The sequence below is a fragment of the Mus musculus genome, chromosome 6 (assembly GCF_000001635.26).
Source record: "Mus musculus strain C57BL/6J chromosome 6, GRCm38.p6 C57BL/6J".
NCBI lineage: Eukaryota > Metazoa > Chordata > Mammalia > Rodentia > Muridae > Mus > Mus musculus.
Window position 1 is genome coordinate 4,356,638 of NC_000072.6, and position 138,298 is coordinate 4,494,935.

Below are 138,298 nucleotides of genomic sequence, written 5' to 3' on the forward strand. Positions count from 1 at the left end.
ATTAATCTTTCTCTTTGTCTAATTCTGATATTGTCTTGTGGAAATTGAGTTTGTTTCTTTTTTCCAAAATGGTGTCTTTGGATCAAGACTCTTACCTGATTTCAAGCAGAAACTAAATAATAAGTAGTCTCTGCAGAGCTTTCTGATGTCAAAAGTCCTCACTCCCTAAACACATAGGGGAATTATTTATGCAAGGTTCATGTACAGAGCTACGTGCCCAGTGCTAACAATAGTCCTGTCATGTCCCAGAGGATAGAACCCTTCATTTGGGTAGGACATTTCATTTGCTTTTCTAATGCAATAGGAGACAGAGAGAGAGAGAGAGAGAGAGAGAGAGAGAGAGAGAGAGAGAGAGAGAGAGAGAGAAGTTTTAACTTGTATTTTCTTTTTCTATTGAAAGTAAAACGTAAAAGAAATAAAAATACAGAAAGAAAACAAAGAAGATAGAAGTCATGGAATGACAGAAAGTTCCAGTCAGACAATCTAACTCTAGCAAGGAGCATGATCTAGCAAGGACCATGAGGAAAAGAGAGAGAAGGGTGTTAGTACAAACATAGAAGGAACATATTATGAGCCTTCAGCATATGTCATAAGGATTTACCAATTCTGCCCAGTTAGAAGTAAGGCTCCCTGCCTCTCTATTTCAAGCCTTGATAACAGCTAGCTCAGAAAACAAGTTTGTAGATCTATTAAAATGTGAAAATACTGTGTAATGTTGTTTAGATAAATAAAAGTTACAGTATGTGGATATCTAAGTTAGGACCTAAGTTGTATATTTTAAAACATACTTATCTTTGGGATCTGTTTCTTTACAAATATAAACCTTGGTCATCTCCAAATTATGTTCTTGTTGCAATGGCATGTACTTTCCCTCACAGTCAGTTACCATATTGCCTACAACTCATTATTGTCCTTTTTTACACAGCAGAAGTACACTTAGATCTGCGCCATTACAGTCTTCTGTTGCTACCAATTTCCAATGTGTTTTTAGTTGGTCTAAAACTTACATATTTGAATAATCAGTCATTGCTATATCCCATCCTTTACTCTTTGTTGACTTCTCTAGTACTAGCTCTTATATGAAAAAGAGATTCCAAAAGAAAAACACACCATGTACAGAGAACTCTAGGCCATTTTAGAATACTAAAAATTCTGAATAATTTATATTGGTGGTGGTGATGGTTGGTTGGGTGGTTCAGTGGTTGGTTGGTTGGTCAGTTGGGTGGTTGTTTGGCTGGTTAGTTGTTTGGGTGGCTGGTTGAGTAATTAGTTGGTGAGTTAGGTGTTTGCTTGGCTGTTTGGTTGGTTGCGTGGGTGGGTAGGTGGCAGGCTGGCTGGGTGGGTGGCTGGCTAGTTGGTTGGTTGGGTGGGTAGTGGGATGGGGATGGTTGGCTGCTTGGTTGGGTAGTTGGCTGGTTGGTTTTTAGGACAAGGTCTCACTCCAATGCCGAAGCTGGTCTCATCACCACTAGGTTAAATATAGTATATTCATTCAAAACAAATATGAGGAGAAAATTGAGCTATGGTTATTTAAGTCAAAAGTGCTGATTTTTTCAATAATTAATTTTATACATTTTAAAAGAACAGTATTTCATACTTACAGTTAATTGTAATATATCATTTGTTTTTAATTCTAAGAAGCCCACCTTGTGGCAGCACTAATTCTGGAGTGTGGCTCCCAGTTTCATCCTGATTCAGGTTTTGCTCTCCAGGTAATCTTGAGTGAGTGACTTGTCATCTTGTCAGTTCCTTTATCTTTAAACTGAAATCAACACTCATACTGCACTATGAAGGAGCTCCTTATAATTATTTTGTTCTAAAGAAATATACCCCAGAGTTTACTGAAGACTACAAATCTTTTTTTTTGTTTTTGTTTTTGATACCATTTATTTGTGAAGTTAAAAATGAGCGATAAAAAGTAAAAACTGCCATACAATTTTTTTGTTTTGTTCTCATTTTTTTCTCAATTTATCTCATCTTCAACAGATGACAACGTACCAGACCAGTCCTGGGGTTGGGGTGAGTATAAGGAGGAGCCAGGGAAGAGCGGGGGCAGGGAGAAAGAGAGAGACAGAGAGAGATGGGCAGGGCAGGAGGAACCTATGACACCCACACCTGGTCCAAGGAATGTTCCAACTCTAACTAAAAAAAAAAAAAAAAAAAAGAAAAGAAAGAAAAAGAAAAAAGAAAAAAAGAGATAGCAATAGTGACTGTTTCTTTCCTTTTAAAAAGTTTATTTAAAAACAAGAATAGGGCCCCATACAGTAGGTAGATAGTGAACCGCTTCCCTCAGAGGGTGGGCTCGGGGTTTGGGGGAATAGAGATTTATATATTTCTATACATATATCATTTTATAGGTTTTGTTCTGCTCTTTGTGATTTAATTTGACCAGGCCCTGCTGGACCCATGGGGCCTTTCAACCCTGGACCCTTCAACCAGGGGCCTCCAGGGGCGCCCCCACATGCTGGTGGTCCTCCTCCTCACCAGTACCCGCCTCAGGGCTGGGGCAATACCTACCCCCAGTGGCAACCACCTGCCCCTCACAACCCAAAGAAAGCTGCTGCAGTGGCTACAAATCCTAACGCTGCCTGGGCTGCCTACTACTCTCACTACTACTAGCAACCCCCAGGCCCTGTGCCAGGCCCTGCCCCAGCCCCTGCAGCCCCACCTGCACAGGGGGAGCTCCCCCAGCCTCTACCCACTGGCCAATCAGACTACACCAAGGCTTGGGAAGAGCATTACAAAAAAATTGGCCAGCAGCTCCAGCAGCCTGTGGCACCCCCACACCAGGACTACACCAAGGCCTGGGAGGAGTACTACAAGAAGCAAGCACAAGTGGCCACTGGTGGGGGTCCTGGAGCACCCCCCTGGCTCCCAGCCTGATTACAGTGCTGCCTGGGCTGAGTATTGCAGACAGCAGGCTGCTACTATGGACAGACCCCAGGCCCTGGTGGTCCACAGCCACCTCCCACCCAGCAGGGACAGCAGCAGGCAAATGAAGCAAATGGATATGAACTTCATGTGAAAATATTTTTTCCTCCATTTTTGTTCCATTTGGGGGCTTCTTTTATTGGTTTCTATATTTGATTGGTTTGGCGAGAGAGCAGCGGCTGCCTAGGGGCCTGGGGATCCCCTTCATGCCAAGGCGCTCCCTCTCTCATTCTGTGTGTCTCATCTTTTTCCTTTCCAAAATCGGGATCCTTCATGTTGAGCCAGCCTTAGAAAATAGCAAGAATTTAACCTCTGCCCCCCCCCAAAAGACTATAACATTTTAAACACAGAATTAGTTTTGAAAACAGAAGTCCTAGAGGTTTAAAGAGCACCATGAGACTCTTGCTGTCTATTACTGTCACTCACTGGCTTGGATCTGAAACTAATTCTCTTACATTTTTATTAATTGTACTTTACAGAATGTTTTATAAGGTATACAGCTATTACCCATCTTGCAGTCATGAAAACTAGGTGAGGACAAAAGCAAAGCTTTAACTATATACCCTGAGTTCACAGAAAGAACAGATGTCAGCCAGCCTCTAGCCTCATTTCTTCCTCCAGACCCCACAATTAGCCCTTGGTCATTATAGAAAGCTATTTTTTCTGCTAAGTTTACTAAATTAGACTATAAAAAAAGTTTGTGCTATTCTTTAAATGTCCATCTGAATATTTTTAATAAGATGTTAATTTATATTAATATAATGTTTTATTTCAGTAGACTGGTCATTTACTGTAAACTTTTAATGTGAGTGAGACCAAAGGGAAAAAAAAAACTAATGACTTGAGCAATGTGGTATGAGTCTATTGTTCTCATGATGACATTAAAAAAAAAAAAAAAAACATTTTGAGAAAACCACCATGATGGTTCAGGAGGTAAAGATGTTTGCTGTCAAATCTGTTGACTTGACTTTGTTTCTCAGAACCCACATAAGTGAAAACTGATTCTAGCAAGTTGTCCTCTGACTTCAATATCCATGCCTTGGCTTGTGGACACCCAACACACACACACACACACACACACACACACACTAATGTTTTTAAAGAAGAAAAACATTTCCTACACTTATTTATTCATTGGAGGGAGAGAACATGCATGCAGTGGTATACAGGCAGAGGTCAGAAGACAACTTTCATGAGGGGTTCTTTTCTTCCTCCATATGGATTTGAGGGCATCAGGCTTGGAGACAAGTCTCTTTGCTCACTGAGCCATCTTACATGCTTTTTCTGTGATGACTTTTATCAAAAGCAGTCATGGGGGAGAATAAACAGTTCTTTGTGGCCTAATGCAATATGATAAAAATCTTTTTAAAAATGAGAAAACGTGAAAATCCTAAGGACTTACTTATAAGTGTGACTTTGCTTCTTTTATTCCTTGTATACTAATGTATCACTTGAAAAATAATACTAACAAGAAATGTGGCCCTATACCTGTATAATCGTGTATTCTGGTCCTGGTAAACTGGGTGTCTATTTGGTGAATTCACTTAGAAGCTCACAATGCAAGAAATTGAAGCAGTGGTTCCCATTCTAAGGGCTGAAGATAGAGAGCGCCCATCAGTTTCCAAATAGGTGTGGGTGGACAGGGCTTCACAACGCAGACATGGAGAAGAAAAGGGAGTACTCTGATGATGGCTAAGCATCATCTCACTCGCCTAAGGCACAGCACTGCTCCAGGATGTGACACGGGTCCTAAAGAAGACAGTCTCAGAGAACTCCTCATTACTGATAAAGGAATAGTGAACAGTTGACAGAGCCTTGAAATTATCTTGTCCCTAATACAAGCCTCAAGCTCTTCATTACATGCATCAGAATATGTCCTGAGGACGGGTTCACAGTGTAGAGTGGCTGTGCTGCCACTCTCCTTGTTGAGGCCATTAGGGCAGGTCGATTCTATGATTAAGGTGATTAAGGGAATCATCCAGGCTGATTCTGACTATCTATTCGGTCAGTGTCCCTGGACCTGCCAGTAATCAGCAGAGTGCACTTTGCAGGAGAATGTCTCTTTATAAGTACTCTTGTGTTTGTTAAAGATGAAAGCTGGAGAAAGGAACCAGCTCTGAAATTTTTCAAGATCTATAAAGTGTTACCTCTATAAATTGTACCCTGGAAGAGCAACCCTGGCCACCTAGGAAAGAACACAATTCTGGGGTCAGTGACCCACTCTAATCTGTGCAATGTACCCTCCCCAAATACTGTGATATGTTGGTCAAGAGCATGATGAAATCCAGCTTAAAGAGTCAAGATTATTGAAGTATTCTGATTCTACATAACCAAGGCCACCTTTGAGAAAATAAAATTGAGTAAAGGTTGGTCCTCAGCACCCATGTAACACACTAGGTAGGGTGAAGGCTACCTCTGTACCTGTGAAGGTGTCCCTGTGGGTCTGGGGTGTATCAGGCTCTACTGGGGCAAGCATAGCAAGAAAGAAAAGGTACTGCTTTCTAGTTTAGGCAAAGTTCTCAGCCTTGAGTTTGTTTATAGATCCTGGATATTCATGAATGAAGTAAACTTCTGATGCTCAAACCTTTCGAAAACTCTCAAAAGTATAATCTTCCTCTTGACTTTCACTAGCTGCAGCAGAAATTCTATTAGAGGAGATTTGGGCAGGGAGGTAAGAGCAGTCACAATAAAAGATTATTTAATCTTCTAAGTAAATTTTCAAACTTACTGATCCTTGAGCTAATCCGATAAAATGTTATAATCTTGCCAAGTCACATTTTGGGCAGAGACAGGTGCTGATGGAACTGATCCACTGATCTTTCAAACAACCACAAGTATTCATTACATGGTCAGCTTGGCATTGGGAGAAGCTATGACTCACTCTTCCTAGTTCGCTTTCTGAATCTGATATCCTGTGTAGAGTATGCCATACTTGTAGCTCAGAGGACTTTAGAGGCACACTGACAGTGCAAATAGAGAGGCAAGACTCTGGATCCTCAATACAGGTGAGGTTCAAGGTGGCAGTGACAGATGTCCTTGCTAGGAAGAAGATACATCAGATGCCATAATCTGTGAAAAGAAGGGCATGACTATTTCACACATGTAAGACTGTACCCTAGTGATGCTAGGAGTACTTGGGTTGACATTTGGATGGATAGAAAGGATGGTGTGAGGTATAATTTTTCTGAAGATGGAACACAACTAACCAATGAAATATGACTGTAAATACTAGCATAATTCTACTTGTTGTCACAGACCTATTTGTGCTTTGCAATTCTGACAGCAAAGGTTTACAACTCCACCTTCTCAGAGGCTGAGACAGGAGAATTGCAAATTCAAGCTTTGCTTGGGAATTCAGGGCCAGTCTGGGAGTCTTTATGAGATCCTATCTCAATAACAAAATAAGAGATGGGGGAGAGAGAAAATAGGATATAGCATGTGCAAGACCTTGGGTGTTGGGAGCCGCCCCCACATTCGCCGTTACAAGATGGCGCTGACATCCTGTGTTCTAAGTGGTAAACAAATAATCTGCGCATGTGCCAAGGGTATCTTATGACTACTTGTGCTCTGCCTTCCCCGTGACGTCAACTCGGCCGATGGGCTGCAGCCAATCAGGGAGTGACACGTCCGAGGCGAAGGAGAATGCTCCTTAAGAGGGACGGGGTTTCGTTCTCTCTCTCTCTTGCTTTTCTCTCTCTCTTGCTTTTTCGCTCTCTTGCTTCTCTCTCTTGCTTCTTGCTCTCTTTTCCTGAAGATGTAAGAATAAAGCTTTGCCGCAGAAGATTCTGGTCTGTGGTGTTCTTCCTGGCCGGTCGTGAGAACGCGTCGAATAACAATTGGTGCCGAAATCCGGGACGAGAAAAAACTCCGGACTGGCGCAGGAGGGATACTTCATTTCAGAACCAGAACTGCGGATCACGTTTATAAAGGTTCCCGTAACACAGACTGTTGAGAAGGATTCAACTGCCGAATTCAGAACTCATCAGCTGGGGAACGACGGTGATAAAGGTTCCCGTAAAGCAGACTGTTAAGAAGGATTCAACTGTATGAATTCAGAACTTTTCAGCTGGGGAACGAGGTAAGTCTGATCTTGAACTTTCTAAGGAAATTCAAGACAGTCTATCAGAAGTAAAGTGGAAAATGGCTTTACAAGTTATGTTTGGCCTTAAATTTTTTCTAGTGTTAGAAGCCCTTCTGTTCCTTTTCACATGTTATATAGTGCTTAAGATAGGGCTGAAAATTCTAGAGGAAATTCAGGACAGTCTATCAGAAGTAAAGCGGGGAGAGAGAGTAGGAGCAAGGAGAAACGGTAAGTATACAGGCCTTTCCAAGGGTCTTGAACCCGAGGAAAAGTTAAGGTCAGGTAGGAATACCTGGAGAGAGATTAGAAGAAAAAGAGGAAAAAGGGAGAAGAAAAAAGATCGATTAGCGGAGGTCTCTAGGAGATACTCGTCACTAGATGAGCTCAGGAAGCCAGCTCTTAGTAGCTCTGAAGCAAGTGAAGAATCCTCCTCTGAGGAAACAGACTGGGAGGAAGAAGCAGCCCATTACCAGCCAGCTAATCGGTCAAGAAAAAAGCCAAAAGCGGCTGGCGAAGGCCAGTTTGCTAATTGGCCTCAGGGCAATCGGCTACCAGGTGCACTCCCGCCCTATGCGGAGTCCCCGCCCTGCGTAGTGCGTCAGCCCGTAGTGCGTCAGCAATGCGCAGAGAGGCAGTGCGCAGAAAGGCAGTGCGCAGACTCATTCATTCCCCGAGAGGAACAAAGGAAAATACAACAGGCATTTCCAGTCTTTGAAGGAGCCGAGGGTGGGCGTGTCCACGCTCCGGTAGAATATGTGCAGATTAAATATGGAATCAATGCTAATTTTACCTTGGTGCAGTTAGACAGGCTTGCCAGCATGGCACTAACTCCTGCCGACTGGCAAATGATTGCAAAAGCCGCTCTCCCTAGTATGGCCAAATATGTGGAATGGCGAGCTCTGTGGCAGGAGGCGGCACAGGCGCAGGCCCGAGCAAACGCTGCTGCTTTAACTCCAGAGCAGAGAGATTGGACTTTTGACTTGCTAACGGGTCAGGGAGCTTATTCTGCTGAACCTGATAAGAGGTATCAATGGAAGGTCTTACCACAGGGAATGTCCAATAGTCCTACAATGTGCCAACTTTATGTACAAGAAGCTCTTTTGCCAGTGAGGAAACAATTCCCCTCTTTAATTTTGCTCCTTTACATGGATGACATCCTCCTGTGCCATAAAGACCTTACCATGCTACAAAAGGCATATCCTTTTCTACTTAAAACTTTAAGTCAGTGGGGTCTACAGATAGCCACAGAAAAGGTCCAAATTTCTGATACAGGACAATTCTTGGGCTCTGTGGTGTCCCCAGATAAGATTGTGCCCCAAAAGGTAGAGATAAGAAGAGATCACCTCCATACCTTAAATGATTTTCAAAAGCTGTTGGGAGATATTAATTGGCTCAGACCTTTTTTAAAGATTCCTTCCGCTGAGTTAAGGCCTTTGTTTAGTATTTTAGAAGGAGATCCTCATATCTCCTCCCCTAGGACTCTTACTCTAGCTGCTAACCAGGCCTTACAAAAGGTAGAAAAGGCCTTACAGAATGCACAATTACAACGTATTGAGGATTCGCAGCCTTTCAGTTTGTGTGTCTTTAAGACAGCACAATTGCCAACTGCAGTTTTGTGGCAAAATGGGCCATTGTTGTGGATCCATCCAAACGTATCCCCAGCTAAAATAATAGATTGGTATCCTGATGCAATTGCACAGCTTGCCCTTAAAGGCCTAAAAGCAGCAATCACCCACTTTGGGCAAAGTCCATATCTTTTAATTGTACCTTATACCGCTGCACAGGTTCAAACCTTGGCAGCCGCATCTAATGATTGGGCAGTTTTAGTTACCTCCTTTTCAGGAAAAATAGATAACCATTATCCAAAACATCCAATCTTACAGTTTGCCCAAAATCAATCTGTTGTGTTTCCACAAATAACAGTAAGAAACCCACTTAAAAATGGGATTGTGGTATATACTGATGGATCAAAAACTGGCATAGGTGCCTATGTGGCTAATGGTAAAGTGGTATCCAAACAATATAATGAAAATTCACCTCAAGTGGTAGAATGTTTAGTGGTCTTAGAAGTTTTAAAAACCTTTTTAAAACCCCTTAATATTGTGTCAGATTCCTATTATGTGGTTAATGCAGTAAATCTTTTAGAAGTGGCTGGAGTGATTAAGCCTTCCAGTAGAGTTGCCAATATTTTTCAGCAGATACAATTAGTTTTGTTATCTAGAAGATCTCCTGTTTATATTACTCATGTTAGAGCCCATTCAGGCCTACCTGGCCCCATGGCTCTGGGAAATGATTTGGCAGATAAGGCCACTAAAGTGGTGGCTGTTGCCCTATCATCCCCGGTAGAGGCTGCAAGAAATTTTCATAACAATTTTCATGTGACGGCTGAAACATTACGCAGTCGTTTCTCCTTGACAAGAAAAGAAGCCCGTGACATTGTTACTCAATGTCAAAGCTGCTGTGAGTTCTTGCCAGTTCCTCATGTGGGAATTAACCCACGCGGTATTCGACCTCTACAGGTCTGGCAAATGGATGTTACACATGTTTCTTCCTTTGGAAAACTTCAATATCTCCATGTGTCTATTGACACATGTTCTGGCATCATGTTTGCTTCTCCGTTAACCGGAGAAAAAGCCTCACATGTGATTCAACATTGTCTTGAGGCATGGAGTGCTTGGGGGAAACCCAGACTCCTTAAGACTGATAATGGACCAGCTTATACGTCTCAAAAATTCCAACAGTTCTGCCGTCAGATGGACGTAACCCACCTGACTGGACTTCCATACAACCCTCAAGGACAGGGTATTGTTGAGCGTGCGCATCGCACCCTCAAAGCCTGTCTTATAAAACAGAAGAGGGGAACTTTTGAGGAGACTGTACCCCGAGCACCAAGAGTGTCGGTGTCTTTGGCACTCTTTACACTCAATTTTTTAAATATTGATGCTCATGGCCATACTGCGGCTGAACGTCATTGTTCAGAGCCAGATAGGCCCAATGAGATGGTTAAATGGAAAAATGTCCTTGATAATAAATGGTATGGCCCGGATCCTATCTTGATAAGATCCAGGGGAGCTGTCTGTGTTTTCCCACAGAATGAAGACAACCCATTTTGGTTACCAGAAAGACTCACCCGAAAAATCCAGACTGACCAAGGGAATACTAATGTCCCTCGTCTTGGTGATGTCCAGGGCGTCAATAATAAAGAGAGAGCAGCGTTGGGGGATAATGTCGACATTTCCACTCCCAATGACGGTGATGTATAATGCTCAAGTATTCTCCTGCTTTTTTTTTTACCACTAACTAGGAACTGGGTTTAGCCTTGATTCAGACAGCCTTGGCTCTGTCTGGACAGGTCCAGATGATTGACACCATTAACACTTTGTCAGCCTCAGTGACTACAGTCATAGATGAACAGGCCTCAGCTAATGTCAAGATACAGAGAGGTCTCATGCTGGTTAATCAACTCATAGATCTTGTCCAGAAACAACTAGATGTATTATGACAAATAACTCAGCAGGGATGTGAACAATAGTTTCCGGGATTGTGTGTTATTTCCATTCAGTATGTTAAATTTACTAGGGCAGCTAATTTGTCAAAAAGTCTTTTTCAGTATATGTTACAGAATTGGATGGCTGAATTTGAACAGACCCTTCGAGGCTTGCCATCATTCAGGTCAACTCCACGCGCTTGGACCTGTCCCTGACCAAAGGATTACCCAATTGGATCTCCTCAGCATTTTCTTTCTTTAAAAAATGGGTGGGATTAATATTATTTGGAGATACACTTTGCTGTGGATTAGTGTTGCTTCTTTGATTGGTCTGTAAGCTTAAGGCCTAAACTAGGAGAGACAAGGTGGTTATTGCCCAGGCGCTTGCAGGACTAGAACATGGAGCTTCCCCTGATATATCTATGCTTAGGCAATAGGTCGCTGGCCACTCAGCTCTTATATCTCACGAGGCTAGTCTCATTGCACGAGATAGAGTGAGTGTGCTTCAGCAGCCCGAGAGAGTTGCAAGGCTAAGCACTGCAATGGAAAGGCTCTGCGGCATATATGAGCCTATTCTAGGGAGACATGTCATCTTTCTTGAAGGTTCAGTGTCCTAGTTCCCTTCCCCCAGGCAAAACGACACGGGAGCAGGTCAGGGTTGCTCTGGGTAAAAGCCTGTAAGCCTAAGAGCTAATCCTGTACATGGCTCCTTTACCTACACACTGGGGATTTGACCTCTATCTCCACTCTCATTAATATGGGTGGCCTATTTGCTCTTATTAAAAGAAAAAGGGGGAGATGTTGGGAGCCGCCCCCACATTCGCCGTTACAAGATGGCGCTGACATCCTGTGTTCTAAGTGGTAAACAAATAATCTGCGCATGTGCCAAGGGTATCTTATGACTACTTGTGCTCTGCCTTCCCCGTGACGTCAACTCGGCCGATGGGCTGCAGCCAATCAGGGAGTGACACGTCCGAGGCGAAGGAGAATGCTCCTTAAGAGGGACGGGGTTTCGTTCTCTCTCTCTCTTGCTTTTCTCTCTCTCTTGCTTTTTCGCTCTCTTGCTTCTCTCTCTTGCTTCTTGCTCTCTTTTCCTGAAGATGTAAGAATAAAGCTTTGCCGCAGAAGATTCTGGTCTGTGGTGTTCTTCCTGGCCGGTCGTGAGAACGCGTCGAATAACACTTGGGGTGATCTATTGAGGGCTAGATATGTAGGTAGGTATATATGCAAATAGATGATAGCTGATAGGTAGATAGATGAGAGGAAGAGAGGGGGGTTGATTTACATCCAATTCCAAAAGTTCCTTGATCTACACTTGGTAAGCATATACTTCCTTAAATGTCGGGAGAGAAATAGCCATGAGCCCTACCTCTATAATAAAAGCAAATTAACAGAACAAATGAATACCATATGATCCTGGGGGAAAAGATCAATGCTAGACACTTGTCTTTCATAGTCAATGCCCTGGGGTTAGTCTGCAACACTGCAAGTAATTAATTAATTAATTAATTAATTAAACTTTATGACATGGGTATCTTTAAGTGATGAATTTAAGTTTGGATTCCCTGAATCGTGGATAGCCATGTAGATTATTTGGTAATAAGTGGAGAGATGTAGTGAGGTCTCTCGGTTCTATTCTCACTTGTTTAACACACAAGCACGAGTACTGCAGAAGAGAGAATGTGGGAGTCAGTTCTCTCCATCCACCACGTGGTTTCTGGAGACCATGTGTAGGTCTTCAGGTTTGCAGAAAGTACCTTTACCTGCTGAAACATCTCAGTGGCCCACAAAAATATCACAACCACGACAATAATAATAATAGTAATGATGATGATAATAATAATAACAATAACAACAACAACAACAACAACAACAACAACAACTAAAAAGCAAAGTCTTAATAAGGAAAGCCCCAAACACACAATCTAAGTAGTTTGAGAGAAAAAGTATTTGACACATGGCAAGCAAGGTAAATTCTGCTTTTGCTCTTCCTTGATGTCTAAAAACTTGATGGATTATATCCACTATCCTCTAGTTGATACCTTGTTATAATGTTAGCATCTGCTGTGAGTCAGATGTTAATATGGTGTGGGCAGGAGGCCCAGTTTTGATCTGATTAAGGAAACTAACTTTGTCTGTTTAGTGCCCAAGGATTAAATGGTTCCTAATTAACTCTTATTCTTTCAGCAAATGTCTATTAAGAATGTGCTCTGAGCTTGATGGCGAAGTTGAATAAAACAGGCAGGTTTTTCCTCCCACACTGTGGGCAGCACTAAATGCTACAGAAATTAATGGTCAGGTGTATTGTAGGAGAAGTAACATTTAATCTGCTAAGTGAGGGTCAAGGGAGAATCAGCAGGTCCAGAGTAGACAGGAAGTAGAGGGGGCAGCCACCAAGGGAGGATCGCAGCTGGCAGACTGAATGGTTCTGTTAGCGCTCCAAAGCGAAGAATACTTTGGCAAGGTAAAGCATCAAAAAGAAAAAATAAATAAATAAATCTCACTATGATCAAACCTAAAGCAACCAAGAAGATGGAATTAAGGAATTTGAATTATGAAGACCACAAGATCCATCAAAGATTTTAATCTGCAAAGTAATATAACCAGATGTGATGCTCTTTTGATATACCAACTGCTGTTAGAAGAAGATCAAGAACACTAGCTAGACACAGAAACCAGTTCAAACTTCTTCTCCCCAGTAAAAGAGGTAGAGATGATTGATAATTACAATAGTCCACATGGCAAGAGCACAGCATGGGAAAAGAGGGGCGATGCCATGCCCAGAAAACTAGGAGGGTGCGCCTGTCATTGTCTATGGATTGAATGGAGAGTGGGAATTCCAGTTTCCCCTTGCCAAATATCAGGAGGTCTCCTGACATATTTACTGAAGCAGTGGCCATTCATCACGAAATAAAGATGGACCCCAACGGCTTCAGGTAGATACCCACAGCTGGCCTTTGATCTGAAACTTGGTTTCGTGGGCTGCAGCAGACTTAGTGAGACCACAGGTCCTGCTCCTCTCATTTTGTTTTTTCCAGACAATTCTTGAAGCAATGAAATATTATATGTGGGAAAATCCTCTCTATAGCTTGTTAGAAGGAAAAAAAGAAAGAAAGAAAGAAAGGAAGAGAGGGGGATGAAGGGAGAGGGAAAAGAAGGGAGAGAGAGAGAGAGAATGTGAATTCTCTCTGTCAGAAAAGGCTTTTGGGTGGCTAGGCTTTGCAATATATCTTGGGGAGCTATTCCCACTAGCTGGAAATGCTTGCAATTGGTTCTGTTCTACCTTCATCAGTTTATCCTTGCTTTCTTCATTCTTATTTACAACCCATATACCCAAAACACACTGTGCACTCTGCATCCTTCTAACCAGCAAGGACTCCTTGTAAGGTGGTAATTTTTCCCTTCCAGGACCTTCTCATTTCACCTTCAGGTCAAAGCCACCTGTCCCCATTTCTAAGAATCTTTCATGGAACTTGATATCTAATCTTCGCATTAAGGTTTTTTTTTCTTTTTTAACTAAAGCATTAGAGGGAAAAAACTTTAAATATTAGTTTTCAAAATTTTTATTTCATCACCTTAATCCAAAACAGTGACTCTCTAGCTATGATGGAGGAGGAGATCCTGTGAGTTAGACTCACAGGTTTGGCTCCTCGGTTCGTGTCTTTCAGTTAATATTTCATTTTTGACTGATTTCACTCTCACACTTCATAAAATTACAAGGCTTTAGAGCTGGAAAGGGTTTAGAGATAAGTCGATGCTCTCATTTTAAAGATTAAGAACCAGGAGCACATAAGATGTCAGAGAAGAGGCACAGCAAAAGAGAAGCCAGAACTCCTGACTCCAAGTCAAGCACTTGTTCCGTATCTCACAGATACTCTGAAAATGAACTTTCCAGAAAAATATAGTTTCAAACTAATTCTCTTCTGTTGTTGTTGTCCTCCTCCTTCTCTTCCTTCTCTCTCCTCCTTCTCTTCCCCCTCCTTCCTCTTTCCCCTCTCCTCCTCCTCCTGCTCTTCCTTCTTCTCCTTCTTCTATCTGGTATTTCCAGTCAGATGGAGTAGATGAGATTGGAGAGAATATTTCTCAACGTCTATAAATAATATCTTTGGCTTGAAAGAAAAATAACAGTGCTAAACTATGTGCATCTCAAACTAGGGAAATTAAAAGTCTATTATTTGTATGACATAAACTACAAGTAATAATGTGAAATATAATTGCAGGTAACAATTTTATCCTTGGCTTTTCAGTAATTCTCAAAGTTGGAAAATGGTAGAGGAAGTAGGCAGCCAGGAAAACCTAGAAAAGCCATGCTCTAAGTTTACCTCAAATAGATGAGGATGTTTGGTTATTTGTTCTTTCAAATTTTTACTTCTATTATGACATGTTTCAAACAAATAGAAAAGCACAAAAATATAGCCATTACATAGCCACCGTATTCAAACATATTATTTCATCAAATCTGCTCAATATACAACTTGATTATTTAAAATTAGAAAGGAATGAAATACCCAGATCTGGGTAAGGTTCCATAGGCAGCATGCCTTCCCACCCCTCCCCTATCCTGACAAGTACCCTTGTCAAAATCAAGTATACCTTGCTTTAAACCTATGCCATTTTAGCATATATCAATGTGTCAATAAAATGGTATGCTATTATTTGGTGTGTTCTTTTTAATTCTATGTGAAATTTTGCCCTTCCACATTAGCATGTCTGTTGCTATTGCCATTATTCTGGCACTGGTTTTGCAGCCATTTCTAGGAGTCACTGTTTCACTGGAGACTTCTTGGTCCTTTAGTCTCACAATCTTTCTGCATCCTCTGCATAAATGTTCCCTGAGCCATATATGCAAGAGATGCTATAATGATTTATTCACTGGGGTCAGAGCCACCATAATCCACTGATCTCTGCATTGTGTCTAGTTGTGGTTTTCTGTAATGGTCTCTATTTGCTCTAAAGATAAGCTTTTTTGGTGAGGAGTGAGAAATATACTTGACTGTGGGTATAAGGATAAGTTTTAGAATATAGTTAGAAATTCTGTTGGTCTAGCAAAAGAACAGTAGTTGATTATTTTCTAAGGTCCATGACCTCACTAGCTCTGGGAAGTTAGATGGGTTTGCAGTACCAAGCAAGATTTTCCTCCTGTTGAGTAGACTTTACATCCAATTAAACAGATGGTGTTTTCCACCACTATGTGAGTGCTACTTATTGCTCTTTCACAGATGGATAGCTTGCCACACTGGCCATTATTGTGGTTCATAGGCATCACATCTGGATAGGATTACTAATTACTTCTCTCCCTTGGCAGTGTGCATGGTGTCTTATGGCAGTGTGGCAGCTAGATATTATGAAGCAAATGTCTGGGTTAGAGCTAGTTGGAATTATCTGAGTCCTGTGTCTAAAGTGTGCATTTTCTTGAGCAAATCTTGAACAATAGGGGCTGACCTTCCACCCTTATAGGAAACCAGGGCTATATCATGGTCTATATTATCTGAGAAGTCTCTTGGAAGACCATGACTAGCCTTTTGAACAAAGACTTCTCATGCCTAGCACTTGGGTTTTTGTACTTCTTATATTCAGCTTAAGGAATCTCTACATAAATATATATAATGCCATTGCACCTTCTTTACTGAAAACTATTTGATTAATTTGTTCACATTTGTCATTTAATCCATCTGCATGAGTTCTTATCTATAGTAGGAAGTGGGTATCTGATGCTCTTTTCTTTATGTATAGCCATGTCTTATAGCACTGTTTGCTCGCCACTCCAGTTTTCCTCATGGATTTATAAGATCACTATAAACTTCCCACATAGTGAACACTCTGTCTCCAGACCTGAATTCTTCCCCATTATCTCTTTCTCCCCCCATGGTAATAGTTCCGCTTAACTTTGTTAGTTTATCCTTCTTGGGGCAAGTAGCCTTCCTTCTTTTGGCTACTCTTTTTCTATACTCCATTGTCTATTTCTTTCCATAAAAACAATTTATAAAATTCTCAGCCTATTTTGATTTTGTGTGACACTTTGGGTTAACTTACAGGGTTCTGTAAACAGAATTTTCTTATGAACTAATGACAGAATTTTTGCTCTTTACAAACTAGGCCTTTGCTAGGCATGGCGATGCACTCCTTTAATCCCACCACTCAGGAGGAAGATGCGGACAGATCTTTGTAAGGTTGAGGCCAACATGGTCTGCATAGCAAGCTTCTGGATACCTAGGGCTACCTTGTAATACCCTGTAGCAAAAAGAAATATTCATAATTAAATTTTAAAGTTAAAATAAAATTAAATCTTGAAATTTCTGCATATCTTCTTTCTCTATTTAAAACCCTTTTTGGGTACTTTATTATAATTTCACAGTTGTCCTAATAAAGTCATTGAAATGTTTTCTTAAATTTATCTTAAGTTACATTTACTACATTTTATAGAAATACAAAAATACACTACTGATTTTGAATGTTGCTGTTGGATCTAAAAATGTTAGTCAACTATTAGCAGTAGCTATACTAGTAGCTGATGAATTTTCTAAATTTTCCATTTTGACAGTGATAATAATTGTTTTCTGTTTCTTTCTGATCTTTTTTCACTTATAATAATTTGTCTTGCTGCACTGATTAAACTCTTGGTATAGTAGTTTTAAAAAAGTAACAACTTCACATATCACTTATAAAGGACTTGAAAGGAGCATCTAAAATTTCCCCATTAGTTATGACATTTTCTCTAAGCCCTCAGTTAATAGTCTATATTAGATCAAAGAATTTTCCACTTCTTCAACTTGAATTTATGAGTTACTTTGTTTCTTGTCCTGAATGGGTACTGAATTTTATCAAGTAGGTTTTCTAAATCTGTTAAGATAATGATGTTTTTCATCTTCAATCTGTTCATATGGTGAATAAAATTAATAAATTTGTCTAATGTTTAATCATCTTAACATTTCCAAAATGAATTCCACTTGATCACACTATATATTTTAATACATTCTTAGATCTGCTTTGTTAATATTTTATCTATGATCTTGCATCATTTTGTGAATGAAATTAGCCAGCAGGATTTTCTCTGTGGTCTCACAGTTCTGAAAACTTTAGTTGTACATTCTTATTATCTGCAAGGAATCAGTTACAGAGACTTCCCTTCAATTGTCTTGACTATCTTATACCAAAAAGTAACTGTGGGATCATTACAGGACAGCACTCACCATTAGCTTCTGCTGCCTCACAAAAAAATTGTCAGACTTTAACTTTACCTACTGATTAAATTCCTTTCTATCTGTATTTTCATCAAACATTTTTAAAAATAAATTTAACATGTATTATGGCATAGTTTCTGAACACACAGGTGCTCACACATACACACAAAAGCAAACACACACCATTCTCAATTGTGACCTTTGATTCCTAATATAACTTACCTATGTCCTTTCTCTTTTTCCAAGGGAATCACTAAAAATCTTAAAGAGCCAGTGTTAGTGTCAGTGTTTACTGACATTTCTGCTTTCTTTTTTCTGACTCAATCAAACTTTACTAATTTCCTTCAAATTCTCTTCTTTCTACTTTATTTTGATTAATTGCCTATTAATATCTAGACTCAATATCTGAGGCTGTGGTCAGAGAGCAGTCTCAACAAACTCAATGCTTAGACCCAAAACACTTTTTTGACACTTCCACCCCCCAACACACACACACACACACACACACACACACACACACACACACACACAGAGAGAGAGAGAGAGAGAGAGAGAGAGAGAGAGAGAGAGAGAGAGAGAGAGAGTTCTTAAGTCCCAAGCATCCCTTGGCGGATCAATGTGATTTCTTCTGCATCATTCACTATTCCAAATCACTCTTTGGTTGAAGTGCAAGAAAATAATTTTATTTCTTCCTTTAGGTTCTAATATTCAATGACTTCATCATTGTTACTAATATATTTTTCCGCCAGCTTATCATTTTGGTGGAACAAGGAGTTTAGGGTTTTGGGGGTGGGGTTGTTGTTTTGTTTTTCTTTTTGTTTTCCTTAACTTAGATTTTTAGACCTGTAGTCTAAATATCCACCTTCTTGGGCAATTGTACTAATAATGATGCTATAGAGGGCACAGGTGCAAGGGGTTTTGCTTATCCTACAATGTAACTGGGTTACAGATGCAGAAGCGGAGGGTTGTAGAGGTACAAAATCCAAATCCCCACATCACACATTTCTTCAAGAGTATTGGTGGCTGTACTTCAGTTTAATCACACTCAGAAGAGAGAGAGATACGATTGTTTCCCAAAGCCTTCTGTTTGTCTGTCTGTCTATAAGCTTTTCTACTCTTTAGCAGCTTCTATTTCTAATAGGAGCCTGCTCATTCAAGGAGTGTAAGCAAATCCTTAAGGGCAAATATATATCTCTGCATTCAAGTTAGGGCAGAAGGACCGTGAACCACTTTGGAAGGCTGGTTCCAAGCATGAAGATGCGATTCAATGTAGCCTGAGGACAGAGAGGAAGAGAGGAGCTGCCTCTCACAGTTCTGCATAGTGCCTCTCCACACTGGCAGAGAGCCCGTGTGCCTGGGATCTGCAGAGCGTGGCCAGCCAAATGAAAGAGGAAGTTTGCAATTAATTAAAAATAAATGAAAACAAAATCTTCCCCCAGCGGCTTGCTTCTCATCTCGGTTGTAATCCACAGTCAACATGGGGCAGCCACGTGGGCATTTACCAAATGGAAAGGGTATGGGACTGTGTCGAAGAGCCCACAGACTGTCGCTCTGGACCACACAAATAATTCTTTTAAATCCTCTCATTCCACCTAGTCAGGAGACACGACAGCGTTTTAAATCTGAGTGACCCATACAAATTACCTTTCTACTCATCCGGCTGTGAAATTAACAGTCTAGGAAGACAGGTTTTGTCAAGCTTGCATTGCTGAGCTGGTGGGGGCTCCAGAATACTTGCAGGTAAAAAAAAAAAAAAAAAAAAAGGAAAGACACCCCCACTGGTGAGAAAACTGGAAAACTGAGCCTCTTCTATTCTGCGGACTTTGATTTAAGACCATGAGTCTGTCTCGACTGAGGTCCCCATGGGAAGGGTGTTCACTGAGAAGACATGAGCTGGATGACACAATCCGTTGAGTAGGACAAATGGCAATGGTTCCTTCTGTTTGTCTGTCTACAGGTTTGGGGGGGGGGGCAGACAAGTCCCTTCAATTGGCTAAATCACGAGATCTAATTCAAACTTTAAAACCACAGATTAACTCCCCATCCTTAGTGATACCTGAACTCATTAGCTTCTTTGAATAAAACTTGTAAACTATCTTGGTCAATGTTTTGTGCTCTGTGGAAATGTGGTTTGGAAACAGGAGAACCCACTCTGTGCTCCTCAATGCCTGTAAGTTATGTTGCAGCTTCAGTCATCCCTGCAACGACATCAATCATTTCGTTCCTGTCCCATTATATGTTAAGCTTGTATATGATAAGTATATGTTAAGCTTGATTTTGAGGGGAATTTGGAATTAAATTCATTTTACTAGGAAATAAATACTGGTTTCATCAATAAATCCCTACATACCATTTGATGAAAGACAGCAGAGGGAGAAAAACCACATGTTTTCTCCACTGCAAAAGCATATGCAAGCATACACACACATGCAAACAAAAATCTAGTCTTCTGTGGACTACTGTGTGTGAGTTGGTCAAATGCCAGTGTAAGATTGAGTAAACCGTCAGAATGTTGACTGTATTAAGTGTCAGTATACCAGAAAGGCACAGAGAAGGCTCTCAAGAGTTGCCACTACTTACCATTTTGTTAATATTGTTGGTATGAAGAATTACACCAGTGACCTCAGTTTTTTGTTCTACAATTTGTAGCTCAGAGAGGTCATTGAGACAACATTGCAATTTGAACCAGGGTCTGACTCACTATTGATCCAACATCTTTCTTGATTTGTTTTTTCGGTTAGTCTTTATTTTTTAACTATTTTTTTAATTTGATAAAGAAAATGGAGGTAGAATGTTTTTATGGGGTTTTATTGGATACAAAGACCTCAAAACTCAATTACATCTTACTCATTGTCCACAGAGAACAGATTCAAACAAACAATCAAAATCCACAGTAGCCTCTTTATATTCCAAACTCTCACTTCTACAGAGGAGACAAGAACATCCTATGATGATTTGTTCTGCAAACCTGGAGATCGTGGTCCCTGCCCTGGTGGCCAAAGCCTCAGGCTCAAGAGTTACTTGCAAATGGACTTCAATGGCAAAGTTGGAGCTATAAACAGGACACACAGACACCAGATCAATGTACTTTATTCTGTAGCCACACTTAGGAAATCATTTTCAAGATAAGGAAATTGTTTTCTTCATCTTTCATCTGGCCCAATGATCCTCAATTCAGAATACTCTAGAAAAAAATTGCAAGACTTGAAATGCTTTCTTGCCTCCCATTACAGCCAGTGTGTTTGTAGCAGAAGCTTTCTTCTACCGTGAAGGAGAAAGTTAATGCTATTAATGAAATTGCTTATAACTTTTCGTACAGGAAGAAAGCAACATATCAAACAACTATATTTTGTCATTTCTACTCCAACTATGAAAGTTTTAATGAGTCTCTGTTGATAATTTACTCAAGTTTTAACTTTGCTCGAGTTTGTTTTTTATATACGTAATATATTATATACATGAATATATATGTAATACATATATATATATATATACACACATACAGTGTACATAAAATAGGTGAGTTTTAGTAGATGAGTTGTGCTCTGATAATCTGTATTGTAGGAAATCAGGGACAATGAGTAACACATTTGAGACATAGAGAGGGCTTGAATGGATGCACATATTGCAAGTTAGAAAAAAATTGCTTTGTAGAAAGTGAAACTTTCAATAACATTTTTTTAAAATAAGGGGAGTGAGTAGTATCATCCTATAATCTCAGCTATTTGGAAATCTGAGGCAGGAGAATCATAACTTCAAAGCCTGTCTGGACACACACACAATTTATATATATATGTTTATATAAAGAGGGCTGCTGATATAATTCGCTAAATGGAGTACTTATTACATATAAGGTTCTGGATTTAATTCCCAATACCTCAAAGTATGGAGGGATATATAAAATAATTAAAAATTTCTGAAGTAATTTTCCTATCCAGCTACATATGAACCAATAAGTAAACATTGACATATGAAGAAAATGTAAGCCTTTGTTTAAAATATAACTAAAATTATCTATTTTTATTTAAGTTTCTTTTAAAAGGCTTAGAAACAAGCATTTGAACACCTGATGCTAATTTCTCTGTATCCCAAATCCATTCCTTTTTACTCAGTTTCTAGAAGCTGGGAGTCTGCAAATCGTATTGCCACTTTACCAGCTGAATTCTGTTTGGTTTTTCCAATAGGAAGCACTGGAGAATGGAGAGAAGAAAAGAGAAGTCACTGTCATTTCTGACTCATGTTGGGCATCCCCCTGACTTTGAGGGGTATTCTTAAAAGTACTTCGACCCTTCTTCCCTGGGGATCAGACCACCCATCAAGGAAGCCCCAGCTCAGTAGAAGCCTTCCTCCATGAGATCTCAGGAGGACAATCCCCTCCCAGTTATCTGAATCCCCGCCTCACAGAGCTATATTCTGAGGGACCAACATGAAACCGATTCAATACTTCTCAGCAATCTACAAAACTCCGCCCTCCAAGTCTTGTATCCCCAGTCCTGAAGTGGTGATGACATTCTGTGGTCATTTGCCATGTGTTGCTTCAATATTTTTTCTTCCTTCCTTCCTTCCTTCCTTCCTTCCTTCCTTCCTTCCTTCCTTCCTTCCTTCCTTCCTTTCTTCCTTCCTCCCTTCCTCCCTCCCTCCCTCCCTCCCTCCTACCCTTTCTTTCTTCCTTTCATCCTCCAGTTTCTGTATAACCGATTTCCTACATTCAATTATCCTTATGGGGTATCCGTGTTTTCTTATCATACCCTGATATAGAATTAATCATGAGAGCATGCAAGGAGAAATATGTGGAATTGCAAGCCCAGAAGAAAGATGTAGCAATGAAGACCATTAAAGCAGAGTACTCATTGTTATTATCTTGAGCCAAGTAACTAAATGAGAGAATTTGGAGGCAAAGACAGTTGCCTTCAGTACACACAACTAGAGTTACACAAAGTACCAAGGGTTTACAACCAAGCACATAATGAGACAACACAGCAGAGCAGAACTTCCTTTGCCAAAAGAAAGAAACTTCTAGCAGCCAAATGCTTGATGAGAGGTTGTAGAGAAAAAAAATCAATTGCATATTCTCGAAATGCTAATATGCGTTGCTTCTACCCACAGTTAGAAACAAATTGAAAGGTAAAGAAAGGATGTATCCCGGGGCATAGCAGATGACAAGGTTAGTCTGATAGGCCAAAAGCAACCAGAGACTAATTAGATTGCCTGCAGGATCAAATTGATTACCTAAATATTGATCTCTAAGATGTCTGGGAAAATGACGCAAGTGATCATTGATGAAGGAGCAGCTTCCCGTCAGATACACCAAAGGCACAGTGAAAGGCAAGGTGCTGTTTTTAAGAATCGAATAATGCAAAGTTGAAGCACCAATTGTTTTCTTCTCTGGCTGCAGTATAGTCGAGTGCTCTAAGGGAGGTGCACAGGCTTACGTGCAATACAAAAGACTGGAAAGGAAGCTAGACTCTTCAAAAAACAGTTCTTCCAATATTATAATCTCAAGCTTCACTGGGGTTTTCATGCTCAGTATTCCATTGTATGGACTTGAGAATATCTAAGGGTAATTCAGTCTCTTGCCAAGTTTATAAAACAACAACAAAGTCAGAATGGAATTCCAGGGTCTCCAAACTGGAACCTTTACAAGTTCTATGGCACAGCCCAGGTTGATCTTTTCTTCCAGAAGAGATTATAATTTTAAAATTCCCAAATGCAGTAAAGTCTTGCAGAAGAAATGTGTCAGCACAAGGAAAGGAATAAGATCTTCCTCTCCATTCTCCGGCCCCTTTCTCCCATGCCCTTAAGGTTCTCTAGTGTGACACTCCATGGAAATGGCTCTGGTACATCTGAGAGCATTTGCATTCAACTATAAGCAACATTGCTGCTCGCTCAAAGCCTCTTGGGATGTGTTCCTCTTCACATTCAGCCAGAAAGCACTAGAGAAGAGAAAGACAGCCAAACAGCACGGGGGCTCTAAAGTTTAGCTCAGAACCAGGACCCTACGGAAAGATTTCTGAAATATTTCATCCAGCTTTTCTGCCCAAACAACATTTACAAGTGCAAATAGAACAAGATCCGTCCCAAGAATTCGTATTAGAATCTGAAGCTGAACAGCTGTTTCCTAATGCACTGTGTGATGAAGAGGCCTCCTAGCTTGTTTGTGTTTTTCAGAGAGCAGATTCGGCTGTGTCTCTGTGATTGCCATGGCATATGAGGGCTCTTCACATTTAAAAAAGAAAGAAAGAAAAATTAGTGTGTATTTTGGAGAGGGGAGCATGCATGAGTTCCAAGTAAGCATGTGGAGGTCACAGGACAGCTCTCTGGAGCCGGTTTATCCTTCTACCACCAACCACCGAATTGAACTCAGGTTATCAGACTCACAATGCAAGTAGGAAAGCACTTTTGCCTACTGAGTCATCTCAGCAGCCCAGGTTGCTACCCCATCTGTGGCTTGCTCTTAAACAGCTACTATCAAATTTTGCTGTCCCTTAAGCTTGCTCAGATGACACTGAGTTTGCAGAGGCCTGTAGTTGAGTTGTCTGCTTAAATACGGGGAACCCCAAAGCAAAAGCACCGAATTCACCCTCCAAACATTTCTGAGAACATTGACGATGAGCTGCATTTCTTCATTTCAGCAAACCAGAATCTTGTGTTCATCCAGTGAATTCAAAGAAAATTGCTGTTTTCCCTAAAAGTTCTTAGCAAAATATTAAATGAGAAATCAAAAGGGTTCAGTGTTCTGTGAACAACCGCATGTCCATAAGCCCAAAGCTGAAGCCATACCAAGATAGCAGTTAAAATTGATTGTTAATTTAACAGAGATAAAGATAATTATGAATACAAACTTATTACTAGTATAGATCATAGTATTTTATTCCCATGGTAGTCTGAGCTGAGGGTCAGAATTAAGTGGCATTCCAAACTTTGCACATTGGATAAGTGACAGGTTGGTGGGTAGCCTGAAATATGGCAATGTTATGTTCCTTCTATGGTGCTATCATATACAAAGACTCCCCCAGGACACTGGCAACTCTGAGCCTGCAGGGTAGAATTGGACTCTTACTTTCCCTCTGTGAATCTTTCCCAGCCTTTATTCGTAGTCAGACTCCACTGCTGCAAATAATTCTTCTTAATTATACAGCAGCTGTGCTTTCTCTACCTCCTGAATCCTTCACATATATTTTTTTGTCTGTGTTGGCAATTTCCCTGTCACAGACAAATCCTCACTCTGCCGAGGAGGGATGGCATTTCTGTCATTGTTTCATGGCTGGGCTTATAGAGACAGAGTCAAACTCAACCTCCTTACTGCTTGGATGATTGGTTGAAGGCTTGATTCAAAGTCACTGAGTGCCCCCACGATCCTTCTCATAGTAGGAGGAACCTAGGGTTTTGTTTTGTCAATCATGCATTCCAATTTAGCAGTTAGTTTTGCACAACTATTTTCTTGAATTGCATGTGCAGGTCAACACAGGGATGGTGTCCAAATAGTTAAAATTATTTTGTGGGAGATCTCAACCAATGAGGATACCAGAGTCTATCTAAAGGTCAAGTATTAGTCTTCTAGTTGATGGACCAATGAAGGTGTTCAAAATCATAGGAGGCACTGTTTGGGTGAAATAAATGAGGGCAAGGTTTCTCTATCAACTGCTTCTCGTCAGTATTTACCAGCTTAATAACTACTGTGTCGGTGGACTGTGCAGAATGTTAGTCATTAGTACCAGGATGGGCCCCTAATCTTCATATCCAGTCATGGCCAACATGAAAAATTCATCAGTTCCTAGGCATGTTGTAAAGAGGATTGTGTCCCTACTCTCTTGTATAGAAGTTTTTAAATACATAGAGAATCTCTTTCTTTTCTCAGCCTTGGGTAATTAGCATTCATCTATATTTTAGAAACAACGGAACAAGAACTAACAGAACATTGTTTCTAAACTGAAGCTTAAAGTAACTTACATTATGATTACTTCACAGCCCCTGAGTTTTGAGAGAGGGATTTGTCATTGTTTAGGCTTTCTTTGACGATGCTAACATTATTATGAATGCTTCTTACTGATTTATATTCCACTTAGTCCCAAGAAAAATACTTAAGAAAACTGAGGAAAGATACAATCCAAAAATATAAAATACATTCCCTGTAAGTGATTTGAATTTGATGAAGTGAAAGAAATAAAGGTAGAGTCAGGAGTGATGTTAGTGTACATAAAATCCTTTCTGCTAAGCCTGATAAATTTGGAATAAGTGAACTATGGATTTAGGCTATCATCTTTCTAGCTGATAAAATGCTGAGGGAAACAAACATCCAGTATAAAATATTCAGAAACCAGAGATACAAGCAAGCCAACTGTTTACAGAAACCAACTGATTCATTCTCGTGAGACTATCAACAGCAAGAGAATCTGCTTAAAGCAAAATTCTTCTACATGCTGCATTTTTCAATCAGAAATTTGATGTAAAAAGGCAGGAAGGGGAAAACAAACTCTATCAGAGTTTCTGCTTGCACTAAGCTCCATTTATTCAAGCCTCTCTTCTTCCAGAAAGTTTCAGGAGATGTAAACTCATCTTGGGGTGTGAGGTTAGTCTTGCTGAGACATTCCGCCCCGTTGACCAGCTGGGTTGATTGGTCTCATCTAGCCAGCTGTGTAGGTGTCCTTGTCTCCCATCTCCACTCCATGGGCACCCATCTTGAAGCTGCATACTGGATCAAAGATGACTGCTCTCTGATCAGGGATACAGGAGTAACCTGTTCACCCCTACTAGAGCCTCAAAACAAGCTCTCAAACTCAGTAAACACTTAACCTTAAAGCTTAAAATACTAGGTATGGTTGTCAGATTATTATTGATGTAATGACATAACCAAAGAACCGACATAATGAAGGAAAGCTTGTGTTGGCTCACAGTGTCAGAGGTGTCAGCACAGTGCTGGCTGGCCTCTGGTTTGGGGTCTATAGCAAAGCCGGACATGATAGAAGAAATGCATGGTGCAGCAAAGCCACTCACCTCACTGTTACTGAGAAGCAAAGTCATGGAGCCCAGGAAGGGATGGACTGGGGTGCCAATATGTCCTTCAGTGAAATGCCGTCATGGACCTAGCTTTCACTGCCAAATGACTCTCTGGCAGGAGAAGCAAGGAGTGGTTTGTTCGCATCTCTGAAGGACAGACAGCAGAGAGCACTCAGCCAGATGCTGGGCTGAGCTATAGCAAATAAGGCAGATATCCCGCCTTCAGTAAAGCCTTGCTTCCTAAAGGTCCTCCGAGCTGCCACCAGCCATGAGCTCCTGGGTGACATTTCACATCTGTACCATACATGAAGACAATACAGACTGCAATCCTTTGGGTGGGGTGGAAACGACTTGAGCTTGCAGCATCACCATCATCACACCTCAAAGACCTCAGCATCCACAACCATTCAGAGACTGGCATAGCCACGAAAGAAGATACTCCACGTCTGTAAAGCAACCATAAGGAAGACAGTAAGCATATATCTACTTTGGTCATTTTGCTGTCAATCTGCCAGATAGTCATGTCTTCTCTAACTCCGTGGATTTTGCGCAGTAACTTTACTAGCACTTGATAAGCTTGACTTAGTTGGCTCTTTTCATCCTTTAATATTGAGATCATATAATTAATGTTTGTCTGAATCTCTTTGAAAATGCAGAAAAGTCTTGAGGAAGTATACAAAATAATTGAGCATAGGGAAGTCTGCTTCTAACTTATCTAAGTCACCCATCAGACTGCCTTTAATAAGCCCATGAGCCAAACTCCCCTGGCTCATTAATCCTGAAGCAGAAAGTCAACCCTAAAGGGAGAAACGTTTAATGTATTTAAAATGTTGAATGATCTTGCAGCTCTTTCTCATGCAAAATTATATATTTAAATTTACTGTAGGAGAACAATTTTTTTACTAGCTTTGAGTGTTTCCTCATCAGCACTAGTACCCTTTCTGAGTACATAGAAGCCCTTCCTAATCAATAATAAAGGAGAGAAATGGAAAGGAAGGGGGAGAGGGAAAGGAGGAGGGAGGGAGAGAGAAAAGTAGGGTAGGAGGGAAAGCTGATATGCATAAGATGGAAAGAAGTATAATTCAGTGATTTGTATTAGTGCAACTTGAAACTTCGTGTCTTTTAACTTATTACTTTTTCTTATTACTTAAGACTTCTTTTACTTTGCCTTGAACAAAAAGATAAGATATTGCATTTTCTAACAAATGTCGATGTCATTATTTATTATTTCCAGATAGCTGTTCACTAGTGACATTTGATTTCATTCTTTACTGGTCTCTTATTCTGATTATTATATTTTATTATTCTGTTCACTGTAATAAAATCTCAACTGTAGCTGCAAACACATTCCAAATGAAGCCAATGTTGTCAAATGTTAACAGCAGCTTTCTTGGTCTTCAGTATTTAACTTCTTATGCTAATTCTTAACTTTGTTCCAAGGCTTTGGAAAGACGTTATTAATTTGTAACTCATGCCTCAAAGGGGCAAATTTCCTTACATTTTTGTCAATTTCTCCATGCTGTTCTGAAAACAAAAACAAAAACAAAAAAAACCAAACAAACAGACAAACAAACAAATATCCTTAAAAATCTCTCAGAGATATCACAGGGCTACATATAAGTATAACATAATGAAATTTGCTCTGGCTTGAAACAGAATAATCAATATGTGATTATATGATTTGTCTTCCTATTGTTGGCAATACAATTGCATTGCTATTAATTGATTGTGTCCCCAAACTCTTATCTTGGAATTCTAAGCCCCAGTGTAGCAATGCTTGCAGAGGAGACCTGAGAAGTAACTACAGTGAGATGGGATCTTAGGTGTTTTAACCTCCAAAGTCATAAAATTGACGTCTCTATTTGAGCTCCCTGGTCCATGGCATTTTGTCCTATCAGGCCAGGTAGAATAATATACACTAAAAGCTTGACTTTGGTGTCTGAACTGTACTCAGCCTGTGATTAAGAAGATGATTATGGCTGCACATGGGAGCCTTTGAGATTGAGCAAGCACTTTCTAGTCGTTTTCATCCTAACCATTGCAACTGTCACATGCGACATGTTAGTATTCTCATCAGTTTCCTCTCATAAACTTGATCAGGCAGGAAGATTAAAATAATAGCATGATATGAGATGTGCCAAGTTAACCACTGAGTCAACTCAGGAGCTCAGCATCACCTCAGATTCACAGCTTGATTCTTTAGGCCCACCCAAACTCATCTTCTCTGAATCACGGATTTCTAGGCAAGATGTCAAATGCCAAGGACTCAGACCTATGAAGCTAACTTATCAACACTTGGCTTTTTCTATCAAAAGAACACAGTTCTTTTTCTATCAAAGTTCCTTTGATAGATAGCACTGTACTGTACTCTTTAGATGCCGGGATGATCCCTCTTTAACCAAAACCAATTTCTTTTCCTCTTTTCTTTTGTTTTGGTTTTATTTTTGTTTTGTTGACTGGTTGGTTTGCAGTATGGGAAACTGATCTCTAACCTCTTTCTTGTTAAGTAAGTCTCCCAGCCCCGATCATGTTGCTGAACTACCCTCATGGCCCTCTTGATTTTTTTCCTGGAACCTGGCATGGAGCCAGGCACAAATGGGACCACTACTGTTTGCTTAGTTATTGATGGAAGAAAATGGGCCATCATGAGGCTTACCATAGAAGGTTTTTAAACAGAATCCTATCAGAGAAGATAACAGGTTTAAAAATAGAACACTAATGGGTAGTCATGATTATTATTATTTCACTGTCCAGAGAAGTAATCTCTTTGGAAAGCAATTGTGATAATTTCTCAGACACATTCTACCTCTAAGTTTGTATAAGACAAAATCACTGTCATTTTGGTAGTCTACATTCTTATGGCTTATTTGACATAAAGCTACACACTATTAATGAATCTCTAAGAGGGAGGTAAGTAGTCTATTTTAGAGATGCTGTGTGATCAGGCCACAGGCAAACCAGGTTGAAAATGGAAAGCATGGACCCCTAAAAATCAATGTTTATAGATCTCTTATAAAAATAACTTTTCTAAAGCCAGGGATGGTGGTGCAGTCCTGTAATCTGAGGTATCTGGAAGCTGAGAAAGGAGAATTACCAGGACTAGTCCAGGAAAGCCAAGGCTACATAGCAGCACTTTGTCTAAAACCCACCACAACACTGCCTTCTCTATTAACTTTCAGTTATAAATTCTTCAGGTTAAACAAGTTATTGAATATGCTTAGGAATAAATAAATAAAGCAATGAGAAGGCATGTAGAAAGTATTTATTGATGTTGGTATCAGATTAGTTTCTGGAGCAACAAAAAGAGTCTGCACACACACACACACACACACACACACACACACCCTCCAGTCATTACCAATACCAGTGTATGAGGATGAAGATATGAAGTAGCTCATAAAGACAAGGGCTGATGGGAAATCTGAAGCACAATAACAGCTTTTCAAATCAGGCTATGAGACTGGGTTGCAGAACTCCTTGTATGGAACCTGTAAATACAGTTGCAGTTGTTGGCTCAGTGGCTTGTAAAGAAGATTAAAAGAGGAAGGGAAGTACCCAGCTCAATATCTCTGCATGCAGGTATTGAGGTGTTCCCTTGCATCTGCTCTCCCATGAGTCTTTGTTTACAAAGAGCAAGGCAATGTAATCTTATATTCTGTACTTGTAAGTGAATATCATGTTTCAAAATGACACTTCCTTAAGAGTCCTTGCTACATAAATCACCTTCCCTTTTCTTCTCCTTCTCCTTCTCCTTCTCCTTCCTCCTCTTTCTCCGTCCTCCTCCCCTTCTCCGTCCTCCTCCCCTTCTCCTTCCTCCTCCCTTTCCTCCTCCTCCCTCCTCCTCCTCCCTCCTCCTCCTCCTCCTCTTCCTCCTCCCTCTTCCTCCTCCTCCTCTTCCTCCTCCTCCTCTTCCTCCTCCTCCTCCTCTTCCTCCTCCTCCTCCTCCTCCTCCTCCTCCTCCTCCTCCTCCTCCTCCTCCTCCTCCTCCTCCTCCTCCTCTTCTTCTTCTTCTTCTTCTTCTTCTTCTTCTTCTTCTTCTTCTTCTTCTTCTTCTTCAATGGAGTATCGAGTATCTTAAGCTAGTCATCAACAGTCTAAGTAATTTGAACTTCTGATCTTCCTCTCTTTGTTTTCCAAGTGCTAGGATTGCAGGCATGTAGGTTTGCGTGTGTGGTGCTGGTAATTGAATATATTATCCATGCTAAACAAGAACGCCAACATCTGAGATGCATGCTGGTTGCCTGTTTCTTGTTGATTTCACACTGAATAGCCTCCTGCTTTCACAGGCTTGAAAAACATGCTTTACCCTTTCACCATCGTCAACATTTCAGTTTAGCTTTGTGTATTAATATGGGATTCCTAGGGGAGAATGCTCGAAAAAGAGAAGAGAGCATACACCTTTTCGAAGTACCTACAACTGTGTTCCATAACATATTGATTTTATTGCTATGTTCATCAAAATCTACTTATGCCATTAACTATTTTTCTGACTTCACTAGTAATCACTCTTTATTGTTGAGCCTTCATTTGTGGTAGGTCTTTGACTCCACCTTGCCCAAACATACTCTTGCTATTTCCTTTTTGATTTTTCAACTGATCTACCTATCCCTAACATGAAAATGTAACAGATGTTTCAGAGATAGAGTAAATTAAGACTAATATACTTTTTGAGCTAGAGTCCTTTTGAATTCTATCCTTTTATCCTTTTAAAACTATGTGCCTTCCGGTCGGCGTCAGCACCAATGCACCTTGGGCACAGAGTCTCCGGACACCCCCAAGGTCCCCAGAGGACTCTCCACAGGATCTTAGGACCTCTGGTGAGTGGAACAAAACTTCTGCCAGGAGGCAGGTTCGAACACCAGATATCTGGGCACCTTCCTGAAAGAGGAGAGCTTGCCTGCAGAGAGTACTCTGACTACTGAAACTCAGGAGAGAGCTAGTCTCCCAGGTCTGCTGATAGAGGCTAATATAATCACCTGAGGAACAAGCTTTAACCAGAGAAAACTATAACAACGAACTCCAGAGATTACCAGATGGCGAAAGGCAAATGTAAGAACCTTACTAACAGAAACCAGGACCACTCACCATCATCAGAACCCAGCACTCCCACCCCACCTAGTCCTGGGCACCCAAACACACCTGAAAAGATAGACCCAGATTTAAAAGCATATCTCATGATGATGGTAGAGGACATCAAGAAGGACTTTCATAACTCACTTAAAGAAATACAGGAGAACACTGCTAAACAGGTAGAAGACCTTAAAGAGGAAGCATAAAAATCCATTAAAGAATTGCAGGAAAACACGACCAAACAGGTGATGGAATTGAATAAAACCATCCAAGACCTAAAAAGAGAAGTAGACACAATAAAGAAAACCCAAAGTGAGGCAACACTGGATATAGAAACCCTAGGAAAGAAATCTGGAACCATAGATGCGAGCATCAGCAACAGAATACAAGAGATGGAAGAGAAAATCTCAGGTGCAGAAGATTCCATAGAGAACATCGGCACAACAATCAAAGAAAATACAAAATGCAAAAAGATCCTAACCCAAAACATCCAGGAAATCCAGGACACAATGAGAAGAACAAAACCTACATATAATAGGTGTAGATGAGGATGAAGATTTTCAACTTAAAGGGCCAGCAAATATCTTCAACAAAATTATAGAAGAAAACTTCCCAAACCTAAAGAAAGACATGTCTATGAACATACAAGAAGCCTACAGAACTCCAAATAGACTGGACCGGAAAAGAAATTCCTCCTGACACATAATAATCAGAACAACAAATGCACTAAATTAAGATAGAATATTAAAAGCAGAAAGGGAAAACGGTCAAGTAACATATAAAGGCAGGCCTATCAGAATTACACCAGACTTTTCACCAGAGACTATGAAAGCCAGAAGATCCTGGACAGATGTTATACAGACACTAAGAGAACACAAATGCCAGCCCAGGCTAAAATACTCAGCCAAACTCTCAATTACCATAGATGGAAAAACCAAAGTATTTCACTAGAAAACCAAATTCACACATTATCTTTCCACGAATCCAGCCCTGCAAAGGATAATAACAGGAAAAAAAAAAAAAAAAACAATAAGGATGGAAACCACGCCCTAGAAAAAGCAAGAAAGTAATCCTTCAACAAACCAAAAAGAAGACAACCACAAGAACAGAATGCCAACTCTAACAACAAAAATAATAGGAAACAACAATTACTTTTCCTTAATATCTCTTAATATCAATGGGCTTAATTCCCCAACAAAAAGACATAGACTAACAGACTGGCTATGGGTATGGGGGACTTTTGGGATAGCATTGGAAATGTAAATGAGGAAAACACCTAATAAAAAATATTTAAAAAGAAAAAAAAACTATGCTATTTTTGTTTAATTCCATTGTCTTAATTATTTTCTTTGCCTAGAATATCATCTCTGGTTATTTTTATTCCTTCATAATTGTACAGCCGATTATTACTGGTAAACTTATGAACATACCTCCCATTTGTTTTTCAAAATTTGTTTAGACAGTCATATAAAAAAAAATGTACATGAAACCTCATCATCTATAACAGTGCTTTGTAGATCCCTAAAATATAGAGATTTGGACTTTAATACCTCATCCTCTAAAGAACTGTGTGTCAAACCACAACCAAAAATTAGCTTGTTGGAGGTGATCACACATATTAGCTTGAGTGGCAGGTTGGAGATGAGAGAAAGGGGATTTAGAAGATTCATCCTCTGGTTCCCTATAGTACCTACAGGTCTAAGAAATTATGTTAATTCTTCTTCCCACTTAAAGAGAAACAGTTTAAGGTAACTATTAACAAGGTGTTCTGAAGCTGACTGTGCTTAGAAATTGCCCTGGAACCTTCCTAAACATGAGGATTTCCAAATCCTGCCTCAAGACACTCTTGGAAGGGATCTTCAAGAAATCAAGTTTTTGGAGAGTTTACCAAATACCCACAAGAGAGTCTAACGCAGGGGCTTCGTGTCCTTCACTTGACTCCAGAGCCCAGAAGTATGCCTAAGGAGTTAGAAATTTGGCTAAAAATTAGTTTAAAATTCCAATTAGGGAGCACTGTGAAGTAAGAAAGACATCAGTAGTGTCAACAGTGCATTTGCTACAGATTAGACAAAAATTCAGAGCAAAAATTTAATTATCAGTCATTTATTTATCAGATGTTTCTACTTAGTGGTTTATATCATTAGGAAATGGCTTAGACTATCTTAAAGGTGGTATCTAGAGATAGTGAAGTACTACTAGTGAAGGAAAAATATTGAACAACCAAACCTGTCATAAGATAGTTTGTTTAAGCCAGGTGGTGGTGGCGCACACCTTTAAATCCAGCACTTGGGAAGCAGAGGCAGGCAGATTTCTGAGTTTGAGGCCAGCCTGGTCTACAAAGTGAGTTTCAGGACATTCAGGGCTATACAAAAAAACCCTGTCTCGAAAAAAAAATAGTTTGTTTAATAAAATTTACGCAGCACTTATTAAGAAATCCATAACCTTACCTCAGTTGTCACCAAGATGCTAAGGCTGCCTTGGGGTGAGGCCTTCACTTCATCAGACCATTGGCACGTTGTGGGCAGTCCACAACACAGCCTCTGTCTCTGAACTCTCTAGCATCTACTCTGCCCTCATCTTGCAAGACAATGAAGAGGTGACAGTCACGGAGGATAAGATCAATGCCATCATTAAAGCTACTGGTGTCAGTGTTGAACCTTTCTGGCCAATGTCAACATTGGAAGCCTCATCTGCAATGTAAAGGCTGGTGATCTGGCTCCAGCAACTGGAGTTCCATATTCTGGGGGTCCAGCCCCATCTACTAGTTTTGCCTCTACCTGAGGAGAAGAAAGTGGGAGCAAAGAAGGAAGAATCTGAGGAGTCTGATGATGACATGGGCTTTGGTCTTTTTGACTAAAATGGTTTTGTTAACATGTCCAATAAAGAGCTAAACCTATGGAAAGAAAGAAAGAAAGAAAGAAAGAAAGAAAGAAAGAAAGAAAGAAAGAAAGAAAGAAAGAAAGAAAGAAAGAAAGGAAGGAAGGAAGGAAGGAAGGAAGGAAGGAAGGAAGGAAGGAAGGAAGGAAGGAAGGAAAGAAGGGGAAAGGAAAGGAAAGGAAAGGAAAGGAAAGGAAAGGAAAGGAAAGGAAAGGAAAGGAAAGGAAAGGAAAGGAAAGGAAAGGAAAGGAAAGGAAAGGAAAGGAAAGGAAAGGAAATACATAATGCTAAGTCTTTTGCAGGATTCATCATTTCATGATCATTTTAAGGAAATACTAGGGAGGCCAAGCAAATCAGATTTGTTCACAGAACATATGCCATAGAGCTTTAAGTCACACATGTGTAAGCTATAATGATTCATAGAGATACATGAAATTATGTAAGATAAAAATAGGAAAGTCACAACATAGTGATGAGCTAGCTTTGCCTTTTAAATAAAGTGATGGGATTCATCAAAGATTATCAGAGATAATCTTTGAAATACAAAACCCACATTGTATTTGATTGTTCCAATTAAATAATGCCGTGAACACATGAAACAGGTTATTCATAGGCTAAAGCACAGTGAAGCAAAGTTTGTATGCCATCATTCTCAAAGAATTTAAAGATAGCATTTTTTAAAGAGTTTGTTGTTGTTGTTGTTGTTGTTGTTGTTGTTGTTGTTCTGTATGTGTGTAAGAGAGAGGGGGAGAGAGGGGGAAAGAGAGGAAGGGAAAGAAAGAAAGAGTGAGAGTATATAAGTAGACATGTACACATGATTGCAGTTCTCATGGGATCAAAAAGAGAGAATCACATTCCCCTAGACCTGGTGTTACAGGTCATTGTGCATTGTGAGCCACTGGATGTGGGTGCTGATAACCAAACTGGGGTCCTCTGGAAGAGCAATAAGTGGCTTAAATTTTTGAGTCCAAAGAAGGAAACATATTCAAAACAAAACAAAACAGCACTCTATGTTTAAAAGAGAGAATGATATCTTTCATGTGAACTATATTATGACTTGAAATTCTGAGTAACTGTTAGCAGGTCTTATTTGAAACTTAGAAATGATTCTCAAACAATCTATCCTAAATTTCAGTGTTTTCCTCTAGGTTCTTGTGTCATGGGTAGTTAATAAGGGCTGGTCGAGTTTTCTTTGTCACCAGGAAGAATACCTGTGTCCCATCCCCTGCACCTCCTACACAGTCTGTAATAAATGATGATTTTAACTACTCCAGAACAGACCCTCAACAAAGATCTGTTAGAATCCCTGCAGAGATAACCTCTCTGATGAACCAAATTCAACATTAAATTTTGTATAATTCATCTACCAAGATTTGAAGATCCATCATCAGAGAAGGCGGATCTGTTTGGTAATTTGTTTTGGAAAACCCAAACTGTATCTGTATGAATCTGCACTGATACTGAGATTCCCTAGGAAGACAAGTTATTTTCAGCTTATTGACATTTAGCCACTTGGAGAGAAACTGACACATTCATTCCAAAATAATTAATTTTGCTTAAAACACTCAAAGGCCTGTTTTTCCCAAGGCAGCCCCATGGGCTGTGTGGAGCTCTGCTAAGTCATACTTGACTGGACACCATCATTTCGTTCCCATCTGGCAACAGGTGGTCATTAATATGTAATGTTAAACTAACGTAGAAATGAAATCCCTGAATAATCAACCAGTCTTGGGGAAAGTACAGAGGTGTGAAATGCTAGAAATTGATCATTTTTCTAAATAAACAAACCTTCTATCCCAACTTTGACAAAAGTAAGTTATTGACATCAGTCTAGAAGGAAAGCTCCAGAGCCTTCTGCTCTATAGAAATTGATTCACCTGGGAGAATGGTGGGTACAGTCGATACTCTTAGAGCTAGATGCAAGCTAAATGCTCTGATAGCCCACCCTAGGAACCCCAGCAGCAAGGCGACAGGAGCACACTTCAACCTGCCACTCTTCTGGGCATTTCCTCAGAAGGAACCTTACAGGGTAAAAGTCAAGCCTCTCTCAGCCTCCACCTTCAATGACTGCAGCAAGTTTTGGGGAGTTAGCTATCCAGCTCCCATGTGTACCAACCTAGTGGACCTTGACCCCTTAGTCAGAAGAAGTCTACACATTCACTATGGCTAAGGTGCAAATCAAAGCCAGGGCTTGTCCTAAAGAATGTTGAATTCTGCTCTAAAACATTGCACTTGCTTTGGTCAGTGGTTTATTTAAGGAAGAGCCTAGCAGTGGGGAGATGCTTCATTTGGTAAAGCAGTTGTCATGTGTGGTGGCATGGACAGGTGAGGCATATAAGAAAAGGGAAACCGAGTCAATGAAATCATTCCTAATGATATTCTGGATACTCATAGATCAGTGTATTATCATCAGAGAGCTTTCATTCAGCAACTGAAGGGAGCAGAGGCAGAGACCCACAGCCAAACATTAGGCTGAGCCAGGAGAACCCCAAAGAAGGAGAGCAAGGGTTGTAGGAGCCAGAGGGGTCAAACATGGACCAGATAATCAACTAAGCATGCCTCAAGGGTGATTACAGAGACTGAAGCTACAGACACTGACCCTGTATGGGTCTGAGCTATGTTCTCTGCATATACCTTATGGTTGTGTGGCTTGGTGTTCTTGTGGGATTCCCATCGATGGGAGTTGGTGCTGTCTCTGACTCTGTTGCCTGTGATTTGGACCCTTTTCCTTCTGCTATGTTGCCTAATGCAGCCTTCATTAGAGGGTTTGTGCCCAGTCTTATTGTAACTTTTTGGGCCATGCTTGGTATATATTGCTGAGAGAAATGGTTTTTTTGATGTTGTTGTTGTTGTTTGTTTGTTTGTTTTGTTTTGTTTTGTTTTTTAAGGAAAATGGAGGAGTTAATCTGAAGAAAAGGGGAGGTGGGGGAGAGACTTGAGGGAGTGAAGGGAGGGAAACTTCGGTCAGAGTACACTGTATGAGAATAAAAGTTAAAAAAATAAACAAAAGATAAAAGAAAAGCTACTTTAGCACAATGTCTAGGAAAGATTTTTCTATTAGATTAGATATGAGTCAACACAAAACTTATAGGGACTAGTCCTTGGCACTTTTGAAAAATTAAAATCTCTTTTCCCAGCTGATTATTTTAAGTAGTCTATAATCATTCCCTGGTACGGTATATTGCACGGCTTTTTCTGTTTTCTAGACTAACTCTACAAGTATTTTTTCCTCTTCTCTCTCTCTCTCTCTCTTTTTTTTCCTTTTCTTTTTCAGAACTATGAATGAACCCAAGGCCTTGCACATGAAAACTCTCCCCATGGGCTAACAACTCCAACTTTTTCTATTTGATTTTGAGGAATAGTGCTGCTGAATAGGCCTGGAGTTCTCAGCCGTCCTTTATTAGCATCTCAGGCATCTGGATTCTAAGTGAGCAACATCTCTGTTCCTGTCATTCTGTTACTTAAAGCTTTATTCTAAGCATCATCACAGCCTTTGGAAGATAATGAAGATGAGGATGGACTTTCATTGCCCAAACTTTGATATCCACTGTTGCATTCTGCTTCTATGAAAAATAAGGAGTTGTAACAGACAGTTTTAATGGTTTCTGTAGGACTTGATGATAGACCCTTCTTTTGTTGGTGTTGTTTGTTTTGGTTCTAAGTATTTAATGGCAGTGCAAAGGTGGTGAACACTCTGTTTATTTTTCATTCTCATTGTTCCCCATTCATTCTAGATTATAATACGAGCAAGTTCACACAAATAAGATTCACATTCTGATAGCTCTTGACTCCACACTCAGGTTCAGCTTCATGTTATCATCTCTCTGTGACACTCGAAGGCCTTTTTGAGATTCACACGTTGGTGCCTCAGGTTAAAGCCAGACTTTCTCATCTCTCAGGAACGCAAATAAAAATTATTTTCAAAGAGAAATGTGTCACTATGGATGAGCTTTTAACATAACACACCACTTAAAGCAATGTAAAGATATCAGTTGGCATGACAACTTGAATGATGGAAAATTTTCCCACACTTAGAGGAAGAGCTACAGGAAAACGATGGATACTGAAAGAAAAGTCAGATATCCAATGCCAAGTGGTCATTCCAAAACACATGTAGATATGAGCATACCACATGAACTCAATGCAGAGGGAGCATGTGGGCATGTATGTGTGTAACAATGACTAAAGAAAAAACGGAAAGAGGCAAAGGGACATAAGAGGAGTTAGAAGGAGAAACAGAGGGTCTTGTGAAAATCTCCAAAAAATAAACAAACAAACATATATTAAACTAAAAGAAGCAAAGAGGCATGAGTGTAGGAAAGGAATTTGCAGGCAGGGAGGATTGACAAGGGTGAGAGACAAGAAAGAGTATGTGTGAAAATAATTACAGTGCAATATCTACGAATGTGCATTTATCAAAGAAGAACTTTAATTAATGATAGAACACCCTGAGCAAAGTAAACAGTAGGCATGGCAACAAGGCGGAAGCAGAAATACCATGTCTTAGTTAGGGTTTTACTGCTGTGAACAGACACCAAACCACGGCTAGTCAACATTTAAAAAACAACATTTAATTGGGGCTGGCTTACAGGTTCAGAGGTTCAGTCCATTATCTTCAAGGTGGCAGAATGACAGTATCCAGGCAGGCATGGAGCAGGCAGAGCTGAGAGTTCTACGTTTTCATTCAAAGGCTGCTGGTGAAGACTGACTTCCAGGTAACTAGGGTGAGGATCTTATACCCACACCCATAGTGACACACCCATTCCAACCAGGTCACACCTATTCCAACAAGGCCACACCTTCAGATGGTGCCACTCCCTGGTCCAAAGATAAACAAACCATCACATACCATAAATTGGAAATCAGGTGCATTCCATAGGCCCTGTCTATAAAACTCTGATTAATTGATTGATTGATTGATTGATTGATTGATTGAATTGTTGTATTAGTTGTCCAACTGCTTAAACTAACTGCTTTAAAGATATTCTCATTTGAAATATTTTATTTAAGTGTATTTCTCTCCAAAGTGTCAAAGCCTTAAAAAAAATCACCCATATAAAACATATATTACAGAAACTAAATGACTCAGTTTTTGACAGATCCATTTGGTCAGCTATGTGTATAGATTTGCACATTTTTCCATCTCTTTCTATTATTTTTCATTTTTTAAAATTTGCTTATAAAGTCCATTTCCCTCCTGGTGTCTTGATACACAGTTTGGCTTGGCACCCTCCCTATTCCCCTCTCCCTCATATCCTGCTCTTCATGCCCACTTAAGCCTTTCTATCCCCAGTATTTTCATTTCCACTTCCACATCCCACGGATTCACTCACCCTCCATGCTCTTTCCCCATCTCACACCCCTATCTATCTTCTCAGCCCCTACACACATTCACTTTTACATGAATGCACACACATAAAAAGTAGATGCTAATAGCTCCATCAGAAACAAAAGTTCAGCGTTTGTCTTTGTGGACTTGAGTTTCCTTCTTTGTATGATATTTTTCAGCTCCATCCATTTTCCCACAGATCTTCTTTTCTTTTATCTTTGCCCCGAATAAGATGCTATTGTATGTTTGCCTCGCATTTTCATCCTTCATCTAGACTGACTCCATTGCCTTGATATTGTGAACAGCGCAAGCGACATGAATGAGGATGAATATGGGGTAGCAAATGTCTCCAACGCAGGATCTAGAGTGCCTTGGGTATACAGCAGTGGTACCACTGGATCCTTCAGCAGTTTTAATTTCAGCTTTTTGAGAAATCACCATGGTTACTGTCATAATGACTGCTTTGCATGGCACTCCCACAAGAAGGGCTCCTCTTGCAATATGTTTATAGGTTTCACCATAACTGCGAACATTGCACACACTGCTGCATGTATATTTATCATCTGTCCAATAAATCACAAATTAAAACTTGGAAAACGCTAACAGGTTGCCTCTACAGGTTAGGCTACTGAAACAATGAAGGACAAACACTGATGTCCTTTAAGCCCGTACAATGTTTGTATTCAGTGAATCTTAATATATAAAATATATCACCCTACTCTTATGCAATGTCTCATGAAGAGGGCACATTAAATTTATGTTCTTAGCTTTACCATGTCCCATAGTTGTAAGTGAGCATGAAGATCCAGCCTCTTGTCTTGCCTGAAGACTGGAGCTCATGTATATTCGGTTTCTCTCATGAGAGCACTTTGCCAAGATCACAAACTTCTAGAGTAAAGTTTCTCTCTTTAATTTCCTTCTTTCTTAAACAAATCTTTAACTGTCAGAGGTATTAAAATGGAAGTAATCTTTTACAAGAGCATTTTTTTTGAGCACCCGCAAGGCCTTGTGACTTCAGATGCCACCGGAGCTAGCTGCCGATAGTAACTCAGATAACAACACATTTCACACAGCTAATCTAGTGAGGCTTTCTAAAAATATTAATAATAAAATCCAAGTGATTGAATTCTTTACATGAGCACAGCACAAGCTCGCAGGCTGCGTGCGTCATTGGGCTCTGGTTGCTAGGAAATCCATGAATAGAACCTAATATGCATTCAGCAACAGGCTGCCGACGCCATCCATCTCCACGGACGCTTCCTCAATTGCCTTTGAAATGACATTAAGATAACTTTGAAGCATTCAAGACAAGCCAGAGTCAGTGTGCACAAAGGAAGCAGACCATTTTTGGACAACCAGCTGCACTTCCTGTACAGCCTTTTGAAGTGCACTTTGTCTGTGTACTTTGTTCAGGTAGCGAGGGACTGAGAGAGAAGGCTGTATTGTAAGGGCAGATGAGACACGAAGCAGGATACAGATGCGTGGGCTTTGGAGACAGATGCATACAAAGTCAGAAATGTACCAGTTTGCCTACACCAACTTTGTTTTCATGTTTTGTGTGGGGAAGTGGTTGGGCTGGTAATGATGATGACACGGCTATGGTGGCAGCAGTGGCGGCAGTGGTGTGTGTGTTTAACATGTGCAGGTGTATGTGTGCATGTATTTGCATATATGCAGAAGTCAGAAAGTCAATTGTAGTTCTTCTCCTCTGTCATGCTCTATGGTAATTTTTGAGTCCAGGTCTCCTAGGGAACCAGGATGTGACTAATTTAGCTAAGGTGGCTAGTCAGCTACCTCTGCTCGCCCAGCTCTGTGATTACAGATGTGTACTGCTGTGTTTAGCTCTGATGTTGGTGCTGAGGATCCAAAGTCCGCTCTTCGTACTTGCACAGTCAATCATGTCCACACTCCAGTCATCCTTAGCTTTTCTGAGGTTAACATTCCTCTCTCACGAGACTAATCACAGCCATGACACAAAATGACTTTAAGCATGAAGGATCTTGGATCCAGAGCTTCTACTACACAGTGATGTCACAGTCTTACCCTTACACAGTCAGACTTAGGTAGTAGGTGTGAAACCGTGGTACTGGGTGTAGTAAAGTGAAAAGTGCAGCTGCGGTCACGGCCATTACAGTTCCTGGAATTAGATAACTATCTAAGGAGAGGCTCATCTAGTTTAAAGCTTTGCATCGCCATTGCGGCCTAACAATGAAAGCAATTACAGTGTGCTTGTATGGGATCGTTCACAAACATCTCCAAATGCAGTCAGCTTCAGTCAACGCAGAAAAGTGGTAAATGCTGGTCCGGAGTCATAGGCTGGGAGGAGGGACGGAGTTCATAGGAAGAGTGAAAAGAGTGATGGCTCAGGCTCCTTACTTCCTCTCAGGGGTCACTTCCAGGCTCTTCCACCACTTCCTATCAGTACATTGTGTTCCTCATGTGACGAAGCTAATCACTGTGAGACAGAAATTCCCAAGTAAAAATAAAAGAAAGGAGAATCGGGAGTAGCAAAAGGAAGCTTCAAGGATTTTCTGATGAGTGTGAGAATACACTGAATGATGGATGCTTTAAATGTTGAAGCTGGCTCTGTTGAGTCCCTCCTCACATGGCTATAGACCGAGAGAAAAGGCAGAGCTCAGGCCGGAACACGTGTGCCTATCTCAGGACGCTCAGGTCGGTTTCCAATCCCACCACTGAAAATAAGAATTTTTGAAAAATATCCCTTTTAAAAAAATATGCACGATGAGTCAGGGAATTTTCTAAAAGCAGGAAGTATATCTAACAAGGGAGAAAGGTATCAAAGAAGAATTAATGTACTGGACACCATTTTCTGGTTCAAGGGTGGCAATTTCTTCAGTACATTTAAAAGCATTCACGTGTTATTGTTATATTTGCTCAGGAAATTAAAAAAAAAAAAATCACAAGTGACATCCAGATAGCTACTTTTATTTTTCTTCAGTGGTTCAGATGGAAAAATGTTCAATTTAAACAGAAAATTACAAAGCAAGAGAATGAAGTCACACTGAGAGAGGCCCCGGCTTGGTCCTGCTTCTGGCCTCTGCCTGCTGCGTGCCTGACTGGCAGGCATGCTGCTTTGCTAAGCTTTGGCTCCTCATCTGAGAAATGAGAAAAATCAAACCTGCCTTTGAAACCTTCTGAGACTGCTGATGAACACCGCGCTAAGAAAAACCGACTTTCAGGATGTTCTGGGGGCGCTGAGCTCACAGAACCAGGAAGGGGAAGAACAAGATTCAAGTCGTCCTCAGGTCAACACAAGGATGACCTACCCCACCCCCACGCCCTCCCAGCCACACCGGCGTTTTGGGTTTGGTTCTGGTTCTGGTTTGAACTAGGGTCGCCTGAAAGATTTCATCTAGAAGTGAAAATAAACAAGCGGAGTGACCCAAACTTTTCCATGTGCTCACTATCACTCGCATTTACCGAATTGCCATGTGCAGTTCCGTTCAATCGTTTGTCCCAACCTGGAAAGAGGGCTCAGTGGCTAAAGTGCCTGCAGCGCAGGTATGAGGGGCTGAATTTGAATCCTCAGAACTCATATCAAAGCCCTATGTGTCAACATGACTCGGTAACCTTACTAGAGGCAGGAGGCTGGGGAGCTCAATGAAGAGCCAAACTAGCTAAAACAGGAGCTTCAGGTTTAATGAGAGGCCCCACCTTAGACAGAGAGGGGGAGAAAGGGGGGGAGGGGGTGGGACTCCTTCAATACACCCCTTTACACAGCCCCTCCCCCATACCTGTCCCTCTTCTCCGCCTAGAAGAAGAAAGCCTCACCTGGGTGCCAACCTACCCTAAGTATATCCTTTCCCACTGTGTCCAGAGAAGAGGGATCCACAGGCAGGCCACAGAGTCAGGGACAGCCTTGCCCCCCACCCCCATGGCTCCAGTTGTTAGGGGACCTGAATGAAACCAAGAAACAGAGAAATGTTCAATGTCCTTACTCATTAGGGAAATGTAAACCAAAATCACTCTGAGATTCTACCTTCTTCCTCTCAGAATGGCTAAGATCAAAAGCTCAATCAACAGCCCATTCTGGCGAGGATGTGGAGCAAAGCAAACACTCTTCCATTGCTGGTGGAAGTTCAAGCTTGTACAGTCACATGGGAAATCAACTTGGCAGTTGCTCAGAGAACTGGATATAGGTCTACCTCAAGACTCAGCACACACACACAATTTCTAATTAAAATTTTCTTTTGAATGTTGGAATTTGAGATGTGTTTTTCTTTATTTGTGTGTGTGTGTCTCTGTTTGTCTCTCTGTCTGTGCCTGAGTGTCTATGCATATCCAGTTCTGGTTGCCCACAGAGGCCAGAGGATGGTGTTAGATTCCCCTGAAACTAGAATCATTGGTGTTAAAAGCTGCCCAGTGCAGGTTCTGGAAACTGTACTTGGGTCCTCTGAAAGATCAGCAAACAAATTCCATCGCTAGGCCTTAATTTTAAAAATCTCTACCCTTAATTTTTTATTTATTCCGTTTTTAAAGTTGTGAGCCAGAGAGTAGGCTCAAGCCTTGGATGAGGCTGCCTCGGCATGGGGGCGAAGTGAGAATACAAATTCTCCCTTCACATGCATCTTGACATGTAGCCTGTGGTGCCTGTGGTACCTACACACACAAACACACACACACACACACACACACACACAGAGAGAGAGAGACAGAGACAGACAGAGAGACACAGAGACAGAGACAGAGAACAGTAAATTAAAACTCAAGAAAATAAAAAAGAAATTAGTCCTAACAAGAAATTCTCCAGGATCCCAACATCAAGGCTAGCGAGGAACCATAGCAGTGATGCTCCAGGGGCAACCTCTATGACAGTGAGCAAGACTGATGCTCCAGGGGCAACCTCTATGACAGTGAGCAAGACTGATGCTCCAGGGGCAACCTCAATGGCGGGGGCAAGCCTCTTTCCACTGTTCAGTAGAGTGACCAGGAGCCACAGTAGCTATTGGGCACTTACAAACTGAGTGGGTTTTGAGCATGTGAATTACCCATTGCAATATATCTTAATTTTTGAAAGTCCATTGTATCTCATGATATAATTGTGGGGGACAGGTCTTGAGATTACCTACCAACAATTAAAATATGTTAAGGACAAAACTTTCAGTTTAAAGTATGAAACACTATTTATTAAGAAGAAGAGAAAGCCACAGTTGTTTCCCGTCAACCTAGGAAACAAGCAGATAATGTATCTTTCTTATGATTTGACTTTTGATTACGTTGTTTTTCCTGAACAGATGAGATATGTTTTTCTCTAGGCAGGTAAAGGCAGAGCGGAGGATGTCTGTGTTTTCGGCACAGCACTTTACCTCTGATGAAACTGGCATTATCCTTGTGTCCTTTTATATTCAACTTGTCTATAAACAAGTAGCAGTAGTCACCCTCCAAATGGGCTAAGTGACAGCTCGATGTCACGTGCTCCCTTTCGTCTGCCTGCCTTCTCAGCAACCCTTGTCTTCTCTAAGACTGTAGCTTTCTTCCACCTCCCTTGGAGAATGTTCCGTTGGAGAATGTTGCAGTATCTAAACACTTTCTCCCTGCTGTGGAGCTTTGCCCACTCCAGCAGAGGAAGGCACTGGGGTATGGACCAGCCTAGAGAGCATTCCTAAGGACAAAGTGTACAACTCAAACGTCTTCCTCTAATGAGTTATCTATCGTTACCACTATATTCTTCCCCAGTGGCAGAATAAACATGAAATCATGTTTTATTTTTATTTTTTGCTTGATTTTAGAGCCACCAGTGCATTTCCAGTTCAATTCCTTCCCCATAGGCGCCCTCCACCACAACCATGTGACACCCCAATGCAGCAGACCACCTGATGGCAAAAATCAAGAAAAGCATTTCTCATATTGTCAGTGAAATGAGTGCCTGAACAGTACATTGTTTAAACAGAGTCTGAGTCTCACGACTTCAAAACACCGACATCTTTTCTCCTAGCCATTCCACACTGAACCTATATTAATTCATGCAGTCCCACTACGAGTAGCCATTAAAATGAAAACAATCGTTCCCAGATTATTCTCCTCATTGGAATGAAAGGACGATCTGATGGATCAAGCCTGGATGGGATAATGGAACAGTCAGACAGGACACAGCCTTGCTGAGTGCACAATCTTGAAGGGTAATGCTGATTTAACTTCACCCATCAGATCTTCAACTTTGATGAACCAGATAGCAAACTCAGGTTATCTATACACTAATGCACTAATACCATACTGAATGTGTGGTGACTGTCCAACACATTCCAAAGGGTCAGAAGAACCTCACTGGACAAGATAAGTCTGCATACTCATGGACCTAAAATTTGTTTAGAAAACAAATAGTATAATTCAGGATTTAATCTACCTTAGGAGACAAGAAAAATGTGATGCTAGAAAGAGGGAAGTTTTATGTGCACAGTGTTCTGCCTACACATATGCCTGCTTGCCAGAAAAGGGTGGGGCATCATGTGGTTACTGGGAATTGAACTCAGGACCTCTTGGAAGAGCAGTCTGTGCTCTCAGCCTCTTGAGTCATCTCTACAGCCCCAGCTAATCCAGTTCTTTCTGAAGTAGCAGGGTTGACACTAGGATCAGGTATGAAGGAGAATAGTCCAAATGGGTCACATATTTAAATGTTTGGTCAGCAAGGAGTGCCACTATTTAAGAAGGATTAGGACTATGGTCTTGTTGTGAACCACAGGGAATGGGCTTTGAGGATTCAAAAGCATAAGCCAGGCCCAGTGTTGTACTGTTTCTGCTGCCTGCAGATCCAGATATAGAACTTTCAGTTAGTGTTCCAGTACCATGTCTTTCTGGAGGCCCCCATGCTTCCCACCATGATGATAATGGACTGAACCTCTGAAACTGTAAGCCAGCCCCAAGTAAATGCTTGACTTGACAGAGTTGTCATAATCATACAGTCTCTCCACAGCACTCAAACACTGACCAAGACAAGGTGCAAGTCATGTGGCTTCTTGAGGGACACAGGTCCAGTCAACCTCAAAAATACCAAAAGTCTGAGTCCAAAAGAAGAGACAGCCATGATGGAGGTAAGGAGACTGCTGTGGCATGCAAGAGAAAGGACAAACCACTAGTGATAGACAGACAGCAGGATCAAGACCATCCTGGGACCTGATGCCCATGTGAAAGAGTGAACAGACGCAACCCAGGTCTTCTAAAGGGCCTGCCTGTGACAAAGGTGATGTGTAGAAGTTGTGATTCCTTAACTCCGAGATCAGTCCACATGACTGGACAAAGTTTCAGGCCTGCTTGTGTGATATGTCTGTGAAACCATGTTTCAGGCCTCCCATAGCCTGGTCTCCCTTCTCTGCCTGCTAGGTGGCCAATCCCTGAATGCCCACTTTTCCTTTATTCGCTTGCTTTCTAGAATAAGGTCGTTTCTATACATCTCCACCTCCTCTGCATTTCCTTCTTCTATCAGGTCTCTCTGGCTCTTAGTCTCTCTGACTCCTCATGCATCCTTATGCTCTATACATCCTGTCATTGCTAGCAGTAATCACTCTATGGCAAACACAATATGCATTTTCCTGTTGACGTGTTTCTTGTGAGCCTCCCACAGTTGAACACTAGCTCCTGGAGGACAGGGCATTTGTTTGTGTCAATCAGTCTCCTTGAAGTGACAGCTAATGCAGCAGGACAGTCAACCTTTGTATTTTCCACCTGAAGACTGGGAGTGGCCTACACAGAAGGCTCTTGCTCATGAGCATCTTCTTTGGTGGAAATCCCATTGTCAAGAAAAGTAGTATTTTGCTTGGACTCTAAATTCATAATGGACTCACCCACGCAAACCCAACTGATACATAAATCAGCATTGAGAAGTGGAAATCTCTAGTGTAGCTAGCTGTATTAAAATCCCAAGAGGAAGCTTCTCCCATTCAATATACCATGGTTTTCTCAAAAGGAGGTATCTTAGCTAATTTTCTATTGCTGTGGTGAGAAATCATAACTAAAGCAAATTTCAGAAGAAAGAGTTTATTTGGACCGTACAATTTTTTTTAAAGTTTCAGAGGATTCAAACTCATGACCATTGTGGCTAGGGCCATGGCAGTAGTCAGGCAGGTATAGTGTTGGTGCAGTGGCTAAGTACTCACATTGTGAGACACAACAATGAGATAAAGAAAAAGAAACTTAGAGTGGCATGTGTTTTGAAATCCCAATGATACACCTCCTCCAGCGAGGGCAAACAGTTGGAACAACTGGAGGCCAAGTATTCAAATATGAGAGTATATAGTAACTGTTCTCATTCAAACCACACATTAGGCATAGTGCTGACCACCACATTCTCAGCATACAGTTCTAAAGGAGCCTAAATAAGATGTACACATGCGAAAAACAGTACAGACAGTGAGACCAGTACAATGAGAGTGGGAAGCCAGAGATCTTCACTTTGTCAAACCAAGTCTTAGCAAAGTTAACTCTCTTAAATGAGGTCCCCAGGGTACAAAGCTGCTACCTGAATATACCTTCCCTGGTGGCCCCAATCCAAGCAGGACTTCTGGGGCTTTCAGAATTGTAATTTTACAACAAAATTTTCGCTCCAAGATTGTAACATCTTGGGAAGTTGGAACTGTACCAAGCATTTCTCCTGAAGCCATGCTGGCAAAGTAAATGGTAGACACAGTGTTTTCTGGGCAGGCTCTGGTTCACAAACAAGTTATCTCCCGCCCTCCCCCTTTTTTCATTTCTGCTTCTCTAATCCACCAGCAACAAGTCTTTATCACTCCCATCTGCATATCTATTTACAATGATATCATGGTTTGCATATATATGTTATGTTCATTTTTCTTAAACAAAGTGCATTCATTTTGCTGCCGTTGTGAGGGGGAAAAATGTTAACATCAAGAGCATAGAATTTCCCATCTGGTGGTGAATCTCACAGCAAAGAGCCTTTTTGGAAACATAGCTAATCCTTTAAGGAGATGTATTTCACAACTCCGCTCTTAAATGATGGCAACAAGAAACATGTTTTTGCAAAATGTAGCTCAGATGCCCAAGTGCCAAATTCTTAGTTTAGAATAAAAAACATGGGAGAGGTTGTACATATATTCTTAAGAGAGAGTGAATAGCCTAATTATCGAACACTTCTTTATCAGCCTGTCTTCCCTGGAGATGAAGGTTGGCGGGCTGTGCTAGAAGGTTGAAGAAGGTGGGCTTGAACAGCAAATAGGAGAATCCAAGGAGGGTGAGCTCTTCCTTTCCTCTCACATGTAAATTTAACTCTTTGTGTTCCTTTCTCAAGTTTCTGTGCCCTTTCCATATTTCTCACTCTCAGATGAACCAACATCTTACATACACACACACACACACACACATGCACTACACACACATACACACACACACACACACACACACACACACACACACACATGCACACAGAGAAAAAGAAGAGAGGCTGGGAGGGAAGGTAAGAGAAGAGAAGAAAGGGGAGGGGAGGGGAGGGGAGGGGAGGGGAGGGGAGGGGAGGGGAGGGGAGGGGAGAGGAGAGGAGAGGAGTGGAGAGGAGAGGAGAGGAGAGGAGAGAAGAGAAGAGAAGAGAAGAGAAGAGAAGAGAAGAGAAGAGAAGAGAAGAGAAGAGAAGAGAAGAGAAGAGAAGAGAAGAGAAGAGAAGAGAAGAGAAAGATTAGGAATCTCTTCAGCCAGCATTATGACTAACTTTACCAGCATTTCCAGCATCAAGACCCATCTCTCCCCATCTAAGCCATGACTATGGAGAGGCAGATTAGGATAAACCTCACTATTGCTGATCCTTCTCTTACCTGTTAATGGATAGTGCTTATCGGAGAGTATAGTTCTTGTGTCACGAATCTCACTAAGTGTTGTGTCTCAACTAGATCACTCATCATCATCATCATCATGATACAAACAAATGCAAGACCGCACACTCATGTCCCCTCCTGCCTCTGGTTGAAGTTCCCGCCTCTTTTATACTACAGTGCTACTTAAGATTGCTTGAGTGTGCTGTCTTTACTTTCTCTCTTGAGCGTCCTTCGGTCAGGCATCTGATGAGATGAGTCAATCATTGATGATGGCTCTGGTGCCTGCCTTAGCACAGAGCCACAGGTGGCCTCTGAGACTTCATCTTCCTTGGCTTATCATCCCAATAGCAAGATTGGGTACAGCGTTCATTGATGAAAAGCCTTCTGTACTTGACACTGTCCCTTGGGGCTTCTATCTGGCTCACTTTAGTCTTGTTATTTGTTTCTTTCATTTTTTCCCTTCTCTTTGCAGCATTCAAGTGACCCCAGAGCTCAGTTCACAGATTTTTTTCACTTTCCATTCTGACTCAGAGTCAATGTAGTGAGTTTGAAATGACCCATAAATATCTATTTGAAGATTCTCAAGTATATGCATATTCTCGTCCATAACTCATGTGTCTGCCTGTAATATCGTGTTCTACAATGGCATTTCACAGTCAACAAGTCAATTTATTTCATTTAATACATTTATTAGTTGATGTTAACTGTGTAAATATTTACTGTGTGCAATATGATGTTCTCAAATTCCTATACATTGTAGGGTCACTCAAACAAGCTTAATAATATATACATTATCTCTATATTGATCACTTTTGTGGTGAGAACACCAGAGCCCTCAAGGTGATTTTCAAGTATACAGTGTGCTGTTATTAGTATAGTCACCATGCTGTACAATACAGACCAAATTCATTCCAAAATGCAGCTTCCCTCGAGGTTTTTCTCAAAAAGAAAAGAAAGATAGAAAAATCAATTGTTGTGATTGCTCAGCCCCAAATACAGGGTAAAGGCAGATTTTAATCAGAGTCGTTTCCTTAGATGTTCATCTGAATATCTGCAGTGAAGTCTGGCCCATTGTAAGTGATCCATAGATAATAAAGAAAAATTTAGTGCTATAGAGTTACAAATAAAGAACGTTTGAAATAACTGATACCTATCATTTTTAAAGTGAGGGAGAAGAGCAGTGTCGGAAAAAGATCTTGAAGGACTAGCAGTAATGCAATAAGATAAGAAAAATATGAGAAGATGGTCTCATGAGGGGAACAACAGAATTAACAACCATAATAAGCATTATGTGGGACAGTGTGGTACTTTCAGTCAAGTCATAGGTATACGGGAAACAGTTCTAAAGGAATCCTCAAAAACAAAGAAAGGTGTAAGAGTCTTAAGAAGGAGAATAGAATTCCATAGCACCTTAAGAGACTACGAATGTGCTTAAAGACACAAGTGGACGAATGATAGGAGATGAAGAGACAATATGGATATTTGACTCTCTGGCCATAGAACCCAACGCATACACCATACTACTGTACTAAGTTGTGATGCTGAAATTGGCCAGTAGAGGGCATAAAACACTTCCACCTCTACAATTCTCCCCCAGCATCCTTTACTACTACTGGATGGAGCCCTTTCAGATGCTGAGAACCAGTAAGCAAGAGAACTGCTTGAGACAAGAACACTCTGTAAACAGAGTTCATTTCCTTTGCCTTAGTGATCTTATGTGGAAACAAAATAGTCATTTGATTCACCATTGGCATCATCTTTCAGTGGAATTCCACCACAAAGGGCTTTGCTGACAGTGATAGAAGCTGGATGTAAAAGAACAGAGGCGGGATAAAATTTCACCAACACTAAATTCTTCCTGTAGTCAAACTCACTTCCAAGAAAGAGATGAAAATCCCTTTCTCTTCTCTGGCCTTCACCACGCAGTTTTGTGCAGTCCTAGGACCCTAATTCTTTCTTATCTTATTAGTTTTGCACAGACCTGTCTCTACTGTCATTTCAAATAAATTTTGAAGCAAGATATAACTTACGAAAGTCAATGTAGTTCATAAAACTACTAGAATTGAGAAGAATGCATTGTTACTAACTTACACGTAAACTTTTGGTACTGTTAGTACTGGGCTTCATGATTTACAGTTCCAACGCTCTCTCAATTATTCATTATTGCACAGTTTATAAGAGGGCACAAAGTTAGCAATAACAATTACATTAATGATAGAGTGAGTTATTTAAATTAATTTTAATAGTCATTATATTTGTGATGACAATTATGGTTATGACTAACTATGATTACAGCAGCCATTGTAATCATAATAAGCTCAAGGATGGTTTAATTCTAATGACTTCATCCTAAAGAAATTAGAATATAGAACTGTAAGTGAATGCAGCTATGCTTGTTAGATAGAGGAATGTTTTTGAATATTGGTTACTGGATATTAACCTTCTCCATGAAATCAATGACTTTTTTTTTAAATAAAACCAGAATTGTTGATTAGATGCTATAATCAAGGGAAGGGGGGAGGGGGGAATGTGTGTTATTCTTAATTTTATAAGTCTTAAATGGAAACTATTTGGATTATAGGTGATATGCTGAAATGACCTTGGTGTTTTTCTTAATTCCACTTATCAAAGTGATGAGAGCCTTTGAGGCACTAAGGAAGAGCATGTCCAGCTATCATGAAAATATGGAATTAGCATACATGGAACTTTCTGGGGATATTTCTATGGGAAGGTATTCTGGAGTATTGTCCTGTTTTCATATGCAGAAGTAAGAACTTCTTGTTAATCGTGACAACAACCCCATGTGTGTGCACAGTAACTCCAAAAATGAATGGGTGTGGTTTGACAATTGATAAGTCTTACAAAAGTCAGTACAATTTCCTGCTGGCCATCTTGTCTACCCTCGACTCTCTCCAAGGGTATTCTCTTCATGCCCCGAAGGCTTGTTGTTTTGCAGGATTCCTTGGATAGCATGGTAAAGCTGGCAATCTGGAGTGAGTTCACCTTCAGACAAGCTGAGCCAACATGGTCTTTGTGGGGGAGAAGAAAATGTCGAATACCAAATTTATAATAAACATGAGATACACTCATTTTCATGCAAATTTCTTGCAGATGGAAATTTCATTTAATGATGGCTGGCTGTGGAGTCCAGCCAAGGGTTTGTAAATACCAAGAGGATATCAGTATGTGAGATGTCCTCACTAATGAAGTAGTCATACACATCACCACCACCACCATCAAAGATGATAATTTCTAATAAAAATATCTGAAGATGACACGAAGTTACTCTCTTTGAGCCAACATTCGTTGGCATAGAATCATGATGAAAACTTGACTCTTCCAGAGGGGTCAGGACCAAGAGCAATTTCTAACAGAAAAGATCTGGGTAAAAATGTCAGCCAAGAATTTGTCAAAATTCTGTTGATTCTCTACTCTCAGGCTTCCTTGGAGGTGTTCTGAGCCACAGAGGATGCTGTTCTTTCATGCACAGTGTGGTGCCCCAGGCTAGCTTACTACTCCAACCCCAATCCTAACAGAAAACAGTCCACACAAGAAAAAGACTGCTTTCTGCCCAATTTGTAAGTGTGGTTTTACACAAAGAAAGGCACTACCGGGCTGCCTACAATTAATTTAAGTATTTCAGCGATGACTCCCAAGTTTATCTTTTTTTTTAAGGAATTCAGATTATTGGGGTGAAGTAGAAATGACAACTGCTGTTGTCTGAAACAGAAGCACGAGACACCAATATCTCCCCTGTGGTTCCAAAACTCCTGTTGACACATTGATAAAGGGAGGATGTTCCCGGACTGGACTGAAATTCTCCTCCTGAGAACAAGTGAAACCAACATAAGCCTTGAGCAGCCCAAGAACAAATGAAGAGGAAATGACAAGCAAGTCATTCATACAGCTAGAGAAGGAGGAATTAATTGATCAAGGGGAAATGTTTAATAGAAGACACAGTTGGCCAGGAAGACACACTGGGGAAAACTGGATACAACAAAAAGGGGGTAAGAACAGGACATGTTCCCTTGAAAGAAGAGCTATGAAATTGCAAGCAGAGTAACATTAGATGGGTGCCCCTTCTTTCCTGCCACAGAGCATAGCAAGCTGCTCCTGAGAATGCCATGTGTGCATAGCTAAACAAGACAAGAGATAAGCTGTATAAAAAAAAATAAATTTAAAGGGGAAAATGATAACTCTGGTGTGGTGGTGCATTCCTGAAATATCACTTCCAAAGAAAATGAGGAGGGAAAAGAACTGCGAGTTCCAAGCCGGCCTGAGTACGTAAGGAGAGGCTGTCTCAGAGAGGAAGAAAGGGGCTCTTTTTTCTTTTTTTTCAGAAGAAAGTAATAAGTGTCATGAGGAAATAGTTATAAGGTATATAAGTGACAAGAAGAGAGGGGCCATCACCCCTGTGTTGATGGATGAATCAAGGAAGACTTCATAAAAGGAACAGGCTTTCAGTTCAGCCACTGAAGGATGACTAGGTTGTCAATAAGAGGATTTCGACATTTCTTATAAAGAGGAGAATGACGTGAGGACAGGTTCAGAGTTGGGAATGTAATTTGTTTTTCAGCTGAGTGTCTGAGTCAAGAAGAGTGAGATAAAAGAGTGCAGAGAGACTCTGAGAATCCAAATCCTGAGCCTTCAGCAAAACAGACTAAGAAAGCGTGAACCCTATTCTTCAGGCAAGCATTCTTAATTTTGCTTTCCACGTAATTTTCAAAGGGCCAGTGAACCTGTTACACATTTCCGTGATTGCGTACTTTTCTCAAGAAGAGAGACATTTCATTTCATCAGCCTGCAGCCTGGAATTTTCCTAGCTCAGAAAATAGCTCTCTGATCTGCCCACTCAAGACTCCTCTTGCTTTAGACGCTGACCCTAACACGCAAACACAAGCTCCTATCCTCTAGAGGTGGTGGGGTCCTTCTTGGTCCCAGAGTGACAGTCCATGATGCCTGGTGTGTACAAATTACTTCTTTCCAAAGAATGTGGATTTGGGAATTCTATTTTCATGAGCACCATGCAGCCATGGGGGAGTATTGAAATGTCTGAACAAATGTAACACATTACATGAATTTAATATTCATCACATGCAGTGCATTTGTAAACAATTTCAGAGCCAAAGAGATGGCTCAGTGTCTAAACTGCTAGCTGCACAAAGCATGAGTTCAGATCCCAATCACATACGTCATCATTCAGGCTCATGCCTGTAATGTTAGTGTTGGGAGACAGAGACAGGAGGGTCCGGGGAGAATGCTGTCCAGCCATTCTAGTCTAGTCAGTGAGCTCCAGATTCAGTGTGAAACCCTGTCTGAAAGTTTAAGGTGAAGTGCTATGGAAGGTGACATCTGACACAGATCTCTGACCTTTGCCTTTGCACACAAATGCAACCACAACTTCACACACATACACACACACACACACACACACAGAGAGAGAGAGAGAGAGAGAGAGAGAGAGAGAGAGAGAGAGAGAGAGACCTTCAGAAGCACCAGAGTTGCCCATCAGTTCTTGTTTTTCTACTGTCAATTTTCAATATTGATTCAGAGCTACATGCAGCCATTTTACCTGGGCAAGGTAGGTGTCAGTCATTCCTACCATGAATAACCCAGCTGGGGTCCAAGACCATTACAATAAGCATCTACCTGGATCCTCCCTCCAAACCATTCTTCTCACTATTCACAAGCATACTTTCCAACTCATATGAGATTAGATTACGTGTGTTGGACCCTATATCTTAGCTGACACATTTTTGGGATATATATATATATATATGTTGGTGTGTGTGTGTGTGTGTGTGTGTGGTCTACACTTTCCAGTTCCACATTCCAGAGCTTTGGTGACTTTGTCTTCCATACACACTGAAAATCACAAGACTTGAAGGCACATTGGACTGTACTTTCATGACTTCGGAGATCTACACATACTCACACCTATAGTGGAACTGTTATTTGTTTTCTTCATCTAGTCATTCACTTCCCACGTCATCTCTCTTGCCCTTCTCTAGTCCATCCAGGCTAAATCATCATCCCCTTGTATATCCTTGTAGCAGGAGATTTTATTACTATTGGACTCCATTACAGTTACTACTTACTTGTGCCTTCCCTCAATTGCCTTTATTTTTATATTATAAACATAGATACTTGATGAATATGTGAAGGCTCTGTAGAATATATCAGTGACTATCTTCTGTAGAAGATATTATTGAAGATACTAGGCCAGGAAGCCAAGATAAGATCCCCTTTAGTTCAAAGCCAGCCTGTGCAGCATATCGTGAGTTTCAGGCCAGCCCGAGCTACAGAGTGCAAAACCCGTCTCCAACAAAAGAGGCATAGAGAAGATGTGATGAAATCGTGTGGTTCATCTGAAAGCCTGGTGAGATGAGTAGCTTTGTCACCAGGGTCTTGGTCTGATTAAGTCCAAGAAAGAATGGATTGTTCATTGAGCTCAGCAATGAGGGTAATTGCTATGATACATAGGTATTAATAATGTGTAAAAGCATGGCTATAGAAGTGAAGACATAGGTTGGGGGGGGGGTTAATGAAGTAGGAGAAATAGGGCCATTGCTTAGGCACCACGAGCACAGGATCTGCAATAGTAAGGAGAGGAATCATCTTAGACCTGGAGAATAAAGCAGAAGTGGAAAGAATCAGCATTGTCAAGAAAGAGAAGAGCTCCTACCCCACAACACAAAATGTGTATGGATTCGACCATTACTTTGTAAGAACAATGATGTCTGTTAAATCCAGGAAGGGATTAAATAGAAAGAACAGGTCCCGGGTGTAATTCATTATCACTCAGAGGTACAAAGAGTTATTTCCATTGCCCTTTATTAAGAACTCTCCCCCAAGCAAAGTTCACATATAATATAGAGTCAAGACAAAGGAAGAATAACTATAATTTCATAAAGTGGGAACAGGCATTAGTACAAAAGGGCAGTGAAGATCACTCGAACTGAATCTGCTTCCCATCCAGGGTGCCCATATAATTACATTTAGTTACACATGGGTAGGCTGTGGAAACAGCTGGATGGACCTTAATTTAATTTAACTAATTGATTTATTGGTTTCATTAATTGCTGTCAAAGGATACAAATACTGTCCCCAGGGGCCACAGTTTAGTTGGTCATCGCTACAGCTTCTAGAAAGTAATTGGATTTCTTAGTTTCGGCCTTAAGGTGAGCTATCAAAGAGGAAGAAAGATTTAACAATATACTGACAGTGCAAATAAAGACGGAGGGATGCCTACTGGTACTGACAGTGTCTTCTGGCTTCTCAGTTTCATCCATGACAGGGTCTCTTCCCGTCAGTCTTCCTTGATTCCCGTTCATCACAGAATATTACTTTCATTACAACCCCAAGTGTGTGGTCTCTCACATTCTCTGTTTTCTCTGTCTCTGTCTCTGTCTCTCTCTCTGTCTCTCTCTCTTTCTCTGTCTCTCTCTGTTGCTCTTTCTCATTCTTTTTTTTTTTTTGGATTTTTTACCTTTAAATAGGAATTTCCTGTATTAATTGATAAATAATTGACACTGAGTAATTAAAAAACACATCGACTTAGTTCTCTTGTTAAATTTCAGCCTTTGCTAATGCTAAGGCCAAGAGCTTTGGGTAGTTAATGACTATTGTCACTTTAAGGGAAATTAATAGATACACAATTTCACATATTGAAAAGGAAAAAAAGAACTCTGAATCCTATATTTATTATCCTTGATCTTTTGTCTCTGCATAAGAAATGGAATTACAGAGGGAAAGAAAAAACATTGTAAGTAAAACTTTTGAAAAGCTTTATTCAGTGGCACACGGAGGCACAAACAATATCAGAGAGAACAACGCTTACTTTTATTCCTTTCTCCCATCTCTCTCTGTGTCTCATTTTTTCCCCTAAGTTTGGCATCTTGAGGATTCTAAAGGACCTGTATCATTCAAAAGAACTTAGCTTGTGCCCAGCACAGCATGGCCACTAAATGAGAAGCTGTGATGTGAGCAGTGCAGGTAGGGGGCGCTGTAGAGTGCGCCTTAGAACCACAGATCAAAGGAAGTCGTTGCTTGTTACTCCACACAAGAGAAGCCTTGCTCAGAGATACTTCCAGAATAATTGGTAGGAAAGGCATCTTGAAGATGCTCAAGTCTTGCATCATTCAAATAAAAAGTAACCAATAAAAGTGGGTTGAAGGAAATTAACGGAGTCTCCTTTATATTCAAAGGCTTAACAGAACCCTGGGAAATTAAAAAATTAGGAAATATTTTTGTAAGCACACAAAACATTTTATTTTATAATCTTATTGCTGCGTAGGATTAAAGTGAGAGATTTTCATATTTACTCTTTTTCTCATAATTTATTCCTTTTATTGAGAATAGATTTTTTTTCTTGTATAACACATTCGGATTATGGTTTCTCCTCCCTCTGCCCCTCGCTGTTCCCGCCCATCTCCATCCCATCCGGATCCACCCCATTTCTGCCAATCATTAGGAAGAAAAATAAAAGGGATTATTATTGAAGGAATAATGATAAAATAAAATGCAATAAGTTAAAAACAAAACTAACGCATTGGACTTGAACAGAACAAACAGCAGAAGGAAAAGAGCCGAAGAGAAGACACAAGAAACAGAGACCCACTCATACTTACAGTCCCATAAAAAAACACTAAATTGGAAAGCACAATATGTACACAAAGAAACTGTAGTGTAAAAAGAAAGAAGACAAATATATGTAAGTGAAATTAAATTTTAGAAAGGAAAAGGGGCAAGACATAATGCAACATTGTGAGACAAGGAACCTCTAAAGATGCCACTGAGTCCGACTGAGTTTGTAGACATCACGTTCTCGAAAGCTCATCAGTAGAGAAACAGGGCTTCCTTGCCTACCATGTTCTCTAGTGTGTTACACCCCTCTAGGATGAATGGCTAGACCCCTACAAAAGGTACATTTCCTTTCAGTTTTTAAAACTGTTGCTTCAGAGTTAATTTTGGACCCATCTGTTCTGAGAGGAGAGACAAAGTTTCTAGGAGGGGAGGAGGAACACGATGTGCGCTGCGATTTCACCAAAGGTCAAAACCCTGAAGGTCCAGGGGTGGTGCCGGTGTTCAGTGTCAGCTCAGTACAGAAGAGAGATGAGAAGAGGCTCTGGTGTCCAAAGAATACAGAGAGAGAAGCAAGCAGGATCCACTTACATCGCGGCTTCCTGCCTCCAGTTGCATTTTCCACGTGTATAATTTCATTGTGTGTGGACTCTGGTACCTTGGCTACTAAACTGCATTGTCCTTATAATCACAGAGAGCTACTAAAATAATGGAGTTAAATCTTCATAAAATAATAACAGCATTACCTTAACTGCCTATAAAATATAGTTTGCACACTCTATTGACATTCATTCACATTGAGTCATGGCCTAATTTTGCATCCCACAATTTCTTATGAGCCTTAATATGCTTCTAGACTTTATGACTGTCATTTGGTTTTTGACTGTACATGTACAAATGTAAATATAGAGACTGTTGGTAATATGTCTTATTTAATATACCAAATGATCTCAATGTGTTTTGCTACAACCCCAAACAGCCTTTGAAAAGTGACTGTGTGGTTTCAAGTCAATGAATTTCAATGTCAACCTCACTGCCAACAACATGATGACCAGGGTGGGGTGCCTTTTTTCTAAAGGATTTGTAAGCCAGTGTCTAGTGAAATAACACTGTGCTGGGCTCTCGGGTGGGTTTGAGGCTATCGAGACTCTCTGTAGGTAATTAGTCCCCTTTAAATGTAAATATGAAATTTTGTTAATAGGCTTTCAGAACTGAAAGAGATTTTCTAATAAAATCATCACTAATAACCTGACTCCCTCTAACAAACCTTACTTCTACCCCCACAAAGGATCAGGGTTCCCCTTGTGACACCAACCCCTTTCTGCTGGAATCCAGAGCTACTGCAGTCTTGATTCAAACCACCCAGTTTTATTTCATGTTCCTTTAATGGAGAGCTGGCCTTTCTGCCGTGGGCCTCCTTTTACTGCACATGCAGAATAAGGGACACTGGAATAAGGCAGGAAATCTGAGCCTTGAAGCAGTAGCATAAACAAACAAACAAACAACAACAACAACACACACACATACATACATACATACACACACAGACTAGCTGCCCATTGCACATGCCATAATAGATCTCCTCAGAAACTGGACCAAACTGGTATTGACCAAGGATCAGTCAATGATGTCAAGCCATGAATTGCCTCTAATGAGGACTCTAACTCTAGCTTCAGACCACAGCTCAAATACCTCATCTTTCTTGATAACCAGCATTAATAATTAATACCATTTCCCCTGTGTCCCAGGCATTATATAAATCTATTTTGTCACTAAGAGTCTGTCTTCCCATGGGATGATGATGCATGTCCAGGGAAATGAATGTATCTTATCATTTTTCTATCTTTGGAACAGATTAGTAGTTTAACAAATGTCTGAGGGTAGAAAAAAAAAAGTCAAAGAAAAACAGGAAGAAGATAGCATACTCTTTTTATTGAACATCAGGGGGCATCAGAGAAAGAATGAAGAAGTATATGAAATCTTGCCTCCTCTTTTTATGACAGTGAAAGCCTATGAGCATAGCCAGACAGTCCTAACCAGTATTGTGAATTCGTTTCTAAAAGCAAGGCAAGCTTATATTGCTCTTGACCCTCTGGTAACTCTGGCCAATGTGATTTCAATCGTTTACTGTTTGTTCTGGGAAGTCTCAACAACGAACACCGTGTCCTTGCAAATGTAGCAAAGTGCCTGCATTTTCTTTGGTTAGGAGCCCTGTATAGTACCATGGCATTTTGTAGAAAATCATTTCAATAATGTGTTTTGAAGCAGATTGATTTTGCAGCCGCTCTCTGCACTCCTTTGCAGCTGTGTTCCTCCATCCAGTACTTTGTACTGTAGTCTTCACAAAGCAACACTAGAGGGACCAGCCTCATATTTTTCAGAGGCCTTTTGTGTCAACCAAGCCAAGTACAATTAAGGCTGTTCCCAGAAAGAGGAATGGATAACGTTGGCAACTGGGCTGTACCACCCAGAACCACAAAATGAAAAAGCTGCAAACGTAACCAACATGGTTTTCCTCGGCATTTATAACTCAGAAGACCTACGTGGCATTTTCTATGGCAAGGGGCAGTACTTTGGGAAATTATACTTAAAAAATTAGCCAGCAGTCTCTCGTGGACTCAAGAGAAAGTCTGCAACCTGGGTAGGGGGGTGGAGGGTGGGGGCGTGGATTGGAGCAGTAAATAAGCAGGCTTGTTGCTTAGTAATACTGTCAATTTTTCTCCCCCCTCCCCCCACCTCTCTCTCCTCTCTCTCCTCTCTCCTCTCTCTCTCTCTCTCTCTCCCTCCCTCCCTCCCTGTCTCCCTCCCCCCACTTCTCTCTCCTCTCTCTCTTCTCTCTCTCTCTCCCTCCCTCTCTCTCTCTCCCTCCCTCTCTCTCTTCTCTCTCTCTCACACACACTTCTAAGGGATAAAATCAATTAAATGTCAGATTTTTCCCAGCTGATAAGCACGTTCAGATTTCAGACTAACACCTCCCCCCCCCAAAAAAAAAATAAAAAAACAAACAAAAAAAAAAAACAAAAAAAAAACCAACCTATGTCTGTTGGTGAGAATAAGTGGGGAGACATACAAAGTCCTCCTTTTTAAGATAAGGTCATAAAGCAATCCCATAACCCTTCCTCTGGACATTTTGCTCTCCGTTTTTGCTTCACCTGTGGACCGGAGAACCCACATAGCTGGGCAAAACAGTGCTGTGCTGGTGCTTACAGACGGATGCAAGGGAAGTAGTCAGGCTAGTGACCCAAGTCTTTCAGAACTAATAAGGTGAGTGAATCAGATAAAATTAATGAAGGGGGGGGGGGAAAACCCTCTCTTGTCTGTAATGTCAGACAACACTGTAGCTTTAATTTGTCGATTTCACAAAGGCCTTCTGGGCTCCCGAGCTCACTCCGTTAGTGAGTTACCTCGCCTGCAGATTCTCTCATCCCTCTGGTCCCCGTGGTCTGTTCTAATTAATATAAAAACCATGCTGCTCTAATAATTTGACCATACCATTTCTCTCCTCAAATCCTCGTAGTAGCTTTTAATTGCACTAAAACCTGGAATTCAATTTAAAATCGATACCCAGGCGCTGAGGCTGTGCTTCGGATGATCTCGAGTCTCTGACCCCACCAGTGGCCTCTGAGCTCTGCAGAGCCAGGCCTGTCACTCTAAGCCGTCAATCTGCTTGACTCCAATAACATCTTGACACGGGCCCCTTCCATCCTTTAACTGTATCTTCCTCTTCTCCACTAAATAAACACCCATCCAGGGACAGTGACAGGGGCCAGCTTCGTTGGACATAGATTTGATGTGCAATAAATTTCATTTTGTTTCTTTTAAACGCCACCTTCTGCTGTTTTTCTTCTTCTTCTTCCCTTTCTTCTTAAGTCTACAGTTCCTAACACAACTCTGGGGGCTCCGCAAAAGTGGTCAGCCATTTCATCGGAGGAGATCTGACAAAGGCTTCGAATCTTTATTAAGTCAAGAATGACGTAGATAGAGAAATTTGAGGAAAATAAGCAGGCTCCCTTCAACCACTCCCACCCCCAACAAGCAGCTCCTAATGTGGTCCTCCACCCTTCAGTGAAATATGCAAAGCTAGCTCTAGCTTTTTTCTATGGTGGAACTTTCCAGCAATGTCCTTCCATAAATGGGATGGGTCTTGTTCCCGAGCCAAGGCTCTGCCTCTCCACTACTTGGCCTAGATAGTGGACAAATATTTTTTTCTTCTTCCTTTTTTTTTTTTTAACATGAAGGCAACGTGGAAGTATCTGGAATGCTGCCTGCAGTCCCAGCCATCCTAGAAATTACTCAGTGTTTCAGGGCCCTGAGCCAGTAGCCACCTCCCTGCCACCTCTGCCACGTTAGCTTAAAGTAATGTGAGTTCAGAATCCGGTCTCCGTGGCTGAAATGCATTCTCTTGAGATCTCTTGAGAAAGCAGCACGCCCTTTATCCGCACTGCCAACCGCAGAAACAGAGAGTGAAGCTGCCTTCAGTCTTACCCGGAAGCAGCCCCTCCATCTCTGAGTGCCATGGATGCCCTACATAAACAGGACTGCCTACCACTGAAGGGGAGCCCCGAGGAGGAGGAAGGACCTTTCCAAAGTTCCTCCAGAGGCAGGCCCCTTATGTCAATCGCTGTGTCTTATGGAGTTCTCCTTTCCAAATCTCCTTCAAAAAGTTGCCCAGGGATTGTAGACCTGCCTTGGCCTTCCAGAGGAAGCTGAGTCTAAACACGTCTGAATAAAAAGTTACTTTCTTTTTCCTTTTGAGAGTCTTGCCTGTCCTCAGCTCTGGTAACTGGTCTGTAGGAACCAGAAAGGCAGGTCCTCCTTACCACCATAAGCCAGAGTGAAAGACTGAAGTCAGATTCTTATGGTGGGCTTCAATTGATGAAGAAGAAAAAGAGGGGGAGAAGACAGGTCCCCTGTAAAGTTCCTTATTTCACTAGAACAAGTACCTGAGTTTAACAAGTGCCTAAACTCGGGGCCATGAGGTGCATTTGTAACCCCAGTGTTGGGACTCAGCAGCCAGACTTAATAAATTTCAGGCCAACAAGCTAGTAAAAAAGCTGAAAAAAAAAGAACCAAGGTATATGAAGGACAATCAGGTTGTTCCCTGGCCACTGCACATAAGACATAGACATTCACACACATGTCGCCCCTAATATAATAAGAGTAGGAAAAGGTGAGGCTTTGGAAACTGAGTTCTGTCTCAAACAAGAAAACGGATCTCTAGTTCCAGAAAACCTGACATATAGTATAATATGTGTGTCCAACCAACTCTAAGCATACCCAGGGAGAGCTACTCCTTAGATAGAACACACATGCACACACACATACACAAAATTTGAATTTAAATCTTGCTTGGGTCTAACACTTAGGAAATATGTACGTTATTTTCTGCCATGGTCATCTTAGCAATTTTCTCTATAAGAGAGGATAGACCTGATGATATTCAGTCTCTGGACCCTTCCCCAATGTCCACATACTACCTTCTAGTATTTTAATATTGGTATTGAATTACAACCTATTGTCAAATTAGACTTCCCTTACACCTAAAATGGAGATGATAATAAAAATGTGCCAACCCAAAAGAACAGTCTGGATGGATAAGTGACTCGGCTCATGTCAAGAATCAGATCTATATGTAAAGCGTGGACACTCAGTGAGAGCTTGTGTCTTCCTGTCTATAGATTGATCTTAGGTAAGTAATAGCAGCTGCCGTTAGGACGTGGGTGCCCCATTCCAATTTTTATTTCAAATTGTTTCTATTTTAAACTGGTGGTAGTATACCTATAGTCATCTAACTGGGTACCAAATATAAAGAAATAATAATAAATGTATCATTTGAATCATCCATAGTTAGGAATCATCCATAATTAAGAATATTACCAATCATCATCTTACCCTTAAACACAAAACCAAAAATTGAACAATTTCAATCAGACACAGCCCATCTTGTCCTCATGTCTAGCCACACACAGGGGATTTTTATTTCCCAACATTAAAGGTTAATTTTATTTTTTTTCTTCATCAAAGCAATAAGGTGTGACGATCCATCAGCAGAATGACAGGACTATTTGTCCCGTTGTCACTGTCACAGATCTCTATCTGGCCACAGCTACAGCACTTGCACATGCATTTCCATGAAGAACGTGGTCATCAGTAGAGTTTGTAAGACTGAAGCTCGAGGAGCAGTGAACTGTGGATAACCCATATGCTACTACATAGTTGCTACATTATTATTTTGCTCACAATTATTCTATCAGAAAAATACAGATTTATTTGGGAAGGCTCAGAACAATGAAATAAATACAGTACTGATTTCAAAGGCAAATGCCATGTCATTTCGGGATGAGTCACCCTGGAGAAGACAATGATAAATCAACCGGATAATTTCTGCATGTCAGAGAGTTTTAAAGGTGATAGCTAGTAAATTGAAGTACACATCAAAGTTTCTCAAATAAAAATGTTAAATATAAGTCACTTCTTTATCGTATCTAAAACCTGTCAAGCGCAGGGGAAAATAATCAGCCCCACCCCCGCTGAGCAGATCTCAAAAAGAAACGCATCGGCTTTCATATCCAAGGAGTGGCCTCGGGAGCAGAGACGGCCATAGTGCCAGCTGTGTGGGAGCGTCATGAAGTTCTAGCCCAACCAGCACCAATTATGGCTTGACTGAAGCACATCCAAATGCATGTGACAGGGCTAAAAATGCACACAGGAAGGTAGGTACAAAAGGTACTACCTCCAGGTCTCTCAAGGCATGGGGCAGCTGGGCTGCTGAATGGTCAGGAGAGGAGACAGTTTCTGGTGCTATGGCTACGGCAGGGTGCTCTGAAGCTGCACTGCAGCAGCCAGCAAGCTAGGTCTTTAACATTATGATGTGGGTGTTAAGCTAATGAGAACATCTGTTTTCACCAGCTGTTGAAGCCTACGGACCCCACCCCACCCCAGTTACCTGTGAATGACGTATTTTGAGAATAGATTGATGCTACCTGTTGTTAATTTTTGATGTGAGTGGGCTGAGAATTAAGGGGGAGGAAAAATCGTGACATGCAAATGATTGTTCCTCCCCCTATGGATCAGAATTTTAATCACACAATAAATATTCTTACTCTTCTCATGTAAGATGGAGGTGACCTTTATTTTATAAAAGCTAGTTAAAAAAAAAATCCAGTTTGGGTTTCTCTTTGTTCCCAGGGATCTTTGAGGAAAGGATTGCATATTCATTACAATTGATATTTATCATAAATAATGCTGCTGGACGTGACAAAGGGACAGTCCAGTATGGTCTTCCCAGACTTTCAGTTGAACGTCGATATTGTGTCTTTAAGGCGGTGGGGCCACCCTAGCTCCTTGAGGCTGAACTTTGCCTTCCAGGACAGTGAATCAGCCAGGGAAGCTCAGACAAATGGAATCTTTCAGGAAAGAGACCAGGCAGGGCCTGAGGGAAGAATTTCTCCGGCCCTCACAATGAAGCACACAGGCCATTGTAGTGTTACCGCAAAGACCTCCATATTCTAAAATAAAGAGCATAATTCAGGACAGAAGCAAGCCTGGTCCTCCTCTAATCACTTAGGACCACCTGGGGAAACAGGACACAGGGTCGCTGGGCAGCTGTCACTTCTCTTAGGGGCCCTTCTATGTGTCTCCTCACACCATGACATCATAGGCCTAATGGTCTAAGGTTTGAGGAGAGCAAAATTTCCACATAAGTGTCAGGATGTAAATGCATAAGAAATGATAGATACCTTTTTCCCTGACATGAAAATAAAGAGAAAGAAAAAAAAAGAAATGGAGGGAAAGGGGGAGGAGAAGAGAGAGCAGAGGACCACACAATAAAGCAAAAGAGCAAACAAAACAAAGTTTCTTCTTCCTATCTCCCTCCTACACAGCCAGATTTTTCTTTTTGGGGGATAAGGGGTGGGGGCTTCTAACAGTTCAACAGTAAATTTCAGAAGAAGTATTCAAAAGGTCAATAAAATGCATTGTGAACACCCTGAAAGATTCTAATATTACAGTTACCAATAGCATCAAGAGCAGAGTTCTAACACTGGACCAAGGAGGAAGAGGGTGTACAAGCAAATGAAGAAGAGGAGGGAGAGGAGGAAGAAGAGGGGAGGAAGAGAAGGAGAGGGTTAAGGGAAAGTGGTGCTCCAAGAGACAGGAATGGCATCCTTGGGTGTAGCTCTGTAGTCTTGGTACCCTATTTCTCCTCCCTCCCTGGATTTTAAAGGACTCCGTTCAAAAATGGTGAGGGGAAATCAACACATTGTTCTTAAATGCTTCTGTCTTGTTCAGTCACAAAGCCTATCAGAACAGAAACAGAACAAAAACAGATCTCTCCAATACAAGGAAATAATTTGTGTTAACAGAAATCACTATGTGCAAACTTTGACCTGATTTTGTGTCTCCAAACTGAGTAAATGAGACAGGTTGGTTGTGTGACTGAAAAGTTTTCCAAAAGGCAGAAGTTCACGTTTAATTAAGTTTAGTGTCACGGGAGTTTTGTGCGACCCCATGTAAACTTGTGTTGATAATGAGCTGTTTCTTGTTCTGTTTTCATTTTGACTTGAGGTGGAACCATTAAGATGACAAGTGAAAATCTGCTAATAATTGATTCCTAATTAAAAGAAGCGATCTAAAGTGTAAAAGTGTGATGGGGACAGTGAAACCTCTGTATTTGCAGCTTAGGGACAAATTTATGCACTGCTGTAACCTATTTTGTCACACTATGGGGACATCCAGGGCTTTTTCTGATGGTTTATTGATCTTGTTACTCTGTCAAGGATATATCCTTGGCCATCCTTTCTCTATCCCAATATTTGACCTAGAATTCGGGTCTTGAGTGATCTGGCTAGATCTTACCTTCGTTTTGTTTATTTTCCTCCTCCTTCCATCCTTTCATGTCCTGAATCCTGGAGTCAGCTGAGTCCATCTACTTGTTGTCTCCTTTTCTAAAGTGATGGGTTACCTGCTTTCGTTCTCTGCCCATTTCAATGTTACCCTTTCTTCAAAGGCCTACAAAGCTATCTACATTCTCTCCAGGACATTTTCAAGCTAGGCTCCAGTGTGGACCTGTATCTGTCTTATGACCCTCAGTTGATGCTATGGCCTACATCATTTTCATTATCATACCTACCCAATTATTTATCATAACTTTCTGTTCTCATAAAGTACATCATTCCTTAATGCAAAACAGAAAATGCTAGCGGTCTTAAGGCTGTTCCCCTCAGACATCTGTGCCAACCATTTAGCAGAAGTTTCTTTAGTGTACACAGACATCACAGTCAAAACAAAGCAAAATGTTAGATCTAGGCTAGACAGATCTGTCAACTGCAAAAAAACAAGTGGAATAATCAGATCAATCCAGATTCCCAGAAAGCCTCACCCCGTTTGGTCATTGGACCACCACCTTGTAACTATGGTGATGTGCCCTGGAAAATTAAATTGACCAAGTGTATCTGTTTGTCTGATTTGGTTTGTTTAATCAATACAAAATAGGTTTCCCACAAAGACCCAAAATGTTCTTGTCTAGTACTCTAAAAATCTTAGGCCTTAATCTATTTTCATCAGCATGTCTACGGGAAGTTGCTCTTTTCCAGGGTCTTCCATTGGGTTTAAGAAACATGCCACCAAGTTTCCTAAAGATGGAAAACGATACACACACAAGAACAGACTTGTGTCTTTTCCCCTTAGTTAAACACTGTCTTCTGATCACTTCTCAGAGGAAGGAATACCTTTGCTCCCCCAGTGAGGCCAGTGTCTGCTGGAAGGTTCACGGTTTTTGTGGAGACAGCTGTCAGCAGGACTGCCACAGGCTCTACTGAAACTGGTTCGTCATCACGTCTACAACCTCTCTCCTAGTTTCTCTCCCACCTTAGGCAATCTTTCCATTAGGCAGCCTACATGTGTTTGCTGAGGTCCTATGTATTTACATAGTCACCTAACTTATCAGAGTCACCGTGCTTCCAACATGCAAGTACTTTGGAAGTTTTGGTAAAGAATGAAGAAAATCCCTGTGCTCTCGATTCACCATCTATGGGGAAGGCCAACAAAAGAGGAATAGAGAAAGTATGAAAGTATGAGCACACTATCACAGGCAGACAAAAGGAGGGAACAGATGGCAGCCCTGAGCTATGGCTTGGATGTTTTAGGAACAGCAAGACATAGCCATACTGAGTAAAGAGAACTAAGTTATGAGGTAAGAAAGGTAATGAGATCAGGAATGTAGCTCAGTGGAAAGGCACTTGTGTAGCATGGACAAAGTCCTCTATTCAGTCTCCAGGATATACACATACAGACATAGACAGTGAAGCTACATGTGACTGGATGGACTTTGGATAACATAGGAAAGTTTTGAATGGACTTTGGATAACGTAGGAAAGTTTTAGATGGTCTTAAACAGAACAGTGTCATGAATTGGAATTAAACTGAGGATACATACATAGAGAAAGCAAGCCCTGAACCACAAAGCTATATTCCTAGGCCCTACCTGCTGTGATGATTTCTTCTAACAACAAGCCAAGACTGATTCATGGGGACAAGAAACTTCTGATTTCTGAGAACTCATCTCTCCCACCATTCCATCTCTTCCCTTCCAAGATCTCTTGGACCAATGCCCTGATTTCAATTCCCATGGCATGGAAGACTTGGGTAAGTGTTTTTGCTGCTGACCACTTCCTTCTGTCAGATACACTCTCAATACACTTGACCCCAGTTACAAGGAGATTAGTCCTGACTTCATTAAGTTCTCTTCCTTGGTGTTACTTTTTCTATAATACAACTGTGTATCACTGTTTATCCCCATGTTCTGACTCGTCTACTTACACAATCAAGTCTCGATGCCCCCTGACTGCCTTCTAACCAATATCCTCCCAGTCTGCATTCTCAAATCCTGTTCACCAAAGCCACTCCATTTGGCCTTGCTGTTCCTTAAACCATCATCCCCTGTTGACTCATCCCTACACTCTGAAATGTCTTCAGTCTTATCAAAAGCACTGGTGTCTTGGCCTGCACAGTTTCCACTCTATTCCTATTGAAAACGTGAGAGCTCTCAGTAGCCACGCAGACCTCACACTTGCCCACCCAACCAATCCCAACAACATCCCTTCATTTCTCAGCCTCTTCTAAGTACTTTCAGCCCAGCCTTTCCTTTAGTCATGGCTTCCTCTATCAGTTTCACAGAAAAATCACCAATTCCCCAGCCACCCACCTCCAATTGCTCCTGCACATTGTCAATTGGATGGACCATCTTTTGGCCTTTCTCTAACTTCGTCTGCACCTCCAGTTCATTGATCCCCCTGTTTTCTCCCATTTAATCAACTATGCCTTTCCTTATTTCCCTCCTGAGATTCATTTCATTATTTATTGTTTCAATTGCACTATTGTCAATATCTTAACTTCCTTGCAATTTATTGTCTAAATTCTGCAAAACCTAACATCTAGGTGATCTAATTCCTTCTCCTTCCCTGCAACTGAGCAACCATATGCAGGTGAGTAGCCAAGCAAAACACACTAGCAACTAAACTTACCTGGCTCTAGCTACCTTAATCTTTACTTCTGGTCGACACTCTCACTTTCTCCAATGAATTTGGCTAGATATTTTATAAAAGCGTCTTTCCTCCTTCCTTTGTTTTTATAGTAAAAGGCTATTTCAGAGATTTATTTTAGGTACATCTTTCCACATTTGCTTTGCCCTGTCAGGTATCATCAATTCTGCTCATTTTTAATACTTCAATTTTCTACTTAGTCTTTCCAATGATTTTAGCCTTTTTAAAAAGTCCATATAATTCACATTCGCAACTTCCAGTTACGTCCTCTAGCCTCTGCAGATTACTGCAAAACCCATGGTGCATAGAAATGTATGTAGGCACACACAGATATATCTTAAAATAACAAAATTTAAATCAATCAATCAATACTAATTCACTGGATTTCGAATATTTACAATATAGTTGAACAATACTCATCTCTACTTTCAAACTATTTCTACCATCCTCAAAGAAAGCCTATCTCTCACTACACAGTCTTGTCTTGAACTTCTCACAGTTTCTAATAAATACTTTTCTGGGTTTTTTTTTTTTCGTTATGAATTTACTTGTTCAAAATATGTCACTCTAGGAAAGTCATATAATCTGTGACATTTGTGTTTGGCTTCTATTAATTCGTGTACTTTCCAGGCCCACTCATACCGCAGCATGCACTGAAACATGGTTGTGTCTGTACTTGATACATTCATGAACTCATCCCAGGATGTACATTACATGCCAGTGATATACAGCCATTCATCGGTTGATAGACATCAGTGCTGTTCCTTCTCAGTTACAGTGAAGAGTACCAGTGTTCCTTAGTACTGTGTTCCACTCTTTGATGCACATTCCTATGAATAGACCTGGTGAGTCATACAGTATGTCTGTATATAACTCTTTAAAGAATCATCAATGCCGGGCAGGGTGGCACATGCCTTTAATCCCAGCACTAGGAAGGCAGAAGCAGGCAGATTTCTGAGTTCGAGGCCAGCCTGGTCTACAAAGTGAGTTCCAGGACAGCCAGAGCTATACAAGGAAACCCTGTCTCAGGAAAAAAAAAAAAAGAATCACCAAAACATTGGAATCCCATGCCCTTCTCCAGCTTCTTGCCTATCTGTTTCTCGAGAGCCATTGTCTATCGGCTCATCCATTCACAGCCTTCAGCCATGGCACACCTCCAGAACTTGTTAGATGCCCTTCCCCTCTCCCCTTCTGCTACTCCTCCAGTTTCTTTTTCAAATTGCAGCCAGTATGACCTTTTCAAAATGCAAATCTAACTACCCTACCAAGACTTCAAAGAACCAATTACTTTGGGGGAACTCAAAGGTGCCCCAACTGCCTAACCCTGTCTGGCTTCCTGTTACCTTCCCCTCAGTCATCCTGACTGCACACAATTCTATAGCTTGGATCCATGCTCTTGATTAGGACAGTCCTGCTAGCTCACTGTCTTCTCCTCCTACCTACCCTTTACTTTCATTTCTTAATTTCTATCCTTTATATCTCTGTTTATCCATCACTTCTCTTGTCGAGCAGTACCTGGCCTCCTACTCCCTCAAAAAGTGACTTATGTTTGGAGCAATAGCTTTCAAAGAGGAAATGAGGTAAAAATAGAATGCTATAATGAGCCTCAATCCAATCTGACTGGTATTCTCTGAGAGATTAGTGTTCAGAGGACACAAAAGGAAGAAGCTAAGAAAAACAAGTAGAAATCCAGGCAGTGCAGACTGAGGAAGCTAAAGACAGATTTGGGGATACAGTAAGGAGGAAGTCTCGGTTTGACTTGTGCTTGGGTAATTTTTGTTTGGCTGTTTTGTTTATTTTCACTTTGCTTTGCTCTGTTTGTTTCTTTTTTGTGAAATTTTTTCCTACATAGCCTAGGCTAGCCTTGAATTCATGACCTTTCTATCTTGGTCTTCTGAATACAGTGATCCACTATGATAGGTGTTTCTCACTGTGCTCAGCTCTCTAAGGAGTTTTCCAGCATTGGGGTTCCATTCCCCAGAAGTTTCTGCAAGTTATGTAGTATTTCTTAAAAGTAAATCTCTTCATTACAGGACTTTCCAGAGACCTTAACATAAACATGCTTACAGGAATTTACAGTAAGGATGCACTATATCCTCAATATATTTGAGTTCTTAATTCATTTTTCTTTACAGAGTATATCTAGGGTCCCACCATTGTTCCCTTATGGAAACCCAAAGCCAAAAAGCATTGTGCATCAAAAAGGGGACTAAGCTGTCATGCAGAAAACTAGATCTGTATTGGGGCATAAGTCAGAGCTTTCAGAATACAATGAGATATCATTCAATTATTATAAAGAATTATGATGAGGAACAGAAAGAATTTTTAATAGACTAAAATGACTCAGTAAATATGGTATTTGAATATCACCGGGGAACTGGGTAAGATATTGCCACTTTAAAACACATTTTAAAATGAACTCATTTGGTAACCTCAATTTAGAAAACTTTAGAAAATAGGAAGTCTACCAAGGCTGAAAATAAGTGGAATTCAGCATGTACTCTTCATATCAGTCAAGATCTAGCATTTAATAGAAGAGATAGGTGATCAATTATTTATGTCACTCACATAATTTGTAAGTTAAGTCAGGCCAGTACACAGAAATAAGCAACAACATTGTTTGGAAAGATAAAACAGTAGGTAGATCAGCTCAGAATAGAATTAATTATGTGTAGAATTAATTATCTGTAATAAATAAGCTAAAGCCACTGTTATTTCCCTGAGAGGATACAGAAAGCAGTCAGTTCAGACTAAATAGGTCTACGGTGATCAAGGGTTCCAGTTCCATCTATGTCACCATCCTAACCATCAGCTCACAGTCAAACCTGGTGCCTAACAAAGAGAGGAAGGCAGAAAGATAGAAAGATGGAGAGCAAATCCAAGTCCCACAGAAGTCACTTGTGTTAAGTAGTTCTCTTGAAAGTTGCACTCATTGCTTCCATTTTCCTCGATAAATGTTGGTTTCATGACCAGGTCTAAACCCACCCCACCCCCCTGCCAAATTTAGAAAATGTCACTTATCCAGCTTGCTGCTCCACTAAGTATGAAAGAGGGCCTGTCACTAGAAACCTGAATGGCACCTGGCAGGCATGGGAATGTCACCCCAGAGAAGTAGGAAGAAATATGCAAATAAGTAAGTAAACTTAAGCCATATTACTAATTTGTGAATTATACATAGGGGAATATGTGTGGTAGATTTATATTTTGGTAATAATAGAATGTGGTACATAGAAATAACCAATTAATTACTTCTACAATCTTCATTTAAATTATATAATTAAATAACTTATTTTAATTCAAAGGCAGAAGAGACTTGTAGAAAGTTTATAAACAGAATCAAGGCATTTACAAAGAACTTGAGCTTCAACATATTTGAAAGTTTAATTTAATGTAGTTAAGATTAACTTAAGTAATTCAAAACACATTACTTGCTAATTAGATAGCTTGGGGTTTTCAAAAACTTAGCCTCTTTAAATTTATATATTCGGCTTAAAATATTTAAACAATTTTAATTAATTATGTTTCAAATAATTACTTGAAACTGATTGCTGAATTGTTATATTTTAATACAATAATACGATTTCTAAATTGGATGTAAGATACTAAGGAAAAAATTAAGATATTAAGGAAAAATGAAGTTAAACAGTAATTTAAAACTACAAGGTTTAAAATCAGAAATTATTATGGGAACATTTGGATTATTCTGGGTGATTTTGATGAACATAAAAGATTCTTCTAGAATTTGCATCTAGGTGACTTCCTATGTAATTTTTTTGTGGTGTGTGTGTGTGTGTGTTTACATGAAGGTTACACATATAGAAGCCAACTTCAAATGTTGTTTCTCAAATAGCAAACATCATGTTTTCTGAGCTGAGGCTCTCACTGGCCCGAAGCTCAGCAGTGGGAGGGCTGGATATGGAGCTCTAGGGAACTGTGTGTCTCTGCCACCCTGCCTGTGGATTGTAAAGTACACTCTACTAAGGCTGTTTGATTTTGTCTTTGTTTTGTTTTGTTTTTATGTGGGTTCTTGGGGTTAGGCGCAAGTCCTCACATTTGCACAATACTTTATCAACTGAGCTATCTACCCAACTTTTTCCAACAAGTCTTAAAGTAGCAACCCCAACGCTAACTTCTTCATAAAATTCAACTGCCCCAGGCAATATTTCCTGAACACATCAGTGCATTTGACACATCTTGGATGATGAGCATCTCATTCCATTATATTTATCTCCCTCAAATAAACCATAAAGCAATACTGTCTTATACATTGTGGGGGTGGGGGAGAGAGAGAGAGAGAGAAAGAGAGAGAGAGAGAGAGAGAGAGAGAGAGTCTAATATAGACCAATGAACTCCAGAGCCAAGCACAGACAGAATGCAATTGAAATGGAATCTTTGTACTCCATTCTGATCCAGTGCACTCCTACCAGGGGCCAGACATCAACAGCATCTCTACTTAAGGAAGGGCAAGCTCTCCTCCCCACCTAGTTCCCAGTTACTGTGGCAATTAAATGGATAAGAAGTCTCATTATTAATCACTTTTGTCCATGGTTCATCTAGCACCACAGAAAAAGAACTGTCTCTTCCAGCATTTTCTTTCAGCAGGCCCTTAGCTGTGTGTTCACTTGCAAGTCATTACACATTCTCGCAGGAATGAAATGTGTTTTGGTTGGAAATAGTCCCAGCAGACCCAGAGGGTGGGCATTTGATTCCTTGATGAAAAGCCAAATCCACTGTCTGCAAAGGAACATTTTTTTTTTTAAGGCAAAGGACCATTTGCTCCAGGGCCCAAAATCACACCAATTTCAACCCCAGCTCTGAGCAGCTTGGCAGTGCCACCCAACAGAAAAGGAAAATGACTGTGAGTTCTTTATTCACAAAAGAACTCAGGAAACAACTTCAAATAATTCCCCAACCCAAGACAACATTTTGAGCAGGATTATATAAAGAGGTACTTTGGCAAGATGCTTTAAAGAACATTTAATGTACGAGGAGATGTCACCGTTTCAGATCACAGAGAGGAAAACAAATATCCAAACATCAACAAAAGCCGTTGTTGCACATTTTACCAATCTCTCTCTACCTCTACCTCTACCTCTACCTCTACCTCTACCTCTACCTCTACCTCTACCTCTACCTCTACCTCTACCTCTACCTCTACCTCTACCTCTCCCCCTCCCCCTCCCCCTCCCCCTCCCCCTCTCCCTCTCCCTCTCCCTCTCTCCCACTTAATTATACTGTAAAAATCAAGCCAGCAAGAATTGCTTCTTCACACTTAATCACTATCCTCCGTGGCTGTTGCAATTTTTTTCTTTTTCTTATTATAAAGAAATTTTTCTCTCTGTTGCCTATACTGTTTTCCAGCACATAAATTATCTTCCCTGTGACAAGCCCTAACCCATATTTCCCTGTGAAATCCGTAGCACTTAATGACGATCATTCTCACTTTGCAAACGCTTTAGGAGACTTTTTCAGATCCTGCCTAAATGAAGCCTCTTAAGTCATCTGATGAGCTTAGATTGGCGTTCAGGTCTCTTAGATTTGATTAGCAGATCCCAATGGCCTGCTACTGCTTTCTGAGGCTCTGTGATTTTAGCAGTAGGGGAGGAGGACAAAGAAGGAAAACAAGAATAGCTATCTGGATAATGGCAGGAAGCAGCCTAAAAAGGGGACATATACCTGCCCCATGCTCTATAACTGGATACAGTCATTAGCCATAGCTGCATGGTCATTTGAAATGGAGACCTTGACGCTTCTTATGGTAGGTAGCCTCTGAGTTGAGGCCAGTAAATAAGAGTCTATTCATCTTCCAGCAAGACTCGGAATTAGTCATCCTAGCCTGTGGTTCTCCCTTTCTGAATCTTCCTGACCTTTCTGCTTCTTAAACAATCAGTACCGCATGACTATGGTATGCTTAGGTCTTGTGCTCACTGTCCTCGCCAGGAGAAAAACATAATGCATTAGCTACAGCCCTGAGAAAACAGGCTCTGCTCTGAAATCGAAAGCCATTGTGTCTCCCACGTTGATGACACTCTCCCACCGTCTCTCACACTCTCAGAAAAGTTTTATTCCAGGCATATGCTTTCAAAAAACACGTACCTTACCAGGCACTAACTAGATTTGGGGTTTCCAATAGTTCTTCAAATTAGTAGCCAACACATACCCAAGAGGGTTAAGCTGGAGCTGTTTATCTGGCAACACAGAGACTATCTGCCACTCTAATGGCAAAACCAAAGCTTGGGCATGAGATTTCATCATTGCTCTTTCCTGCCCTAAGCAGTCAGATGATGTGGAAGGGAGGAAAATAATTAGAGATGAATAAATAATAATAGCAACATTGTAGAGCATGCCACTGTTTCCCTAATCCTTTGAAACATTGGAGTAAAACTTTAAAGAAGTTTTGTTGTTGTTGTTGTTGTTGTTACTGTGTTCATGTTGGAAATCTGTGGGGTGGGAATTAGAACATTTTGTTAAGTTGACCAAACTTATAGGCATCAGGAGTAGAACAGAGATTGGGACTTCTTATGCCAGCACTTTTGCTCGTCATCGTAACCATATCCATGCCTCCTCCTAACAACAGCCACAACTTGACCCATTCCCAACCTTCATACAAGGCTCTGCCCACACTTCTTCCCTGATGCTAGACTCACACATCTGATGGAATTTCACTAATCAAGCCATACAGAAGAAAAGATATCTATACAACGAAAGGGTTGTACATATATTATGAGACACATATTAGAAAATAAGCAAACAGGAGCACTGCCTCTTTCAGAAAATATCCCCCTGGTAGGTACTCAGGGCAGTCGAGGCCTTCCTGCGGAGTGGCCTCAAATCCATCATCCTGACCCTCATCCACTACCAGAGCTCTGAGATTACAGCTTTGCATGGCTGTGCCTACTTACATGGTCGCTTCGCCTATCACCTTCCCTCATCCTAATGCTGACGTCACTCGAAAACTCCTGGTTTTGATTCATACTCAATGGATAACTCATTTCCACTATCAACCTTGGCCTGATCCTTCTGGCCAGGAGTGAAGTCCCCCATTCAAGGCTCCTCCAGCACCTATACCTGGCTTATTATTATTATTAATCACTGACCACACATTCATACTTCTTTACCCTTCTTTACTGACTTTTTCAGATTCCAGTCATCACATCTGCTTTGTTTCCTATGTCATCCTGGACCTTGTATGAATAACTTGAAAAGAGTGTGGGACTGGCTAAAGAAGCATTGCTACTCTTGGCTGCATTAAGCACTGAATTCCAAGGTACTCTTTACAGAAAAAGATAGAGATGTCTTCCTTCTATAAACTCAACAAAACACATCAGTGGCTTCCAAGACGAATCAACAGTCCTGTTACAGCCCTTTCTTTTACTATAATTCTTTCTTTCTCTCTTTTTTTAAGCCAACATAATTTTTAGATTAATGATAACATCGTGGTCATTATTTTGCCACTTCAGTAGATGAGCGTCTGAGACAATGAATACCAGGACCGGCCGTCATCTAATCAAGACCCAAGCAGCACTTGTCATGAGGTGTGATGGCAGCCACCCCACTCGTCAGCATTATTGCCATTATACCGAAGAGGCAATAATGGGGTGAGGAATTGTTAAGTAGAATTCTTTAAACTGTGTAATTTTACCCTTCACCACTGATTAATTTACCAGCCGCACATCCTCTGCTCCAGGGTATATGGATTTAGAAAAAAAAAATGAAATCCATGCTAACTATGTGAATTTATGCACAAACAATTCTTTTTGGATGTTCACCTTACAAAAGTCGCTAATTCAGGACATCACTTTTAATCACCCCAATCAATACTACTGATTAATCTGCAAGTTCTTCAGAGTCAGATAACTGGACAGACCAATTTGTTGGATAGCTTTTAACATAATGGGAAGGATATTATATTAGTTCCCAGACAGATTAGGGTCTATTGAGAATGGATGTTTGTATTATTTTTCCGTGAAACTAACCATAGGACTTGATGACCTATTGTTGAGTATGTGAGCTGGAGTATTCAGCTAAAACAAAATATGAGAGATGAAAAGCATCAGCTACTAACAAAATGCCCTCCTTCCAAACCCCCATTTCCCAAAAGGAGCCACTTCAACCCATTCCCAGATGAGCAAACAGGGGCACTGATGGGGCCCCAATGTATTCTGATAATGTAATGTGACAAAAGAAGCTAAACTTAGGGTTAGACTATAAACAGCTACAATTGACTTCATCTCAATTTAATGGTCGCAAGGAAAAAGTGCCTCTCTCTGGGATTCCGTGTGTAAAACCTGACGGGAACACTGGCTATCAACCAATACTCAGGGGTTGAACCAATCCTTATTGCCAAGAAAAAAAAAGAACCACTGTGATTAATCAGTCATAAACATGATGATACTGTCAGGAGAACCGTATATAGGTATCCTTTACAGAATTGGCACAATGATGATTTCTTAAGATGAAAGGGGATGCTGTGAAGACAGAGGGAGCGAGGTACTCCTGTTATTTCTGCCCTCAGTAGGTTTGGCACAAGGTTCAAGGCCAACCTGAGCAACATAATGAGACCTTGTCTAGAAAGAGCAGGAAAGAGAAGGATGTGATATTGTGCAAACAAAACATGATGGTTCATCAGACATCCATTTTCTTAGTACCCTAAAACTATTACTAGTTTTTAATTGTAGACCTAATTATGCTAAAAGCTTAATGTATCCAGAGTATGGTTATATCAAGATACGTTGAAGTGTCTTGTGAACCATTCCTAGTTGTAGCTTCTTGCAAAACAAAACAAGAGAAGAAAAAAAAAAGAAAACGGTTTCAAAATCTGATTGTTGATGAGATTCTTTATTTCTCATTTATGCCCTCTGTCCACTGCTGCGTGAAAACAAATGAATAAGTAAGTAGAAAGCAGCTACTAAGAGAGTAAGAGACTGCTGATCCTCCAGGAGTCAAAATAATGGTCACTTCAGTCATGTGAGAATTTGAATCCAAGAGAAGGCATAGACAGCATCCTTTTTCTTCTTGTTTATCAAGATGGACACCTGGGAACTACTTGGCAAATGGTGTCACACACATGCCTTTGATTCTCTGTCTTCTACCATGCTCTTTGGCACCCATCCATTAAACACACACTGGAGGTTCATATGTATGAGAACAAGAATAAACGCTGCTTTTCATACACAAATCATGGGTCTTCACCTCCAAAAGTCAACACTCTATTTTCCCACCAGCAAAAACTGCTGGGGTACTGAGATGGCTCACCAGGTAGAGATGCCTACCATGAAGCCTGAGGGCCTGAATTCCATCCGTGAAATGCACATGCCAGGAGAGGACTACTGGCTACTTCAAATTGACCTCTGACTTCCTCACCATCCCACTGAAACATTAAATAAGTGTAATATTTAAAGAAATACTGGAAAGGAATATCGTCTCCTGTGGTCTGGCATTGCATATTCATTTATTTACATTTAGTATGGTTTGTCTGTAGAGCACGGTATCTGTCACACCATTGTCACAACTCTGTTAAGAGCTGTCCCAATACCCATAGAGAATTAAAAAAATCATCTATGAAGAAATTAATAACTAAAGATAAGTTCCGGTCAGTTTGTTTGCATTCTGAAGAGATTCTACTCCTAACTAACACTTTAACATCCTCAGTTATGTTATGCAAAGTGCTCAGCAATGATAGAAGAATCTAAAACAGAAGTAAAAACTTCCTTCTGCCTCCTTGGAGCAACCAAAATAAAAGGCAGTCATTTGGAGCCTTCACCTCCGGTGTGACAATCAATTAGAGGTCTTGCAAAACCAGGTACAAGCCATTATTCCTAAGCATTCTCTCTGGGTTCAAAGGGTTGGGGGACTCAGACAGGTCGGGACCTCTTTGTCTCTCTCTATCTTCAGCTCGATTGTTACTAAGTCTGCTCAGGTAGAGAGTTTTCGCTGGGAATGGACTAACCTAAGTGCTGAGGTTGCCTAGAAATATAACTGTTCCCTCTTTTGCTGACCATAAATAGTGAAGAGGCTATTTTGATGGTTAATAATTAAATGTGACTCCACGTCCTTCCCCTTTGGGCAGACAAGGAAAACAGCAGTCTGCAATACTGTGGTTGTGGAGGAATGAGTGCAAACGTGGCTTCCTCCCTCTTGGAACCAAACCTATATCATTTGGAAAACCTGGATCCACTGTGTGGAAGCTGAGAAATGCACTGCACTTCTGCTGGTTTGAGAGCCAAATGCTTCCAACAGCCATGTCTCCCGCCGCCTCCTCCCTTCCTTTCTCCACTCTTTCCATGTGCACTTCTTTCCTTTTTCTTTCTCCTAGAAGATTGAATTTCACCTTCTGGAATTTTTATTTTGCATAGCCTGAGCTTAGAGAGGTTTTTTTCCTTTTTCTTTTTTTCTTCCTTCCTTTCTTTTTTCTTTTCTTTTTTGTAACAACCAGACCTCACTGGACAAATTCAAGTTGGGGTCTTGTCTCTGACAACTTGCCTTAAGATGATTAAAATGTGGGTAGCCAAGTTGGATCTGCTGAGAAACTCCTGTAATCCCAGCACTTGGAGGCTGAAGCAAGTCTGAAGCCAGACTGAGTTAAATATCAAATAGCAAGCCAGAAGGGACAGGAGGAGGGAGAGAAGGGCTAAATTCCTGTTGCTACTAATCTAGAAGGTCTGCATTTTGTAGCTGGAACCAGAACACATGAGGTAGAGAAACAGCACCCAGGAGTAATGGAACGACCAAGAAAACAATAGGGTACTCTATCTAAACAAGATCAGGAACCCCAAGATATGTTTTTATTTTTATTTTTCCTAAATTTCAAATGTTATCCCCTTTCCCTGTTTCCCATCCAGAACCTCCCCTCCCATGCCCCCTCTCCCTGCTTCTATGAGGATGCCCACCCTCCCAGCTACCCACTCTCACCTCACCGCCCTGAACCCCAAGATGTTTAGTGTGGCTTAATGCAGGATTGAAGGAAAAAGAAAAGAGCTTAACATAGAATAATAAGTTAAAACAAAGAAAATGCTCCATAACTCTACAGTTATGAGTTTGTGTTAATATATACTAGAAGGAAATAATTCTCACGAGAGGAAGAGAAATTTAAATGAAATACAGTTAAATTCTTCAAAAATAAAAACAAACAAACAAAACCAGAAAGCACAGAGAAATCCCAGAAATTCACAACCAAGAGTGTTTCTCAGACTCTACCACTACTCCTGAGCTTTATAGTCATCTTTAAACCATCCCTGGTAATAAAGAGAAAGACATTTAGAGTGTCGAGTACAGTACAGCTGATGCTGGCTTGCTTGTCTAGAGTTGCTAAGTGTAATGACATATGATTTCAATTAAACCCACAGTTCCACAAGATATTCTCTCTGCAAGATGGAGAAAGAGTTAGAAGAGCTTACTAAGGAGGCTTTGATTTACCGTGTGCATTTCAATACATTTTCCCTGAAAATATGTTTCCCCAATAACAACACACATCCCTAAACCTCAATAAGACTCATATCTGACCTTTGTCAAGGCAATATTGGACTGAAAAAATGGATGACTAAATGAGTGAACACCTAACACTCCTCTTAAGGCTCAACAGAAAATCAGACAGTAAATAGCTGTGTTGTAGATATATTGGCTTACATTTTCTAAGTGTTGAGGTTTTATCCTATGGATAATGGTCACCTCTCTCTTACTCCAATTTATTCTCAAAAGAACTTTGTGAAATTTTATTAGCTAGAATTCCTTAAAATATTTTAAATATAAGAAATGTAAATTTAAAGGTACTATCCTATGAATACCAAGTTTACATAGATACCACATTAGTTCAATTAAGAATAAAAATGGAAAATTCTCTACAATGTTTTGGGTTAGTCATGTAATCATATCCCAGAAGCCTTAAGTAGTCAATTGTCTGAAGGTTACCTCTGACAAAACTCTATTTGTTCCACTTCTGTGTAAAGATTGTCTTTAAGTGCCAATTAAGGTTATAGTTTGATAATTTTATTTAAGGAGTTCACAAAGAAAAAAAATGATTCATTGACTAAGATGATGTCATGACAAATAGCCAACTTAGAGCAGCTCCTAATCTCAGTTACCATTATTCACCAGTGTCATTGGTTAAAGAAAATGAAGGACTCGTCACTCTCAAATTAAAAGTATGGATCATCTTAGATGAGGCACAGGTGTCCTTCAAACACATTTGGGTTATTAACATTCTGACTGTTGTAATCAACCATAACCAGTTTCTAAGGGCTATCACAACACGTTCAAATGGCTGGAAACGTATGCGCTGCTGTGTTTATAATTCTGTTTTACCGTTTGCTGTAATTATGCAACAATTAAGATAATGGAGTGACGTGTGTCATAAAGGCACACTTTCAACTCAAAAGTCTCTGTGGGACAGCCAAGAACCAAACTGTAGTACAAAATCACTAAAAAAAAAAAAAAAAAAAAAAAAAAAACTCAACAGAAAGAGGTCTGTCCTTCACCAAGTCGGCAGTGTGTGCCTCCAATCATTAAACTCCATGTAAACATTTCATAAAACAGATGGATCTCTGGACAGTAGGAAATGAACATGATTTTTCTACCATAAGGAAGGTAGTTGAGGACATGGAGGTCCTCTGTCACAGCTGCTTCGTTTTACAGATGAGGAAGCCGAAGCCGACATCCCGAGAATTCAATTTCTGCTTTCAAGGCTTCTCAACAATTCAGCCAGCCGATTGGCAAAATGAACAGACTTTTAAATTAGTCTTATTTCAGGAGCATAAGATTTGCCTCAGCATATAATCGGTGCTGTGCTTTCGTACTTGATACAGGAGCTAGGGCTTCTGAGAAAGTGGATCTCAACTCCATTCTCCAATAACAGCTTTTCACACGCAACCTCAACTACTTTTGCAGGGTTAGATTTGTGTGATGTGATGTGATGTGGTGTGATGTGATGTGATGTGATGTGATGTGATGTGATGTGATGTGATGTGATGTGATGTGACGTTTTATAGGTCAAAGAGTATCTTGTATAGCCTCCAAATTTTGTAATGGGGGACTGATAAATAGGAAATAAACAAATTTTCTGTTTCATAAACTTTGTAGATGCGAACACAAGACATGCTGCACCTACTCAGGATGGGCAGATGGTCGTTTTCGAAAGACTAGCAAGAAAGTCTAGTTTAGAAGATGAAATCTGAGGAATGACTTGAAGGATGACAGTGAGCTATGTGGGGATCAAGGGAAGACGTTTGTAGCAGATGTGTTTCCTTTGATTAACAAGAAGACCAGTGGAGCTGGTGCTGGACAAGAGATGGGGTAGTTGAGAGAACTGTCATCATGGCAGCTAATGCAAAACCAGGTCATGGTGAGCTTTGGTAGCAACAGAAGGACCTGCACACTAACACTGAACACAGCCTCTTCAGGTTCTGAGCAGAATTTCTGGTTTTTATCAATGGATCAACTTGAAGGCTTCTTTTACAGTGGACAAGGTCTGATGCACAAAGGCTCCAGAGCCCTTGTAGTGAGTCAAAAAGCAAAGAAGCAAACAAACAAACAAACAAAAACAAAAGCAGAAAAACAAAATAATCTGGAGGGGCTCAGGCCGAAATAGTAGACCAGGATGGCAAGAGGTTAGACTATTTAAACTTTGCATCTTACAGGAAAGAAGGTAAAGAACAGAGAGGTTAAAAGTAGCCCCCAAGTCTCCAGCCTGAGCAAGCAGAAGAATGAAGTGACTAATGGAAATAGAAAGATGTGAAGCAGTGTGTACGCCAAGAAGAGCTCCATGTGAGGATATGTGATGCTCGTGATGTCTGCTATGCACAAAGCAGGGGTTCAAGTGAACATTGTAACTGCAGAAGGAATCAAAGTTTAAGGTCAGGTTGGGGTCAGCTGCCCCATCATCCTAAATATCAGGAGACACCTATTTTTCTGATGGAAAATACAGCAATCATGTTTCAACTCGTTTTCTTGTACATTCGTTAGACTGTTCCATACATGACCATAGTCATTTCATAAAATATAAGCCCATTTCGAATTCCTGTTTGACACTTAATTACAATTTTCTTCCCATCTCATGATCATAGAAAACCAAGAGATGTGGATGGAAATACACAAGAATACATGAGACCCTTTGTACTTTGCCAACAGTTGACAAGATGTGACCAACTATATATAAAAAGCATCATGCTCTCTCCCTAAAAGAGCACTTCAGAAAACATCTGGTATGTATTTTATGAATAGGTAATATCTGTTAACAGAACAATGTAATTATATATTAGTTAATCATGAAAATTTCCCCACTGGTCATTTCAGCTGATATCTCCATGAGAGTCACTGATTAAAGCATATGTGCCATGGTTTCATCTCCTTGAAGAGAGTACATACAGAATCCTTAATGAACTCCCTGTAAATACATTTGGATCTCTTACTTACCCAAAATTTTAAATAACAATCTCCTCTTATGTTTGGGAACCATACTTCTTCAAAGAAAAAGAATTGATTACAGTTACTATCTAGTCATGGAAAAAAGTCCTCTTGGTGCTTCTATTCTAAAATGAAAAACAAACAAACAATTAGAATGACTTTGAAGGAGACATTCAACATGCCAGGAATCATTGTGAAAGAACTAAAATGCATTGGTGCCATTCATAAACACTTGACAGTTAATTCTTATGCTGGGTTGATTGACTTTTGCTTTCTCCTCAATTTCTGCTTCTCGCCTCCACTAAAACTTATTTATATTTAAAGGAAATAGAAGGCTTTTACTAGAACCTGCCAACATGGGCCACGTTCTCAGAAAAATCATGAAGAAGGCAGCCTGGGTTATCATCCACAAGTATAGTAAGCATCGAGGTAAAGACTTCCACCTCAGCATATTTTGTTTGAGGTGATACCCAGCAAGAATCTCTGAACAAGGTATCAACAAGCTCACATCTAGTGAGATGATCGACAATTCCTTTGAGAGGTGTCTCCATCATGTTGCAGGTGGGAAGGGAGTGAAGAGACAGTTATATGGCCAAGGCCTCACTCCTGCATCAGGACAGCACAGAAGTAGATCCTGATCTAAGACAGTGCTCCGGTAGTCTCTGTAACCTGCATGTCACTCCGCTCCTAAGTTGGTATTAACTTCAAAATGCAACATGGAACCATTTGACTCTTCCCTGCTATTGTGTAAATTTTTCAAAAAACCTTGACACAACTTAAAAGAGAAGGGCGCAGGTTATAAAACAATACAAACAACAATCCAAATGGGGGCAGCCCTTATAAAGCAATACAAACTACAATCCAGATGAGAGCAGCTGCTGGACTTACTTTGTTTGGCAGGAAAGGTAACTAAAAACAGAGAGGCATGTGGGAGGAGGCAGGAAAAACAAACAAGATTTACGAAGACATAAACCATCCAAACATGCACAGCAGAAATCAAAACAGTTTCAGCAGTGACCTTCATCAATGGGTAAGCAATCTGTAGAAGACATGTGTTCCCCTTTCCTACTCCCAGTGTGACAGACTGAACTGCAATGTGTCAGTCGTTCAATTAACAAACCCCCTAGGCTCCAGTTCTGGGCTTGGCTCTGGTAGGAACTGCAGACCCAGTAGAGGACCATCAGGGCTTTGAAGCTAGTGTATAGGATATGTAATAAGATGGACCACTGGAGAAGGTTAAGAGTTCCTCCGAGGGAACCTGGGACTTCTTCCATAAATCTCACTGCCACCACCAATCACAACAGGTTCTTTTGCCAGTGTCTGCTATTGCCCCTCTGAGAAGCACTTTCTGCTTACCCATTCCCTGGTGTTCAGAATTCCACTGCCTGGGCAGATGGTGGTGACTTCTTCATTTCCTGGTGTGTGCCTTCATAAACTGTTTGCTCAGAGGAATTCATCCCACGTAGATGTCTGTCCCCATGTTCAAGCTACTGGAAAGAATAAACTATGTTGTCTGTTATTATGAAGCTGACCTCCTGAGTGGGCTCAGGTATGAACATGAATAATTCTCAAATATATCACCGCAAAATAGCACATCCCCAAAGTGATGTCTAAATGACATTGTTTGAACAAGCCAAGGTTAAGGGAGGAAGCATTCAATACAAACAAAAGGACTACAACATAAATGAATCAAATCTGAGATAGACTATTACAGTGCTCAGAATTTCAACAAGATGAGAAGGCACAAAAAGGCAATCCAATCTAGAGAGAAAGACAGCAAACTCACAGATACAAAACAGAGTAGAGTGCAGGAGTGGCCAGGACCCTGGAGGAGCTGGGGCATGGAAGGAACATTTCACCCAGTCTTTCTGTTTGTCTGTAGGTGCTTTGAAAATGTGTTTTCTGAATATTGTCACCTCTATCACTTTCTGAAAGTATTTCAGTGATGAAGTATGAGGAGCTGGGGAGAGAGCTCAGCCTGTAAAGTGCTTACCTTGTACTCTTTAAAAACCAGGCAGATGTATTTGTCAATGTTTATAATAATGTTTATAATTCCAGAATTAGGGAGAGGAAGACAGATGTATTCCTGGGGCTCCTAAGCTCTCAAGCCAGCCAGTTTACAAAAGTTGGTGGGCTCCAAGCCAACTAGAAAACTGTCTCAAATAAATGAGAGAGAGACAGAGAGAGACAACACCTTAGGATCAAGAGTTGCAGACATTGTCCTCTGGTTTACACATGCACACATACCTATACATGCACACACATACATGCATATGCCTGCATACACAAACATGCGCACACACATCATACCCGAACGCACATGAATTCTCTCTCTCTCTCTCTCTGATGAGCACTCCATGTGAGCATGAGTCTGCCACACTCTCCTTCTGTCATCAGATTCCCTAGTTTTGTTATGAACTGGGGGGGGGGGGGGGGGTGTAATCCTGTCTTACAAAAGCCTGTGGTCATAGTATTAGAATGCCTCTCACAATGTCCCACACCACAAACACTGTAGTATTCCTTAAGAAACTGTTCCTGGGACCTAATAGGCACCCAGAGTGCTGCTCAGACAATGCAATGACAACCAAAGTCTTTGTTTCAAGTTAGTAGTTGTTCCTTGACAGTATCACCACAGGCCACTGCATCATGTGAAACTGAATATGCCGTGACACTTCTGAAAGGGCTCTCGTATAAAGTACCAACACACGTATCAGCGTCATCTACAATACTTAACTGGATTTTAATGTTTGCTTTGAGATTTCTGTTAGGGAAAGATGGTATATCGCTTTTATTAAAAAATAAGGCACAACATCTACCATGGCTGTTATTGCTTCCTGTGGAAATATTACAGTTTGTGAACATTCAGGATAACACCCATAAATTCTTAAAGTTAAGTAGAAGGAAGAGGAACTTTGGCAGGATAAAGGAATGGCTAAGCAGTAAGACTCTTCCATTTCATTTCCTCTCCATATCTGGAGGAGGTCTCCTGCAAAACACATAAGTTTAGAAACTGAGATAAGAAACTTATTGTTTTTAGCGCATAAGTCAACACAAACTTATAATCTAGATTAAATTCAGGCTCTAGTTCTTAAGTTGGAGTGTGCCCCCACTATGGGAATGTACTATTATACTAACCTTCTTAGAAGCACACGGGCTCTGTGAGCTTGGCCCCTATCAGGATGTCTTAGAAGCACCTATTGTGGCACAATCTAGACCCATTTTGGTTTTCAACTCCCACTCAGACAGAAGTTTAGTTTCAGTTCTATTCCTGCTACTTCCCCAATAGTAATCAGATATTACTAAGATGTCTTCAACATTCCTTTTCCCCAATCTAAAACGAGACCTAAATCTCAGCAAAAGAAATGGAATTTTGTATGGATTGTGCTAGCAGGAAATTGAACCAGAGACATTTGGTCTGAGCAAATAAAATAGGTATTGCCCGAACTGTCTGAACACCTCCTATTAAGATACTGTTTGGCACAGGACTCACATAGATCCCATGAAGCTCAATGTGATGGACAAGAAAATCGGGTGGAGTCTCTCATGTTGACACATGAGCTAAGGCTGCAAGACATTGTAGAAAAGATGGTGGTTTGGAAACGGAGAAACCTATGCTCTTCTCAAAATGCATGAACAGGGGAAAGTCCTTGAATTTCTGGACCTCTTCTCCCTGTTAACTAAATGAGAGGCTACCCTGGCTGAATTCTCCAAAAGAAAAGCACTGTAATTACACTTATTGTTGACTCTCGAGTCACAAACAGGAAAGAAAGAGAAGATCTACAGCTAATTGCCATAGAAAGTTCCAGAAACAAAAAGCAGATAGAGGGAAGGAGGAAGGAATGGAGGGAGGGACAGGGAGAAGAAGGGAGGAGTGAGGGAGAGCAAGAAGGAGACATATCATAAGAGTAGCAGGTCTTGGCTTCCTCATCTTTTCTCTCCATTGTTTCCAGCTATTCGTGACATACAGAAATGGAAAGAAGAGGCTCTGAGAGGACCCTGGAAAATCTTCAAACAGGAACTATACAGTTGGCTCCTTGTCACCGTACTTTAGCAGGTCTTCTACAGAACAACTGTGTGTAATATGATTTGCCTCTTTTAGGTGGGATATAGTTCTCAAATCCTTTCACATGGAGTATTTTGACATCCCACAGGGTGAATTTCAGAACTAAGAATAGTTCTTAAAACTCTATATTGTGGAACAAAGCATCTTCTTTCCATAGGGGAAAGTTGGGGGACTCGAGTTTAGAGAGGGGCTTACCCCAGGTCCATTAACAAATATTTGCTTTGGACTTAATAAATTTGAATAGTTGGTAAATTCTACAACACTTCCTGTAACCCTCACAACATGAAACTAACATTCATTATATCACATTATCCTCCCCCTTGAACTATAGGCTGATCTTGAAGACTGTATTTTAATTAAAAGGACATGAGGAAAACAGCAAGTTCTCACCTTACTCTTCTACAAGGTTAACAGAAGAACCTGACTTCCCAGTTGCTTGGCATCCTCGAATTTCAGAGCTTGGAATCTAGAAGTGTGCAACCGTGTTGCAAACAGGACTATTGGGAAGTGTGCAAAATCAAGGACCTCTGGCCAGAAACATGAGAGGAAGCTGAGAGGAGAACTCAGCCTTGAACAGACAAAAGCTGAAGCCGATAGTTTGCTGTATGATCAGAACCAGGGCAGAAAACTCAGTTCAGCCATGTCCAGACTGGTGTCTTGTGATAATTGAAATGTTAAATATTTTAAAATTTCTGGACTCGAGGGCAAGTTTACTTAGTAATATGGAACCAATTCAGTTAACAAAGCAATTCGAATCTCAAAGAAAAAGAGACAGTTTGTGAATGTAACATCCAGGTGTATATAAGCTTTAAGTATTGATTTGCTTTGAAGGCATATTCAGAAAAAAAGAAATCCCTTTGCTAGGCTCCCTCCCATTACTCCAAACACATACAAATCTTCAATTAAAATGGACCCCCAAACTGTTTCTGCTCTGAATATAACTTTTTGTTGGCCTGCAAATATATCCCTATGCTTTTAGGAGGATCAATCTTTGAGGGAGGCAGCAGACAGAAAATGGATAAGTGTATGCATTATCTAAACTAATGAAATTCTTAAGGCTATGCTCTCATCCACAGACACTGTCCACTGAAGAAGAACAAAGCTTTACAGCTGCCACCCAATCTGTTTTGACAACCCATCAGCCAGCTGTACAGAGCGTCTGGCTGGAACTCTTCTCTGGACTAGGCTGGAGGCAGGTCTATTGATGTGAAAAACAGCCCACTCTGTTGTTCTAAAGACTAAATGTACAGAAACAAAACCTTATGCTTATTTCTTTTCTTTGAGTCAAGCCCAGACATCCAAATAGAAGAAAGCATTAGTGTCAGTGGGAGTCAACACTAGAAGAAGCTGTAAGATATAAATATATTTAAAAAACAAATCTTTAAATATATTCTTTCTGGGAAAGGGAAAGAAATAGAAGTAGGGGTGTGGTGGAGAAGGAAAAGGACATAGAGAAAGAAAGAGGGGAAGATAAAAGAAACATCTGGATTTTTCATTACTGCCCTTAGTAGTCATCCTGCCATTATCTGTGAACCACCCTGCTTGAGAGACTTTCTCTTCATTTGCATTGCTTTGAAGTTTTCTTGACTTTATCTCCCCATATCTCTCAGTCACCTGGAGTGTTCTTTCGTTCAGATGTGCAATGTTTTCAAGCCAGAAAATCCAGGTTTAACTTCCTTGGGGATACAAATTATACCCCAAGAACAATAGCCCCAGTTTACAAGATGATCAGGAAGACATACCTCCCTCCCTTGTCTCAGTCTCTGTGCTGGGTGTGAAGTCTTGTGGTAGAAGCTGCCTTGCTGCTAACTCCTGGGCATTTACTCTAAAGCCTTCCACACTAGAAGCTCACAAAGCTGAAGATGTGATGAACATACAGATGTGTGTATACAGATCCAAAGCTCAGGCCCCAGGTGGCAGGGTTTGGGAGGGTCATCTCAGCTTACCTTTTCAACATAACTCCTCCAACACTATGAACCATGAACTGCTTTCTGACTTTGAGTCATACACCCCTCACCAATGCAAGTTGTATCTTTTCTACCTGAAGCCCTTGTTCCCTGCCTTCAGCTTTAAAGCACTGGTTGTACATGAAAAGCAGCTTCTTAGCTTTGAGGTCTGAGCTTCAATAAAAGACATCTTCCCTACTGTATCAGAGGACAGTTCTTGTTTCCTATTAGCACGTCCTGTCACCTTTTCTTAGCACTTGATCCTGTACAGGGCTTACCTATATTTTCTACAGACTGTATGTGTCAGGAGGACTAGACTTTCTCTTGAATGCCCCTTTAGTCCTCATACCTGGCAGAGGATCTGCTACACAGTTAACAAGGCATGCACAGCACTTCAACTTTCCATGATTCCCAAGCATAATATGGGGTTAGAGAGTGAGAAGTAAGAGAGATTATAATCAATCAAATCTACATATAAACACTAGTGCTTGCAATGCCACATGTACCCTGCTCTATGCATTTGCTGCCCTCTGCTCTAGAAGTTGCACAAGGCAAAAAACAAATAGCACACCAGCAATAAGAGGGGCTGGAGTCAGAGCTGGTGACTAGAGACCAGAGGACGGATTACAAGAGATGCAGTGTTTAAAAAGTTGTATCTCTAAGACTTGATGATTTATTATAGGTAGAGGCAAGGGAGTTGAAGAGCAAGATGACTCAGAAAATCGGTAAGATGGAACTTCTATAGGGAATAGCTTTATTTTTCTCTTTTACATCAGAGAGATGAGTAATGTAAACAGTGGAGATTCTGGGTATTCAAGATTGAAGATGGGGCTCTTGTTCATTTCCCTGCATCTTGATACTGGCAATTGGTAAGCTATGAGGACACTTGCACCCCCACAGTCAGAGAATTTGAAATTTGAAAGAACTACTTTGTAATTAAAATACCAGAAAACAGGCTAGATACTATTGCAAAAGTAGAGGACCAAAATCAATCATCCTTAAATTCTTTAAGGACTAGATTGTGTGTGTGGAATTGAATCACTAAATCATGATGCAGAAAAAATGACATATCCTCTGGTGGTGGTTCTTAATGTGCCTCATCTTTGGATCACAAATAACTTCACCAAAGTGAAAAAGAAAATTCCTTTTGGGAAAATTCCATCCATGTAAAAATGCTGAAGAGAGAAAGCTGTGGTGGGGACAGTGAGGAAACCTGGACTGGAAGAGGACAGTCTTGAGTAGGAGCTAGGGTGGGGACAGTGAGGACACCTGGACTGGAAGGGGACAGTCTTGAGTAGGAGCGAGGAAGCTCATCCTCGGAAAACAGTTTGACACATGACAAGTTGTTTCTACAGAGACAGTGGGAGAGCATGGGCAGAGAGCAGAGGACCTAAAGGAGAGTGGTTATTTAAAACACTGGAAGAAAATAAAGGGAAATGGGGGGTGATTATTGGGGAAATGCCTTATTTATTACTCCACCCCCTTCCTATCCTGATCTGGAAAAGACAAAGGAGTTAAAAACAGGTCTTGAACTCAGTAAGGCATGCTTCAGTATGAAAGAGATCCATTAAGGCTTACATTAGTTTCCATTAGGCAGTCCTTACAAACTACCATCAGCTGGGTCGTATAAGCAGCAGAGACTTTTCTCATAGCTCTGCAGGCTTCGAAGGTAGGATCACAGTTCAGCAGGATGAGTCTCTTAGAAGGGGACTTCCTGACTTTCAGATGGCTGCTTTCCTGTGGTGACCTCACATAGAGGAGACATGAGTTTTCTGTCCCCCAGTCTCATGCTGGGGGTGTTAATCCTACAACCTCATTCATGCTAAGTAAGCACTCTGTCCCTGAGCTGCCTTTGTGTATCTTCTTATACGGACATTAATCCAGAATCGTGCCCTGTATCGTCATGTGACTTTCTTACTTAACTTTGGTCATCTGAGACAGTGTTGTACCTCTAAATTCAGCCCCATCAGGAGCTAAGAACTTAGCTGAGATTGGATAGGTAACAGGTCAGTCCACGATGAGGGTGTTATAGAAGATGGGTGAAGAGTTGGCCAGATGGCTCAATAGGAAAGCTTGCTGTGCAAGTCTGAAGACCCAAGTTTGGTTCCTGAAACCCACATAAGAAGGAAGCAAAGAACTAACACCACAAAACTGTCCTCTGACCTTCATACATCTCGTAACCCACCCCTATATACCATACACACACACACAAATGATAATAAAAAATAAAAGTGTGTAAAGTTACAAAAAGCACATCCCACAACCTCTCTTCTTTTCACACATTCACAAGTCTGCAGCTCAGTTCAAAAAAGAAAATACACTGGAATTATCACTTGTCGGGGCTAGAGAGACAGGTCAGAGGGTAGAGGGTGCACTACCCTAGCAGAGTACCCAGTATCTGTTCCAAGCCCCGAGATGAGGTGATTCATACAGGACTTTATCTCCAAGGACTCAAGTGCTCTCTTCGGGCATCTAAGGCACACGTGTTCATATGCACATACCCATATACAGGCACGTGCACACATGCTCCAGCACGCATGCAAACACACACACACACACAATTTTTTAAAAAATAGAAGTAAATATTTTTAAAACTAAGCTGCTTCCTCCATGGTGCTCACTGGAAATCTGCGCTGAAAAGGAGACAAAGTGAGCCCATTAAGATACTCTGGCATACTACCCTTGCTAATCCAGCCAGAGAAAGTCTGACAGGCAAAGCATCTCAGGCAAAAGCAATCTTTCAATCAAGAATATTGTTGAGCTGTAGAAAAAGTTTTGTTTGGGAAACATGCTGCTACTTTTATTCAACATCGGCCATGTATACAAGGCTCAAATGTTTAGACCAAGACAGACTTAGAGGGTCCACTGATGTATGGAGCATACTGTCACAGTGACTAAACATTCCCCAGCTCATAGTCTAGAACGTTAAAGGAAAATATAAATAGAAAACTACTGTGTTGAAAATCTACATAAACCTAGTCAGTTTAAGCCACTTAGTTTATTTCAAGCCTACTATGTTGGCTTCTGTTTTGTTTTGTTTTTTTCGAGACAGGGTTTCTCTGCATAGCCCTGGCTGTCCTGGAACTCACTTTGTAGACCAGGCTAGCCTCAAACTCAGATTAAACTGGGATTAAAGGCATGCGCCACCACTGCCCAGCCTATGTTGGCTTTTAACCCTATCTTTAAAATGTCCAAGTTGAAATAATGCCCCAAGTTGATGTCACTATAAACACAGCAGTAATCACTTATTCGGTGATTCGGGGGGGGGGGGAAGACAACAAGCACAGTGGTATGTGTTTTTGATTAAGTGTGTTTATTTTCTAGTGTCATTCTTATAAGTATTTACTTACTCATATTTTTTTTAAATCACCAGAGAAATGCTGAAGAATTGTTCTGCCCTTGAAGTCACTTGATCATATAATCGACTTTTTAGTTTAGAATCTCAGGCTGAAGAGCTGGGTGCAATTCAGCATGACTACTTCTAAAGTATGTGATTTCAGGCAAATCGCTGATCTCCTTCTAGACTCCATCTCAAGGGAATATTATCACCTGTGTCTCAGGGAAATTTTGAAAATTATATAAACTGAAGTCTGCAAAAGTGTAGCAAGCTGCCACATTAGTAGGAGTGTTTATAGTTTTAAAGTTAATGAAAATACTATCTGTATCTCTATTTCTAAATATGGGCAAACATAGACTAAAAGAATTATTTTTACAAAGGACCCCAATACCCAAAAATCGGGACTCATTACCATATAAACACCAGAGATAATCAAAGTTGTTTTCAAGCTTCATTGTTCCAATCTAGTTTATCTTTCTCCCCCAGTTATTTTGATGGGTGTTTCACAACTATGCAGACTTCAATAACTCACTCTAATAATATAGTCTGGATAATTGTTAGTTTCACGAAATGCAATTGCCTATACTTTGCGTTGTAATTAAAGGCATTACTTAAACCCTCAAGTGGTCTTTGCAAATTTGGAACTGGAAGCTGAATTCATAAATGCTAGAGAGGAATAGGAAATGCTGGAACCCTAAATCAACAGACTCAACCTCCAGTGCAAACAACTGTTTTTGAGTCTTTCTCCTCACTGCTTCTAGCAGCCAGACAGCCCTGCCATTAACAACATTGTTACAAGGACTCAGCAGGAAAACACATGCTGAAAGATCTACTATTTAACATCCAAAATCTACTCTTTAGCATCCAGTCTACTGATGGGGAAGACTTCCTAAAGCCACTGAACAAAGGAAGTAGAGTTCTACAAGCAAACCTCTTTACTAAGGAGCAACTCTAATTGTTGAAGACACCCCAAATGGACCTCTGCGGCTTCTGCAAGGATCATTGGATGGGTTTTTCAATTCGGAATCCATGGGTTGGTCAATATGGCACCATTTGCTTTCTTTTCTACAATGGTAATGACTGTTATCAAAAAATGGTTTGAACACGGCCATCTAGAAAGTAGATCAGTAGACACACCAGGAGAGAATTGCCAGAAAAATGATAAAGCACCAGCAATTTCAAGTGAGGTTACAGTTGAATCATCCAAGTTCCTGGTTTAAGGTTTATCTCTCAACCCCTTACAAGACTTAATTGTCTACCTATTGCAAGTATACACCAAGGCAAATTGCCAATAACCTAAAGTCTACTCTATATACACAGATTAATAAGATATAAAATTGAAATCTCTAAATATTGAACTTTCTGATTATATACATATATGCATATATATATAGGTTCTAACATTTCTAAAATATTCAATTCAATACCCATGACCTTTTTTATTCTAGCACCTAAGTAGTCTATCTGGGGCCAGATACACCAAGATGACTAAGCCATTAACTTCATTCAACTCAGAGATGTTCCTCAAGGGTAGGGCATCCATAGTAACTTTACTTAGTGGGATGCAGTTTCCATATTAATTGATACTGTTGCCCTCATTTTCCATGCTCCTCTTCTCTTTTTTTAGATTATCTGTTAGGTTATCTCTGAACATGTCACTTCACAAAACATGATTGTCCTGCCTCATAGTTTTATGTTTATTTACTAATTGGAATTAGTCTGATAAAGCAGGAAGATCATGGATTCTAGCCATTCATTTTATCTTTGTAGAAAATGAGGTCTTTCTGATTCCGATAACGCAGAGGACGGAGGAAATGGAAAGTCATTCCTCTTAAGTCAAGCAGAAATGGAATCATGAAACAGAATAAACTGAAGCAATTGTTCAACACGCTGCATGCCTCAAAAGAAATAAAATGGAAACCCTACAGCAAATGAGAGAGGGCGAGCTCATTCGAGCAAGAATAATAAGCTCTCATGAGCTGCCACAGATCTAAGGGTTTCTGGGATGCAGAAGTCAGATATGTAGTTCTGCTGCCCTTCTCCAGCCTGTGGCGACCAAGACAATTGCTCTTCCCTATCCTTACACACACACACACACACACACGCACACACACACACACACACAAAACCACATTACATACATACATACATACATACATACATACATTACATACATACATACATACATATACCACACAAACACAAATATAGATATATACATACAAAGACATGCACTATACACAATTACACAATACATACATAGAAACACACATATATACACACAAAGATATACATATACATGCTACACATGTACACAACACATGCATACACTACACACACACACATACACACAGTCACAGAAGAGCTTGCTGAGATCTTCAGAAGAAGAAGTATTTCAGCACTTAGATGATGTTAGGCACAGCTAATTACCTCCCCCCCCCCCATAACTGTCTCCAGTCCATGCTAAAATGTGGTCTGAGTAAGAATTAACCCATTCCTACATAAAAAACTTTACTTTTTCCAACAACAGCCTCTAACTAAGAAATCTCCGTTAACCTGGTGCGTATTTGCTCAGAACTGTGTTGTGAGCTGAAACTCTCCCAAGTCAAGTCACTCTGGCCTCTATTCTTTCTTAGATGTCAAATTCACAAGACTGAAGAGTTTCTGTCATATCAGACATCTTCACCCCCATCCATCTGAGACATTTTCCAAGATAAATCTCTTAAATATCCTGTTCAATCTTAGTACTTATTTTCTGAAGACTCCTTTCTGAACATGCATTAATACAGCCGTGAACATTAGCTGAGCACAGTCTCCTCTGTTGACATTTTCAGATACTCATACTGGGTCTACTGTAGAATAATGTGAAGTAATACTAAATCAGAAACACACAAAATTTTCAAACATGGGGAAAGAGAAAATTTACATACATTTATTTAATGGTAAAGAGAATACAGCTAGAATGATAAACAGACAAAACAAAAGTTTCAAAAATAGCCAAGAATGCAATATAATTTGTTTAAACTTAAAGACAATTGTAAGTGTTAGACTGTAGTGAAGACTATATGAACATGTATCATTGCAATCTCCATACTTTCTATGTATTTTAAATGTTTCCAGATTTTAAAAAGAAATTTAAAAAAATCATTGGGGAGAGGAGAGAGAGGAGAGGAGAAAGAGAGAGAGAGAGAGAGAGAGAGAGAGAGAGAGAGAGATACAGAGAGATAGAGAGAATGGCATTGAGGAGTTGGGGACACTGCCACACAGCAGTAGTATAGAGGTCAGAGGACAACGTTGCGGTGTGAGTTCTCTCCTTTCACCTTTGTGTGGGTTCTAAGAATTGAACTCAAGTCTTGGGGCAGACATGACAAGCACCTTTGTCTGATGAGATATCTTGGCTTCCTTGAAACACATATTTGCCCAAATAAATAAATAAACAAATAAACAAACTGAAATTCAAAAATACTAAATAGCTAACTTTCTTGGTAAAACAAATTAGAGCTCCTCTCCTGACCCAGTGGCTAACAGGCTATGCTCTCTCTGTTGTCACGTGTCTGTTAAGTTATGAACAAAGGTTATGGTCTTTCAAAGGATTTTTACCATGGTGCGCAAAAGGAAGCAATTTGTGTATCCTATCAAGCTGGATAATCAGCATCAATATTCTAATGTGAATTTATTTTCCCATGAGAACTATACTTGAAGAGAAGAAACCTCTGGCCACAGTTTGATGGCTGAGTGTTCGGAGATACTAAGTCAGCAGGAAGCAGAATTATAGGCCTGGGGCCTCATTCCTAGCCCAGAGTTTTATGCAAAAACACCAAAGAAGCAGCACCAAAGAAGGATTGAGAGACAAAGGTAACCATTCAAGAGGCAGTTAAAGTGCACCTGCAATACACAGGTGCTTACAGAGAACACACAATCTTCCTCTGCCATTTATACTTGCAAGAGACCCCGCCACACCCCATCCACAGAAGCTGTGCTCAGGACTTTGTCTAGAATCTGGATAATGCAACGGTCTCTATTCTCTTCTTTACTATCTTGAGGTTGTGTGTTTTTTTTTTTTTTCCTGGACAGAGAGTGGGAGACATTCTGACTCTACAGAGTCCTGTAGAGTCCAAAGGGAGACAAGTAATGCCCCTGTCATGGAGTCTCCAACCCACAGTAGACACAGAGCCAACAGCAGTCAAAACAAGGCACGCTGAGATATGTTAAGCCTGAGAAGCAAAGGGGTTAATTACCACATACAGAAAAAGAACAACAAGCATATACTTTCATTATGGTCCTCTTGTGTCTTTCTATTGTTCCAGGCAATTATTTTTATAACTTTAGAAAAACTCACTGTCTCTATACTAATTTTGCTTATGTGAGAATTCGAGGTGAGTATGTCCTTGAGGCTAAAGCTTTGTCTTTTCTCATCTGGAGACTTTGAAAGCCAGCAAAGTGCTTGGCACATTATTAGTGTTTGTTGATTGAATGAAAGGATGAAGAAATGAATGTAAGTGAAATTAAGACATATTTCTTACTGACAGACACTAATGACTAAAAAAGCCTTCCAACAAATGAGCAGAGTTGACAATTAAAGTGTAAATAGGAATCTAATGAATGTTCTAATTGATCTTCCCTGCTTTAAAATGTAGCCAGAATTTTTTAACCTTGAGATACAATTCTCAGCAAATTAGTAGACTGTCCTTGTGTGAAAATCTCTTTAATCAATCTAATAGTTGTCTGCTCCACTATAGACTTCAACTCTGCTGCCAAATTGGTGTTTTGTTTTGTTCGCCTTAACAAGAGTTATTCATTAATAATGCATTTATATACATGGACATATTTTACATTAACATGTGTTTAGTTTAGCACCTTGTACTTTTATGAAAATATATAATATAGAATACGTGTTATTTATTAAAAGCTTTTTGAGGGTAGTAAGACTAAGAAGTAGAAGGAAATTCTTTTCTGAGGATTTTGCCTGAAAGGAAACAATAAATCAGGCTTTAAAGGGATTTTTTACTTTAAATTGATTCTTTCTCTAGTTCTTCTGAAGTCTCAAGAACATGGCTCCTAAACATGCCTTAGCCCGCTGACAAGCTTAACAGAGTTTAGAAAGGACTAACCATGAGGTAGCTTTAAAAAAAAAAGTTATTTATCTGTACTAGACCACTCACTTCCAGACTACAAGATTTGGAGGCTACATGGTGATTTTAAACTTGGAATCCATGGGAGCGATGAGCATTGTCCCCACCCAGCAGAGGGGACAGTAAGGGTAAGTAGTGTTTTGGTCTGGAACCCAAAGTAGCTCCAGTTGCATTGCAGGGAGCTAAGGGAAGCCAGTAGGGCATAGCACTCTAGTTACTTCCATCTGCAGGAAGACAAAGGAAAAGGTTGCAACTGTTTCTTGGTGAAAAAGATGTGTGCTGTGATTAAGGTTATGGGATCCCAAGGGGCCAGCCCTAAACACACAAAAATATCAGCAACTCTAGTCATGATTAATGGAGAGGTCATGATTTTGAGTTCAAATGAAAAAATGCTAAATGAGAGTTAGAAAGGGTATGGTGTGGTGTATGAAATTCTAAAACAAACAAACACACAAAATTAAAAAGATCCAGCCTCGGAGTTTTTTTTAAGTACTACGGGAACTAACGGTACACATCCCTCACACAGGAGTACGGGGAGATGCTCATACACGTGGACAACTACAGCCTACAGAGAGGATTTCTATATAAATCAAAGACCCAAAGATTACATTCCCCAGGGATTTGGGATTTGGAGGTTGGGAAGCTTTCAAACAAAGCATTACAATTTGCCAGGGGAGTGGGGGTGGGGTGGGGGGAAGCATCCGTGCTAACGATCTACCAGACACTGAGAGAACAACTACACACAATTCCAGCAGGGGTGGACTAAAGCCTCTACTTTCCTATGAATCCTCCAGCAACCAACCCCTCCCCCCATGCCCCTTCCTGCTGCAGTTATCTGGCCTAGAAGAAATAGGGGTTGAGAAGAGGCAGGAGGCAGGAGGCAGGGGATTGCGGATAACATTCCCTGCCCTTGCTTTCAAATCCTTCAAGCCACTCTCTTCAACAGACCTGGGTAAGGGACAGTGAGAAGCCTCAACTTCAATTACCATGGAGACTAGCACAGGAAAGTCCAGCCTCTAATGACCAAAATACCCCACCCACCCAAGCTCGAAGGACACAAGATGTCTCATTATCTGAGGTCAACCAAAAGAGCTATTGTGTTGTTTCAGGAATTCATCCAGGGACAGAAAAGAATTTGTCTCACAGAGTGGGTGGGAGGGCAGTGGGAGTCAGGAGAGGACCTTTTGACCTCCGACAAGGACTTCACTTGGTTATTACAGCAAGGATGGTTTACAACATCCAGATTCCAGAATCTTCCCAGTCTTTAAACAGGTTCTCCAAGGAAGTATGAGGGGGGAAATGCATTTCATTGTTTGCTTTCTATGTAGTTCTCTACAGAAATCCTAAGAAAGATTAAGAAGTGCTTCCAGCCCCTACTGATCTCCGGAAGCCCTAACTCTGACTCAGGCAGTCAAACAACAGTGCAAATTCATTTTGCTAGGAGTTCAGAACTTGATATGTGGCTCTGCACTCCCTGCCCCCTTTCCACCACAACCTCTCCTATTGCTGCACAGTAACTGGGGAGTTTGTTTTCAGATGGTATGCTGGAAATAAACACATGCCAGAAAAACCTGCTCTCCCTTACTTCACATCCTCTCCTCTCCTCTCCTCTCCTCGCAGCAAGATCCTCCATGAAGGAAGCATTTGCTTGCAAGCCATCATTGTTTCCTTTTCCACAGACTCAGCCTCTTTCCGGAGGCTGGCCTGGGCTCTCCACACCCACAGGAGTAGTCCTAGCCCTCCTTCCAAGGAGTTGTGGCTTTAGCCCCTACCCGGCAGGTTTAGTGGCAGAGGTCTCAGTATGCCTGGAGCCTAAACCCACAGGAAGATGAAACAACACAAACTTGGAACTTAGAGGACCTCATTTGAAACTGTTATCCTGAAAAGTGATGCAACGGTTAAAGAAGAGAGAAAAATTGGGCTCTTAAAAACCAGGCGGCCGTTATTATGTCGGACTAGGAAAGTAACCACAAAGTGTTCTTAATGTGACTCAGTGGTTATCATTTCAAACCAGACCAAGACCAGGAAGATGCGAGGATAATCATGAAATAGGAGGCACGCCGCGGTGGAGCACCAGTTAGTTCCAAATGTGTTCATTTATTCATTTGCAGTAATGGCCTCAGAAATCAGTGGAGTGGTCTCCAGGATGTAGAGGAGTAAAATACTTTTCCAACCTTTATAGTCACATGACTAATTCGGATTTCAAAAGGAACACTAACTTGCTAAGGGTACTATAAAAAGAGAAAGGGAGAGAGTGCAAATTCCACCCCGCTTTAAGCTTTAATCGTGGTCCATGGCAAGTCCCCCTAATGACTTCCAGCTGCTTCCATTTGGTTAGTTGCTTTGACAGACCTCTCCTACAAACTTGGAACATTTAACGAAAGGGGGAAGGAAAAAAAGGTTTCCTTTGCCTTCCTTCCACTGCATTCTAACCAAAAGCAGATTTTTGCTGGATTATATAAGAATGTGATGAGTTGGAAGGAGTGGGGGAGGGGAGGGCGGAGCCAAAAGCCTGCCTCTGCTTTTTGCAGTCTCCACAAACCATTCCACAGGAGGCCCAGAGGAAAAACTGCTCACCCGGGGAGCCCACACCCTTCTCCTGTAGAAGCCAAAGGTTACTTTTACTTGGATGTACTGTAATGTCTGAAGTGAAGAGACTACCCAAAATTAAGCTACAGCAGAATGGTTGCAAATAATAGTGTTAAAAGTTTTAAATATTTTAAAAGTTTTCTCGTATCCCTTCCTCTCCTCCATCACAATGCGAAAGTTATTTACTGTCAAATTCTTACAAACTGAATGGCCTAAAGTTAAATCATCTCTCTCTTTGCATAAAAGCAGAGAACAATAAAAATATGAAGAATAATATTACAAAAGATGGTTTTAATATTTTTATTAACACAGACCTCTCTTTTTCTGTGTTTCCTCGCAGGCTTCTGGGGCTTGAATGTAGGGTTTCATAGATGCCATTCATGCACGCTGAATAAGAGAGCCTATTATAAATCATGAGCTGGGGTTGAGGATTTAACTCAGTGTACAGCACTTGCCTAGCAAGCACAAGGCCTTGGGTTTGATCCTCAGATCTGGGGAAAAAAAAATCATGAGCTGAGATTTCATATCCTTCTTAGAATCTTAGTTTCCGTCTTAGAATCTTAGTTTTGTTCCGAGCATACGCCTTTTTTTTTTTTTTTCTTTCTTTTTTGGTTCTTTGGAAACAGGGTTTCTCTGTATAGCCCTGCGGTCCTGGAATTCACTTTGCAGACCAAAGCTGGCCTCGAACTCAGAAATCCGAGAGTGCTGGGATTAAAGGCATGCACCACCACACCAGGCCAGCATACTCTTTAAAAGCTGAAGTCATCACTTCTTAAGGGTTCTCTGAGATCACCATCCGTCCCCCGCCCTCCCCCCTCCACAACTTCTAGTAGTAATAGCACACATTAGGTTGGTTTTCCATGAATACATGTGGGAGAAAGAAAAGCTTTTGGGGATGGATCAAGCAAGGTGAAAAAGAAAGACATTGTATTTGATGAATTAATAGACCATTTGCGATTCTGAGCATCTATAATTCTCAGTATAAAAATAGATCGCATATTTTCATTTGTAGGACAGACAGCAAAGAACTTCGGTGGGTCTTCATATCCCTCTAGTAAAAATTACCCCAGACATCTAAAAATGTATTCATCTTTTGAAAATTTGTTAAAAATTAGCCTGTTGCTACCGTTACAAACTAGTCAGTAAGAAAATGATATTTATACTCTATCCCAGATGCTTTATTTATTAATATTGCATGTTTAACACTGCATCTCTGCAAGTAGGCACTTTTTAAAAATAATATTAATGAATTGTATTTAAATTATCAGAGGTAAAAGAAATAATAGTCAAGTAGGTCTTGGAGAGACATCTGATACTTATCTACTTTTATTTTAACTTCTTTTTAAAAATATTGGGTACAAGAGATATTAAAACTCAAATATAATTTTCTCCTACATCTTATTTTTCAGAATTTAGGAACATTTAGGAACATTCAGAATATGAGGATAATCATGCTATTAGCTGGAGAAAGTACCATTTCTTGTCCTCAGATGTAAATGTAGGCTTCACCTGTATGCATAGCCTTCCTTCAGGAAGTTTTGGGGAATTAAGTCTCCCTAAAACACAGGAAATTCTCCCTGTTATGATATTTCTTTTTCCTGTTTTGGGGTTTGCATTTTAATATTTAATGTTTCATTTTTAAATTTAATTTAATATTTTACTTTATTTTACAAAATTTAATATTTTAATTTAATTTAATATTTAATGTTATCTGTTGATTTTCTTGTTTACTGCCAACATTTTGTTCAGAGGCTCTCACGTATGACGGACCATGCACTAGGAGCAGAGAAATCCACCTGTTTATAATTTTGACAACTGGTAAACCCAGGAATTACCCTGGTTTTGAAGTAGATTCTCCATTTCTTTATGTATTGATCATTTCAGTAAAATCTCAGCCATGAAATTGTTCATTTCCAAAGTAAGAATTATGTAGATTAAATTGGTCAGCACTGCAGAATGTGTGTGTGCTGTAGTCTACATAGATTTTCTTTTGCTTGGCCACCTTTTTAATGTATTTTTAATCTTCCTGTTTATTTCTTCATCTTACTTTTCATTAAACATACTCATATATAAAACATTACTAAAAAATATCCCTATGCCACATTTCTTTTCCTTCCAAGTGATAAATTCCTTAATTACATTGGCAGCACCTGGTCCAACTTTCCATCCTGGGGGACAGCTGCTGACACAGAGACAGCATTAAGAATAGCTTCTTACGAGCTCTGGGGGTACTGCTTAGTTTATATTGTTGTTCCACCTATAGGGTTGCAGACCCCTTCAGCTCCTTGGGTGCTTTCTCTAGCTTCTCCATTGGGGGCCCGGTGTTCCATCTTATAGATGACTGTGAGCATCCACTTCTGTATTTGCCAAGCACTGGCATAGCCTCATATGAGACAGGGTCCCTATAACAGGGTCCCTTCAGCAAAGTCTTTCTGGCATATGCAATAGTGTCTGGGTTTGGTGGCTGATAATGGGATGGATCCCTGGGTGGGTTAGTCTCTGGATAGTCCATCCTTTCGTCTTAGCTCCAAATTTTGTCCCCGTAACTCCTTTCATGGGTATTTTGTTCCCTATTCTAAGGAGGAATTGGCCATCACTGGGGAGAGAGGCCCCTTGGTTTTGCAAACTTTATATGCCCCAGTACAGGGGAATGCCAGGGTGGGTGGGTAGGGGAGCTTGGCAGAGGGAGGGTATAGGGAACTTTCAGGATAACATTTGAAATGTATATAAAGAAAATATCTAATAAAAAAGAAAGAGAGAGAGAGAGAGAGAGAGAGAGAGAGAGAGAGAGAGAGAGAGAGAGAGAGGAAGGAAGGAAGGAAGGAAGGAAGGAAGGAAGGAAGGAAGGAAGGAAGGAAGGAAGAATAGCTTGTTAGATAAAAGCACTGAAGCCTGCTCCCTGGAAGAAAAGTATAAAATAGATCTTAAAAGCATTAATAAATTAATTCAAACACAGTTTCAGATAAACTATTAGCAGGTCCTCAAGTCTAACACTTCTGGCATGTCCACCAAGGAAGGCCAACCGTAGCCCATCAGGGTGTAAACACAGCTGCGGTCCTCCCTGTGACATGATTAGTTGTGATTTATTGCACATGTCTGCCTGCAAAGCTTCTCAAAGCACATAAAGTCATAATCTCCAAAGTCACCCAGTGACAAGTGTGTCCCTGGGACCCATTGCTCACCTGGAGCAGCAGGCCTCATTTATCTACTTGGCATCTCAGTTCCTAGCCTCAAGGCCTGAAACTTTAGATTTTGTCAAATCAAATGGGTGATAAAGTACGATGTAGGTAGTATCTGTTAAAAGGTACTGAGTCACTTCTCTTACTTTTTTTTTTTGTCTTTTTTTTTTCCTCACAAAATAAAGTCCTGGAATTATAGATCCCATATAGATTTATTCTAAGTTGTCTTTCTTAAGAAGATACATGTGTTACCATACCACAGGTCATTTGAAGACGGGGTAGACTTGGAAGATTCAAGGAACAGTGCAATAGTTCCAAAAGAAAAAGAAAACAAAGACTCTGAACACAACTCAGTTGCCCTTGGCAATAAACAGAAAGTTGCAAATAAAGGAGGAAGGCCAGGTAAAGCTCAAACTCAAAATAGAGGTAGAGACCCAGAGTGGCATGGGCTATATAGTCCCACAACTCACTAAGTTCACAGGGGACTGGAGAGATGGCTCAGTGATTAAGAGCACTGACTGCTCTTCCAGGGGTCCTGAGTTCAAATCCCCGCAACCACATTGGTGCCTCATAACCATCCATAATGAGATCCGATGCCCTCCTCTGGTGTGTCTGAAGACAACTACAGTGTACTTACATATAATAAATAAATAAATCTTAAAAAAAAAAAAGAAGTAGGATCATGAGTTCAAGGCCAGACTATTCAAGATTCTGTCTGGAAAAGTACACAGACAGACAGACACACATACACACTCACACACACATACAAACATTCTCACACACACAATCATAAATGAAGACATCTCTCTAAGAAGATGACCCTCAATGAGGTTTTAATTAGATCAAGTCACCTTATATATCATATATGGTTCACGTATACTATAAAATTTATTCTTATTTTCAAGTAGACAATGCTCATCCATATTCAGGGAATGACATAAGTTAATAGAAAGTTAAAATTTGTGATTTTTCCATTGGGGGTGGAAGGGGGGAACAAGTTACTGTAGTTACTTTTCCTTAACACCCCTTCAAATACACTATTCCTTGACAAACCAACCTTGGCAATTAATAGTCTCATCAATAAAGGTAGGCTTTCTCTTCTCATCCTTTCTTACCCTCTGTGAAAGAAGAAGAATGACCGACCAGAGCCAACTAATCAAGAGCGAGAGAGATGGCTCAGCAGGTAAAGGAATTTGACATCAAGCATGATGACCTGAATTCAACCCCATCGTAGAAAGAGACAGCCAATCCCTGGCTCCTTCTGGTTTTCCTCTGATCTTACCACATGTACTACCACGGCTCCATGCGCCCCTCAAAAAATAAACAAACAAATAAATGTAAAACACTCCAACCAATTTACCCACAGAGATAAACTATGTAGCCCCTGTTGACAGATGGTAGAAGCAGCCACTAATTTTAAGTTGTGATGTCACAATGACTCCCAATGACACAGTCCTTGCTTCCTTGGACTTAGACACAAACTTGATTTGGTAAAGAACACAGAACTTGGAGTTAAAATTTGTGTCCAATTCTGGGTCAGTCTACTAGTACATGTGTGATGCTGAATAAAGTACTTGAAGATCTGTTGCTTTTTTTTTTTCTGTGATAAAATGAAGGGCAAGGTACAGCTAATGATACTTGCTATAGTCATCTCCCATATTGCTGAGTGAATCTGTCAAAACAGAGGAAATTGTAAGGTTTGTAAACTCTAAAGGACAAGGCAAACATCTTTATTGGACACATCTGGGAGAATGAATACATTTAAATGGAGCTTTCTATCATGTTAAAGATGGAAAATATTTTAAACTATTTCTTATAAGATCATATAAATGAATAGTTATGCGTGATACACAAAGAGCTTTCTTATTACTAAGTACTGTCTGTACCTACTTGGAACAGATACTCTAACAATAAACTATCCAGCAAGTTCCTGTGTTTTGTTCATTGAGCTTTGGGGAAATATTTTATAAGTTGTAGTCTATTCCCATTAACTGGATCCTAATGTGCATATGAAGGATAACTCTCTAGATGCTCACTCTTTCCAGAAAGTATTTACTTAGAGAAAATTAAATTTTAATTTATACGGGATGATCAATAAAGACCTTTATACATGCAATACATCTAATACACCAGAGCCAGATTAATGTCCCTAGTCAGTGATTAATTGCCTACTCTGTCCCTGGTGCTGGAGAAGGTGCCTCGAATACTACTGAGAGCATATTGGCAAGGTCTCTGCCCTTCGAAATGTCAAATCCACAGGCTCCTTTGAGAGCTCCTCTTTCTCAACCCCTGCAATGTTTGATTGGGCTGCCAACTTGCCTCCTCTAAACTTCCCCCTCTATCAGTTCTTTCCCCCTCTGTCAGTTTTGAAAACACTCTTCTTCCACCTTGTTTGTTTGTTCGTTTTTATAACTGACTGTGTCCAATTAGTTCTGCCCCTATGTGCACGTGTGTGGGGTCATCCCTCAGGACACAGTCAACCCACCAATGCTCTCTCGACTGCTTTCAGTAGCCATCCCCATGAAGGCATGTTTCTTGTTTAGTGGAGCAATGGATGCCATCAGTTAAGTACTCCACTATCATCTACTAAATTACGTCCCAGTGCTTGGTAATCATATGGCACAGTTCTTAGCAATTCAGTATAAAATAAGTCCACCCAGTTTCTGCAAGGTGTGGCTATCATGGCTTCCTCATCTTTATGACTTTTGCTGAATTTGAAATGGTGATAGAACTTTCCCTGTGAGGCCAAGGGGAAAAGTCAATAGAAAGGGGAGACTGGGCCCAGATTATCTTCTTAGGTCTTCATTAACTGTCCATTTCAATTATTTTGTTTTGTTTTCTGGGAAAGCAACAACAACAACAAAACTTCTGCTCAATGTGGTGGTGTGGCACAAGTCCATCATCCCAGTCCTCTAAGGCTGAGGACAGAGGATCACAGGTTTGAAAACAACCTGGCTTACACAGAGAGAGCCTATCTCCAAAAAGGAGTCCAAGTAACAAAACCAAACCATCTTCTATTTGCTTACGCTATCATGATCAAACTTTCCTATTACTTGCAGCCAAACACATTCCTAATGAAGACGTTGTCTTTCTTTCTTGCCCTCTTAATATTTACTTTCTCAGAAATTTCCCATGCTTCCTCCCCTCCCCCAACCCCCCAATGCTTTAAAGAGCACATTTCTGTGGTTCCCTTGTACTTTCTATGGGCAGTCACAATGCAGCCATTTTTCCTTGTTGTTGCTACTGTTGGTCTTGCATTCTGCTACTCCACAGACTTAGACAACAGACTACCACATGCTGACACTGGTCTGAGAACTGAGCATTCAGACTGACAAGCAGAAGTTCTACTTTGGTGTCAGTGACAGTCTGGGAGTAAAATACATAAACCCAATTCCAACTCATCTCCAGTCACAGCATAACTCTGACAGCATCCCCTGAATACCTCCACAGTACCCTTTGATTGTCCGTACTAGAGCGTATGCAGTCATGTAATCTGTTAGTTTACTTTAAGGCATTTCTCCCATTAGAAAACAACAAGGTAATTTGTGCTTTCTATTATCTCACACATTACCTAGCACAGTCCATGTGTTTGGCAAATACTTCTTATAATCTGCTGACTTTCTCTACTTAGGCTCCAAGTTACATTCTAAGCAGCTCGGTGTGGATATTCCATAGGGAATTTCAGTACCAAACATCAAAAGTAGATGATATTTGCTCTGCATTTCCACTCTCAACTAACAGCTGCATCAGAGACCAAACCAGAAGCCCCTGGGTCATCACTGACTTCTCTGTGACCTCCCCCCCCCCCATCTCACACACACACACACACACACACACACACACACACACACACACACACACATCCAACTTAGGGCTACATCCCCAGCCCCCAGCTTTACCAACCTGTGGTTTGTACTCCTCTTCATCCTTGTACTGTTTATCTTTCCTTACTTCAGACCTCGGTATGCCTGCAGAACCTTGATGTCACTATTGTTATTGGAACAGACTGCTGCTCCCTCTCCCAGCATGGGAGCCCCTCCTCACTAATCTTCAATCTAACCAAGCATTATGGCAAATTTATAGGTTGAAAACGTAAGGCTATAAGAATTTAAGTAATTTATCCCCAGACAGCAGGGTAATAAGAATCAAGGCAGAGCACTGCCATTCCACACTCCTAACTGTAATGTGTGCTTACCTAGGGATTAACTAGGATGCCTGTCTGCCTTCCTAATGTAAGTCCTCCTGATCTCCCACACTTCTCTGGTGGAGTAACTGCTCCATTACTGCTAACAAAGGATGAGATAAAAGGCAAATAAAAGAAAAGGGAAAGATAAAAGCAAAAGAATTCGCCCAGAGGAGAGGAAAGGAGAAGGAACCATTGATAAGGTTTATCGGAGGGAGAGACAGGAAGCCTGTTCCAAAGTTCTGTTTCAACAAAGAGGGTTTGCCTGATGTTTGACTTCCATTCAACAGGAAGAACGTTTCAACTTGGTCTCTTCCTTGGGGACATATACAGGGCTCAATCCTTGCAATATCTCAACTCAGAGTCAGAGTAACTAAGCATCAGAACTCACTCACCCCTGCTCTAAAAGCCCTGACCTCTCCCCCAGAAGGGATTGTGCTCTGAAGAGCCAGGCCTTTGTGAATCCGTTCCAACTTATCCCTTAGTGCTTTGAGAGTAAATTGGGGATGTGCCTAGGGTAGTGATTTTCTCCTCTGTAGCAGCTAAACGCCTTTAAATAAACCAGATAATTAACTTCCCATGTCCTTTCACCGAAATAATCTGGAAATTTACCAGTGTACCCCACTCACCCCAATATTCTCAAGGCACCCCTGAATCACACAGTATCATGTTTGTCACAGGCAGTGACTGAAAGGAAAGACACCACATCATTGGAAAATGACCCCGGTTCAGTTGGTTGTGTTAGCTGGCCTTCCTTGTTGGAAATATAGAGGCAAAGGAGGCAGACACAGAGATAACTTCCTGCTGAGGGACAAGAGTAAAAGCCACCATCACAGAGGCATATGGCAGCCGTGGGCCTGAGCTTGCTGAAAGCTTCTAGCTCCTGGGACTCAGGGCCCTCAGTACCTTGACAGCACACAGTTTCAGGAAAGCAATGTGGTGGAAAACTCCACATGAGGCCTAGCACCCTCATTCAGGGACTGCACTCCCTCACTCTTGCTCTTGCTCCCCTCCTCAAAACAAATTTTCACCTCCAGCCAAAGGGCCACATGTGCAGGAAAGGCCCACATTCTGTTTTTTACTTTCTGCTTGTTTGATGCTTATTTGGTTTCTGTAATATCAGTAATAAAACACATTAACAGAAAGAGCCTCCTCGTTGCGCTGGAGTTTATATGAGAGATGTTTTAAAATTCTATAAATTTACTATCACTTTTATTTTCAGTTCTATATTATTTAGAATTTAAGCATTCCATTCATGGAAATAATAATGAGTGTCACTTAGTGAGCTTTCCACGTGCCAGGCTCTGCTCTCAGTGTCTCATGCATTTTAATTTTGTCTTCAAAACCATCCTATGAGGTGGCTGCTATTCTCATGACTCCTGCCTTTGCATATCTAGTCACCCAAGCACAAAGGTTGGAATCATTGGCTCTGGTCATTAGTGCATGGAGCCCACACCCCAGAACCTCCTAATTTCAGGCCATCATATGGACTCCCATTGCTTACTTTGTCTTCTCCCTGTGTTCATTTTAGTGCCATCCAGTACTTTAAATAATCTTCACCTTTAGAGAACAGCATCAGTAGGTGGAAGAGGCACAGGGATGTTCACCAGAGAATTAAGGAACTGAAAGAGGAAAGCAGTCACAGATCATCCTTAAGAGCCTTTGGTAGAAGTCATAGAATGTCCCTGTAGAGTCATGAGTACCTTGCTTTTCTAGTTTTGCTAGGAATTGGATGACGCTATGTGAAATGTCTCTGATGATAGTGTTCAACAATCTCAGATGCCATTGTTAGGTCAAATAATAAAAATATTTATTTTGGGATGTAATAACATCAAAGTCATTGTTGATAGTGGTTAAGAATTTGCCTGTGAAAAATCATTAGATTTATTATTGACTTGGTAATGTAGAGTATAAGGAATTACTTTAGTCATAACAGAAATAATGTTTATAGATCTAGCTAACTAACAGAATAGAGTCCCTCAAACCTCTGCCCCTCCTACTTAACCTACTCAGAAACCCAATCTTGTCATTGTCCCATACTATACTCTTACACATATAGGTTAAGTTCTCCTAAAGAAAACTTAATCTATCTTCCTTATTCTATTACTACAATACTGCATAGCTACAATGTTAGCTACAATCCTAATTATCATGGTCTTAAGATGGAGTCCACTTCTGAGAACATAAAATATGGGCTTGGTCATGTGATTGGCTTTGGTCAACTGGACATTGGTAAAGAGAATCTATACATAAAAGCTGGAATTTGCCTGAGCGGTTGGACTTGGCACATCTGCGTGCATACATCTCTGTGTGTTCGTCCATGCACTCAAGACTGTTCAGTGGTCCCTCTACAAACCACAGCTAACTGCAGCCTGGAGCAATGTCTGGATACATTAGCCTGCTTCAACCAATGTACAATTGTACTGAGAAGCCAATAACACTTTCATTAGAAGCTATTGATTCTACAGTTATATGGCATGGCCTTGGTGTGAATAAAGTTGACTGTGACATAATTTGATTTAGAAAACTTTCAATCGCTTCTTGGCCTTTTGGCTAAGATCAAGTGTAGAAAACTTTCAACTCTTCTTTCTAAATAAGATGCCGTGTTCTGTCTGACTTTACTTAATGACAAATGTCAGGGTTTGTTTTTCAGAGTGTCATGAAACTGTTCTAACCAAGCTACATACCCTAATTGTGATGTTGGTTCAGTCTCTCTTAAAAATTCATGGAGTTAAAAAAATCTTGAAGGTATATTAATGGTTAAGCCCAATATCTTCTTATCTCCCAGTTATCCAGGGGGTAAAATGCATATCATATATCACATTTTAATTATACAGTACAGAAATTAAAATCACATTTCTGGGTTTTTTTTTTTAATGATGCCTGTCCTGACTCCTAATTGAGGAATCTTGGGTCTAAATTGCATTTAGAAATAAAAGGATAATTCAGCATTATAAACAGCTATTTTGTTGTTGTCCTTAGTATCCATGGTCCTCTTTTTAAAATCTCTTTCTCTGCTATATTTTGAAAATCTACCACCACAGAGGGAGGGTGGCAGGCAAAGTATAATTTTAACTGTGGTATTTTTCTTTTACTTTCAGTCGTATCCTCCAAAAGTCTGTTTTATCAATAATAACAAATATGCCTGGATGTTTTAATTGTTCATTGGAAGGTCGTGTTAAATGTGATGTGCTCAACAGCATCACACAATTGTTGAACTGATACAATGTAACAAGAACTGATAATATGTAACAACACTTACCCACAGTCATACTGCAAGCTAGTTGACAGAAGGGGATGAACTAAATCGGAGGATTCAAGGCTCTTCTGAAGCATGTATTTTCCATTTATAATTAGCAATTATGCTATATAATATAATGCTACAGGGAGCTAGAAAGAGGGAGAGACAGACGGATAGACAGAGACAGATAGTAACAGAAACAGAGAGTCAGAGACAGAACCAGAGATATACAGAAAGAGGCAAGAACATCTTGATAAATTTTCTTATATGAATCTGCTTTTGACTATTTTTTCAATATATTTTATCTAAAGATTCTTTATAGAGTGGAGAAAGCAGTTTTCATATCAGAATTTAATCCAAACACCTTTGAGGGCTTTCAAAAGTCAGTATAGCATTTATTCTTTCAAAAGGAAATTTTCTTAAAAGAATAGGAGAGTCCTTTTCACAGCTATGTTTTGAAACAAACAAAACAACTCTTGTGTATATTTGAAAGGCACATTTAATCTTTTCATCTGGATAGCTCAGTGCTTTCAGAAACAACTCATTAATTCTTTTCTACATATTCTTAGAAGAGAGGACAACCCAGTGCTCAAAAGTTGCCAAGTGTTCAAGGTTGCATAGGTCATTAGCACAGTGCCCCTGAAAGGGTTCAGTATGCTTTGTAGAGTGCTATGAATAATGATTTCCACAAAGCAACATTCATTAAAATTATGTGGCATTTTACAGACCATAAAATAACTTTATATATGTTGGCATCACTCTCTGTATTTATATACAATTATATTGTTATACTTGTACATATTCTATTGCATACCTTATTATATGTCATCTGTACATTGATATATTAATACAGAAGATTCTATGTTAACAGATTAATATATGTTCATGGATGTTAGGTTAATGTATATTCACTATATATGTTAATGTCTATACATTAATAATGTGTGTATATATTATAATTCTGCAATGATGATAATGATATTTGTCTCATTTTATAGATGACAAAGAATCTTAGAGATGTAAGCATCTTTTCTAAATTAGGCATAGCAGAATGAATATTCCCAATTTCTGTCAAAGAAGTCAATATGTTTCTTACAAAATATTACCAGGTCCAGATAAGGCTACCTCCAGCACTGAAAATTGATGAAAACGGCTCAGAGGTTTCATGGTGGACTGCTATAGCACACACATCTGTTTTGTTAGGGTGCTGTGGATTTTTGTATGGACTCCAATTACTTCATTAGAGAAATTTACAAATGAGTTTTCAATGTCAGACATCAGGGATGGGGCTTCCTATAGAGAGGACAGAGTTGAATTGCCATGACCTAGAAGGATGTCTGAAGAGTGTTTCTCAGTGTAGGCAGTATTCACATCTTATTATAGAAGGATGGTACACAGATTATGTTTGATTTGCAAAAATTTGTTGAACATGAACATTGTGCAGTTTCTGTGTATATGTTATATATCACTTATGTTTTTGTTTAAAATTAACCTTTAAGATGTCTAAAATATGTTTAGAATGAGCTCATTCTGTGACTCTGTCTATATTCAGTGGCAGCCAAGAGGAACAGAATGGCAAAGGTTATACCTACAGGCTTTGAATATGATGGGTTTTGCTCATTTCCTTCCCAATTAAATATTTCTAAGGCTCCACATTTTTCTTATAAAAACAAACGGCCTGAGCTTCCTGACATCTTATTGTAATGCTTTTGTTCTTTGTTACCTTATTCTCTAATTAAGATTTTGTTTGGCTTGTGTATTCATCCAAAAAAAAAAAAAAGTCAGATACCAAGATGAAACTAGCTGTAAAATAGATTTATTGAAGAAAGCATCAGAGGAGACTAGAAGAGATGTCAGCCTGCAAAGCAAGTGTGAACTTTGAGAAGGTGAAAGGCCAGGTCTCATCAAAACAGCATGTTTGAAATGAATCAAGTTTGAGGAGAAGGGGAAATAATGAATCCAGCTTTGGTATAATGAGCTTGAGGTGTTTTCAGACATCAATTGTGAGATGTCAAGAGGAAAAATGGGTGTGAGGTACACTGAGGCTGTGTTTGTGCGTCATAGGAGATGGGTTGCAATTGAAGGCAGAAGCATAGTGAGAGAACATGGGGACAGAGCATCAAATGAAGAAAAAAGGCCCTCAAGTGCTGAAGGATTCTGATATTTCAAGTCAGGAGACAAAGGAATTAAACTGGAAAACCAAGTCCACGAGAAGCAGAAAAGACTATACTGACAGTTAAGGGAAGTTAGGAATGTTCGACAATGATAGATACTGTTGGAAAGTTGAGCAAGAAGAGACATGGAATGTCCACTGATTTTGGAATCATGGAAGTTATAACAGGGATGGCTGCAGTTCAGTGCTTGACACAAGCAAGTGCCTCTTAGAGACACAGCTCGACATAGCACACAAAACTAAACCCAAGTGACCAGAACACAGGCAGAAAAGAGAATAGTTTACTACAGATCTAGGCAGAAATATACATGTTTGAAAATGAGATGGAGGAGAGGCCCAAAATCTTACCTAAGTTTTCAATTCTCTTAAAGAAAATACCTCTGAAGCCAATGAAAGATAGAGAAGAAAAGGATTATGGACAGCAAGATTTGAAGTGTATTATTATTATTACTATTATTATTATTATTATTATTATTATTATTATTACCAACAACAAGGAAATGATCAAAACACACAAGTTAAAAGACATATTGCCTCTTATTGACTACACATTTGCAATAGACTCATAGATAGAGTGATTCTGTTTAGTCTTCTAGGTGTTGCAGGCTGGCACTGGAAAGGATGATGTCTGAGTTCACCTGTAACTGACTTTATGCAAATGATGAAAATAAAAAGCCAAGAAAGAGTGAACTGGTGATATGACCATGATACTACTGAAGTCAAAGCCCAAAAACTGACTCACGACTAGGAAAGATGTACGGAGAGGAAGAATGGCAGACTGCGAGAGTTCAAGCATTATGAGCAGATGCCCAGAAGCTGAGTCTCTCACCTTTCACTTTAATAACTCTGGAGAAGGCAGTCAGTTTGATGTCTATGGGAAAAAATCAAGGACATTTATTTTAGCAAATACAAAGCAATTTTTCTACCGTCATGAAGACAGGGAAAGTAAGACTGGTGATAATCATTATGAAGAAAGTCGATGTAACAGCAATGAAATGAGTTTGAAATTTCTGGTAATCACATTAAAAGAATTTAAAAAAATAATAATATATTGCCTGATTTCCTTTGTAATGTCGGCCATCTCTGATGAACATCAATATGGTCTGTACAGTTTCTCATAGTGTTTTCTTTCTTCCAAAATGAAAGCACCCTGGAATTATGTACTTCACAGGAGAAACCCAGAAGGAAAGTAACAGAAGGGCTGAAAGCACATGAAAGAGAAGATTGGCTCTGTCCTTTCCCTCTGCACAAGATCATCTACATCTAACTTCAGTGAAGTCATTCCCCCCCGCCCCGACCCCATCTATCCTTTTGTCTACAAAATCTGTGCTTTCTACCAGAGTGCATTAGGCAAGTCTTCTTGGTTAGCAGAGAAAACCCAGCATGAATTCTAACTCTGCCATTGAATCCACTCTGGACAGGAGAAAAGATGAAAATCAGAGGCACACAATTCTTTTATTGATAGTCACATTTTCCAGGCACAAACGACTTTGTTGTAAAGTCATTGCTCACATACAGATGATATCCCCTGAGAAAAAAATACCTTTTACTCAGAGAAGACCAAGGCTCTTTACATCAGTGGAATGGTTCAATTATGCTTTGCTCTGCACCCCTCAAGTTTGCCACTTCCGATGGTCCCATCTGTAAAATCCCACTCCTTTGTGATTTTAGTCTGTTAAACTTTACAACTCATCATTTCTAAATAGTGAAAAAGCCTAATTCTATAAACTATCAAAATAGCAGTTGGTTTCCTCTACAGAGGTTTAGTCAGGGCCAATGCATACACTAGCAAGAGTTTGCTGAAAGGACCCTGATATAGCTGTCTCTTGTGAGACTAGGCCGGGGCCTAGCAAACACAGAAGTGGATCCTCACAGTCAGCTATTGGACGGATCACTGGTCCCCCAATGGAGGAGCTAGAGAAAGTATCCAAGGAGCTAAAGAGATCTGCAACCCTGTAGGTACAACAACATTATGAACTAACCAGTACCCCGGAGCTCTTGACTCTAGCTGCATATGTATCAAAAGATGACCTAGTCGGCCATCACTGGAAAGAGAGGCCCATTGGTCTTGCAAACTTTATATGCCCCAGTACAGGGGAACGCCAGGGCCAAAAAGTGGGAATGGGTGGGCAGGGGAGTCGGGGGGGGGGGGGGAGGGTATGGGGGACTTTTGGGATAGCATTAAAAAATGTAATTGAGGAAAATACATAATAAAAATAATATTTTTTTAAAAAGAATAATTTTCAGGGGTGCGGAGTCAGCACACACCCCCAAGGTCCCTCGAGGACTCACCAAACAATCTTAGGACCTCTGGTGAGTGGAACACAACTTCTGTTCCAATCCAATTGCGTGGGATCTGAGACAGCATTAGGGAAGCAGAAAACCTGGCCTGACCAGAGTCACAAATCCCTTCCGGTTGGTGCCAGCACCGGGTCACCTTGGGCTCGGAGTCGGCGGACAGTCCCAAGGTCCCTAGAGGACTCTCCACGCGATCTTAGGACCACTGGTGAGTGGAACACAACTTCTGTTCAATTCCAGTGCGCAGTGCCAGAGACAGCATTAGGGAAGCAGAAAACCTGGCTTGACCAGTGTGACAAATTCCTTCTGGTCAGCACAAGCACCAGGTCACTTTGGGCACAGAGTCGGCAGACACCCCCAAGGTCAATAGAGGACATCTTCTGAGGCAGACCCCGTTTTGGGCTCCAGACATCCGGGCACCTTCCCTGCCAAAGGAGAGGTGTCCTCCCTGACCTGGAGGGCTTTGCTGGAGCACCTGGGGGAGCCATCTTGGTTCCCAGATCCCTCCAAGACTAGTCTGCGCAGGTGAGACTGTGGACTCCAGAAGCTAACAGCTTCTGGGACAGGCCTTGTTTCGAGCCTTCATCTTCTGCCAGGAGGCAGGTCTGAAACCCAGATATCTGTGCACCTTCCCTGCAAAAGGAAAGCTTGCCTGCAGAGAGTGCTCTGACCACTGAAACTCAGGAGAGAGCTAGTCTCCCAGGTCTGCTGATAGAGGCTAACAGAATCATGCGAGGAACAAGCTCTAACCAGAGACAACTTAACAACTAACTCCAGAGATTACCAGATGGTACAAGGCAAATGTAAGAATCTTAATAACAGAAAACAAGACCCCTTACCATCATCAGAATGCAGCACTCCCGCCTCAGTCAGACCTGAGTACCCCAACACACCCGACAAGCTAGACCCGGATTTAAAAGCATATCTCATGATGATGGTAGAGGACATCAAAAAGTACTTTAATAAGTCACTTAAAAAAATACAGGAGAACACGGCTAAAGAGTGACAAGTCCTTAAAGAAAAACAGGAAAACACAACCAAACAGGTAGAAGTCCTTAAAGAAAAACAGGAAAACACATCCAAACAGGTGATGGAAATGAACAAAGCCATACTAGACCTAAAAGGGAAGTAGACACAATAAAGAAAACCCAAAGTGAGGCAACAATGGAGATAGAAACCCTAGGAAAGAAATCTGGAACCATAGATGCGAGCATCAGCAACAGAATACAAGAGATGGAAGAGAAAATCTCAGGTGCAGAAGATTCCATAGAGAACATCGGAACAACAATCAAAGAAAATGCAAAAAGCAAAAAGATCCTACCTCAAAGCATCCAGGAAATCCAGGACACAATGAGAAGACCAAACCTACGGAAAATAGGAGTACATGAGAATGAAGATTTTCAACTTAAAGGGCCAGCTAATATCTTCAACAAAATTATAGAAGAAAACTTCCCAAACCTAATGAAAGAGATGCCCATGAACATACAAGAAGACTATAGAACTCCAAATAGACTGGACCAGAAAAGAAATTCCTCCTGACACACAATAATCAGAACAACAAATGCACTAAATAAGGATAGAATATTAAAAGCAGTAAGGGAAAAAGGTCAAGTGACATATAAAGGAAGGCCTATCAGAATTACACCAGACTTTTCATCAGAGACTATGAAAGCCAGAAGAGCCTGGACAGAAGTTATACAGACACCAAGAGAACACAAATGCCAGCCCAGGCTACAGTACCCAGCCAAACATTCCATTACCATAGATGGAGAAACCAAAGTATTCCATGACAAAAACAAATTCACACAATATCTTTCCATGAATCCAGCCCTTCAAAGGATAATAACAGAAAGAAAAAAAAACAATACAAGGACAGAAACCATGCCCTAGAAAAAGCAAGAAAGTAATCCTTCAACAAACCTAAAAGAAGACAGCCACAAGAACAGAATGCCAACTCTAACAACAAAAATAAAAGGGAGCAACAATTACTTTTCCTTAATATCTCTTAATATCAATGGACTCAATTCCCCAATAAAAAAACATAGACTAACAGACTAGCTACACAAACAAAACCCAACATTTTGCTGCTTACAGGAAACCCATCTCAGGGAAAAAGACAGACACTACCTCAGAGTGAAAGCCCGGAAAACAATTTTCCAAGCAAACAGTCTGAAGAAACAAGCTGGAGTAGCCATTCTAATATCTAATAAAATCGACCTCCAACCCAAAGTTATCAAAAAAGACAAGTAGTGACACTTCATACTCATCAAAGGTAAAATCTTCCAAGAGGAACTCTCAATTCTGAATATCTATGTTCCAAATGCAAGGGCAGCCACATTCATTAAAGACACTTTAGTCAAGCTCAGAGCACACATTGCACCTCACACAATAATAGTGAGAGACTTCAACACACCACTTTCATCAATGGATAGAACATGGATACAGAAACTAAACAGGGACACAGTGAAACTAACAGAAGTTATGAAACAAGTGGATTTAACAGATATCTACAGAACATTTTATCCTAAAACAAAAGGATATATCTTCGTCTCAACACCTCATGGTACCTTCTCCAAAATTGACCATAAAACTGGTCACAAAACAGGCCTCAACAGATACAAAAATATTGAAATTGTCCCATGCATTCTATCAGATCACTGTGGACTAAGGTGCATCTTCAATAATAACATAAATAATAGAAAGCTAACATTCACTTGGAAACTGAACAACACTCTTCTCAATGATACCTTGGTCAAGGAAGAAAGAAAGAAAGAAAGAAAGAAAGAAAGAAAGAAAGAAAGAAAGAAAGAAAGAAAGAAAGAAAGAAAGAAAGAAAGAAAGAAAGAAAGAAAGAAAGACTCTTTAGAGTTTAATGAAAATGGAGCCACAACATCCCCAAACTTATGGGACACAGTGAAAGCATTTCTAAGAGGAAAACTCATAGTTCTGAGTGCCTCCAAAAAGAAACTAGAGAGAGCACACACTAGCAGCTTGACAACACACCTAAAAGCTCAAGAAGAAATGGAAGCAAATTCACCCAAGAGGAGTAGATGTCAGGAAATAATCAAACTCAGGAGCTAAATCAACCAAGTGGAAACAAGAACTATTCAAAGAATCAACCAAACAAGGAGCTGGTTCTTTGAGAAAATCAGCACGATAGATAAACCCTTAGCCGGACTCACTAGAGGGCACAGGGACGGCATCCTAATTAACAAAATCAGAAATGAAAAGGGAAACATAACAACAGATCCTGAAGAAATCCAAAACACCATCAGATCCTTCTACAAAGACTATACTCAACAAACCTGGAAATCCTGGATGAAATGGACAAATTTCTAAAAAGATACCAGGTTACCAAAGTTAAATCAGGATCAGGTTAATGATCTAAACAGACGTTTAGATCCCCAAAAGAAATAGAAGCAGTCATTAATTGTCTCCCAACCAAAAAAAGCTCAGGACCAGATGAGTTTAGTACAGAGTTCTATCAGACTGTCAAAGAAGATCTAATTCCAGTTCTTCACAAACTATTCCACAAAATAGAAGCAGAAGGTACTCTACCCAATTCATTCTCTGAAGTCACAATTACTCTGAAACCTAAACCACAGAAAGACCCAACAAAGATAGAGAACTTCAGACCAATTTCCCTTATGAATATTGATGCAAAAATACTCAATAAAATTCTCGCTAACCTAATCCAAGAACACATCAAAACAATCATCCATCCTGACCAAGTAGGTTTTATTCCAGGGATGTGGGGATGGTTTAATATACGGAAATCAATCAACGTAATCGATTATATAAACATACTCAAAGACAAAAACCAAAAGGTCATCTTGTTAGATGCTGAGAAAGCATTTGACAAAATCCTATACCCATTCATGATAAAAGTCTTGGAAAGATCAGGAATTCAAGTCCCATAACTAAACATTATAAAAGCAATCTACAGCAAACCAGTAGCCAACATCAAAGTTAACAGTGAGAAGCTGGAAGCAATCCCACTAAAATCAGGGACTAAACAAGGCTGCCCACTTTCTCCATACAAATTCAACATGGTATTTGAAGTCCTAGCCAGAGCAATTTGACAACAAAAGGAGATCAAGGGGATACAAATTGGAAAGGAAGAAATCAAAATATTACTTTTTGCAGATGATATAATAATATATATAAGTGACCCTAAAAATTCCACCAGAGAACTCCTAAGCCTGATAAACAGCTTCAGTAAAGTAGCTGGATATAAAATTAACTCAAACAAGTCAATGGCCTTTCTCTACACAAAGGATAAACAGGCTGAGAAAGAAATTAGGGAAACAACACCCTTCACCATAGTCACAAATAATATAAAATACCTTGACATGACTCTAACTAAGGAAGTGAAAGAATTGTATGATAAGAACTTCAAGTCTCTGAAGAAAGAAATTAAAGAAGATCTCAGAATATGGAAAGATCTCCCATGATTATGGATTGGCAGGATCAATATAGTAAAAATGGCTATCTTGCCAAAAGCAATCTACAGATTCAATGCAATCCCCATCAAAATCCAACTCAGTTCTTCAACAAATTAGAAAGGGCAATCTGCAAATTCATCTGTAATAACAAAAAACCTAGAATAGCAAAAACTCTTCTCAATGATAAAACAACCTCTGGTGGAATCACCATGCCCGACCTAAAGCTGTACTACAGAGCAATTGTGATAAAAACTGCATGGTACTGGTAAAGCGACAGACAAGTAGACAAGTGGAATAGAATTGAAGACCCAGAAATGAACCCACACACCTATGGTCACTTGATCTTTGACAAGGGAGCTAAAACCATCCAGTGGAAAAAAGACTGCATTTTCAACAAATGGTGCTGGCACAACTGGTGGTTATCATGTAGAAGAATGTGAATTGATCCATTCCTATCTTCTTGTACTAAGGTCAAATCTAAGTGGATCAAGGAACTCCACATAAAACCAGAGACACTGAAACTTATAGAGGAGAAAGTAGGGAAAAGCCTCGAAGATAGGGGCACAGGGGAAAAATTCCTGACTAGAACAGCAATGGCTTGTAGATGGAGAATCTACAAATGGGCCCTCATAAAATTGCAAAGCTTCTGTAAGGCAAAAGACACCATCAACAGGTCCAAAGGGCCACCAACAGATTGGGAAAGGATCTTTACCTATCCTAAATCAGATAGGGTTCTAATATCCAATATATATTAAGAACTCAAGAAGGTGGACTCCAGAAAATCAAATAACCCCATTAAAAAATGGGGCTCAGCTCTAAACAAAGAATTCTCACCTGAGGAATACCAAATGGCAGAGAAGCACCTGAAAAAAAATGTTCAGCATCCCTAATCATCAGAGAAATGCAAATAAAAGCAACCCTGAGATTCCGCCTCACACCAGTCAGAATGGCTAATATAAAAAATTCAGGTGACATCAGATGCTGGTGAGGATGTGGAGAAAGAAGAACACTCCTCTATTGTTGGTGGAATTGCATGCTTGTACAAGGACTCTGGAAATCAGTCTGGCGTTTTCTTAGATAAATGGACATAGTACTACCGAAGGATCCCGCAATACCTCTCCTGGGTATATATCTAGAAGATGTTCCAACTGGTAGGAAGGACACATGCTCCACTATGTTCATAGCAGCCTTATTTATAATAGCCAGAAGCTGGAAAGAACCCAGGTGCCCCTCAACAGAGGAATGGATACAGAAAATGTGGTACATTTACACAATGGAGTACTACTCAGCTATTAAAAACAATGAATTTATGAAATTCCTAGGCAAATGGATGGACCCGGAGGGCATCATCCTGAGTGAGGTAACCCAATCACAAAAGAACTCACATGATATGTACTCACTGATAAGTGGATAATTAGCCTGGAAACTTAGAATACCCAAGATACAAGATACAAGATACAATTTGCAAAACACATGAAACTCAAGAAGAATGAAGACCAAAGTGTGGACACTTTGCCCCTTCTTAGAATTAGGAACAAAACACCCATTGAAGAAGTTACAGAGACAAAGTTTGGAGCTGAGACGAAAGAATGGACCATCTAGAGACTCCCATACCCGGGGATCCATCCCATAATCAGCCTCCAAATGCTGACACCATTGCAAACACTAGCAAGATTTGGCTGAAAGGACCCTGATGTAGCTGTCTCTTGTGAGACTATGCTGGGGCCTAGCAAACACAGAAGTGGATGCTCACAGTCAGCTATTGGATGAATCACAGGGCCCCCAATTGAGGAGCTAGAGAAAATACCCAAGGAGCTAAAGGGGTCTGCAACCCTATAGGTGGAACAACAATATGAACTAACCAGTACCCCCAGAGCTCATGTCTCTAGCTGCATATGTATCAGAAGATGGCCTAGTCGGCCATCAGTGGAAAGAGAGGCCCATTGGTCTTGCAAACTTTATATGCCTCAGTACAGGGGAATGCCAGGGCCAAGAAGTGGGAGTGGGGAGAGAGGGGAGGGGAGGGGAGGGGAGGGTATGGGGGGTTTTTGGGATAGCATTGGAAATGTTAATGAATAAAATACCTGATAAAAATAAATAAATTTAAAAAAAGAATAATTTCCAGAGTTTGAACCAATCTGCTATCATTATGCCTAATGCTGTAGTTTGGAAGGTAATAATATATCATAGATTTAATAAGTTTATGGTAATTTATTAATGTCTAAATATTGAAAATGCATCACCCATAATGCACTACTCATAGCAGTTTGTTATGTCATGAACTCTGGAAGACTAACCTTATTTAGTGAAGGCTCATTCACTCCTATGACAGCATGTACTCAACACTGAGAAGCTGGGCTTCCAATGGTATGTTCATCTCATAAAGATAACCCTTTGGATCTCGCATTGCTGCTCGTGACTGTGAACTTGATGAGCTTTAGAACTGCCATGAGCATTTCTGGGAGGGCTTTTCTAGACTAGATTAATTGGGAAGCCATACCCTTAACATGCCTTGACGTCACCTTTCTATTTCCTGAAATCACATAGTGAATTAAAAGTAGAAAGTCAGTGGGGTTGGAGAGGTAGCTCAGGGGTTAAAAGTACTAAGTACTTCTGCAAGTACTTAGTACCAGGCTTAGTACCCAGCACTGGCATGGTGACCAACAGCTGTTCATACCTCCAGTTTGCAAGGGATCCAGTGTCCTCCCCTGGCCTCCACAGAGACCAGGCATGCACATGTTATACACACATTTGTTAAATAATATACACATAAAAATAAATAAAACTTTTTTTAAGGAGAGAGGAAGCTAAATACCAGCACTGTTTCCCAACTGCAATTGAAATGTGCTCAATCTCCTCCAGGCCCTACCACCACGACTACTCCATCATGATTGACTCTGTCCTTGTACTGTGAGCCAAAATAAATCTTCCCTTTTGATGCTTCTTTACTGCAGCAGCAATGCAAGTAACTGATATGGTGTCTCTTTCCACTTTCCTTTAATCTCCAGATTAGTATAGCAACCCTAACGAAAGGAAATATAGTCTAAAGCTGGGGATATACTTCCTTTGTATGTTTGCCTGGCATCCATGAGTCCCTTAGTTTAATCTTCAAGCTACAGAGGAGTGAACAACAGCAGAAACAACAACAAGAAAACAGAAAGATGGCTTCCATAGGAAGGACTCAGAACCCTGACTGGCAAAAACTTAGGAGTCCTTTATTGAAGAACAATCACTACTACTTCTATCCTATGGGGGAAAAAAGCTATCATTCTCCGAAAAAATGGAGACAAACCATGCCTGAAACCAAACACAGAAACAATAACTGCCCATGATAAAGCATTTGGTTTCCTAACCCTTTGAGGCTTAGAGAATCAGTATGACTGTGCACAGTTCTCTCGTTATCCCTACCAATAACAAACAATCCATCATCACTTATCTAAGCACCTTGTTTCTTCTGCAAGGATCCAGGAAACTGTGACAGGCATCTGAGTTTACTCAAAAAGTAAAATCTTGAAAACTTAATGTACTTACCAGTCATCAAATAGGAATACGTGGACAGGCATAGAAACGTTTACCTCTGAAGGAAAATGGATGTGTGCATAAGGGCCTGGAGGAGATTAAGCACATTTCAATTGCAGTTGGGAAACAGTGCTGGTAGTCAGCTTCCTCTCTCCTTAAAAGAAGTTTTATTTATTTTTATGTGTATATTATTTAACAAACGTGTGTATAGGGGTGCACTCATTCATGCATGTGTTGAAGGGAGAGATTGGCTTTCTGGGTCTTCCTCAACTACCCTTCCTTTTTGAGAGAGAATCTCTCACTGAACTTGGCTAGAGTGGCCAGTAAGATCCAGGGATCCTCTGTTTCTTTCTCTCTGGCCCTGGGATCGTGTGCTAGTACTGCGGTGCTGCTTCCATACGTTCTAAGAGATCAAACTCAGGTCTTCATGCTTGGGAGCAATTGAACCATCATCTTAGATCCCCCAAATGCCTATTCTTGTATAGTCCTTTAAGCCAGGGCTGGAGTGAGCCAGCAAGTAGGAGTGTTTCTGGAGCATAGGCCCTGATGTAGTTGCAGAACACAGCTGCACTGCCAAGTTCTTCATCAGTGGACAGTGTCAGATGGCTATGTTCAATGTATTGTTGCTGCAGCTGAGGAGGTGTGCCAGTGGGATGGTGTTCCACAGGAAGGATGCTTAGCTGACCTGATTGACCTTGTTACACAGTCTAGACTTGTAGAGAAAACGATAAGAGCTTTAGTTTTATCTAGCATAAAAGGAAAGCTGAGCATGAGGTGGGACAAGTGTAGCTTTGGCTTCTCAGATATGGAAGCCTGGGAGAGTAATGTGGCCTGAATTCGCATGGAGATGGGAAGGGATGGAAGCCTCTGTGGAAAATGTGCTAACTCTATGAAGCTTTCCTTTGAGACGTTTGGTGTCCTTTGTAGTCTGCTCCTGGCTTACTTTTGCATCTCTTCAAATGTGTAGCCTCTTAACCTAAAACCCACAAACAGGTCACAAAGGTAGCAATGATCAGGACTTACCCATCTGTCTCATCCATGCCTGCTCTCAGGGTTCTTAGTCAAAGAACCCCAGGAAAACCCTTACAAGGCTGATTCTCCTAGGAATTTATGAGGTACATCAAAATCTAAATGCATAATGTTGGGGATTTGATTTGTGCTTACATGGGAATTTTCAAGTCTGCTGCAGGTCCCACCCAACAGTTGGGTTTTTTTGATTCTTCAATAAAGAGCCAGCAGTCATGGTTGGGCATGGGGATAGAGGCAAGACTTTCAAGACTCCTGTAGAAGAAACACAGGAATAGGAAGAGGGATTCGGCCATTATGAGGTGGAAGGCGATGGACCACGATGGGAGGTCAGAGGGAAAGCCCACCGATATGTAAGAATTGAGGAAAGCTGCTCCAGGGGCCACTATCCCAATTGGGTCTGGGGTAGCAGAAACAAAATGTAGATTTAGCAAATATTAACTCAACCATATCGGAGGGTAGTGTGTTAGCCACGTAGAGGTTCTGGAGTGGCAAAATCACTGAGCTAATCAAGGCATATTAAATATAAAGTTTTGTGTGTGTGTGTGTGTGTGTGTGTGTGTGTGTGTGTGTGTGTGTTTCATTCATGAATCCAGTGCTCTTGGGCAGGTGCACAGCCAGGAGCATAGAGCAGACTTTAATAATTTACCACTACACAAAACTGAGCAAAATAGATGAAATATACTTGGTGATCTTTTAAAAACTGTGGAAAAGAGGGTCTCAGTGCCATCTCTCCTTATTCTTGAAATGACATCAGTGTAGACGTTGCATCAAAATATAAGGGAGTTTGTGTCTGGACCAAGCCCATGTATAAAGATAAACAGTCACTGACTCTACCTTGCACAGTGGAGCAACATAGTACAATAAAAGCCAAAGACAAATGAGTATGATACAGCCACCGCTGCTTTGTCCTAGGAAGAACACGGCAAGCCCTGAAAAGTGGAGGGCCACTCCAGTTTAGACTACACTGTTACCAGAAGACAATTATTTGAGTTTCCTCCCCAAATAATATGACTTAGAAATAACAACAAGAAAACCTTCACCTGGAACTTGTGGCACACTGCTGTAGCCAGAAGGCTACTCTGTGGACTGAAGCAGGAGCATCACAAGTTCAAAGCAGGCTCAGGTCACGAAGTAAGTTCAAGACCAGCCTGGACAACTTAGTGAGACACTGATTTATAAACATTCAGTATCTATGCTATGCTGAAGGCTGAGCTACGGGATAGTAGCCTTGCTGACATTATCTGGAGAGCAAACAGAAGAAACTTCGCCAGAATAACTCAGAAAGTCGCTCTGACCTTTGCTTAGAAGTCAACAGACATGAATATCTCAGGCAAAGGTACTGAGTACCTACTAACTTACAGTTTTGCTTTGGAAAGGCCAACCCTGTCTTCCCTCTACTTATGATTCCTTTAAAGGAAAAAAAAAAGAACTAATAACACTCTTTTCAAGGAAGTCCAATTTGAAGAGAACTATGTGTTTTAATGACGACTTCTGACCCTTGGGAAATACAAGAACAAACATCCAGAAATTGTGACAATAGATTTTCTGTCTTTTAATCCTGGTGGGAAAGCTTATTTTGAAGAATTTCAATTCTTAATGAAGATACACAGCAGGTGACAGCTCCGTTCTTCCTGGCAATTCAATTTTGCTGCCTTATTAAAATCCAGGATTCGGGTCCACGAGAGCAGGCAAAGGAAACAAGGAAGGTTTCTGGCTTCCAAGCTGCACCCTGCCAGCCCTGCTTTTACCCACTTTAAGAAGATTGCTTGGCTTGGCGGCTTAAGGTGTTTTTTCTGGAAACTGCTCCTCTTTTTTTGGGGGCTGTACTCACAAACCACTGGAAGTCCTCTGGCTGAGCAGAAGTAAGAGTCCAGTTACTTTTTTTTTAATGACTTTACCTGGTCTCTGTAAGTGCTCTGCACTTCTGTTGCATGGAAAACAAACCCCAGTTGACAGCTTCTTCTTATGGCCACGTCAGGACTTGAGGGTGGGAATCTCATTATTACCCGTCCCCTTTTGGCAAATTTTACCTCAAGAGAGAATGAACACTGGCCAAATCCAGCTGGTGACTCCCATGGAAAACTTTACCTCAGAGACATTTGCAATCAGTTAAGACCGGAGTCCCACAATGCTTAGCAAACGACGCTGCAGACAATTTGGAGGAGAAATGGAATTCTGTGTGCAGAGCCTTGGACCTCAGACTTTCAGAGCCCCTGTCCCCTTGAAAAAATGCAGACTTTCCGCATTGTTTGGTACCTGTTGAAGGGATGCAGCTGTGGATTTATGGAACATTTATCGGCTGTGCTTGTGTGGGTATCTGCATAAAACATCAGCCTCTTGGCAGGTCACCAAGACCTGTACACATCTGTTTCTGCTTTCCTTTTGGTCTCCCCAGTCCTCTCTAGACAGGAAGAAAGGGAAGTGGAGGGGGGTCTGTAAGTGCCACAGAGGTCCAAGATGTTTAGGCTCTAACAACCCAAATTGCTGCTTCCTTTCACTCTCATCCTTCACTCAATTAAAACTAATCACAACAGTAGACATTTCTTTGTTTACATTCTTGAAAGTGAAGGGGCAGCTTAGGGAGTGGTCTAAACACTTAGAAAACTGGCTTTTTCTCTGCTGAGCAGCTGACCATTGAGAGGCGATGGGACTATAAGTTAGACACTTAATTCCCTTCTGGGTCTGCTACTGGGTTGGTTATCTAGATATGTAGATTTTTCTTGAGCCTTTTTTACTAATGAAAGGAATCTAACATCATTAGGCCATAGTGGAGATGAACCGCAAATACACGCCACATGTTTGGAAAGGGGGTTGTTATTAATAAAGGGCTGCTCGTATTAAATTCTGTGGCAGCAAAACATACCATTCTGATCATTCTCTGCAATTAAAAAATCTTGCTGGTTATCATCCCGATGAAATCTAATTACTGTTGTAGCACTGTTTCCATTCTGCCCAACAGAATGTCCCTGATAATCAGCAAGAACACAGAGCTTGCTGCGGCAGAGAAGCTTGACTGGCTTCATGTGAGAGAAGCACCTAAGCCTCTAAGAACACGTTTACATTCAGAGGAAAACTAAACAAATTCCCATAAAAGCTACAGCACATGGAACAAAGCATAGAAAATGCTTTCCAGGTAAACATGAAAAATAAGTCGGAGTACCCAGAACCAGGGGACACTGTGGCGTACTAAAGAAAATTGGATCATAGGCCCAAATAAAATGGATGTTGAGACTGATGAAAGTGCCCATCTCTCTCCTCAATTCTCTCAATTATAGCCTGCTTGGTTCTAAATAGGAGGGGAAAATGAAGGCTGCAGCTAAGTACACCCAGTATTGGTCTTGGTTAACCATTAGTGGTAATGAATAGCTTTTCTCAGAACATCATTCTGGCTTAGCTTTGACAGTGCTCCAAACAAACAAAGCAAGGGAACATACTACCTGCCTCTAGCTCACTCGTAACTGTGAAGTTTAAATAAAGAAAGAACGTGAATACATTTTAAAAGGAAAGGATCCACTGGTGTTCATTTGTGGAATCAAGTGAAGTTTGGTAAAAAAATAAATAAATAAATAAAAATAAAAATAAAAATAAAATAAAATAAAATAAAAATACAGCGCTATTTTGATGGGCTTTAAACCAGCCACATTAAAAGTTTTGCTTCATTCACGTGGGTAACAGTGATCGCTTTCTCAAAGGAGGGACTTAATGTCCTGATCTCCAAAGATACAATCATTTTCTGTATTTCCTACCAATGTCTCAGGTGCCCCAAAGACAGCCATAGCCATCAATCTGTACTCTCAACCACTGTGGTTCGGTCCTTCCCACTCTTAGGTAAGAATGACGTTCATAAAGAGAGACAGCTTCTGACAAACATTGGAATCTTCTCCTTAATCAGTTTTCATGCTTCCTACTTGGTATCACTTTCTTCCCTCTGGTCATTTCAACGAAATTAGACCTTACCATGCCATAGTAAATGAAGGGCAGGGGGTGGGGGAAGACTATGAATTAATGAAATTTGGGTAATGCAATTCTTTTAATGAAATTCAGGTTTATTGCTTTAAAGAACCAACGCTAATTAAAACTCGACCGAGAGCTGCTTCGTTGAGATTCAGATTGAATAAATAACGAAGGAAGATCTGCAATTAGAGTATCGTAGCTTGGCCCCAGCACAAACGCTGCCAACATCTGCGGATATTGTAAGTGCAGATTTTATTCCTCTGTTCCATTCATTTCTTCAACATAAACTTGTTGAAAAGATATTATCTCCCAGGCAGGATGCTCGATGTCGGGGGCACTATTGTTAACCAGACAGAATTACATCGTCACTTACTTGTTCCCTGTCTACTCTGGAAAACTTTTCTTCTCATTAATTTTTCCCCTTATGATCCCACTTATATGACTTGGTGTGTTCACATAATCACAAATTCACAATTAAGTCTGAATTAATGAGTATTTACTGCTTTTCAAGGGCAGAAACTGATCAGCACCTCTTCTCTTTTTTCTGCAGATGTACACAAAAGATAAGAAGTTGTCTAAACCTACATTCCTTCCCACTGACAACCTGAGTAAAATGGATGCTTTTGACCAGGACTAATCATGTGTTCGAGCTTCATTTTTGTTATGCCAGTTGTGACATGAATCTAACCAACAAAATTTAGGAGTGATACTATACGTAATAAATATATATGTTGATGATATGTGTCTATATATCATATATGTATATAATCATATATATGTGACAGAAAGAAACTTAAAAGAATTTGAAATCACTAGTTGTCTGGGGTGGCAAGATGACTGGCACCTTAGACAGGAAAGAATAAGGCTTATAGTTCTCAGAAGCACATATGACTTGTTTACAAATATATGAACCTTAAACAGCTCCAGGTCCTAGAAGGAGGGCTTAGTCTGATAGACCCAGAAGTCAGTCCATCACGTCTAAAAGATATGGTTCACTTGTTAGCACTGGGGTTCAAACTGAAGTCTTTTCAGGTTGGTGGCTATGCTGAAGCTCCTGGCACAGTGGGCCCTTTTGCTAAAATAATATCTGCCAAAGGAACCTACCTTCTTCATTTCTAGAATTACAGTAAACCCCATAATTGAAACCTAGGAGAAATTTTTTTAAAAAGTGTCCTGAATATTAACTCTCCCACTCTCAACTATTCTTTTGAGGAGTGATTAAGGAGAATTTGAGCATATGCTGAAACTTAAAGTTTAATCTTATTTAAAGTGAGGGTTTTCAAAGACCTAATAAGTTTTAAATTTGGGTGGGCTGGAAGGCAATATTAATGTCTTTGTAACACAAGTAAGGTTGTGTGAACAGATTGGCATGGCGGGTATTCAATGTGAAGATACAGAACAGGGAGTTCCTGAGTCGACTCGACCGCCCAGCCTCCACCCTGGCTCCTAGAACTCTGCTCAGGAAGATGAACACCTGGAACTTAAACTCCCAACCTCTACAAGGGTGAGACCACGTGTGTGTGTGTGTTGTTTAAGCCACTAGGTTTATGATCCTTGGTTAGAGCAGCCCTAGCAAGCTAATACAACGAGTGAGTTACTTTCAGATGGGGTAGGTGGTGGCAGCAATGAGCAATGGGGTTATTAACCCAGAGTTCCATAAGCATCACTTAGAATCAGAATCCACTGGATGACATTAAAACACAGCTCACTGAGCCTACCCCTGAAATCCTCTTACCACCTTGATTATAAATAACCATGCAGAGTTCTGCCTTGTTAGGGGGTTTTATTTCTAGAAATTGGGGCCCTCAGAACCAATTCCAAGAAAATGACCATGAACCAGAGTCCTCAAATGTGGCTACCATCTTTAGTTCAACCGCTAAGTGACCTCTTCCCTAGACTTCCAGTTGAGAACAACTGAGTTTGAATTTGCAAAGCTTTTCCCCTTGACTTTCCAAAGTCACTGATAAATTCACAAATGATCTTTCTGCTCCTCACTCTACGTATGTAGGCTGAGAAAACATTACTCCTAATAAATGGGGATATTCCCCTTCTCTTGTCTCCGTTCTTCCCAGGGTTTTAGTAATTTGCCGACAGATTAATAACCTAGCTGCAGAAGTTACCACTTAACTCACAGAATTGGAGCAACAGGACGCTGATCATTATATTCACACAAGCACTTTAAAGCAAAGCTCCACACAGAGTCAGTTAAACACAGCCGATCAACACTAATGGACTTCTCCCCATGATAAATGATGGGTTCTTTCTGAATATCCATCTGGTGGGAGGGATCAAGTCTGTCTCTTTTTTTCTGTGTTCTTAATTCTTCTTTTACAAAGTAGCCTTGCAAATAGTTCCTTGTAAAATCGGGGGAAGAGGGGAGAGTAAGAGAAGTTTCTCTTTTCTGATCTCCTTCAAATTCATGGCAAGAAAAATCCCAAGAACTGTAGTTTCTATTAAATTGAGAAGACAGATGTGTCATAGGGAAAGAATTCTCTTCAACAATAGCAGCAATGCCACATAGCTAAGCAGCTGGAACCCTGCCTGACCATAGCTCCACAGCCCTCCCCTTCCAAAAAGAGGCCAACGTGGCTCAAGAGGCTCCTCCCCAGGGGAAGCTGTTGCTCAGCCTCCATCCTAGGACCAATTCTTTCATGCATAGCAAAACTTTCATGAAATCATGCCCTCCTCTCCCTCCTACTTCCCACTCCTCATTTTCATGGATCCCCCAATTTTTCTCTGTGAATCTCCTCCCACACACACACCCTTTTTCTCCTGGGCTTCAGCATCCATCGTAACTAGTTAGCTCCACTCACATTATCCACTATTTTACTCAAAATGCGAGGATTACTCTTTGCTTTATCTTCAAGAGAAGTGGAGAGAGCCAGACAAAGGAAGAAGAGGGAGAACAGGAGAGGAGATGAGGGGGGAGATTAGAATGGGGTAAGGGAGAGAACAGGAGCTGAGAAGAGCGGGAGAGGGGGAGAGAAGGATTCAGACATTCTAAACTCTCTTCCTGAGTGCTATTTAAAGCAGTTTCCAACCTGGAGAGAATGTAATGCACAGTTCCTCCATGTGTTTAGTTAAGGACCTCATGAGTCTTGTGGATTTCTCCACAACCTAAGTGGTTATTATGCTGACCCGAGGGTGTGCCATTTGGTGGGACACTTCATCTTATTGTCCCTGTTTATGTGTAGCAAGCAAGTTCAGTTCTGTAAGACACTGATTAGAGGGGCAGGAAAATTGTTCTCTACTGTGCCTTGTGTACAGCAAGAAGCTGTCCAGTGTTGTTCACATAATTGAATGTGTGGAACTTCCCAGCTTGCAGGTGGGGTCTTCAGTTCTACCTCAGTCTCTTTGGGAGACTACCACAACTCACCTTGAGTAATTAGAAAACAGCACAGAAGTGGCTGCGCTTCCTGAAGACTACAAAGGAGCTGTTGCCTGCTTCTCTTAACTCCATCTTGGGCTCAGCTGACCCAAAAGCGGCTGTCTTTGTTTACACCAGATTTCAACTTTGCAGGCAATCTTACTAAGCAGAGGGAGGCAGTGGGGGATGGTATTGGGGGTGAGTTACTTAGTCCAAGTCCCAGAGCTGAGGGTGAGGGAGATGCTGTACTTTCTTACCAGCTGTTATGCATCAAGAAGAGACAGGCTTGTGTAACCCTTTCTTCTCCTGCACGTTTCAAGCAAAAGCCAGGCACTCACTGAGTTTTGTAAAGATTTTCCCGTGAAGACATACACACAGCGTAATTCCATGCAATAATTTCTGTGTAAAGCCCTTAGTGCAGTGTACCATTGTTTGTGTCTGGGTCTTGAATTGTCACAATTAAGTGTGAGCACACACACAATGTGCTCTTTAGCCAAAGTCATAACACTGCTACCTGCTTCCCTTTGAAAGAAAACAGCCATCTTCTCAGGAAATGTAAGGGGGCAAGGGGTGGGGGTTGGGGGGAAGGACAAGATTGTAAAAAGCCAAAAGCCTAGGGCTTGGAGCTGCTTTGGCCAAGCCTAGAATCTATTTAAATGCCCTTCCCTGAAGGGTTAAGTGTGGAACACCTCCCAGGAAATGACAAATGGCCAGAGTTCTGCCCACTCCCTTCCCCCCATCTTCCAGACATCAAATACTTAGGAACTGTTTGGCTTGAAATGGTTCCTGAGACTCATACTCACAGAACACATTCTTTTTACTCTCCTCCCCCAGCCCAGTACAGGCTGGAGGTGGCTGGCGGGGGTAGGGGGGGATGGGTGAAGGGGGCAAGCTTGACATTCTAAAGATAGAATCTCACAAAACTGTCCACGTTGCTTGCTGAAGGGAGGTTGGGAGAGAAGAGAGAGGTTGGAGGAAGAGACAGAGAGTGAGAAAAAAAGAGAGAGGGAGAGAGGGACAGGGGGAAGAGAGAGAGGGAGAGAGAGGAGAGGGTGAGGAAAGAGAAAGGAAGAAGAAAGTAAAGAAGACAATTTATGACTCAATGCAGTATCTCTCAATAAGGAATATTTGTCTTCAGTTTTGCTTCTTTGCATCGTGAATTCTTGCTGTAGCTTTCATTTTATGATTTTTCTACCCCAACAATTTAATTTCTTTTTATCACTACCCCCATGGAGTTCTTCTATGAAGTCTGTGGTCCTTAGGTGCCCCTCAACCAGTAGGTCAATCCAGAAGCCCTTTTTATCCTGTACATGCTTGGGGCCCACCCTAAAGATTCTCATTCTGGGGGCTGGAGAGATGGCTCATCAGTTAAGAGAACTTGTTGCTCTTACAGAAGACCCAGGTTCAATTCCCAGAGTTTATATAAAGGTACACAGCCACCCACAACTCTACTTTCAGGAATTCTGGCATGCCTTTCTGAGCTTCATGGTTACCACCCACACATGTTGCACATACATACACATACACATACATATACATATAAGCAAAGCACTCATACACATGAAATAAAATAAATCAACTTAAAAATATTTGCATTCTGTCCAAAGTCTACTTTGGAATCTTGGGATGAAAAATTCAGCTCTCTAATGAGGTTAATGCAGAGCTGGATTTTGCATTGTGTATACACACACACACACACACACACACACACACACACGTGCACATACCTCCTCTTAATGACACTGTCAGAGAAGAATATTTAACATTGAGAGTGCTGCTTACAGGCTTTAGATATGTAGCTCAATGGTAGAACATTTGCTTCAAGATTCTCTGGCTTCAATCCCTGACCCTATAAAATAATAGGTAGATAGATAGATTAGATAGATAGATAGATAGATAGATAGATAGATAGATAGATAGATAGATAGATAGATAAGTAGTTGTGGTAGTTGTGTTTGTAAGTCCATTGTAGAGATGTATGGATTTACTTTTATTGCTACATTTGTAAACAAACAAAAAAGATCCTACTGCTCTTACTTGGGAGCACACAGTTCATTCACACTGGATATAATCTAACTTACTCTAAATGGCACCTCTCTCAAGAGTCATTAAGTCATCAACATCTTCGACTTGTAATTTTAAGGTATTTATTAGTTCTCCTTCATCATCTAACATTGACTCTCTTTCTTATCTTGATACCTCATTCTCCTTTGGATCATGAGAAACCTACTAAGCCATGTGTCTTTCCCTTTTTCTTTTCTCAAAATCCTTATCTACCTTGTGTCTCAAAAATCCCCATCAAATCTATCCTTAACTAATTTGAAATCCATCTTCACAAATTCTGACCTAGACTGTTCAGTCAGTCACACAGCTTCAGTGAGATTTCCCCTCCAGCCAACTCCAGACCTGAATCTCTCTTTCCTGACCTCCCTCTCATGGTCCATTCCTCACCCCTTACTGCTTACAAGGTTCCTTTACTTCAGTTCCCCACCACATGATCAGAGTGGCGTGTTCTAGGGGGACTTAGTCTTCCCTCACATTCCTGCTCTTCATCTGATGAGTCTTGGTTCTATAGATGGTAGCTCCAGCCTCTCTGCTTTTGAAGACAAAGTAGTCGTGTCAAATCTGTTTTGTATTGCTGGCCTTCGCCACCCAAACTGGCATCCAAAGCTGAGAATTATTTCATACAAATGCCTCAACTCAGTCTTTATCTTTCTATTCTTACTACAAGACTTTATTTTTTTAAAAAATGGTATTGTCTCAAAAATGAGGGAAACAAATTTGAAGACCACAGAATCTACTGAAGGGACATGGTTCAGTGAGAAACTTGACTAATCCTTGAGGGTTAGGATGGAGTTAGTGGAAAGATGAAAAACAGTATAGATCCAGATGTAGATCAGGTGAATGCAATGAAAATTGGTTTGAACCAGGCAGTAGTGGTACAGGCCTTTAATCCCAGGCAGAGACAAGTAGATCTTTAAGTTCAAGGCCAGCCTGTTCTACAGAACAAGTTCTTGGACAGCCAGGACCACACAGAAAAACTTGAGGTCTAAAAAGAAAGAATGAAAATTTCTTCAAATACAGTCAAGTGTGTTTATTAATCTTCTAAGGTCACTCCTTAATGAAAGATGCCTCCAGGTAATCATACCATTATAACTTTGTGTTATAATGTCATGTGTATCAGTTGGCACTACATGTGTCCTTATCATAGAACACAGTGGAAATGACAATATAAAGCTGTCCAGGGTAAGAAGTAAGTCTTGTAGTACTTTCTTTTCTTTCTTAAAGTCTTCTCTCTAGAAGCCAGTAGTAGGGGATCTCGTTTTTGTCTAGGGAGCCAGATACAGGTGTTTCTGTCAATAGTTCAGCTGAGTCTAGCTGTCTAGTTAGTTTTGCTAATTGTCAGCCTGGAGAACCAGCCATCTTGGATGCTTCATAGCAGATCAGTTACCAGATAATTCCTACCTGACCACAGCCAGTCCAAGGAAAGACAGAATACTGATGTACTTCCTTGAATTCCATAAACCAAAACACATAAGAATGTTGCTCTTGTAAGCCACTTAAACTGTAGGATAATCCCCCCGGCAGCAATAGATAATGCAACGCATTTTGTTAAGTAGTAGAAAATAAGGTTAAATACATTACTGGTTCTAATTGTTATAGATACCCTCCACACTGTCAAGCAGAGATGCTCTTCTTGCTGATGTAAAACATATAGAGTCGATGAAAGTTTTGTGGGCGACTATAACATAATTAGTTTGGCAGAAATGCATGACATGGATGGATGAATGATGAGACCTTGGTAATTTGATTTAGAAGACACAGGGCATCAATTTGGCTATTCGTTGTTATTGACAAAATTGTCAAGCATTTCCCAAAGGAACATTGTCATGGCTAAATGGATAATGTATAGGACATGCTTTCTAAACACTATGTAAAGTAAACTCTTGTCAAGCTTGAAAGCTATTCTATTAGCAGCGAGAGTAGCTACCAAGTTGAGGTGTCAGATTTGAGATGGTGCAATGCAGTCCTATCCTGCATGGGGAATTTTCCTGTACTGAATTTTGGAAACTACTCTGTGCCTTCCTTACTAATCCCTCCATAACTTTCTTGCCCATTTTTTTTTTTGTATTTAATGTGGATGCTAGAGATTTGAATCAGGATACACCACACTTTATCAACTAAGCCGTATCCATAGCCTTCTCCCCATTCCTTATTTCTGAAAACAAGCTAGATATTTTAGATATTTGAGAATTCTTCAATTCTTCTAGAAAGCATCTGAAACATTAAAGGAAGCTTCAGTGGTATCTTAACTTTTACAATTCGTTTTTAAACAAATTTTTGAATTCTGTCATTCTACTTATTACTGTCATCATTTGCCTTTATTCTCTGCCAAGACCTTGGGGATCAAGGCTATAAAAATAAAAGATTCAAGTTCCAAGACCAGGTGAGCCTGCCTATTTCAGACCTCTGCTCTTCAGTGGCCATGTGATGTTGATGGAGCCACTTATGTCTCTGGAATGACTCCATTATGACTCACATAAAGTGGAGCAATCAGGACCACAAAAATAGAGAAAATGGTTCTTGAACTTGCTTCTTCCTCTGCTCCTGCCATGGACTTTCATTGTTGCTGGCTTTATCCAGATAATTTCTCAGTTTGAAGAACACTGTGTATTACCAGAGACATAATTATACATTGTCCCCTTTGATTCGCTACATTTTCACTAGTCATTCTCACAAGAAGGGGTGCTTCCTGTGATAAGAAAAGGAGAGATGTGTTCAATTGAAACTTCAAAATGCTTTTTGTTGTACGAACTAATTCAAAGTATAGTTAACTACTTGAACATGTAAAAGCCAGTTTCCTCTAGTACATTCATGGTGCTGGACAACTACCTGGAGCCAGAGTATTTTTAGCACCCCAAAAGTGCTCTCCTGTCTATCAAGCAATCATTCCCTATTGTCCTCTATCCTTGGCTTCTGCCTACCATTAGTGGATTCTACCCCTATGGATCTATCTATTCTGAATATTTCATGCAAGTATGTCATTAAATATCTCATCTTTTGTGTCTAAGTTTCATCACTTGGCATATTTTTAGAAGTTTGGTCTGTTGTTCAGTATGCGTGTACTCCATTCTCTCCAGTGACTCAATAGAGCTCTATTGAGCATTCGGTTTATCCAGGCATCTGTCAACAGACAGGAGCCATTTCTGCTTGTGTCTACTGTGGCTAGGCTATGAACATGGCAACACTGTAAGAATTAGGACTATTTATGTTGATATCCTCAAAGCGTAGGTTATTGATTAATCAAATATCTATTGACTGTGAGGATCTAAATTAACACTTTGACAAAGGCACAAAGGCAAACTCATAAATACAAACTTTCAAACCCTAATTTCCTTCCTGTCTTTTTCGTCCTCTGTAATAACACCCACACCCAAGTAAAAAACTTCATCGTATATTCCATATTGAACTGACCATGAGGGTCTCTCAATTCTAACACCTTGTGTGTGCCCCATGTGACCTGCTTGCTCTGCCCCCACTGCCAAGCTCTAGGCTAGATCCTCACAGTCTCTGCTGTCCTAGAGAGCATTAAC

At 40.6% G+C, this 138,298-nt stretch overlaps 2 long non-coding RNA genes and 2 pseudogenes across 2 annotated transcripts, besides 1 other annotated feature; 3 read left to right on the plus strand and 1 right to left on the minus strand.

Moving 5' to 3' along the window:
• Gm8602 (predicted gene 8602) lies at positions 2,387-3,255 on the plus strand (annotated as a pseudogene).
• On the minus strand, positions 23,543-108,640 carry Gm46948. Its single transcript, XR_003956393.1, has 5 exons — positions 108,399-108,640; positions 85,606-85,736; positions 84,259-84,374; positions 26,675-27,123; positions 23,543-23,896 (listed from the first exon to the last, which is right to left on the minus strand). It is a non-coding gene; the product is annotated as a predicted gene, 46948 (long non-coding RNA).
• Positions 68,189-89,635, plus strand: Gm33788. Its single transcript, XR_377301.4, has 7 exons — positions 68,189-68,956; positions 76,993-77,119; positions 77,313-77,450; positions 79,504-79,654; positions 83,910-84,047; positions 88,200-88,348; positions 88,644-89,635. It is a non-coding gene; the product is annotated as a predicted gene, 33788 (long non-coding RNA).
• A 2,571-nt stretch (positions 108,641-111,211) lies between the features above and the next one.
• On the plus strand, positions 111,212-111,363 carry Gm52942 (annotated as a pseudogene).
• Positions 126,826-128,685: an enhancer, noted in NCBI's record as "VISTA enhancer mm398". NCBI's record gives its function as "enhancer in: limb[5/6]" and the evidence as "EXISTENCE:transgenic organism evidence [ECO:0001131][PMID:17130149]".